At 37.3% G+C, this 144,179-nt stretch overlaps 9 protein-coding genes across 33 annotated transcripts in view; 3 read left to right on the plus strand and 6 right to left on the minus strand.

The window, feature by feature from the left end:
* peli1a (pellino E3 ubiquitin protein ligase 1a) overlaps window positions 1-17,723 on the minus strand; it is a 21,490-nt gene extending 3,767 nt beyond the window's left edge. For 2 of the 9 annotated variants that reach the window (XM_005160186.6, XM_073907214.1), the window contains exons 1-6: window positions 17,547-17,723; window positions 7,371-7,530; window positions 7,152-7,281; window positions 6,259-6,360; window positions 4,923-5,120; window positions 3,883-4,071 (exon numbers count right to left, since the gene is read on the minus strand). In XM_005160186.6, the coding sequence (XP_005160243.1) occupies window positions 3,883-4,071; window positions 4,923-5,120; window positions 6,259-6,360; window positions 7,152-7,281; window positions 7,371-7,432 (681 nt within the window). In that variant the 5' untranslated portion in view covers window positions 7,433-7,530; window positions 17,547-17,723. Of the gene's footprint in view, window positions 1-3,882; window positions 4,072-4,922; window positions 5,121-6,258; window positions 6,361-7,151; window positions 7,302-7,370; window positions 8,151-8,822; window positions 11,371-12,980; window positions 13,199-17,546 lie in introns of those variants that run through there. The other 7 variants (XM_073907204.1, XM_073907211.1, XM_073907193.1 and 4 more) reach the window with 7 other exon arrangements.
* A 12,617-nt stretch (window positions 17,724-30,340) lies between these two features.
* On the plus strand, window positions 30,341-40,266 carry lgalsla (lectin, galactoside-binding-like a). Of its 2 annotated transcripts, XR_012402926.1 has the most exons (6): window positions 30,341-30,482; window positions 33,959-34,024; window positions 34,178-34,266; window positions 35,318-35,480; window positions 37,236-38,013; window positions 38,186-40,266. XR_012402926.1 is itself a non-coding variant. In NM_001045300.1 (5 exon segments), coding segments are annotated over 5 exon segments (495 nt in total). In that variant the 5' UTR covers window positions 30,353-30,449; the 3' UTR covers window positions 37,380-40,266.
* Window positions 40,267-44,821: 4,555 nt separating this feature from the next.
* On the plus strand, window positions 44,822-61,114 carry aftpha (aftiphilin a). Of its 12 annotated transcripts, none has more exons than XM_005160171.6 (10): window positions 44,822-45,187; window positions 48,498-50,039; window positions 50,861-51,009; window positions 52,653-52,779; window positions 53,556-53,612; window positions 53,852-53,974; window positions 55,217-55,277; window positions 57,559-57,642; window positions 57,870-57,993; window positions 59,649-61,114. In XM_005160171.6, exons 2-10 carry the CDS (start codon window positions 48,534-48,536, stop codon window positions 59,797-59,799), a joined length of 2,382 nt encoding a protein of 793 aa, XP_005160228.1. In that variant the 5' UTR covers window positions 44,822-45,187; window positions 48,498-48,533; the 3' UTR covers window positions 59,800-61,114. The 12 variants fall into 12 exon arrangements, with proteins under 12 accessions (XP_005160228.1, XP_073800885.1, XP_073800865.1 ...); XM_073944784.1 differs by having other exon boundaries at window positions 59,652-61,114; XM_073944764.1 differs by having other exon boundaries at window positions 44,822-45,041.
* A 1,700-nt stretch (window positions 61,115-62,814) lies between these two features.
* Window positions 62,815-66,720, minus strand: sertad2a (SERTA domain containing 2a). The gene is made up of 2 exons (NM_001386639.1): window positions 66,461-66,720; window positions 62,815-63,819 (listed from the first exon to the last, which is right to left on the minus strand). The coding sequence occupies exon 2, from the start codon at window positions 63,806-63,808 to the stop codon at window positions 63,140-63,142; it is 669 nt and encodes a 222-aa protein (NP_001373568.1). The 5' UTR covers window positions 63,809-63,819; window positions 66,461-66,720; the 3' UTR covers window positions 62,815-63,139.
* Window positions 66,721-74,676: 7,956 nt separating this feature from the next.
* On the minus strand, window positions 74,677-82,003 carry rab1aa (RAB1A, member RAS oncogene family a). The gene is made up of 6 exons (NM_001326521.1): window positions 81,819-82,003; window positions 80,424-80,496; window positions 78,467-78,562; window positions 77,375-77,470; window positions 77,141-77,272; window positions 74,677-75,163 (listed from the first exon to the last, which is right to left on the minus strand). Exons 1-6 carry the CDS (start codon window positions 81,830-81,832, stop codon window positions 74,969-74,971), a joined length of 606 nt encoding a protein of 201 aa, NP_001313450.1. The 5' UTR covers window positions 81,833-82,003; the 3' UTR covers window positions 74,677-74,968.
* Window positions 82,004-88,522: 6,519 nt separating this feature from the next.
* Window positions 88,523-95,677, plus strand: mb (myoglobin). 3 transcript variants are annotated; one of them, NM_001362389.1, is made up of 4 exons: window positions 88,523-88,651; window positions 91,615-91,704; window positions 92,330-92,549; window positions 94,660-95,677. In NM_001362389.1, the coding sequence occupies exons 2-4, from the start codon at window positions 91,622-91,624 to the stop codon at window positions 94,798-94,800; spliced, it is 444 nt and encodes a 147-aa protein (NP_001349318.1). In that variant the 5' UTR covers window positions 88,523-88,651; window positions 91,615-91,621; the 3' UTR covers window positions 94,801-95,677. The 3 variants fall into 3 exon arrangements, with proteins under 3 accessions (NP_001349318.1, NP_001349319.1, NP_956880.1); NM_001362390.1 differs by having other exon boundaries at window positions 88,523-88,611; NM_200586.2 differs by having other exon boundaries at window positions 88,523-88,611; window positions 91,619-91,704.
* A 15,998-nt stretch (window positions 95,678-111,675) lies between these two features.
* Window positions 111,676-117,210, minus strand: pane1 (proliferation associated nuclear element). 2 transcript variants are annotated; one of them, NM_205590.2, is made up of 6 exons: window positions 117,012-117,210; window positions 116,840-116,919; window positions 116,010-116,108; window positions 115,770-115,849; window positions 113,033-113,124; window positions 111,676-112,068 (listed from the first exon to the last, which is right to left on the minus strand). In NM_205590.2, the coding sequence occupies exons 1-6, from the start codon at window positions 117,066-117,068 to the stop codon at window positions 111,916-111,918; spliced, it is 561 nt and encodes a 186-aa protein (NP_991153.2). In that variant the 5' UTR covers window positions 117,069-117,210; the 3' UTR covers window positions 111,676-111,915. The 2 variants fall into 2 exon arrangements, with proteins under 2 accessions (NP_991153.2, XP_068070998.1); XM_068214897.1 differs by having other exon boundaries at window positions 111,676-112,017; window positions 117,012-117,166.
* A 2,518-nt stretch (window positions 117,211-119,728) lies between these two features.
* zgc:158803 lies at window positions 119,729-133,712 on the minus strand. Of its 2 annotated transcripts, XR_012400875.1 has the most exons (11): window positions 133,116-133,712; window positions 130,790-130,884; window positions 129,994-130,092; window positions 129,320-129,430; window positions 127,923-128,066; window positions 127,144-127,320; window positions 125,263-125,441; window positions 123,771-123,800; window positions 123,535-123,672; window positions 121,229-121,882; window positions 119,729-121,164 (listed from the first exon to the last, which is right to left on the minus strand). XR_012400875.1 is itself a non-coding variant. In NM_001089547.2 (10 exon segments), coding segments are annotated over 10 exon segments (1,254 nt in total). In that variant the 5' UTR covers window positions 133,177-133,687; the 3' UTR covers window positions 119,729-121,662.
* Window positions 133,713-136,777: 3,065 nt separating this feature from the next.
* Window positions 136,778-144,179, minus strand: part of mri1 (methylthioribose-1-phosphate isomerase 1) — a 24,504-nt gene continuing 17,102 nt past the window's right edge. Inside the window, exon 6 of the mRNA NM_001111238.2 lies at window positions 136,778-142,362. Within this exon, the coding sequence (NP_001104708.1) occupies window positions 142,229-142,362 (134 nt within the window). The 3' untranslated portion in view covers window positions 136,778-142,228. The remainder of the gene's footprint in view (window positions 142,363-144,179) is intronic.

Here is a 144,179-nt window from a genome sequence, read left to right on the forward strand (position 1 = left end):
ACCTCAACACAGCTCTAACTCCACAGCAGCTCAGACTCAAACAGCAGTCAATGAATGATGTGCAGTGAGTCCATCTAGACTAGAGTCACAAAGCAGTCCAGACCACACACGCTATTTAAAGAGCCCGCTTCAGACACCACACACTAATACACACACACACACACACACACACACACACACACACACACACACACACGGAAACCACACAAACACACACCAGCTATCACAAACACTGCATTACCACCATTCACAGCAGACAGAGACTTAAAAGACATCTGTTTAGCTGAGCGTTTACAGTATCTATTCATGCATCTTTCCTTTTTATTCCTTTCATTTTGATCAATTTTCAATTGATGCACTAAATAGCTAAAAGTGCATTTAAGAAAATAAATCTGAAAATGTCTGTTGTTTACAGAACAAAAAAAAATAATAATAGTTTTACTCAAACACATGACTATAAATGATAAATTCAGAGAAACTGTGAATTTCCATGACATCTTTTATTTGTTTTCTCAGCATAAATGAGTGCACAAGCTTTTCATCATGACATTTTTCATCCATTTCTCAGTGAATACGAACTATATTTTTTGTTGCATTTAAACAAAACAGTTTTATTAAACAGATTTATCCAATAAAGTAAAAGTTTGGGCACCAAATATATTTAGGAATTGAAAAATATTACATTTAAATAAAAAAATACATATATAAAATACAAAATTTCAACAAAATGTAATATATATATATATATTTCTCTTTAATTTTCCTGTTTATTTAAATTTAATTAAAAATTTTCCACAAGATATTAATGTCATTTACTTATTAATTTTTCTTTGGCTTAGTCCATTTATTCATCTTTATTGGTTAGGTGGCCCGGTGTGCTCTGATTGGACAGGAGGCAGCTGTGTGCACTGATTGGTCAAGTGCCTCACACCGTGCTCTAACAAAACATGCGATGCAGCTTAATCCTGTGTTCTGCCGCGACGTTGCAGAAATAGAAACGGTGTCAAAAATCGAAATTTCTCACATCCCTGTCACTGATGGTCAGCACAAAAACTCCTTTTAACACAGCAGAATGAACCACCAACTACTTTAGCATATGATTTACGCTTGAAGAATGCCGGTCAAGCTGCAACCCAGTACTGGAAAACACTCATACACACTCATTCACACACTCACTCATACAATACGGGCAATTTAGTTAATCAATTCCCCTATAGCATAAGTGTTTGGGCTGTGGGGGAAACCGGAGCACCCGGAGGAAACCCACACCAACACGGGGAGAACATGCAAACTCCACATGGAAATGCCAACTGACTCAGACGAGGCTCGAACCAGCGACCTTCTTGGTGTGAAGCGACAGTTCTACCACTGAGCCACTGTGCTGCCTTTTTAAATGAAATTGTAAAGTGCACTAAAACCTTTTAATTAAACTGCTTTCTGCACCTCAGCCCTAATCTTCTATCGCCTTCATTTCTTCACACATTTAAAACTTGTAAAACTTTACAGGCTATAAGTATCTGAGCTGTGCCGATCTTGAGAAATGTTCTGGTGTTTAGCAGCGCGTGTCATTTCACAACGCCGTCTGCTCCTCACACACTGTTCATCCAGGGGAAAAGCTGCATGGCGAGGTTACGGACAGGACTTCTGTCGCCATGGAGACGGGACTTTAACAACACAACAAACTGCTGCTGCTGCTGGGCGGGAGTCAAATCACACACACATAAACACACACACTTACATGCGCGAACACACACACACACACACACACACACAGGCATGCAGACACAGAAACATGCAAATGCACACACATGCAGACAAACACACACACACACACACACACAGACGCCTGCACATACACACACACACACACACACACACACACACACAAGTAGATACATACATACATACACACAGATGCACACACACATGCACATACACATGCATACACACACATGCACATACACACACACACATAGAAACACACAGGCACATGCATACACACATGCACATATGCACACACAGAAACACACACACACACAAATAGATTCACTCAAACTCACACACACAGATACGCTGGCACACACACACACACACACACACACACACACGCACACACATACCCACACAGATGTACACACACATGCAAACACACATCCAGTCACAAAAAATGAACACGCACATGCACACACAGAAACATGCAAACACACTCTCTCACATACACACAAACAAACACACACACACACATGCACACAAACACTCACACATAAAAACAGACAAACACTCACACACAAAAACTAGCAGACAGATACACACACACACACACACAAACAAATACACGCAAACATTTACACAAACTCTCACACACACACACACACACACACACACAGACGCCTGAGTGTTGATTTAGTGTCAGTGGGCGATGCTGATTGAAGAGATAAATAAACACACACACATTCTTATTCACACTGCAAAAATGCGCTCCTGCTGTGTGTGTGTGTGTGTGTGTGTGTGTGTGTGTGTGTGTGTGTGTGTGATTCCTGATAAGGACGATGGGAATTTTGTTGTCATGGTGATGTTTGGGTAACAAAACAAGGAAATGTCACACTAATGTTTATCTGTGCGTCTCTGCAGTGTCGCCATGGCAAAGCTCTGACCTCGTTCCTCTGACTTTTACTGCAGCTCCTCATACTGTGTGTGCGCTGTATGCTGTTCAATGATGACGCTTTAAGAGATTCAGATGGACTGATTCAGTTTGATTCTGATTCACAAGCTCTTGATTTGATTCTATTTGATTCATGAGAATCATGAGAATCAATCTTGAATCAACTAGATGAGTGTGTATGGATGTTTCCCAGTACTGAGTTGCAGCTGGAAGGGCATCTGCTGTGTAAAACATATGCTGAATAAGTTGGTGGTTCAAACCGCTGTGGCAACCCCTGATTAATAAAGAGACTAAGCCGAAAATAAAATAAATGTATAATATAATATAATATAATATAATATAATATAATATAATATAATATAATATAATATAATATAATATAATATAATATAATACAATTAATATAATATAATATAATATAATATAATATAATTAATATAATATAATATAATATAATATAATATAATATAATATAATATAATATAATATAATATAATATAATATAATATAATACAATTAATATAATATAATATAATATAATATAATATAATATAATATAATATAATTAATATAATATAATATAATATAATACAATTAATATAATATAATATAATATAATATAATATAATATAATATAATATAATACAATACAATACAATATAATATAATATAATATAATGTAATGTAATGTAATGTAATGTAATGTAATGTAATGTAATATAATATAATAAAATATAATAAAATATAATATAATATAATATAATATAATATAATATAATATAATAAAATAAAATATAATATAATTTAATATAATATAATATAATATAATATAATATAATATAATATAATATAATAAAATATAATATAATATGATATAATATAATATAATATAATATAATATAATATTATATAATATAATATAATAAAATATAATAAAATATAATATAATATAATTAATAAAATATAATATAATATAATATAATTAATATAATATAATATAATATAATATAATATAATATAATATAATATAATATAATATAATATAATATAATATAATATAATATAATATAAATACATTTACATAAAGCAACATAATTTTTTTTTTTAATAAAATAAAATAAAATAATGAAAATAAAAAGTTACCTCAGATGTGCATTTTTTGTAATAATTCAATGGGTTTTTGTCAGTTATTTCTCACTTAATCTAATATGTGCTCTCACCAGTTTGCCACGTTTCTGGGCAGAGCGCGTCTCTCTGAGCGTGAAGACGTTTCCACAGACTGAAATCTCTCTCCAGGGTCCCGGTTTGGACTCGCAGGTGAATCCGTGTCGCGGTCGCATCACTAACACACCGTTCGTGGTCAGTCCGTCCATCTGACTATCAGAGCACCACCATTTCGCTGCTTTCTCCTGAGGACGGAGGGAAAATAATGTAACTGATTCGTTCATTTGTGCACTTTGTTTTCTGATTTGTTTGCTCATGGACTTCATTCAGTTGATTCAGTTGTGCATGAACTCTGTTCACTGATTTGTTCATTTGTGCATTTTATTTGGTGATTTGTTTGTTTGTTCAATTTGTTTACTAATTTATTAATTTGTGCACTTCACTCACAGATTCGTTCATTTGTGCACTTCTTTTGCTAGTGTCCGTTCAATTAATTTAATAATTGGTCAACTTAATTAATTAATTAATTCATTCATTCATTCATTTTCTTTTTGGCTTAGTCCCTTTATTAATCTAATTTCCTATATCGCATGTTTTTAGACTTGTGGGGGAAACCGGAACACCCGGAGGAAACTCACCCGAACACAGGGAGAACATGCAAACTCCACACAGAAATGCCAACTGATCCAACTGAGGCTTGAACCAGAGACCTTCTTGCTGTGAGGCGACAGCACTACCTACTGCGCCACCGCGTCACCCCAACTTAATTCAATAATACTTTAATATATTCATTTGTTTCATTCATTCAATAATTTCCTGATTCATTCAATTGTGCATTTCATTCATTGATTCGTTCATTTGGTCACATTATTCATTGATTCATTAACTCTGCCACATCATTAACAGATTAATTTGTTTTGCTAACTTCTTTTAGTAATCTCCATTGATGTCAATTAAAGATTCATTTGGTTGAACACTTGATTCATCGTCTGATTCACTCACTTCAATTACTGATTCAGTTGTTTATTACCATGAATCACTAATTCAGATTCACAGATTCTCCACTGATTCTTCATTGTGTTTGTGCTTCACTCACCCCAAGGAAGATGCTTTTAGACGAGTCGAAGCCTGCAGCGTAGATGTGCGCGGTGTACGGCGGTGCTCTCTGACACACAATCCGACAGGCAAACCGCGATATAGTGCTCTGAGACGTCAGCGTATCACTGTTAGCTTTACAGCCCGCCCCCGTGTCCATCACCACGAAATCTATAGGGCTTTCTGTGGAGCGGCCGATCTGCAAACAAACACACAAATAAATATGACTGAATGGAGTTTGACCAATGAGGAAAGCAAAACATTTGTCAGTCAAATGAGATATTAAAGGGATAGTTCACACAAAAATGAAATTTTGGCACGGTCGCCTCCTTTCTGTGTGGAGTTTGCATGTTCTAAACACATGCGCTATATGTGAATTGGGTGAACTAAATTGTCCATAGTGTATGAGTGTGTGTGTGAATGAGTGTGTATGGGTGTTTCCTAGTACTGGGTTGCGGCTGGAAGGGCATCCGCTGCAAAAAACATAAGCTGGAATAGTTGGTGGTTCATTCCACTGTAGCGACCCCTAATAAATCAGAGATTAAGCCGAAGAAATATGAATGAATGAACGAAAGAATAAATGAATGAATGAATAATAGAACAAATGAAAGAATGAATGAATAAATGAATGAATGGATGAATGAATAAGCAGGAATAAATGAATTAACGAATAAAAAATAAATGATTGAATTAATTAATGAATTAATAAATGAATGAACGAATGAATGAATGAATGATTGAATGAATTAATGATTAAATGAATGAATGGATAAATGAATTAACAAATAAATGAATAAAGGAATTAATGTATAAATGAACGAATTAATGAATGAAAGAATTAATAAATAAATAAACGAACGAACTAATGAATGAATGAATGAATAAATGAATAAACGAATGAATGAATAAATGAATAAATGAATAAATAAATGGAAGAATGAATGAACAAACAAATGAATAAATGAATGAACAAATGATTGAATTAATTAATTAATAAATTAATAAATTAAGAAATGAAGGAAGGAACGAATAAATATATATGAAGAAATAAATTTATTAACGAATGAATAAATCAATAAATGATTGAACGAATGAACAAATGAATGAATGAATGAATGAATGAATGAATGAATGAATGAACGAATGAATGAATGAATGAACGAACAAACTAATGAATGAACAAACTAATGAATGAAAGAATGAACGAATAAATGAATGATTAAATAAATGAATGAACAAATTAATAAATGAATGAATGAATGAAAGAAAGAAAAAATGAATGAATGAACAAATGAATGAATGAAAATTTGATGGAAGAAAAAAAATAAGAAGCAAACCTGAAACATGTCGGTGGTGCTGTCGTGTGTGTACTCCACAACCACCGTCTGTGTTCTGGACAGAGTATATGAGACACTGTGCTGGAGTTTATTGCTGATGGCCTGCAGAAACACAAAGTGTGTGTTATCAGCACACTTGTTCCTCATATTAACATCGCTTTTACAGCATGCAGGAATAAAAAACGTCACAAGCTGTGTTTCCTAACATATATCTAAATGCACGTTTTAGTGTATCGCATAAAGGATGCAGCAAAATGCTAGTAAATATGATTATACAGTACGGTCAACTGAGGCTGATGATTATGTTTTATGCCACAAGCAGCATGAAGATATATACGCCATGCTGGATGATCATTAATATACAGCGGGGGAAATTAGTTCTCAACATGTCACCATTTTTCTCAGAAAACATATTTTCTAAAGGTGCAGTTGACTTGAAATTTTCCACAAATGTTAGTAACAACCAAATAAATCCATAAATGTAAAGAAAACAAATCTAATTTGTTTATAAATGAAGTTATGAATAATAAAATGAAATGACGCAGGGAAAAGGGTATTGAACACATGAAGAAAGGAAGGTGTAGAAAGACATGGAAAGCCCAGACAGCAGCTAAAATCTCTCAGCAGTTCTTCAGCAACACTCTGCCCTCCCTCAGTGTAACTCAATATCAGCTGCTTCAGTCCAACATCTACATTAGCAGGAGGATAAAGAGAGGACCAGCGTGCTTCATTTATTTATGCTTTAGGCTGAAATGTACGTTGCATTCAGTGGCAGTGAATAATGATAAGCAAAACATTCAGCTTATGCAAAAGCCCTCAAAATACTATACGTCACATAAATGAGCGCTAATATCTTTCAAAGGCATATAAAAATGCAATAGGGTCAGCTTTACCCTGGCGGTCTGAGCGCTGCATGTGCTGTGGACGGTGCTGGGTTTGACTCCATTGGCTTTCGGCCTCTTAAAAAGAGCGAATCGGCTCTTCCTTCGTCCCCGGTCTCCGTTCGGCAGGGAGCCGTTGTAGCTGAATGGCAAACACAAACGCTTGAGAGAAGAAGTAAGTACAAAATTCGACATTAGTAAGATTTACCAAGCATGTGAGTGTGAACTTACCCGAGGACGATGAGCTCGCCGTATTTGACGGGTTTTAGCAGATCCTGCTCGGGAGACAACATCGTTCTGGTCTGCAGCTAAATAAATGTGTCTGATGGTTTCTTTATTTCATTAACTTTCCTCCTCAGTGCTCCTCCATCACGTTCTCTCCATAAGGCATCTGCAAACAGATGAGAACACAAAATGATTGCTCACACTTTATTTTGATGGTCCGTTTGTTGAATTGAAGTAACATTGCATCTACATGCCAACGTATTCTCATTAGATTATAAGTAGACTGTTAGGTTGGGGTTAGTTTAAACTACACCTTGTTCATGGCACTATGAAGAGTAGTAAAACTGAAAGCCTTGAAAGTGAAAGTGAAACCAAATCTAAAGCTGTTATGGAGATAAAGTGAGAGTTCTTTCATGTCACAATAAACAAAAACCGTATATGAGGAGTTTAAACTGAGAAAAGTAGATGCTTTATTTATTGTTGTCATCTGAAGCCCAAGATGTAAAGGCCCCGCCCACTTTAAAAAAAAAGAAGGCTCATTTGCATTTAAAGAGACACACATTTACAGCACGGTATAATGAACAGAGGTGGGAGTAAGTCACATGTGCAAGTCACAAGCAAGTGTCAAGTCATAACTTTCAAGTCTCAAGCAAGTCAAGTCATTTTTTGTCAGACTCAAGTCAAGTCAGGAGTTTGCATGTTCTCCCTGCCATCGCGTGGGTTTCCTCCGGGTGCTCCGGTTTCCCCCACAGTCCAAAGACATGCGATACAGGTGAATTGGGTAGGCTAAATTGTCCGTAGTGTATGAGTGTGTGTGTGGATGTTTCCCAGAGATGGGTTGCGGCACGAAGGGCATCCGCTGCGTAAAAACTTGCTGAATAAGTTGGCGGTTCATTCCGCTGTGGCAACCCCGGATTAATAAAGGGACTAAGCCGACAAGAAAATGAATGAATGAAGTCAAGTCAAGTCACAGCTTATTTCAAGTCACGTCAAGTCAAGTCGTAGCTTGGTCTAGCAAGTCACTTTCAAGTCAATCTAATTATATAAATATATATCAGAATCAGATGGCTTTTTGCTCAGGGGAATGTGTGTGCTTACTTTAAAGCCATTAAAATATTATACTATCAATAAACGAGAACCTAAATGACAAAACCATCTTAAAGTGCACAGTCACATTCTTGGGGGGAAAAAATTATTGAATCAAAATAATCTTTTTTTTTTATTACAAAAAAGCATCATTTTATTAAAAGTAAAGATCATGTTCCTCGAAGACATTTTGTATATTTCAATAACTCCAATAAAATTGTTTTGATTAGTGATGTGAATTGCTAAGAATGAACTCTAAAGGAGTTCACCGCTGACAGGTCAAATCTGCGTCTTTCTCTCTCTTTCAAGTTCAAAGCAAACTTGAATGCAAAAGCATTTTAGATATGTATATAAAATAGCCTGTGTATTAGCCTAATGACATCATCAAATTGATGTTTGGTTAAATTAGGCGGATACACTGGAACCGATGAGCTGTTAATACTGCACATGCGTAACTTTCTGTGTTGTTTTGTTTTTTAATGCTTAATATATAACAAATGGTTGTGTATTTAACAAACCCTGCTGAAAAATCCAGCTTAAACCAGCCTAGGTTGGTTGGCTGGTTTTAACTAGTCGACCAGGCTGGTTTTAGAGGGGTTTTGGCCACTTCCAGGCTGGTTTGCAGCCATTTCCAGCCTGGTCTTAGCTGGTCAGGCTGGGAGATGACCAGCTAAAACCAGCTTGACCAGCCTAGCCAAGCTGGGAGTCCAGTCAAAACCAGCTATATCCAGCTTAAACCAGGCTGGTCAAGCTGGATTTAGCTGGATTTGGCTGGTAATTTTCCAGCCTGACCAGCTAAGACCAGGCTGGAAATAGCTGGAAACCAGCCTGGGAATGGCCAAAACCCCTCTAAAACCAGGCTGGTCAACCAGCTAAAACCAGCCAACCAGCCTAGGCCCAAGTCAAGAAGGAGTCTTTGTTGGATATTTGTCAAGCAAGTCTCAAGTCCTAAATTTTGTGACTTAAGTCTGAGTCAAGTCATGTGGCTCGAGTCCCCCATCTCTGATAATAAATGACCTGAAGGGACTTTTGAGTCAAAACTTACAGATGACTAAATGATGAGTATGCAAAATCTATTTACACACAAGTCAACAATAGGGTCTTCAAAAGAAAATAATAACATGAGATCATGCACAGCGATCACAGGGATGGTTTCGCTTCCTCTCAGTGTGGGTTGGCATCAGTGTTGTTTTGCTCTGTCAGGGTCAAGCAGACACGGAAAGTCAGTCGACGCTGACACGCAATAAAACCACACGCATAAAAATAGCAGGAGACACACATCCCTGTTTCCGACACAAAAAAACCATCAACAGCCACAAATGACAGTGCTTTTTTATATACATGGACAAACACAAATGAGTTCACAATAATATCACACGTGAACACATGCAAAACAACACGCAAATAAAACCAGAGCTACTGCATGAAGCAAATGTGTGAACACAAGCAGGATTTGCATGTAAAGTAACACAGGCATGCAAAAACAAACACCAATGCAATGTGCAACGCAACAAATATATCAATACAATACAACAGCGCCTAAGTAACAAGCAAAACTCATTTAAATTAAAATGCAAGGAAACAAACTAATCAACAAAACACAGTTGCAAATAAAACAAAATTGTTAAATAAAATGAAATAAGTTTAATGAAACACACTTCAGCAAAAGACAAACACAAATCAAAAGCAAAATCAAGCAACACACACCAGCACACACTCTAAAAACAATCTGTGTTGTATTAGCCCAACATTGGGCCAAATATGGATAAACCTTACCCAACATTGACCTAATTTTTAAAAATCTAATTTAAATTACACTATTTTTATACAGCTGTTGTGTTCGCATATATTTGACCCAATGAGGAGTTTTTAGAGAGCAGCTTAAACCAAACAAACATATGCATGTACAAACTTTCCAACAAACATTTCAAATCACAAAACAAATACAGCTGCAGAGCAACAAACAAGACAAAAACAAACATAAAAAACGAAAGTAACGGACAAACACAACTATACAGCAAAAAAGCTGGGTTATTTCAACCCCAATTTGGGTAGAATATGGACAAACCCAACTATTGGCTTAAAATCAGGCTATAAATTTAATATAAAAAAATTCTTAGTCCACCAGTTTGGTTTATTTTCACCCAATTTGTGATGGCCAAACAAGTTATTTAATATTAAACAACCCAGCAATTTTTCTGTGTACAAATCACCAGACATAAACTGAGCCTTAATAACAGCAAACACAAAACAAATACAGTCGCAAAGCAACAAACAAAACAAAAACAAACATTAAAAATGAAAGTAACAAACACACACAACAGCATACACTAAAATAACTTGGGTTATTAATCCAACCCAGATTTGGGTAGAACATGGATAAGCCAAGTCATTGGCTTCAAATTAGCCCATATTTAATGACAAATTTCAACCCACCAGTTTGAGTCAAATATGGACATACTCAACCACTGCCTTAAAATTGGGATATAATTTTTAAAAAAGTTTTTAACTCCACCGGTTTGGTTTGTTATCATTTAATTTGTGATGGCAAATAAGTTATTTGATATTAAACAATCCAGAAATTTCTAGTGTGCAAATGCCCAAACATAAACTAAGCCCTAATAACAACAAACACAAAACAAACACAGTCGCAAAGCAACAAACAAAACAAAAGCAAACATAAAAAATGAATGTAATAAACAGACACACCTACATACACAAAACAAGTTGGGTCATTTCAACCCAACTTTGGGTCAAATATGGACAAACCCAACTATTGGCTTAAAATTGAGCTAGAATTAAAATATAAGGAATTTTTAAGCCACCAGTTTGATTTATAATCATCGAATTTGTGATGGGAAAATAAGTTATTTTATTTTAAATAACCCAGCATTCTATTAGTGTACAAATCACCAAACATAAACTAAGCCTTAATAACAACAAACACAAACAAATACAGTCGTAAAGCAACAAACAAAACAAAAACAAATATTAAAAATGAAAGTTACTAACACACACAATTACATACACTAAAAAAGTTGGGTTATTAATCCAACCTAAATTTGGGAAGAACATGGATAAACCAAGCCATTGGCTTCAAAATGGCCTGGTATTTAATATAATTTTTTAAGCCACTAGTTTGGTTTATTTTCACCCAATTTGTGATGAGCTAATAAGTTATTTGATTTTAAATAACCCAGCGATGTTTTGTGTACAAATGCCCAAACATAAACTAAGCCTTAATAACAACAAACAAAAAACAAATACAGTCAGAAAGAAACAAACATAAAAAAATGAATATAACAAACACACACAACTACATACACTACATAAGTTGGGTCATTTCAACTCAAATTTGGGTGAAATGGAAAAACAAAACTATTGACTTAAAATTAGGCTATACATATAATCTAAAAAAAAATTTAACCCACCAGTTTGGTTCATTTTCACAAAATGTGCGATGGAAAAATAAGTTATTTGATTCTAAATAACCCAGCAATTTTAGTGTACAAATCACCAACCATAAACTGAGCCTTAATAACAACAAACACAAACAAATACAGCTCCAAAGCAACAAACAAAACAAAAACAAACATTAAAAACGAAAGTAACAAACACACGACTACACCAAATACACCAAAAACATTAAATTATTTCAACCCAAAATTGGGTCAAATATGAACAAACCCGACTACTGGTTCAGAATTGGGCTATAAATTCAATATTCAGTCATTCATTTTGCTTCTGCTTAGTGCCTTTATGTATCGGCGGAATGAACCACAAACTATTGCAGCATATGTTTTACGCAGCGGATGCCCTTACAGCTGCAATCCAGTACTGGGAAACACCCATACACTCTAACATTCACACATATACACTACAGCCAATTTAGTTTATTCAATTCCCCTATAGAGCATGTGGGGGAAACCGAAGCACCCAGAGGAATCGAACCAGCGACCTTCTAACTGTGAGGCGACAGTGCTAACCACTGAGCCACCGTGCCGCCCGCTATAAATTCAATATAAAAAAATATTTAACCCACCAGTTTGGTTAGTTTTAATCCAATTTGTAATAGGCAAAAATATTCATATTTACCCAATTTGATTTTAAAAAACCCAGCAATTTTTTGTACAAAACATCAAACATAAACATGCAAATAAAACATAAACGCGAGAGCAAATAAACAAACTACACTGTTAAAAAATCTATTAGCTGGATTTACATAAAAAGAGTGAGTAAACCCAATGCCTTAACACTTTTGAGTAAATGAACTGTGCATACTTATACAAGTTAAGTTGAATCAACTTAATCAACAGCTGCAAGTTACAATAGGTTTACTCACTTTTTAAAGTAAAGACAACTGTTCGCTTTTAAGGCATAAACAATCACTTCTTACAGAGTAAATAAACAAATGCACACACGAAAACTAGAAAAAAAGCACACAACTGCAACTACTTTTTGCATGCTAGAATTTACATAAAAAAACCCAACTATGGCTGTTTTTTTGCAATCGCATAACTAACAACCCACCGACGACAGTAAGAGTGCAAATCTCCAGGCCTCATCCGTCTGCTCTCGCTCCTGCAGGTCTGCATGAATGACCCACAGAAAGACAGAAAGCGAACTTAAACACCACAGATATCTGATCCCAGCTTCAAGCACTTCATCATCCGCCTGACAGAAACACTCCGGCATGCTGTGAATAAACTGCTCAGCTCATTCTTGCCTGTCACACACACACACACACACTAACACAACCACACAAAGACAGATATACGTCTTAAGGACAGATACCATCAGCCCTGAGGTGTGTGTGTGTGTGTGTGTCTTCGTCCCTCTATCCATGCCAGACATTTGCTCAGAAAAACACAGAAGACATTTATTTGCACACTTGCCAGGCGGCTACAACACAGCACGCTGTTTCCATGGTTACCCAGTATACAGTGAGTGATGTATTATTGGATGTAGGGCGCACACCTCTCTGAGTTTTGAAGGAGGCTCGCTAATGATGAACTGTGATTTATGTTTTTTAAACACACACACACACACACACATATTCACTCACAGGCCACTTTATTAGGTACACCTTACTAGTACCGGGTTGGAGCCCCTTCAGAACTGCCGTAATCCTTCGTGGCGTAGATTCAACAAGGTGCTGGAAATATTCCTCAGAGATTTTGCTCCATATTGACATGATGGCATCACACAGTTGCTGAAGATTTGTCGGCTGCACATCCATGATGTGACTCCCGTTGCACCACATCCCAAAGGTGCTCTATTGGATTTATATCTGGTGACTGTGGAGGCCATTTGAGTACAGTGAACGCATTGTCATGTTCAAGAAACCAGTCTGAGATGATCCACACTTTATGTTATGGAGGTTTATCTTGTGGGAAGTAGATATAAAAAAATGGGTACACTGTGGTCATAAAGGGATGGACATGGTCGGCAACAATTGATTAGAAATTTACGCTAACAAGCAGTTGGACAGGTGTACCTAACAAAGTGGCCGGTGAGTGTACAGTTAAAGTCAGTATTATTCGCCCTCCTGTGAATTTTTCGTTTTCATTTTCAATTATTTCCCAAATGATGTTTAACAGATCCAGGAATTTTTCACAGTATTTCCAATAATATTTTTTCTTCTGCCGAAAGTCTTACTTGTTTTATTTCAGCTGGAACAAAAGCAGTTTTTAATGTTATTAAAACCATTTTAAGGTCAATAATATTGGCCCCCTTATTTATTTTTCCAATTGTCTCTACAGCAAGGGTTCCCAAAACTTTGCAGCCCATGACCATCTTCTGAGGTGGTTATAAACACACAAACGCTGCGCATACAACAATTAGCCTATATAAACACGAGCATATTCACAACACAAAAAAGTGCAACAGTCTAACATTCATTCATTGACTTGTCGGCTTAATCCCTTTATTAATCCGGGGTTGCCACAGCGGAATGAACCGCCAACTTATCCAGCAAGTTTTTACACAGCGGATGCCCTTCCAGCCGCAACCCATCTCTGGGAAACATCCACACACACGTTCATACACTATGAACAATTTAGCCTACCCAATTCACCTGTACCGCATGTCTTTGGACTGTGGGGGAAACCGGAGCACCCGGAGGAAACCCACGCGAAGGCAGGGAGAACATGCAAACTCCACACAGAAACGCCAACTGAGCCGAGGTTCGAACCAGCGACCTTCTTGCTGTGAGGCGACAGCACTACCTACTGCACCACTGCCTTGCCCACAGTCTAACAACCATATCATTTTTATAGTCATGTATTAATTAGTTTAATTTAATATTAACCTCACCTAAAGAGATTGGTGGGCAGAATGTTTACAGCACAAGTCTATTGGTGGTTTGATTTTGGAGATCCACCGCTCAGAGATCTTCCTCAATGTTCAGTTGTGACCTGTATTTATTTTGAATGTTTTTGATTGCCATAAAGGTGTCAGAAAGTTTCAGGTGGTGCTTTAAAATCAATCTGCTGCAGCTGACGCTATTGCAGTGCTGTTAATCTAAGATAAAACACCAATCCTATGACAAGAATTATTGAAAGGCTGATGACTTTTCATTTGCATGTTGTTGTTGTTTTCTATTAATTGCTATTTTTTATCTTCTGAAGGTTATGGATAAAATATGGTCATTCTAATAGTTTAATAAAATTTATTTGAGTTTGGAAATCACCAAGTGGCCCCCTGTCATTGTCCCGCCACACCCCAGGGGGATCCACTAGTCTACAGTACAAACCATCATTATATAATGACTTGCCTAATTACCCTAACTTTAACCTAATTAACCAAGTTAAGCCTTTAAATGTTACTTTAAGCTGAATACTAGTATCTTAAAGAATATCTAGTCTAATATTATGTGCTGTCATTATGGCAAAGATAAAAACAAATCAGTTATTAGACATTAATTACTAAAATTATTATGTTTAGAAATGTGTTGAAAAAAAATCTGCTCTTCCTTAAACAGAAATTAGGGACAAAATATACAGGAGGGTTAATAACTCTGACTGTATATTGCAGACAAACAAAATATCGCAATGTCAGATTTTTTACAATATCATGCAGCTCTTGTCCAACGTCAGTAAAGCAAGCGCTACAGGAGCTAAAGTGACAGATCTGGAAATGAGGAAGTGTTTTGGACACAGAGCTTGATTCAGGCCGCGTCTCAAAGCCCTGCGCTGGGCCTGAGCTCTGATCAACCCACCCGACCAGACCCTCCAGTCAAAGAGTGACTTCACTGACAAACAACAAAGACTCTTTTATTACACACACACACACACACACACACACACACACACACACACACACACACACACACACACACACACACACACACACACACACACACACACTCTGATCCAGAGCTCGCGACGCAGCCTGACTTCATCTACTGTGTGTGTAATAGAGACGATTTGTTTGTTTAACCGCAATATTTCAGCAGTGATATGAGCGATTCCATGCAAATGTCAACCTTGCCATGAAAATATTAGGTTTTCAGCAAAATAATGAAACCGTTTATAAGTTTTCTGTGCAAGCAGGTATTTCACAGTACTTTAACAAACTCAAAAATGTCTGTCAACGTTTTCAAACTATTATCTTTGATTAACCAAAGTCACAAAAGTACCAATTTCACATCCGTCTCATCCATATCAGAGAGATATCACATCCATAACCAAGCTTTTACCTCATAAATGCAAAAACGTCCAATAAAATAAAACTAATCATGTTTGTTCTATGGGGAGCAGCTCTTCTCCTTTTGATCAGCATTATTGCCTTTGGGTTGTCTAGTTTAATTGACAGAATTTCTACAGGGTATGTTGTACACTGTAAACTCACAGACGTTTTTGGTCAGATTCATAACACATGTTTTTTTTCCTCACTTAAATTATAAAGTATGTTTACAGATGTCTATTCAATTCTATATTAAAAGGACATCTCAGTTTTCTTTTAATAATTGCATATAAGTTAAAAACCATGAACACATTTGAAAACTACGCAATTTTACGTACTTAATTGTCATCAACTAATTAATTTTGGCTATCAAAATTGGTGCATCAGGTTTATTCCGTTAATCTCTAACATCATTTTTCGTATATTTCTTTGTTTATTTTAATTTCTTCCAAGAGGTTTATGGGTCAGGGTGGGCACCTAATGTTGCGTCATTCTATAGTTGGAACTTGGGCATAAAACAAAAAAGGTAAAAAGCCGACAGTGTTTGCTCTTTGTATTGTTATTTCACATCTGTCTGTCTAATTATGCATTTTCAATTGATCTCTCAGATAAGCATCCATTAAATAAATTAAATGAAAAGTATAAACAATTTAAATTTAATTTAATTTTAATATAACAATAACTTTCCTACTATATTACTACAGCCATTTGTCTTCTATTGCTCCATTATTGTATAGGCTACTTATATTTCGTGCTCTTTGTTTGTATCAAAGTTATATCACAGTTTTTGTAACTATTGGAACAAACTAAGGTGATCAAGCATCAATAAGGCTCTCTTATTCCTTTTTAAAATAATGTATAACCTCCAGTGAACGAAAAACGAAGCCCAATGCAGGTCAGAAACATGATCCAAGAACACTAACTCAATTGAAAACATGAGTAACAAGACAAGCACACAGTATTATGACAAATATGCTGACAGCTGTCAATCAATCAATCAATCAATCAATCAATCAAAGCTGACACTCTCAATCAGCCAGTTTAACGCCGACTAAAACAATCCATCACACAACAAATAAACTGAATAAAAGTGCACAAACAGCCCACAGATATCTATAATCAAATGTTTTTCATGTTTAATATCCATATGTGGGAATAAAAACCTAAATCACACGATTGATAGCACATGCGCTATGCTAATTTTTCCTTTACATAATTCAGAAAGGTATATTTAATGACATTCAACAAATATTTACAATATTTAAGATTTATTTCGTAGACATACAACTTAAATATATAATTTCTGCAGATGCATATCAGTGCCACAAACATTTGCATAATAGACATAATGCCAACATCTAAAAATGTGCCCGAACTGCATTACATTGCTTTAATAAACCAAGAGCTTACCTCTAATATGACTTTTGACAGAAAAAACTCGGTAAATTAACGTTCATTAAACTCCAGCTGGACTGATTTGGGAATTATCGGGGGGTAATGACAGCAGTCGAGCTGTTTGTCGGTTAAAATGTTCAAAAAAGTAATGTAAAGGAGTGAGCAGGAGATCCCAGCTGTCTGAGTGCACTGACAGATCTCCAGAACCGCTCAGCCTACAAAGCCTGTGGGGTGACGTCACAGAGATCGTAGTGTTGGGTTATGGGTAATGTAGTCCTGGTTGTTAATCGTGGACTTTTAACTTTTGTCCCCTTATTTTTAGAATAACTGTAGAATTTTTCTAATTAAATGTTGTTAGTTAACCACATGAATAATATGAAGTATAGCATGCTATGATACTTAGTGACTTAATTAGTTCTTTCTTTTTTTTAAAAAAAAGTGCAGAATAATATATATAATAGAATACAATAAAATATGTCAGACTATAGTAAAACAAACACAATGGGTTTGAATAGAAAATTCAGGAAATTAAAATAGTAGACTATGTAATAGAATAGGATGTAGCATATAACAGACTGTGGCATAATGATGACTGAACTGAACAAAACAGAATGCAAAAAGACAGAATAGAATAGAATAGAACTGACTATAGCACACTGACTATTAAACTGAATATAACATATTGCATAGAATAGGATGCAATAGATTAGAATATATAAACATTAGAACAAACAGGTGTATACATAGTACTGAACAAAATAGAATATAATAGTGAAGTACTGAATATAATAGAATAGAACAGAATAAAATAGAATAGAATAGAATTGAATAGAATAGAGAAGTACTGAATAGAATAGAATAGAATAGAATAGAATAGAATAGAATAGAATAGAATAGAATAGAGAAGTACTGAATAGAATAGAATAGAATAGAATAGAATAGAATAGAATAGAATAGAATAGAATAGAATAGAATAGAATAGAATAGAGAAGTCCTGAATAGAATAGAATAGAAAAGAAAAGAGAAGTACTGAATAGAATAGAGAAGTCCTAAATAGAATAGAATAGAATAGAAGAGAACAGAACAGAACAGAATAGAATACATCAAAATAGGGCGCAATACAGTGGCGCAGTAGGTAGTGCTGCCGCCTCACCGCAAGAAGATCGGTGGTTTAAGCCCCAGCTGGGTCAGTTGGCATTTCTGTGTGGAGTTTGCATGTTCTCCCTGCATTCACGTGGGTTTCCTCCAGGTGCTCCGGTTTCCCCCACAGTCCAAAGACATGCGGTACAGGTAAATTGGGTCGGCTAAATTGTCCGTAATGTATGAGTGTGTATGGATGTTTCCCAGAGATGGGTTGTGGCTGTAAGGGCATCCGCTGCGTAAAACATATGCTGGATAAGTTGGCGGTTCATTCTGCTGTGGCAACCTCTGATTAATAAAGGGACTAAGCATAATAGCATAACATAATAGTAAAACAGAAACAATAGAATGTAGAGTAGATTAGAAGTAAATTAGAAAAAATAGACTATTTTTAAAAGATATAGAAGAGTAGACAACTAGAACAGAATAAAAAAAGATGGAATAGAACATAATAGAATAGAACGTGCCATATAAAACTTAACAGATAAGCGTATAATAGGACACAATGTTACAGATTAGATTAGAACACAGCAGCACAGAACAGAACAGATCTTAAAACATGAGCCTCAAATCACTGGGTGACATCATCACTGTTGCTTAGTTGGCTGGCGGTATGTGTGTGTGTGTGTGTGTGTGTGTGTGTGTGTGTGTGTGTGTGTGTGTGTGTGTGTGTGTGTGTGTGTGTGTGTGTGTGTGATGCAGTGATAGGGTGTGATGGTGCTGAACACACACAGGTGTAGTCATGGGTGTGGGCGGCACAAACATAAACAGGGAAAAGCGAAGCGTTTACTCACATACTTGGACATTCAGTCTCTCCTCAAACCAAGCAATCCCCAAATTACCCTTTAAAGTGAGTCAGATTCCAACACACAGCAACGGCTTTCAAACACTCATCAGTCTAGCACAGGCACTGCCATGAGGAGTCTGGCAATAATGCATCTGTTCTGCTTCATGTGTGTGTGTGTGTGCGTGTGTGTGTGTGTGTGTGGGCGTGTGTGTGTGTGTGTCTGTGTGACTGCATCTTCCTCTTTCTCACTCTCTCTATTAAATTTCTATTTAATCTTCAAATTGAACTCAATTCAATTCAGTTTAACTCAACTCAACTAGATTCAATTCAAATCAACACAATTTAATTCAACTCAACTCAACTCAACTCAACTCGATTCGACTCAATTCAACTCAACTCAACTCAACTCAATTCAACTCAATTCAACACAACTCAACACAACACAACACAACTCAACTCAACTCAACTCAACTCAACTCAACTCAATTCAACACAACTCAACTCAACTCAACTCAACTCAACTCAACTCAACTCAACTCAACTCTACTACAACTCAATTTGATTCAATTCATATCAACTTTAGTCGACTCAATTTGACTTGACTCGACTTGATTCAATTCAACTCAACTCAACTCAACTCAGCTCAACTCAGCTCAACTCAACTAAACTCAATTCAACACAACTCAACTCAACTCAGCTCAACTCAACTAAACTCAACTCAACTCAGCTCAACTCAACTCAACACAACTCAGCTCAACTCAACTAAACTCAACTCAACTCAACTCAACTCAACTCAACTCAACTCAACTCAACTCAATTCAACACAACTCAACTCAACTCAACTCAACTCAATTCAACACAACTCAACTCAGCTTAACTCAACTCAACTCAACTCAACTCAACTCAACTCAACTCAATTCAACACAACTCAACTCAACTCAACTCAACTCAACTCAACTCAATTCAACACAACTCAACTCAGCTCAACTCAACTCAACTCAACTCAACTCAACTCAACTCAATTCAACACAACTCAACTCAACTCAGCTCAACTCAACTCAACTCAACTCAACTCAACTCAACTCAACTCAATTCAACACAACTCAACTCAACTCAACTCAACTCAACTCAACTCAATTCAACACAACTCAGCTCAACTCAACTCAACTCAACTCAACTCAACTCAACTCAATTCAACACAACTCAACTCAACTCAACTCAATTCAACACAACTCAACTCAGCTCAACTCAACTCAACTCAACTCAACTCAATTCAACACAACTCAACTCAACTCAACTCAACACAACTCAACTCAACTCAACTCAGCTCAACTCAACTCAACTCAACTCAACTCAACTCAACTCAATTCAACACAACTCAACTCAACTCAACTCAACTCAACTCAACACAACTCAACTCAACTCAGCTCAGCTCAACTCAACTCAACTCAACTCAACTCAATTCAACACAACTCAGCTCAACTCAACTAAACTCAACTCAACTCAACTCAACTCAATTCAACACAACTCAACTCAACTCAACTCAACTCAATTCAACACAACTCAACTCAGCTCAACTCAACTCAACTCAACTCAACTCAACTCAACTCAATTCAACACAACTCAGCTCAACTCAACTAAACTCAACTCAACTCAACTCAACTCAATTCAACACAACTCAACTCAACTCAACTCAACTCAATTCAACACAACTCAACTCAGCTCAACTCAACTCAACTCAACTCAACTCAACTCAATTCAACACAACTCAACTCAACTCAGCTCAACTCAATTCAACACAACTCAACTCAGCTCAACTCAACTCAACTCAACTCAACTCAACTCAATTCAACACAACTCAACTCAACTCAGCTCAACTCAACTCAACTCAACTCAACTCAATTCAACTCAACTCAATTCAACACAACTCAACTCAACTCAACTCAACTCAATTCAACACAACTCAACTCAGCTCAACTCAACTCAACTCAACTCAACTCAACTCAACTCAACTCAACTCAACTCAATTCAACACAACTCAACTCAACTCAACTCAACTCAACTCAACTCAACTCAACTCAACTCAACTCAACTCAACACAACTCAACTCAACTCAACTCAGCTCAGCTCAACTCAACTCAACTCAACTCAACTCAATTCAACACAACTCAGCTCAACTCAACTAAACTCAACTCAACTCAACTCAACTCAATTCAACACAACTCAACTCAACTCAACTCAACTCAATTCAACACAACTCAACTCAGCTCAACTCAACTCAACTCAACTCAACTCAACTCAACTCAACTCAATTCAACACAACTCAGCTCAACTCAACTAAACTCAACTCAACTCAACTCAACTCAATTCAACACAACTCAACTCAACTCAACTCAACTCAATTCAACACAACTCAACTCAGCTCAACTCAACTCAACTCAACTCAACTCAACTCAATTCAACACAACTCAACTCAACTCAGCTCAACTCAATTCAACACAACTCAACTCAGCTCAACTCAACTCAACTCAACTCAACTCAACTCAACTCAATTCAACACAACTCAACTCAACTCAGCTCAACTCAACTCAACTCAACTCAACTCAATTCAACTCAACTCAACTCAATTCAACTCAATTCAACACAACTCAACACAACACAACACAACTCAACTCAACTCAACTCAACTCAACTCAACTCAACTCAACTCAACTCTACTACAACTCAATTTGATTCAATTCATATCAACTTTAGTCGACTCAATTTGACTTGACTCGACTTGATTCAATTCAACTCAACTCAACTCAGCTCAACTCAGCTCAACTCAACTAAACTCAACTCAACTCAACTCAACTCAACTCAACTCAACTCAACTCAACTCAACTCAATTCAACACAACTCAACTCAACTCAACTCAGCTCAACTCAACTAAACTCAACTCAACTCAACACAACTCAGCTCAACTCAACTAAACTCAACTCAACTCAACTCAACTCAACTCAATTCAACTCAATTCAACACAACTCAACTCAACTCAACTCAACTCAACTCAACTCAACTCAACTCAGCTCAACTCAACTAAACTCAACTCAACTCAACTCAACTCAACTCAATTCAACTCAATTCAACACAACTCAACTCAACTCAACTCAACACAACTCAACTCAGCTCAACTCAACTCAACTCAACTCAACTCAACTCAACTCAATTCAACACAACTCAGCTCAACTCAACTAAACTCAACTCAACTCAACTCAATTCAACACAACTCAACTCAACTCAACTCAACTCAACTCAATTCAACACAACTCAACTCAGCTCAACTCAACTCAACTCAACTCAACTCAACTCAACTCAACTCAATTCAACACAACTCAACTCAGCTCAACTCAACTAAACTCAACTCAACTCAATTCAACACAACTCAACTCAACTCAACTCAACTCAATTCAACACAACTCAACTCAGCTCAACTCAACTCAACTCAACTCAACTCAACTCAACTCAATTCAACACAACTCAACTCAGCTCAACTCAACTCAACTCAACTCAACTCAACTCAACTCAACTCAATTCAACTCAACTCAACTCAATTCAACTCAATTCAACACAACTCAACACAACACAACACAACTCAACTCAACTCAACTCAACTCAACTCTACTACAACTCAATTTGATTCAATTCATATCAACTTTAGTCGACTCAATTTGACTTGACTCGACTTGATTTAATTCAACTCAACTCAACTCAGCTCAACTCAGCTCAACTCAACTAAACTCAACTCAACTCAACTCAACTCAACTCAACTCAACTCAACTCAATTCAACACAACTCAACTCAACTCAACTCAACTCAATTCAACACAACTCAACTCAGCTCAACTCAACTCAACTCAACTCAACTCAACTCAACTCAACTCAACTCAACTCAACTCAGCTCAACTCAACTCAACTCGACCGCAACTCAGTTCAATTAAATTCAATTCAATTTAATTTAACTCAACCTGACTCGACCCCAACTCAACTCAATTCGATTCCATTTAATCTGACTTGACTCGATTCAACTCAACTCAATTTAACTCAACTGCAACTCAATTCAATTCAATTACATTCTACTCAACTCCACTCACTTCTATTCATTTTGACTTTACTCATCTCGATTCAACTAAACTCAACTAAAGTAAAGTCGACTGGACTTGACTCTATTCAGTTCAATTCGACTTGACTCAACCTAACTCGACCTCAACTCAGTTTGTTTCAATTCAATTCTACTTAACTCAACTGGACTGGACTCGATTCAGTTCGATTGAGTTAAAATAAACTCGACTCCACTCCACTTGATTCAAATCAACTCAACTCTATTCCCTACTGAAAAATCTAGCTTAAACCAGCCTAGGCTGGTTGGCTGGTTTTAGCTGGTCCAGCTAAAACCAGCCAACCAGCCTAGGCTTTGATTTGATGAAAAAAACTTTATTGGCATGACGTGGCAGTACTTGACATATTTGGTATTGCCAGAGCATTGCAGATTATATTAAAAATAAATAAAATCATAAAGTTATTACCATACATACAGAAAAAAAACACAATTAGCATTTTACAAATCGATATTATTCATTTATTAGTATATATAGAATATAATTAAATATAGAATGAAATACAATACACAAGTACAAAACATGCAAAACACAATACTCAAGAGTGTGAGAGGTTAAAGCTTTTGTTTTTTCGAAAACGTATTTTAATATGTATTTTTTAAATATAATTTTTAATAAGAAAATATGTGTGGGTTTAAGTATGCAAAACACAGACAAAATGAAATTAATTTCTTATTAATTAATGTGTGTGTGTGTTTTGTATGTGTGTGTGTTTTTGTATATGTATATCTGTGTGAGTCTCCCTCTCTCTCTCTCTCCAGTTCTCAGAGCACATTGCGCCCCGGGGACATTACTTTTTTTTCACCAGATGTTCCTCTAAAGGAAGTACTTCAGCATGGGTTTGTTGCCACAGTTGCAGCTCAACACACAGCAACATAGCAACCGCCTGCTCTCGACTTCAATGCGCGCGCACCGCCTCACTGCCTAGCCTTACATAATGAAAATGTTATGCTAACGCAAGGCAAATATTAAGTTACCCCAGCTGCCAAGGGCTTGTTGTCATGGCGTCATGGCGACAGTTGCCATGCGCACGAGTGTGTTTACAGTGTGTTTTAAATACCCTGAACTTGGACTGCGGAGGGAAACAAAAGGACTGCTTGGCCGGAGTCCTGATGTGTGTGTGTGTGTGTGTGTGTGTGTGTGTGTGTGTGTGTGTGTGTGTGTGTGTTTGTGTGTGTGTGTTATAGTAGGGCGTAGGAGATAGAAAAGAGAGATATTGTGTTAAAAGTCTTTGTCTGTGTAACACATTAGTGAATTCTAAGTCTATAGATCTCAAACCGGTCGTGCCCCATATACAACAGTGAACCGTGACATTTGACATGCTTTACGGTTGACTTTACGGCTATTCACTAAAAACTGGCACGCTTATGAACGTGAATAAGGCGACAGGTCTGTGAGGGATGAAGGGAGATGTTTAGAGATCGGTTTTCACAAAGTTAAACTGCGGGTCGAGCTGGGAGGACATTTTGTACTCGGTGTGTTATTGTGTACAACACTCTTTAAGGGGACTTTTACTGCTTGTTCAGACTACTTGTTTAAATCGAGCTGAAACAACACAATTCTTGAGTATTTTTGGGCACAGCTTATTTGTTCAATCCACTTAAATTTGTTTAAAAAAGAAAAATTACAGTAATCGGGTTGTGTTGGGATAACATAAAGTCTATGCAACAGTGAACTGATAATAATAATAATAATTCCTTATATTAAATAGCACTTTTCTGGACACTGGGGTGATCTCCTCATCGAACACCAGTGTGCAGCATCCACCTGGATGACATTACAGCAGCCATATTGCGTCAGACTGTACATCACACACCAGCTGATTGGTGGAGAGGAGACACGGAGCAATGAAGCCAATATTGATATGGGGAGGCCATGATGGATAGAGGCCAGTGGACAAATTAGGCCAGGATGCCGGAGTTAAGCCCCTACTCTTTTTGAAGGACATCCTGGGATGTTAAATGCCCACAGAGTCTGGACCTGGGTCAAAAATGGGCTGGGCAATATGGCAAAAATGCAATATTGATAATTATTTTCCTTACTGAATGATAATTTATAATTATGTATAAATTACTGCTTATAATGAAAGTAATGAGTCAGGAAACGAAGTGGGAGAGAGAGAGGGATTGGGTTGGGAAATGTCCCCAAGCCGGGACTCGGACCCAGGACGCCCTGACATGCTACTGCATCACACATCAGCACACTAACCACCAGGCTATAGCACCAACAATGCTATTGGGATTTTAAAAAGTATCCCAATAATGACTGAAGCCACAAAAATTTGAGCATTCATTAAATAGCATAACATTTTCGGCTGTTAAATTGTTTTAGGATGCCGAGGTTAAACCCATACGCTTTCGTGGCGGACATACTGTGATTTTCACAACCACAGAGTTGGAACCTCAAATTAAAATCCCATCAGAATGACAGCAGTCAGTAAGCAGTATAGAGTCCCCTTCCCTATACTGGGGTGTTAGGACTTACACAGACCACAGGTTGAGCACCCCCTGCTGGCCTCACCAAGACCACTTGCGGCAGCAGACTAGCTTTTCCATGTGGTCTCCCATTCAGCTACTGACCAGGTACAACCCTGCTTAGCTTCAGCAGACATCCCAAGTCTCCCAGAAATTCCTACAAGATGCCGGCAAACAAACGATAATCTCCTGGAAGTCGCGTGTTCCCCGCCCGGTCCTCAAATACATTGCGCACCCTTCTACACTGCATCACTCCCTGCTCTTTAAATACGTCACGTACCCCCCCAGATATGTCGCGCCCCACCGATCTCCTGCAAACTCCCGCAAATCATCTCTGTCTCCCATGGAAATTACTTTTCCCAACCTGGGATGTCTGCTTCAGTAGGCGATAATGTGAGAGTTAGTTGCCTGCTAACAGTATTTTAGAGTGAATATTATGTTTTTTCTATTTTTACTTCACTACATACACAGAGGCAGACTTAGTGATTTGGGGGCCCTAAGCAATTCCAGCTATGGGGCCCAAGCATTGAAACTCAAAACGTTCTCATTCACTATCGATATTATTCTCTCTGTAGATTAGCTTTCTGTTGTTGTTTTGTTTTGTAAATGAACTGCATGTTTATTATATATTATATATATATATTATTAAGTGGAACCTTTATCTTTCTAATGTGAAATTAAATACAATAAAGTCACAAATAAAAAACAAGTTCACAAACTATGTTAATTAGCCATAATTGAGATTAGATTTTATTATTTGCATGTACAGTTTTGAAAAGAAGCAGACTGATAACGTTAAAATATTAATGGTTATGGACAAATTTTACAACATAGATTTATAAAAGAGCTATATGATTAATATAGGCTTCTTATGATTGGTCAGGGCCCCCTAATTCCCTGGGGCCCTGAGCAGCTGCTTACTGGTGGGAGGCGTCCCACCAGTGCTGATATACAGCCATAGCACACTGCTACGAGTGTGATATTGCGTTTATACAACAGTTCGACGGAACAATCTTGTACATAAAAAAGAAAATCAAACACAGAGAGTCTAAAACCCTTTTGTATTAGGAACTACTTTCTTCCGCCATTCATTCACATCTGCAGCTGAGGTCAGGACAGCAGAAGCCATTACTAATTCATCAACGTCACTTTGGAGCTAATATTTGAATGATTCTCTATAGCGTAATGTGAAGCGGCACTTCTGGTGTGCGACCCCCTTAAGGTGATGACAAAACAGCTAATATTGCTCACAAGATTATAGGGCTGAACGTGACATGAAATGCCATCCGTCTACAGAGATTTCTCACCAGACTGCTGTTGTGTTTGCGATAAGGAAGAACAAGGCTGAATCCAGCTTCTTATTGACTCTATCCGGTCCACCTTAAAAACCACGAGGCTTACGTTTTTCAGCTTCTTATATGCGCTCAAGAGAACACAATGGGCAAGGGCTTATTATGCGGTTATGATTCCATCTTGTGGATAGACAATGTCAAATTTGTATATATTTTAAAATAGGCACTATTCTTGCAAATAAACTGCATAGTTGCAATCTTAACAACTACATTCTTGACTAAAAAGTATATTTTGTTGTCTAACAGCAGTAATATTTGTCAAACTGCTAGTGTCTGGTTGTTGCTGGCTGTATGTGGGGGGAGTGATACACAAAGGGTAAAGAGGCTGTACGGATATATATATAGCACTACCTACTGCGCCACCACATCCCCCATATATATGGTGCAGTAGGTAGTGCTGTCGCTTCACAGCATGAAGGTTGCTGTTTCAAGCCTTGGCTGGGTCAGTTGGCGTTTCTATTCTTATATATATATATATATATATATATATATATATATATATATATATATATATATATATATATATATATATATATATATATATATATATATATATATATTTATATATATATATATATATAATTATTATTCATATATTTGAAGTGAACATATATGTATATATGTGTAATTACAATGGTAAAAAATATAAAAGGCCATATTTTGCAAAAACAAAATAATAAAAAAATAGATAGATAGATAGATAGATAGATAGATAGATAGATAGATAGATAGATAGATAGATAGATAGATAGATAGATAGATAGATAGATAGATAGATAGATAGATAGATAGATGATGGATGGATGGATGGATGGATGGATGGATGGATGGATGGATGGATGGATAGATAGATAGATAGATAGATAGATAGATAGATAGATAGATAGATAGATAGATAGATAGATAGATAGATAGATAGATAGATAGATAGATAGATAGATAGATAGATAGATAGATAGATAGATAGATAGATAGATAGATAGATAGATAGATAGATAGATAGATAGCTGTTTTACTGTGTGACAGAATCTGAGTTGCTCTATACCGCCACCTGCTGTATGAACATTCACAAAACATCGGGACCCTATTTACATTGATTTAAATAGACAGATTATCAGTCATGTGTAAAATCACTACAACTTTCCAAGAGCACGGTATATAATACTTCTTTCATGAGTTACAGACTGTTTAACAGCTCAGTTTGTCTGAAAGCCTTTCCCTCTTTCCCTCCAGTTTTCCTCTAATTTAGTTTATGTTAACAAATTTGACTCTTACGCAACTGCAGGCTGGAGTTACCAGAGTACATGTGGTTTAAATCGGTGTTATTTATTACTCAACATCATCATCCCACTTATATTTTATAGCCGTGTGAAGTCTGTCTGCTGTGTTCATGTGTTGCTGAGATGTTAAATGCTGCACATCTGCTCGGTCATCAGAGCTTGAGGGACTTGAGTTTGAGGCTCATTTATGTAATTTTGCATCAGATGTTTCTCCACTTTCAATGAGAAAGAAATGTAGCAGGATAGAAAAAATTAAAAGTTCATACTTAAAAAATATGTATTTGTGCATAATGTGTATATTTTTTGTATATGTAAATATATGTATGACTATGTTGTATAAAAATATACAAATTAATTCAAAGTATTGATAAAAGACACACACAATAACATCAATACTTAAACATTCGAAATTAACCCTAAAAATAAAATTAAAACTTCCATATTTGACAAGAGGAGGTGGAACTGGACATTATCAGAAGACGAGTGGCAATCTATTTAAGATTATATTCACTCATCTTTAAATTGTCTAAAACATAGAGTTATTAAATTTAAAGTAGCACACAGAATACATTGATCCAAAGTGAAACTAGCCAAATTTAAACCGAATATAGAGCCTAATTGTGACAGATGTAATATTGAGCCAGCTACACTATCCCATATGTTTTGGGCTTGTTGAAAATTAAAGGATTTCCAGCAGCTAATATTTAAATTTCTCTCTGATGCATTAAATGCTTATATGGAACCCGAGGTCATAATTTCAATATCACACCACAGTCCTTATGTTTTAATACAAGATACATGGGATTGCCCTTGCTACACTTAGAAGATTAATATTGCTCAAGTGGAAGGAAAAAAATCCTCCAACCTTTAAGCAATGGCTTATAGAAAAATACAATACACTGTAAGAGTTTTTTTTCTCACTTGGCAACCTGTTTTAGATCACATGAAGAAGATGGACCCTTCGGTTATTTTAGATATTTTAGAAGAGTTAAACCTTTCCTTGTTTTTTATTAATTCTCCTGCCCTCCTCCTCCTTATTTTTCCATTCTTTTCTTTCCTTTTGTGTGTGTATATATATATATATATACATACAGTTGAAGTCAGAATTATTAGCCCCCTAAATGATGTTTAACACACAGCAAAATCTTCTGAGTAAAATTTACTCAATTCAGAGTCTTTGGTCCTTGTTTAAAATAAGGCAAACAAGTTAGTAATAAGAAGCTGCTGTTAGTAATATATATATATATATATATATATATATATATATATATATATATATATATATATATATATATATAAAATAAATATATATATTTTTTATGTGGCCTGTTACATATGGATTTTATATATATATATATATATATATATATATATATATATATATATATATATATATATATATATATATATATATATATATATATATATATATATATATATAATGCACACATATATCTTATGTAAAACCCAAAATATTTTTGAGTCTCATGAGGATAAACAAAGACTAAAGTCATTAGAGCTGATTAATTAGTTTTAGAAAGCGCTCGGATTAACATAGTGCCTACGTCACAACGCAAAACCGGCAGGTCGCGCTATGATTGGTCGGACGCGTCTCTCTGCGTTCCTCCGCCTGAAACTCATGCGAACCGGGAGATCCGTGTGTGTCAAGGATTTCATACCGGGCAGAACCGAGCAAAACCGGGCTTCTCATGCTGGATCTGCGTGAAAGATGGCGGAGTTAAGCGCGGTCCGACAGGAACTTGTGAGTATTTAAATAATCAGGAGTGACGTCACGTGGGTTTTCTGAAAGCCTGCTTCACACACGGAAACAAGTTTGACCAGCTGACTCGAAAATCTGCGCGTAGTGTTGCTTTACAATGAATAACACACCCGAAATATACCATAACAAAGATTGTCGTCGTTTAACTCACAATTTATGTGTTGCTGTAAATATATAGGTGTAGTAGAAGATGTTTAGCAGAATGCTGACGCTCCTCCTACAGTGGAAGTCTGTGGGAAGCTGTCAAACTCAGGAGATGACGGGGAAACTTGAAATGCGCAACATTAATGCGTTATAATGATCTGTGAAGCCAAAGAGTAGTTTATAAAATAAATATTTGGGCACATATTGACATGTACAGTGTTTTAACAACAATCCTATATTAAAAATTGTGTTAATTTGAAGGAATTGTAACTAAGGATGGTCTTATTATTTTTGTACAGGAGAGCATGCTTATAATAATAATAAAAATAGCCTGATAATTACTATTATTATTCTTATACTACTACTAGTACTACATATTATCATTATCATCTTAAGGGGCAACACAGTTGAACAGTGGTTAGCATTGTTGCCTCACAGCTAGGCATGGGAATAGAGGTAAAGTTTGTTTTATATTCGCACATTTGTTCATTTAGCAGTCTATATATTGTTTATCACGTTACCTTGAATATTCAGTCGGAATTAGCATGCAAGTATGACTTCTAAACAACAATAACACTATCTAATTCACTGTGAACAATGCTGTACTTTAATAGTCATTGGCTGCTAATATTATTTCCTTATTTAGAATTTAATTCTGAAATTATAATATTAAGGAGAATGTCTGAATATCCGAATATTAAACCAACTTTACCACTATGGCATGGGACGATAACCAATCTCAAGGCCTACTGCGGTTTGGAAAAGTTAAGGTTTTGAAAAAAAAATTTAAATACCGTTCCTAAGGTATTTGTAAGGTTTTGTAAGGTGGTCAGTGAGTTATTTAAACTGTTAAGCCTGACATGTTCAAAATAAAAAGGTGAAATATTTTAAAGGTTTCTTAAAATAAAACATGGAGCAAACTGTGTTTTTATACCCAGACATTTTAAAATAATATATTTCTGAGCAGTGATCACAACACCGTTAAACCTTAAAACCGTGATATAGTTTTATCCAAGGTTATCATACTGCCAGAATTTATACAGGTCCATGCCTACTCACAGCAAGAAGGTCGCTAGTTCCCGGTTGGGCTAGTTGTCATTTCTGTGTGGAGTTTGCATATTGTCCTCGTGTTGGCGTGGGTTTCCTCTGGCTGCTCCGGTTTCCCCCAGTCCAAACACATGGGCTTTAGGGGAATTGAATAAACTAAATTGACCATAGTGTGTGTGTGTGTGTGTGTGTGTGTGTGTGTGTGTGTGTGTGTGTGTGAATTTCCCAGTACTGAGATGTAGCTGGAAGAGCATCCTCTGTGTAAAACATATGCTGGATAAATGGCGGTTCATTCCACTGTGGTGACCCTTGATGACAAAAGGGACTAAGCTGATGGAAAATGAACGAATTATTATTATTAATAATAATAATAACAATATCTACAATTAGTATTCCAATATCATAATATCACTCATTTTGTACTTGATTTAATTAAAATATGAATAAATCTGAATTTGATGAAGACAAACATGAATCGTATTTCATTCAAAATGCTCCTGTGTAGGTTTTAAAATTGTATATCGCAAAAATTGCCAAATGCAAGTCAACGTATGTTTAATGTTGACATTTAATTAGACAAGCTTTTTGATTAATACAATTTAATTTAAGGATATTAATTAAAAAGGAGGACGAAGCAGTGGCGCAGTAGGTAGTGCTGTCGCCTCACAGCAAGAAGGTCGCTGGTTCGAGCCTCGGCTCAGTTGGCGTTTCTGTGTGGAGTTTGCATGTTCTCCCTGCGTTCGCGTGGGTTTCCTCCACGTGCTCCGGTTTCCCCCACAGTCCAAACACATGCGGTACAGGTGAATTGGGTAGGCTAAATTGTCCGTAGTGTATGAGTGTGTGTGTGGATGTTTCCCAGAGATGGGTTGCGGCTGGAAGGGCATCCGGTCTGTGAAAACTTGCTGGATAAGTTGGCGGTTCATTCCATTGTGGTGACCCCGGATTAATAAAGGGACTAAGCCGACAAGAAAATGAATAAATGAATGAATGAATTAAAATGGAGTCACACACACACACACACACACACACACACACACACACACCAGCAAACCTTAACCCAAAAGACACCAATGAGGGTAATAATATTCCTTCATATTTACCCCTTCTTACAGGTTTAAAGTGAAAGTTCAGCGAAAACTGAAATTCTGTCAGCATTAACTCAAACTCAGGTGGTCCCAAACCAGTGTGTGTGTGTGTGTGTGTGTGTGTGTGTGTGTGTGTGTGTGTGTGTGTGTGTGTGTGTGTGTGTGTGTGTGGTTACTTCTGATGAACACAAAAGAAAACATTTTGAGAAAGTTAGAAACCTGTAACCATTGACTTCCATTGTATGTTTTTTTTTTTTGGAAATCAATGGCTGCTGCTATCAAACATTCTTCAAACTATTTCCTTTTGTGTGAGTCAGGTTTGAAACCACCTAAGAGTGCATAAACGGTGAGTATAACAGGACTGTGCTTATACTTTAACATCAAAATCAATATGAGACACTAGATAATCTTATATTTGTGTTATATAAAGCAGAAAGCTGCATCACAGTAAACCTTTCTACAAAATACTTCATCATAAAAACTGCAAGAACAGCAGGAATATCTTCTCAAGTTAACCGTAAATGAACTGAACAACACTCAGTTCAGACACAGAGTGGAGATTTTAAATTGATGAGGAGGAATAATTCAACACATACTGGGATCCAAGCGGATGGACTGTCGAGCCGGATACCACTGAGGGTCTGAAACACAACAACAACACACAAATTACAGCAAACACACACACACACACACACACACACACACACACACACACACACACACACACACACACACACACACACACACACACACACACACACACAAGATGAATCTAAAAAAATAAAATGCAGTTTGTAAAAAAGCAAATAAAACAAATATTTTAATTATCTAAAAAATACAAAATAGTTTTCTATTTTATAATAAAGAACAGAAATACAGCAGGCCATAAATATGTAAAAGCTTTCTAAGATTTGAGCATATGAACAGATATGATTTTTTTCAGAAAGATGGTGTTTATTAAAATAAATGATGACTATAGGAGTGATTAAATAATTTCTGTACTTTATGTCTAGTCTGAGAACTCATTCACTTTTAGTGGACAAAATAAAGTCCAGATATTGTTGTTTTTTGTATGATTTTTGCGATAGACTTGTGTGTGAATCAACTTTTCCAGCAGTCTGTAATAATTATCCTGTTTTTTGCCTCTTTTGATCATGACTGCGCCTCATTCATACATCACAGAGGAGCAGAAATCTGAGCAGTTCATTCGGGGAGCTTCAGTCACCACAAAGAGATGAGCAGAAACTGGTAAAGGCGAAAGCAAAGGCTGTTGTGCTTGGATTTGCATGTTGTTGTGTGTGTGATGTTTGTGATGTGACTGTGTATAGTACGTGATGTGATTGTGTGTGTGTCTGTGATGTGATTGTATGCGTGCGTGTGTGCGTGTTGTGTGTGTTTCAGGCCGTGCCGTTCTGTGGAGGGATCCGTGGAGGTCTGAGACCTGGCAAGAAGATCACCATCATGGGTGTTGTGAGCGCAGATCCGGACAGGTAAATACAGTGCATCTGGAAAGTTTTGATAGCGCTTCACTTTTTCCACATGTTTTTATGTTACAGCCTTATTTCAAGGTGGATTAAATTCATTCAGTCGATTGGACATGATTTGAAAAGGCATACACCTGTCTATATAAGGTCCCAGGGTTGACAGTGCATGTCAAAGCTCAAACCAAGCATGAAGACAAAGGAACTGTCTGTAGACCTCCGAGACAGGATTGTCTCGAGGCACAAGGCTGGGGAAGCTTACAGAAACATTTCTGCTGCTCTGAAAGTTCCAGTGAGCACAGCGGCCTCCATCATCCGTAAGTGGAAGATGTTTGAACCACCAGGACTCTTAATAGAGCTGGCCGGCCATCTGAGCTGAGCGATCAGGGGAGAAGGGCCTTAGTCAGGGAGTTGATCAATAGCCTGATAATCACTCTGTCTGAGCTCCAGCGTTCCTCTGTGGAGAGAGGAGAATCTTACAGAAGGACAACCATCTGTGCTGCAATCCACCAATCAGGCATCTGTATGGTAGAGTGACCAGACGGAAGCCACTCACCACCTGAAGTTTGCCAAAAGGCGTCTGAAGGACTCTCAGACCATAAGAAACTAAACACTCTGCTCTGATAAGACTAAAATTGAGCTCTTCGGAGTGAATGCCAGGCGTTACGTTTGGAGAAAACCAGGCAGCGCTCATCACCAGGCTAACACCATCCCTACAGTGAAGCATGGTGGTGGCAGCATCATGCTGTGGGGATGTTTTTCAGCAGCAGGAACTGGAAGACTAGTCAGGATAGAGGAAAAGATGAATGCAGCAAAATTGAACATCTCTGGAGAGATCTGAAAATGGCTGTACACCTCGCTTCCCATCCAACCTGATACAGCTTGAGAGCTACTGCAAAGTGGAATCGGCAAAAATTTCCAAAGACAGGTGTGCCAAGCTTGTGGCATCATATTCAAAAAGACTTGAGGCTGTAATCGCTGACAAAGGTGCATCAACAAAGTATTGAGCAAGTAATAAGTAACACTTGTAACTGATCTCTGTCTGTTTTCTCTGGGTCAGTTTTGACATCAGTCTGACATGCGGCTGTGCTGATGTGGCTCTTGATATGTGTGTGCGGTTCGAGGAACGGGAGATCCTGCGAAACGCCTGTGTGTCTGACCAGTGGGGTGACGAGGAGAGATCGATACCGTATTTCCCCTTCATCGCAGAGCAGCCCTTCAGGGTCAGTATCAGAGTTATTATTTCAATAATATTAATGCTATAATTTTTATCAACTAAGATGTCTGTTTGGGCGAAGCAGTGGCGCTGTAGGTAGTGCTGGCGCTTTACAGCAAGAAGGTTGCTGGGTCGAGCCTCGGTTGTGAGGAGTTTGCACGTTCTCCCTGCGTTCGCGTGGGTTTCCTCCGCGTGCTCCGGTTTCCCCCACAGTCCAAAGACATGCGGTACAGGTGAATTGGGTCGGCTAAATTGTCCGTAGTATATGATGTGTGTGTGGATGTTACCCAGAGATGCGTTGCGGCTGGAAGGGCATCCGCTGCATAAAAACTTGCTGGATAAGTTGGCGGTTCATTCCGCTGTGGCGACCCCGGATTAATAAAGGGACTAAGCCGACAAGAAAATGAATGAATGAATGAATAAGTCTCTTATTTATCATGAGTCACCACAGCAGAATGAACCATAGATAGACAGTCAGACAGGCAGGCAGGCAGGCAGACGGAGAGATAGATAGATAGATAGGTAGATAGATAGATAGATGGATGGATGGATGGATGGATGGATGGATAGATAGATAGATAGATAGATAGATAGATAGATAGATAGATAGATAGATAGATAGATAGATAGATAGATAGATAGATAGATAGATAGATGGATGGATGGATGGATGGATGGATGGATGGATGGATGGATAGATGGATGGATGATAGATAGGTCTAATATTATTAGTGTTGTTTTACCATATCGTCACTTTAGAATTATAATATTCTATCTGACGTTTTTGTCAAAATTGAGTAATTGATTCTTTTCAAATGACAGTTTATAGTTTACATTTTAAGACTTTTATTTAAAAAAAACTAATGTTACACACATACTGTTTGCTATATGGATTGCAAAAACTTTGAAGCTCAATATCTCAAAATCATTCAGAACGCAGAGAGAACCTTATAATTCCAAAGTGACGATGTGTTTGAGAATTAACGATAATAACAGCCTACTCATATTAATCTTTATTTTACATCTCAAGAATCGTGAGAAACGATCGTGATCTTGATTTTTAAGCAACAAAAGTCGTGATTCACATTTTAGCCAGAATTGTGCAGCCCTAATACCTACATCTTCTCATAATGCTGTTTCTGATTTGTTTAAGGTTTCAGATTGCTGCAAATGTAATATATTTTGTTCTAGCCATTAAAGCAGGGGTGGCCAACCCTGTTCCTGGAGAGCCACCATCCTGCTGATTTCAGTTGCTATCCATATCAAACACACCTGCCTGTAATTACCACGTGGTGTTCAGGTCCTAATTAATTGGTTCAGGTGTGTTTGATATGGGTAGCAACTGAAATCTGCAGGAAGGTGGCTCTCCAGGAGCACGGTTAGCCACCCCTGCATTAAAGGAATGCTACAGAACCTGGCAATAAATTTTATATATATATAATTTTTTTAATATATTTGTTTATTTATATATTTATATATATATATTTTTTTTTTATTGCCATATTGATATTCAATCACATATTTTTCCTCCATATTGTGCAGCTCTACAAAAAAACAACACATTTAACATTAAAATTTAAATGATTATTTTTTGCAGAAGTAAAATGCAGTCATTTTTATTATTTGCATTTATCCCCCATACAGATAAACGGGAATATGAAGTCTGATAATGAATATGTAACACGATTACGATTTAAAGATATATATCACACCTACTATCTCCAGTCGTATTATTGTTTGTTTTTCTGATGTGTTTGCGCAGGTTGAGATCCACTGTGAGCATCCGCGTTTCCTCGTGCTTGTAGACGGTCATCAGCTTTTCGACTTTTACCACCGCGTGATGCCGCTGAACGCCATCGACACCATCCAGATCAGCGGCAGCTTGACCATCACCAAACTGAACTGATCTCCAGCAATACAGACTGTAAACCAGCAGAACATTCGGCCAGATCAACCCCAGAACCATCAACATGGAGGCTCTTCTTCAGCCGTGAGGAGGCTTCCATTATTATGAGCATCTCAATTATTAGGATATTAGCTGGAGTCAGTTCATAATGCACTGAAGAATTCAACATTTAAAATAACTTGACTATAAGGTTGAGTTTTGTTACTCTTAAAGGGACAGCTCACTCAAAAATGAAACATGTTGGGAGAAAAACAGCCATTTTCTTCTATAGTGTTTTTGTTCCTACATTTATTCATTTTCCTTTGGTTTAGTCACCTATTTATCAGGGGTCGCCACAGCAGAATGAACTGCCAACTGTTCCAGCATATGTTTTATGCAGTGAATGCCATTCCAGCTGCAACCCAGTACTGGGAAACACCTATACACTCTCACATTCACACACATACACACTACGGCCAATTTAGTTCATCAATTCCCCTATAGCGCATGTGTTTGGACTGTTGAGGAAACCGGAGCACCCAGTGGTAACCCAACTTGAGGAGAACATGCAAACTCCACACAGAAACACCAACTGACCCAGCTGGGACTCAAATCAGTGACCTTCTTGCTGTAAGGCAATAGTGCTAACCACTGAGCCTCCATGCTGCCTTTGTTTATGCACTGTTAATTAAAAAACTCAACTTAAAATTGTAAGGCAACTTGATGAAGAGCTTTTTTTTTTGATTGATGTATCTTAAATCAAGTAAGGTGCAGTACTTAGGTTAAAAATTGAGTCAACAAAAAAAAAACTGCAAGTCGCCTCATAGTTTTAAGTTTAATCAACTTTTTTTTTTTTTTTTGCAGTTTATATGGATGCTTTTTCCCCAAGAAAATCCTGTTTTGTGTTCAACAGAAGAATTGAAGTTTAAAACCACATCAATATGAGGAAATTATGAGGAATGTTTTTTTTTGGTGAACTGTCTCTTTAAGAACAAAAAGCAATGCATTTGTTACAGTGTGTGACACATTCATTCATTCATTCATTCATTCATTTTCTTTTCAGTCGCCCTTTATTAATTAGGGGTTGCCACAGCGGGATGGGGTATATGCCGAAGCATGCTAACAGGACTTTTAATTTGCCAGTAACCTGGGTTAAGGGCTTCCGGTGAACTGTATGCTAGTGCAAAAACCGGCGAGTTTAAGGGCTGTTTTCTTTAAAAATCACTGATGTCCACTAGCTGTGTGATATCCGATATCCGGGTCTCAGATTATACAAGATGCACTGCATTAAATTACATTTCCCCCGCCATGTCTTTATAATATGAGGATTTATTTTACCCCACTATATTCAATGGAGCTTCTGCGCTAGCCTGCCGTTTCTGACGGGCACGTGCGAGTAAACGGCTTTTTGTCTCGTTTTACGCTTGAGCAACTAAATGAATGCCAAAGTTTATTTAACTGAATGTATTTTAATGACATTACAATATCGATACTGTAAAAGGAACCGTATAAAATGGAGAAAAGTTCACAATGACAGGTCACCGGAAGTTTATCAGCATGCTAGCTCGGCATATTCCCTATCAACTCTTTTTCCACCAGCATTTATTTTAAAGAATTAAATAAATTCTTGAGCATTTTTGATGATTTTGACCTAAATTTGACGGCCCTCTGAATATTTTCCGCTATAAATATATGACAGTATTACAGTTGAAGTCAGAATTAATCACCCTCCTGCGAATGTTTTGTTTCCTCTGTCAAATATTTCCCAAATGATGTTTAACAGATTCAGGAATTTTTGACAGTATTTCCTATAATATTTTTTCTTCTGGATAAAGTCTTATTTGATTTATTTCAACTAAAATAAAGGCAGTTCTTAATTTTTTAAACACCATTTTAAGCTTAATATTATTAGCCCCCTTAAGCAATATTAGTTTCAATTACAGAACAAACCACTGTTATACAATGACTTGACTAATTACACTAACTTTACTCTAATTAACCTTAAAATGTCATTTTAAGATGAATACTAGTGTCTTGAATACTAATATGTTGTAAAATATTATGTGCCGTCATCATAGCAAAGATAAAAGAAATCACTTACTAGAAATGAGTTATTAAATCTATTGTGCTGAGAAAATCTTCTGTCCATTAAACAGAAATTGGGGAAAATATATAAAAGAATTCAAACTTATTAGGAGGGCTAGTAATTCTGACTGTAACTGTATATATCAAAATAAAGAACAGAAGCATTTTATTATATCTTCATGTGATGATTTCGCACCACCTGAATGGAGATAGGTTTCATAAAAAAATGCTTCCTTAACTACTTAACAAATGCAAGCTTATTGTGACATGTTAAAATAACTTACCTGCTTACTAACCGTCTATTGTGTTCATTTTTAGAGAAGTTATATTTGAATTAAAGCATGTTAAAAACACAAGTCAACAAATCAAGCACAACATTGCACTGAGAGGCCAGTTTTGAAATCGTGTCAACTTTATGGTGCAGAAATGAAGATATAAGATACACGTTGCAGTAAATAGTGATAGAAATGAAGTCTTAATATAAAAGCACAAGCAGCTTAGCAGTTAAACGCATTAAAGACATTTATTTATTTTCTAGACATGTGTTGATAAACAGGGTGATTTTGAGATTTCGCGAGTGTTTAATGAGAATAGTGATGTTATAATTCCATTGACGTTCACTTATAGCTAATCAAGTGCATTTACAAGGAAATCCATTAGGTGCTTCTGTTTCCTCCAGACCAGCAGGAAATCAGGGAGAAATCATTGCATTCCAGCGCTTTTTTGGTGTGTGTGTGTGTGTGTGTATTTATGAGTCACAGTGTGTCATGTTAACATAATTCATGTCCTCGTTAATTATTAAAAAGGCTTCTAATTAAAGAAATATTGTGTCATCAGTGATGATTGCAGCATGAACACACACACACTCATGCACACACAGCTGACTGATACTGTACAAATAGTATTGTTTGTTGAAATATATACGAGTGCATATTTACATTTATCTAAGTTTAAGTTTTCTTATGTACGAGCGGAACACATTTTACTGGACTGTCCTGCTTTTACTGATTCCAGAAGACGTTCTTATGAAATGAACTCTTTTAAGGACATTTTTAACAAAGTGAAACCAGAATTTAGAATTTGTATCATGTATTTACACAAAAAATCTTATTTAATTTAGGTTTTATTTTGTTTGTGGATTTTTAAATTGTATATTTATTGTTGAAAGATTCCTGCCATGAAAATAGCCTTGGTTGCTGACATGGCATTAAGTAAAAAATACATTACATTACATTACATGTACGAGCGGAAGCAGTTGTTAAAATCTTTTTGGCTTGACGCCTCTGGTCTCATTTACTTCTATTGATTTCTAGACATTATGCTAATTATGCTTCTTCATGTTGCAAACTGATTTTTTCTTATTACACCTAGAGTTTGATTTACAGGGGAAATTGGGGGGTCTAACCCCCTTACTTAAGGCTTGATCCCCCCTGAAGGACATGAAAACAAGATGTATGGAGTTCACTTTGATTTGTATTTTAAGTAATAATGTTAATAAATAAAATAATAGATATCAATTTGACCACCCCTATAATGGTTCATACCATTGTGAATGCATAATCGCACCAAGCAGTCCATGCAAGAAAAAGGTCATTCGAGAGTCTGAGACTGGCAGATTTTGAGCACCGATAGACACCGTAAGAGTTCACAAGACTGATTTCTCATAAAGCAGGTGTTTGTTTCTACATGAAGCCTCCAAGTAAAGTCAAATTAGATGCATAGTGTGTATAGTTTGGCCTAAAGTAAGCAGAAATAGCTAATTGGGTTAGAATACACTACTGTATACACTATACACGGCAAACCTAAATTCATTCATTCATTTTCTTGTCAGCTTAGTCCCTTTATTAATCTGAGGTCGCCACAGCAGAATGAACCGCCATTTTATCCAGCAAGTTTTTACACAGCGGATGCCCTTCCAGCCGCAACCCACTCCTGGGAAACATCCACACACACATTCACACACACACTCATACACTATGGACAATTTAGCCTACCCAATTCACCTGTACCGCATGTCCATAGATATATACAGTAGATGTCGCCTGGCCTATTGTTGTCTATTGGACGGAATGCGTCAATAGCGCCGCCATTTTGCTACAGGGTAGTGCTCCTTTGAAATGAATGCAGGACCAAGGTACAGTGGAGGACTGTGGCCATCCAAAGCCAGAAATATACACATATACACATATATCTGTGATCGGGAGTTTTCCTGGATGTTAGTATGTAATTTTTTTTTCTAATTACGAAAATTATAATTTTACATCACTTTTCTACATTGATGGATCAGTGACTGCACGGGCATTCCTGACAAAAGGCTTGTGTACAGAAATGTACTATTCACCCACCCTGTTAAATTTGATCTGATCATGTCCTGAAACACAGCTTCTCTCCTGCTTTCACTTCTCATACTGACGGAGGGAGCGATTCGTTTGTGAATGAATCCCCTGAACGACTGTTTCACTAACGTTAGCCGACAATAATACAAGTTTCTGGCAGCGCAGCATCTCGTTGTCATATTTCTTTTGCATTGTTTGCTGATTTTATTCAACAAAACAAGCATAAGCCGAGTGTTTAGTGCGAGTTGGAGCTGCTTTGCCTTATGGTGAATGCAGTAAGTGACTGTTATCATCAATAACGTTACCTGATTAGCACAAAAGTTCAGAACATACAAAAACATAAAAAAAAACAACTTAATATTACCTATGAAATGTTCTGCCTTTGTGCTTTGTTTTCTTTGTTAGCTCGTTACTACACCCGTAGACAGCGCTAAAGTCCGGCATCTTCACGTAATAACACTGTCTTGACTAGTGCGGTTGAATGACATTTGTCCTGGGAGCACTGTACCAATGTGGCGGCGCTATTGACGCATGCTCAGGGTCCGTATGCGATTTCTAGTGTATATATCTATGCAGCATGTCTATGAACAGCAGCTCACTAATTATTCTCTTTATTCCCTATTCACCTTATTCTCCGCCGACGAGCGGGTGCTGCCATTTAAATCTTTTTGTCGCTCGACTTCCGGTCTCATTCACTTCCATTCATTCATTTTTTGACGTTAAATACTGTTCATTACGCTGCTTGATGTTGCAATTTGATATTTTCTTATTATATTATTCTACTTGGTCTGTGTAGTCATGCAAACATTTGTTTGTAGAGCGAGTAGTTTGACCGGTTTCTGCCGTTTATTATTTCTAGTCATTTCTCCCATAGGCGACTGAATCGGAAGTTCTAAGACAATCGTGAAAACAGGCGCACTTCCGCATTTTAGAATAAGGTCAATTTCCATCTGGAGATACTCATCCTGAGGCGCTCAGACTGTGCAGCTTCACTGATTCTATCCAAGACCAGCATCAAGATGATCCCAAGGTGTCCATATCCTGGACCAGGCCGTATCCTGAGCAGCTGCTGTGGTGGTCATGGGGGAGAGGAGAGCATGAGACTGATTCCTGTGACGCTCCAGGGACAGAGTCTTTGCTGAGGTTCAGCCTCCAGCCTCTGCTGCTGAGACTGCAGCTCTGCACAAGACGTTTGGCCAGCGGAGAAATTAAAATGGTCATGCCCAACTGAGTCTGGCTTCTCTTGAGTTTTTTTTTCTTCACTTTCGTCAATTGGTGAAGTTTTTTTATCCTCGCCGCTGTCGCCACAGACTTGCATGGTTCTGGATCTGTAGAGCTGCACATAGATGAATTTGCTCTTCAGTGTTTGGACTCTCAGTAGTGATTATTAAACACACTGAACTAAACTGAACTGAACTTAAACTCTGAAAACTGGACTGACACTGTTTCAGTTCACTATGATCTTTTATGTGTAGCTGCTTTGACACAGTCTACATTGTAAAAGCACTATGAAAAGTAAAGGTGAATTGAATTGAATATTGATATGAGTTTGGGAAATCTTTAATAATTGTCCAATTCAAACTTGCTGGATGGTTGAGTTGTGCAGTTTCATCCTGTCTTCTTCCGGCATGTCGTGTGTTTAACTGCTTCCTGCTGATTTGCTTATCTCCCGCTTTGCTTCCTCAGGATTGAGTCCATATAGTTGAGCTGCTTCTCTATTGTTTCTCTTTCAGGGGATGGAAATGTGCTCTTCCATATGGATTTCATTCAGAGAATGAGCCTGGCTTTATTTAATGTCTGCTGTCTGTGCAATAATACATTGGTGTAGTCCTTGTGTTGACATGATGACGTTAAATGTTTACGCAGTGTTGCTTGTTGACCATCTGTTGATTTATCAGGTAAAGCAAAAACTTTAAACACCCTTAACAATTTACCCATAGTTTAGTTTTAAATAGGCGAGACAGTGGCTCAGTGGTTAGCACTGTCACCTCACAGAAAGAAGGTTGCTGGTTTGAGTCCCGGCTGGGCCAGTTAATGTTTCTGTGTGGAGTTTGCATGTTCTCCCTGTGCTGGCGTGGGTTTCCTCCTGGTGCTCCGGTTTCCCCCACAGTCCAACACATGCGATATAAGTGAATTGAAAAAACTAAATTGACTGTAGTATATGAGTGTGTGTGTATAGGTGTTTCCAGCATTGCAGCTGGAAGGGCATCCGCATAAAACATTTGGTAAAATAGTTGGCAGTTCATTCCACTGTGGCGACCCCTGATTAATAAAGGGACTAAGCTGAAGGAAAATGAATGAATTAAATAGTTTCAAAAGTTGAAAAAAGTTTTTTTTAAGTAGATTATTAATTAAAAAGTATAATATTAATTGCCTTTTTTGACTAAAATAACAAATATTAGAATAAAATTGTATTATATTTTTTTTATTAGTGATGTATGATATCAACAACACATTTTACCACTAAGAAACAAAACTCTGTTTAATAAACAAATTAAAACAACATTTTTAAAGTATAATAATAATAATAATAATAATAATAATAATTTACTTATAAAGAATAAATTAATAAAATTTATTAGAATAAATTCCTTTAGACTGAATTTTTAAATAGATAAAAATAAAAAATATTTAAACTACAGGAAAAGCCCCTTTCATTTATTTTAGTAGTTATTTCATATTTTATTTATCTTTATAAATTGTAATTATTTATGTATGTACAATATAAAGAAATGCAGGATTTCATACAACTCCTTCATGTTGTCCAAACACAACTTAATCTGTTTTTACAAATTTAAGTGGACTGAACATAAAACAATTAAGTTGCCCACCAAAAAACCCTTAAGAATTGCGTTGGTTCAACTCATATTAAATAAGTAGCTTGAACAAGTCATATTTTATGAGTCTATTTTGTTCCTTTTCGCACCTGTTATTGTACTGTGAAGATGTATGATGATAAGTTGTTCGGCATTACTATATGTTCAATATTAAATAAATAAATCCCCCAAATGATCTTCATCCAATCCACACACGTCAGAATCCAGAAGTGCCACACCACAGCCCATGATGCATGCTGGGTAATACTCGGAAAAGAGCAGGATACACACACACACATTCACACACACATACACACAGGAAAAGAGGCGGTGTGTGTTTTTGTTGTGTCTGTATGTGGAGCTCCAGATGCTCGCCGGGATGACGGGATTCGCCACTCCGGACTCCTGAGGTGAAAATACGACTGACAGCTGCGCGAAAACTAGCGGTTAGCACACAGGATTAGCCTGCTAGCATCGTCCGTGTTATTCAATGGATTCTAATGCTACTTTGAGTTTGCATGCTAGTAGCTCGAGTCTGGGTCATTTGGAGAGTAATAACACGAGATCTACGGCATCTTCGTTTCAGTGTCAGGTAAAAGCGAGGTTATTTTGACGGGTAAACACCCTGTTGAATGGTGACAGGTGAATTGAGCTGCTGTGAGGAGCAGGCTAATAGCTAACAGCTAGCCGTAATGTAAACATCCCCAAATAACCGATTCGATTCCATCTGAAATATGGCATGTCAGTGATTGTGTTTAATTCAGATTTAATCTCGTATTAATGTAGGTTATCGTTAACTAATGTTCTCATCAGCTGTGTGGAGTATTACTAGATATGTAGATTATAATTTAGTAACTTAGGCCTGTTCTTTCTTGACAGCTGTGATGTTAAAATCCGGTTTGTTGATAATAAACCATCGTGTTTTACACATTTAATAACCTCTGTATTAAAGTGTGCTTTGTGTACTAGAATGCTGTTATTTAATATCCAACAACATTTAATAACATGTTACTTTAGTACCACTGAATTTTAGGATACAGTTATGATAGTGAAAGTAAGAAATATATAAATATTCATATAGTTATTAAAATATGTAACGTTACAGCACCTAAAATTGCTGTATACTTGGAGAAATGTATGAATACATATTACATATATACCCTATTTATTTTACTTACCCTACTAAATTGTTATTTATTGGAAAAAAAAATAAAGGTTATAGATTAAAGGTTATAATTGCACAGATATAATTCAATTTATTTAGAAGTATTTTTTTATTAATTACATTTGTACAATAGTTGTCTTATAAATGTGACTTGTTAGCCCATCACAATATGTGTAGGTTTAATTATTTACATTATCAATGTTTGTATTTGATATGTTTATACATAATATAACTATTATTTTAAAAAATAATATAATATATATGCAGTATATTTTAATGTGGTGACATTTATTCTGTTATATATATTTAATTTGTACAGCTTGGAACAAGCATGTGTTTTAATTTTTATGTTCATATATATATATATATATATATATATATATATATATATATATATATATATATATATATATATATATATATATAAATACATGCATATACTCCTTATTACTCACAGTTCTTAAAATTGTTAAGTTGTGAAGTTCTTCATTGGAAAAAAAAACTAAAGGTTTTAGATTAAAGGTTACACTAGCACAGATGTAATCCAATTTATTTATTTAGAAATCTTATAAATTATATTAAATAATTTATTTATGAGTGTAGAAAATTGTGGTCAAGCTCCAAAAGTGTCGTGAATGTAAACTGTGGTTTGGCAACGATCCTCTGCTTTTAAAAGTGATTGTTTGTCCCACCTTTAAACAAACACAGTGCTGACATTTAACACAATAGTGCTGTTATATTTGCTTTGCTCTTTTGCAAATAATTGCGTTGTGCGTCTGAATTCTTTCAGTTTACTCCCGTCTTTGGTCTTTCAGAATGGATCTGGTTTTCTGCTCCTCCACAGTCGCCACTTCTCCCGTTAGCACTTAATTAACGTCTGATTTGAAGGCAATCTGTCTGCTTTTACTCCGCTTGATTTGATTCGAGTTAAACAACAAGAACCTGTTTCTGTAAATAGACCCTCGAGCGCTGTGATAGTGAGCGCTGCCAACAGAGAGCGACTATTTAGAGCTGTTCCAGTGTTCGTCTGTGCTTTAGATAAACACATTTAAATATCAGAACTGTTTATTATTTATTGTTACTTAATTCTATACTGGAAAAATATGCAATATTGTTGAGTATTGAGGTAACAATATTTCTTAAGGTATTACATTTCTCTTAAAATGCTATGTTTATTAGCAATGTTTTTGTTTATATTTTATTTTGATGTACAATCCATGCTATTAACAAACCATTAACTAGGACATTTAACTCTGTAAATTACTAAGTAGCTGATTATTAGTAGTTAGTAAGGTATTGTTTTGTTTTTTGGCATTGGGTAGGATTAGGGATGTAAAATAAGTGCTAATATATCTGGATTACTCTATTCAGGGCTCAACAATAAGGACTGCCCGATGGCCCGGGGCCAGTGTGTGAGATGCTCAGGACACTAGACAGGATTGTTACTGACCCGATCGGGCCACTGATCCCCTGTCACTAAAGTTTAATTTGCCTGTGACTATTTGTCAATTTCGTGCGAATATAGTCAGAATCGAGAAACAGTTTGTGTTTTTAAGCCTTCAAATGCTTCCTTCTTGGTTCCTCTTAGCTGATTGGATGTTGTGAGCACGTTATTGTTTTTTGTTACAATCAGTACAGCGAAGAGACAGCAACATGGCGGCAACGTCAAGTGATGATGCTAAAACATTTGTTTATAACGTCTTGGAAGCAGACATTAATGAGGGTACACCTCGACTAAAATAATGAAGTCATGTTTTGTACCGTTTGCCGTCAGTTTGGCAGTTCAGCCATATTTTGTTTTGCAATAAAAATACCTGCACATTTTGCTACTTTTGTTTGCAAAACACTTTGAATTTTGCTCAAAATAAATTTATTAACATTTTTTAAATATTTAAATTCTAGATTTACAAAAATTGTAAAAAAAATTTTTTTAATTTGTGGCAAAAAACAAACTATGAACTTTTTTTGGTTGGGCCGGTGAAAATATAGGCAGGGCAAGTAAAAATCTGAACCACTGCTCCGATCGGGCCAGTAGAAAAAATCCTTTGCGTTGAACCCTAGAAGATTATTTGCTTTTTTAAGGTAAAACTCAGGGGCGAGGCAGTGGCGCAGTAGGTAGTGCTGTCGCCTCACAGCAAGAAGGTCGCTGGGTCGAACCTCGGCTCAGTTGGCGTTTCTGTGTGGAGTTTGCATGTTCTCCCTGCCTTCGCGTGGGTTTCATCCGGGTGCTCCGGTTTCCCCCACAGTCCAATGACATGCGGTACAGGTGAATTGGGTAGGCTAAATTGTCTGTAGTGTATGAGTTTGTGTGTGAATGTGTGTGGATGTTTCCCAGAGATGGGTTGCGGCTGGAAGAGCATCCGCTGCTTAAAAACTTGCTGGATAAGTTGGCGGTTCATTACGCTGTAGCGACCCCGAATTAATAAAGGGACTAAGCTGACAAGAAAATCAATGAATGAATAAATGTAAAACTCACGTTATTTTGCCATGTTAAACACGACAATACTTTTTGCTTTGTCTAGAAAATGCTTCTTGATTTAAGAATATGTAGATATTTGGATTAGAAACGCAACAAAACCTAAGTAAGAAAAGCATTTTTGCAGTCCAATTATCGAGATAGTTCTTGTTATCGTCTTCCCGGTGGGGAAGATATTATCATTGGATAATATTGATTTGTAATAGTCTTTATTTGGACTCAAGCATTCTTTTACAGTCATGCTGCTGGTCTCCATTGCAGGTGTGAGCTGTGCCGTGTGTTTCTGCTCAAGGCCTGATGGAGCCTGATGTGATTCGCATCTACTCCTCCTCTCCGCCGCCGATGGAGGACGCTGGCGAGGACGAGGAGGACGAATTCAGCGACTTCACCGGCGTCCCGAACAGCACCAGCTTCTCAGAGTTCGACACGCCGACCACCTTCAACCAATCTCAGGCCCTGAACGCCACCTCGCCACCAGAGCTGCTGAGCAATGGACGGATCGTGGGTCTGTCTTCGCAATCCGCAGGGTCTACCAAGGCTAACGGCGTTGCACCTGGCGGGGGCCAGACTGGCATGCCAAATGGCAGAACGGTTAGTGTTGAGGAACTCAAAAAGCTGACCGAGCATCAAGCTCACATCACATCCCTGGAGTTTCCCACCAGCTCTCGAACTGACAATGACTGCAATGGCACTGTTGAAGTGCTTACGAACGGGTTTGCAAGCTTGGAGCAAGCATCAACGCCACACAAAAACAACGAATCTGACGACGATTTTGCAGATTTTTCTGCTTTTTCAAATGCTGATCACGACCAGCCTTCAAATACAGACTGGGAGCTTTCCAATCAAGGGTGTAGAGTGGCTCAGAACGACGTTAGCGACAGTGTTGAACTTTCCAATCAAGGGAGTAGATTAGCTCAGAATGACGTTAGCGGAGAGTGTGAAGATAGTATAGAAGCGGTTTCAAAAATCACAGGGTTTGAACTCCCTTCAGAAAGCTCTGAAGGTCTCAGCAATGGGGACTTGGGTTTTCATGAGGGATCAGATTTAGATCAAAGAGATCTAGAAACTAATACTACTGAATACGTTAGCACATCGCTAACTCTTAACGGCGTTGCTCGAAGCGAGAGCGATGACAATAGCGTGTCACCTAATGGTGAGAGATGTAGCGGAGGACAATCAGACGAGAAAGGCTCTGAGACTGAAGAAACCGAAACTGAGACCTCCTTCGGTCGGCCGCTGTCCACAGAGGCGCTCGAAGAGTTCGGCGACTTTAGCACGACGGGATCCGTACCATCACCTCCTCTTCAGGAGGAGACCGCCACACCTGCTGACCACAGCCAGCTAGTCGAGGACGACGACGAGGATTTCGGAGACTTCGGAGACTTTGGAGATGCCAACGCATTTAGTGCAGGTGGTTTTGCAGATTTTGACCAGCAGGGGGCGGAGACGCAAGTCACTCAGCCTGAAGCGGCCGCAGAGAAAACTGAAGATGACGAATTTGGTGATTTTGACACATCAAAAGAATTTAGTAAAACGGATTTGCCAGCTGAGGAGGCCACAACGTCTGCGGACTTTCCTGGAAGTGACAGTTTTGCGGATTTTAGCTCCGCACAGGGGAACGATGGCGCCGATGACGGAGGTTGGCAAGCGTTTTCTGAGCCGGATCAGAGCCAAAATGGAGAGGAATCGTGGGCAACATTTGAGCAGGCGCAGGATGGAGCATGTGCTCAAATGAGTGGAGATAAATGGCAGCCTGACACAGCACCTCCTACTGGTGTGGAGGAGCGCAAAAGTTGCACAACGGTAAGCCTCAATGCGGATAACATTGAAAATTGGCGGTTTGTCATTGCAGTTTTTCTCCCAACCCCATGCTGTTATCTTTTCCTGAATGTTCAAAGGTATTGAGAATCTGGCAGGAATGTCTACAGGAAATTAAATCAGATTGAGGAATGTGTCCGGATTGGATGGTTTACTCTGTCTACATGGTTGATTGAGCAAAAACACAGCCTTTTCAGACATCTCCATTTCACTCATTTCACTGATTATTCATTAAGTTGGAAGGAAACATGTTAACAAAAGCATGTCAAATGGGTCATCTTAAAATAAATCAGACTTTCTTACAAATGTGGGGTAAAATAATTAGCTTTTAATAACATTGGGCTAATATTAATATTATAGAGAGATGTTTTTTTCCAACACATTTTTAAAGAATACTTTTAATAACTATTTTCTAATTACAATTTTTTTTTTGTTGCTTTGATGACAGTACATTATATTTGACTATTTATTTTGCAAGATACTAGTATTCGGTTTAAAGTGCAATTTAAAGGCTTAACTAGGTTGGTTAGGTTGAACCATTGGACAACAGTTGTTTGTTCTGTTGACAATCAAAAAATACTAATTTCTTGGGGTAATAAGTGGGCTAATAATATTGACCTTTTTAAAAATATATTTTTCATTCCAGCCAAAACCAAAATAATTAAAAAACTTTTTCCAGAAGAAAAAAAAACTTGAGAAATATTTGAAAAAAAGTAATAAAAATTTTTAAAGGAGGCATATTAACACTGTTATACTAAGCAAACACAATGATTTTTCTTCCCTCTTTCTGTGTTTTTGTTGCTAAGGCGGCACTGGTCAGCCGTCTGGAGAAGATCTTCCAGGTCAGTTTCGAGCTGGTTGTGTCTCCCCAGGTGGAGGATGAGGTGAACACACTCCACAGCTTCCTCAAACCTCCATCAGAAGAGCAGGACAGAGACCGAGGACAGACCAGCGGGTGAGCGCTGACACATCACTGCACTGTGCAAAATTACTATACATATATTATACGGACGAAATAAAAACTCTTATTATTTCAGATTATGCTCTATCGTTTATTTCATCATGTCAGAACACATGGAAATTCTTTTTCATCTTTTCAATGAGCACAATTTACAGCAGAGCTATCTGTCCTTTAGGGTGCGACTATCAATAATTAGGGCGGGGTTATAAGTAATTAGCGCTGGGCTATTATATGTCTTTTTTATATAATTATTTTTTGGGGTTTTCACCTTTATTGCATTGGAAAGTAGAGAGAATTGACAGGAAAGAATGGGGAGCAGGGGCTAATCAAAGGCAAAATCTCTGGTCTCCGTGAGCACCGGAGGGCATGTGTCGATGCCCTAACCACTACACCACTGGCACCGACAGGCTATTAGTCTTTAGGGCAGGACTATCAGTAAATAGAGCAGGACTATCAGTCCTTTAGGGCGGGGCTAATAGTTATTTAGGCCAGGGCTATCAGTCATTTAGGGTGGGGCTATCAGTAATTTAGAAAGGGACTATCATTAAATTAGGTTACAGCTATCAGTCTTAGGGCGGGCCTATCAGTCCTTTAGGGTGGAGCTATCAGTCATTTAATGCAGGATTATTATTCCTAAAAGGCGGGGTTATCAGTCCTTTAGGGCGGGACTATCTTTAAACTAGGTCAGAGCTATCAGTCTTAGGGCAGGCCTATCAGTCTTTTAGGGCGGGGCTATCAGTCCTTTAGGGTGGAGCTATCAGTAATTAGGGTGGGGCTATCAGTCATTTAATGCTGGATTATCGTTCCTATAAGACGGGGCTATCAGTCCTTTAGGGCGGGGCTATCTGTCCTTTAGGGTGGAGTGTCAGTTATTTAATGCAGGATTCCTTTAGGGTGGGGCTATCAGTAATTAGGGCGGGGATATTAGTTATTTAATGCAGGATTATCAGTCATTTAGGGTGGGTCTATCAGTCTTTTAGGGCAGGGCTATTAGTAATTTAGGGCCGGGCTATCAGTCATTTAGGCAAGGGCTGTCAGTAATTAGGGCAGGGCTATCCGACAGTTAATGCGGGATAATCAGTCGTTTAAGGCGGGGCTATCAGTAATTTATGGCGGGGCTATTAGTAATTTGGGCCGGGCTATCAGGCATTTAGTGTTAGATTATCAGTCAATTAGGGTGGGTCTATTAGTCTTAGGGCAGGACTATCAGTAAGTTAGGGCGGGGCTATCAGTCATTCACGGCAGGGCTATTAGTAATTCAGTGGTGGGCTATCAGTAATTTTAGGAGGGGCCTTCAGTCATTTAGGGAGAGGTTAATATGAGTAATTTACAACGCAGCTATTAATATTTTAGGGCAGAGCTATCAGTAATGTGGGGTGGGCTATTACTCCTTTAGGGTGGGGCAATCAGTCATTTAGATCGGGTTGTCAGTGGGTGTCTCTTTGCTTCTCTGAATTCATCCATTCGTCAATCATCTTATAATAATCCAGTTGCTTCCTAAAGATTATCGTTCTCATTTCAGGTGGATGTATGTCAAGAGTGCTGAAAAAAGCATAATCTGAACTTTAATTCATGACGACTTTAATGTCAGTGTGGTGATCATTAATGCTCTCTGTCTCCTCCTGGGGGTTCTGCAGGGCGGTGCGGGACGTGTGGCAGCAGCTGCAGGATGTGAATAATGCCTTCGGTCTACGATATCAGTGGGGCGGCTCTCACACCAATAAAGCTCTGCTCTGCTCTCTGGGTATCGACACTAGAAATATAGTGAGTCCAGTTGCGGGACATGTGGGGTTGGGTCATTTTGAATGCAAATAGGAAACTAGCTGTGCACTTAAAGTTGATGTTGTTTATCGTGTTAGTGCAGTTGTGCTTAATATATTATCAGCTGGATGCAAATAAATGAACAGAAAGCAGTGAGGCGGTTTTATAGTTGTTTGCCTGCTGTCTAAATAGAAGCTTTGTTTACTGTTTGCTAAAAATATTAGGTAATTAGTTATTTTTTTATATGACATAAGCATTAATAGTATGTTTCTTTTCTTAATATTGTTTGTTTATTTAAGAAAATAATTGTATAGTCTTTCAATGAATTGATCATCATTTTTAAGGCCTAAAAATGATGCAGGAATTGATGCACAAATAAAAATACATTTGTTTTACAGTGACATTATGAAATATTCTTGTAAAATATACTTTAATAGCCTAATTTAGCTTCATTTACAAACATTCTATACATTATTTTTATTGTTTATTTAATAGTAAAATAATATTTAGTATTTTATTTATTGTATTATATTTGTTGTTTATGTTTATTTAAGAGAAGTTCTTATAAATTATTGCACCTTGAAGAAATTTGCCACTTACATTTTTCAGCTTTTTAAATTAATTGTAATTATTTTCTGCACAGATTAACTTGCCGTCTACCCAAAATCCCGATAAAATGTTTTATATTGCTAAAAATATACGCATTACAATGGTTAATTTCTTCCTGAATTTGTGAGCCTTTTATCGTTAACTTTCTCCTCTTCTGTGTTTCTCCTCAGCTGTTTACAGGCCATAAAAAGCAGCCTGTGATTGTGCCAATGTACGCTGCCAGTCTGGTGAGTCCAGTCCAGCTGCAAGCAAACTGTGTTTGTGTGTGTTTGTGTGTGTGTGTGTGTGTGTGTGTGTGTGTGTGTGTGTGTGTGTGTGTGTGTGTGTGTGTGTGTGTGTGTGTGTGTGTGTGTGTGTGTGTGTGTGTGTGTGTGTGTGTGTGTGTGTGTGTGAGTGATGCAGGCTGGTTTATTCTAGTCGTTCATGTGTGTTTCATCAATCATCTTTGACATGTGTGGATCTGCAGGGGATGCTGGAGCCCACAAAAGAGCCTGTGAAGCCGGTGTCTGCTGCCGAAATGATCGCCTCAATAGCACAATCTCCTTCAGTCGCCACAGAGTTGAGCTCCTGTCCACCGGACAGCACACAGGTCAACCTTCAGCCTTCATTCTGCACATGTATATACAGTTGGGGTCAGAATTATTTGCCCTCATGTAAATTTTTTTCTGTTTAAAAATTTCCTAAATGATGTTGAACAGATTTAGGAATTTTTCACAGTATTTTCAAAAATATTTTTTTCTTATGGAGAAAGTCTTATTTGTTTTATTTCAGTAAAAATAAAAGAGTTTTTAATGTATTTAAACCCATTTTAAGGTCAATATTATTAGACCCTTTAGGCAATATTTGGATTGTCTACAAAACAAACCACTGTTATACAATGACTTGCCTAATTACTCTAACTTTACTCTAATTACCCTTGTTAAGCCTTTAAATGTCACTTTAAGCTGAATACTAGTATCTTAAATACTAATATCATTTAAAATATGTAATGTAATGTGTATTTATATAGCGCATTTATTGTGTATGGCCATACACCCAAAGCGTTTCACAATCATGAGGGGGGGTCTCTCCACACCACCACCAGTGTGCAGCATCCACTTGGATGATGCGACGGCTGCCACAGGACAACGGCGCCAGTGCGCTCAACACACACCAGCTATTGGTGGAGTGGAGAGACAGTGATTGAGCCAATTTGGTGGAAGGGGGATGATTGGGAGGCCATGATCGTATGGGCCGATAGAGGGACTTTGGCCAGGACACCGGGGTTACACCCCTGCTCTTTCACAAGAAGTGCCATGGGATTTTTAATGACCACAGAGAGTCAGGACCTCGGTTTAACGTCTCATCCGAAAGACGGTGCCCACTGACAGTGTAGGGTCCCCTTCACTTTTATCGGGGCATTAGGACTCACACAGACCACAGGTTGAGCGCCCCCTGCTGGCCTCACTAACACCACTTCCAACAGCTACCTAGTGTTCCCATGTGGTCTCCCATCCAGGTACTGACCAGGCTCAGCCCTGCTTAGCTTTAGTGAGTAACCGGTCTTGGGCTGCAGGGTGACATGGCTGTGGCTTTCCTAATATTATGTGCTGTCATCATGGCAAAGATAAAAGAAATCACTCATTACAAATGAGTTATTAAAACTATTATGATTAGAAATGTGTTAAAACAAATTTTTTATCAGGTGGGCTGATAAGACTTTCTGAGATATGATTATGAATATGTTCTTTAGGTTTACCTGCAAATTCACCCACATCCCCCTTAATTAAATGAAAAATATTAGTGTTTTGTATTATTATAATTGTTTTGATTGGTTTTGTTTTATTTGTAGGAGTCTCTTCCTCCTGTTCAGTTTGACTGGAGCAGCAGTGGCCTTACCAACCCTCTGGACGGTAAGATCAGTCTGTGGTTTCTCTCACTGCAGAAAAGAGCGGGAAAAACAAAGCCGTTTCTCTCCTTGTGTCTTAAAACTAACCATAAGCCCAATTTATGTGAGCTGAGCTTCTTGCTAACAGTAATCCACTCATGTAGATCTCATCTCTAATGAATATCTGCAATTAGGGCTGCACAATATATGGCATAATTGTCACGATAGTAGTATATGCATTAAGTCTTTTAGGTCGCTAATCTTTTCAGTTTTCTGCTGCTGATGCTTGGAATCATCTGCAGCAGACCTTAAAGCTCAACACTTTCATTCCACTATCATCCTTTAAAAAGTCAATCCAGTTAATAGTACAAGATCGCTGTGCTCGATTTTAGTTTTCCTTAGTTTTATATGTTATTATCTGCATTTGTGAAGTTGTTATTGAACTATGTCCCTTCTGCATAGTATCTGCTTTTTATGTTGCCTCTTGGCCAGGTCGTCATTGTAAATTTGCATACCTGGTTAAATAAAGGTTATTATTATTTAGTTATTACATTTATGTTGTGCATTGGTTGTTTAGCTAAATTTGACCAATCAGATGTGAACGTGCTATCTTTAGCCCCGCCTCTCCAGTAGTTGCGGTTCTGCTATTGGGTGGAAAGCTGTACCCAGAGCTGAAATAAACACTAGTGGGCGGAGTCGAGACGAGAAGGGAAAATGACAACAGAAAATGAGTCAGAATAACAGCGTTTTAAAGTTTGCACCTACTTTTTCAACTGGTATCTTTTACCTGTTTGTTTTAATATCATTACATAAATATATGATTTAAACGCAGCTAAAAAAATTGCATTTTTCTAGGGAAATGTTGTATCGTAAGCAGAGGTTGCAATAGACTTTGTTATCGTCCGTCATTTTGACGGAGAGGGTTGTAAAAATTTCGTCATAACCTATTATTGACCGTCAATTAATTTGCATATTTTTTAATCGCTTTTTTCATTCATATTTTAATCATTAACTTGCACGACGAGCATATAGGCTAAATTATTCATTTATTTATTTGACAACTGAACAAAAATCAACTCTAATTTATTGTTCAACAATTGTATATATTTTTTCGCACTGACAGCAGAGGGAATTTAAACACGACCCTTTGTGCCTGAACACATGCAGATATAAACAACAAAATATATTACAAAATATAAATAATAGACTAAACAACTTAAATAGACTTAATTAACAACTTAATAATAGACTAAAGAACACAACTTAAAAATATAACTATTCAGACGATGTTCTGTAGGCCTATCTGCCTTAACTCTTATCCTCCTCCTGGTCTGCGTCGACCTGAACTGGATGCTTGCCTGTGCATGATCAAGCGCATCAACTAGCTCCACTTCAGCGGAAGGGATAAGAAGTTTGCAGGATTCTTTGAATTTGGGATTTACCGATCCTGCAAGCCCTTGTTTCTGCGCCAGGGGCGCGGCTGCACCCCTCTGCGTTTCGTAGCGCTCCAAAACACCCGACCTCCTTGATGCCGACAAAACAAGACAACTGCTAATTAATATGGGCAATCGCCATTAGCTGGACAAGAGTGGGAATTACAGTTCACTACAAATTCCAATAGATCGCCTTCAGAATAATCCGTCAGAATGAGGGATCACCTGCCGATTTTCCCCTCACTGCTGAAAAAAATTTGTCAATGACGGAAAATTTGATCGTAAGATATATAGGCTGTTGCTCAATATGTGTTCTTCAGCGATCTTGTGTCCTCGTGTAACGTCATCATCAGCATCCAAAGTTTGATTCTAAACCTCAAGACCGTAAGAACAGGGGATGCGTGAAGGATGCGTTCTTGATATATCGATGATACAACTGATGCAGACTTGAGTGCAAAACTCGCTCGAGACGTCCAGAAGTCATTGCGACTGAATAAAGGAGATGGAAAGCGCAGCATTTTATATAGATTTATTAGTACATTTCAGAGCTATAACTTACGTATTTTAAGAGTTTTCCTAAATAAAATGGTGAAAGTAAACTTTACCATGAAAATCTTAATAAAGGCATGAACACATTAAGGGTTTGAGCTACCTTACTGAGGTAACCTAGTAAGACTGGTCCTCTCGAGAACATAAGTCCATTCTCTGCGATTTTGCATTTGAGAAACAGCCATGGTCATCGCAATACTCAACAGTATTATCTCATATTGTTCCAGTATGGTGCAGCCCTAATCTGATCATGCATCTACTCCTGCTGTCTCGTTTCCCTCTTTCTCTCCATAACCACCTTCTCCTGCTTCTGTGGTTCTGAAGCGAGTGGAGGCTCGTCTCTGCTCAACCTCGATTTTTTCGGCCCAGTGGATGAATCGCCCTCCGGCACGGCCACCTCTATTCCAGGTTTGACCAAACCTTTCTGTTTTAACACCAAATCTCTTTCTCTCTGTGTGTGTGTGTGTCTGTGTGTGTGTGTGTGTGTGTGTGTCCGTTCTTCTGCTCTGTTTGCATCTGTATCTTTAACTCTCTGTTTAAACTAGTGTTTTTGCATGTGTGTCTATGTGGGTGGTTGACAAATGTGCAGTAAATGTGTTTATTTGTTTTGTGTGTGTGTGTGTGTGTGTGTGCAGGTGTTGACCCAGAGCTGTATGAGTTGACCCAGGTAAAGCTGGAGGTCAGCGGGGGCAGCAGTCGAGTGGTGGATGCATTTGCTCGCCTCATGTCGACTGTAGAGAAGACCAGCACCTCCACCAGGTCAGTGAAACTCATTCACTCTCCACCAGAGGGAGCCGCACTGCAGTTCAGAATGAGTTCAGAACAGCACTGCTCTCAACTGTTCTGATGCATTGATATTAGTGTACACATATCAAAATGTTGAAACATTTACTCATATATGATCTGATCTGATCTTTCTTTCTCTGTTTAGTCTGATCTCACTCTCTCTATCTGATTGGTATTGCTATGATTTCTCTGATCTCTCTTAGATTGGTCTAATCACTCTTTGTGATTTGTCTGATCTTTCTCTGATTTTTATTCTTCTTTCCCAGACTAGTCTGATTTCTCTTTAATTGGTCTGATCTCTCTTTGATTGGTCTGATCTCTCTTTAATTGATCTTATCTCCCATTAATTGGTCTGATCTCTTATTGATGGGTCTGATCTCTCTTTAATTGGTCTGATCTCTTATTGATGGGTCTGATTTCTCTTTAATTGGTCTGATCTCTTATTGATTGGTCTGATCTCTCTTTGATTGGTTTCATCTTTCTTTCTGTTTACTCTGATCTCTTTTTATATGGTCTGATCTCTCTTTGATTGGTCTGGTCTTTATTTCCCAGAATGGTCTGATCTTTCTTTCTGGTTGGTCTGTTTTTTTTTAGTTGTCTGATCTCTTGGTCTGGTTAGTCTGATTTCTCTTTGATTTGTCTGATCTTTCTTTCTGATTGGTCTGATCTCTTTCTTTGATTGGTCTGATCTTTCTTTCTAATTTGGTCTGATCTCTCTATCTAATTGGTCTGATCTCTTTTTTTCTCTCTGATTGGTCTAATCTTTCTTTCTGATTGTTCTGATCTTTTTTTGATTGGTCTGATCTCTCTTTGGTTGGCCTGATCTTTATTTCCCAGATTTGTCTGATCTCTTTGATTGGTCTGATCTCTCTGTCTAGTTAGTCTGATTTCTCTTTGATTTGTCTGATATTTCTTTATAATTTGGTCTGATCTTTTTATCTGATTGGTATGATCTTTTTCTCTCTGATTGGTCTAATCTCTCTTTTTTTATTACTGGTCTGATCTCTGATGTCCCTTTCTCTGTAGTTGGTATAATCTCTCTTTCTGATTGGTCTGATTTCTGATGCCTATTTCTCTTTGATTGGTCTCGCCTCTATCTCTCTTTAACTGGTCTGATCTCTCAGTCTGGTTAGTCTGATTTTTTTTAATTGGTTTGATCTCTCTGTCTGATTGGTCTGATCTCTCTTTAATTGGTCTGATCTCTCGGTCTGGTTAGTCTGATCTCTGTTTAGTTGGTCTGATCTTTCTTTCTGATTGGTCTGATCTCTATTTCTTTAATTGATCTGATCTTTCTCACTGATTGGTCTGATCTCTGTCTGATTGGTCTGATCTCTGTCTGATCTCCCTCTCTCTTTCTCTCTCTGATTGGTCTGATCGCTCTTTCTTTGATTGGTCTGATCTCTATCTGATTGGACTGCTCTCCCTATTGATCTGACTTCTCTCTCTCTCTCTCTCTCTGATTGGTCTGATCTCTGATTGATCGGATCTCCCTGATCGATCTGATCTCTCTCTCCTCTCCCTCTCTCTCTTTTTGTCTGATTGCTCTGATCTCTCTTTCTCTGATAGGTCTGTTCTCTCTGATCATTCTGATCTCTCTGTCTGATTATTCTGATCTCTCTCTCTCTCAGCAGAAAGCCAGTGCCGAAGGAGGAGAATCTGAGCCCGGAGGCTCAGCGGGTGATCTCAGGCCTGCCGGATCTGTCCTTCATGCAGGCTAAAGTGCTGATGTTTCCCTCCACACTGACTCCTCTCCTGCCCTCGTCCTCTACGCCCGACTGACGCGCTCTTTTCCTCTCTTTCATTGTGTATCGCTCTCCAGCTCCACAATATTCGACCCCGTCTATGATTTTAATGCCATCCTTTCAGTTCTCTAGCTCTCGTTCCTCATTCTGCCCGTTTTTAAGTTCAAATACATCGTCCGGTACGTCAGAGAGAGAGTGCTAATCGGCTCAATTTGGCAGGATTAGATCATTTTATTCGTAGATTGATTGTAGGAAGAGTTTGTGTTAATATTAGAGCCAATCTGTATATAATCAGGGATGAGACTTTGTTTTCCTTTCGAGTGTTCTTCACCGTTACGTTAGTGTGTATGAGAGAGAAACCGAGGCACTTTGTTATTTTCCATGGTTTGTTTTTATGAAACACTGGCTTAAAAGTCCTTCAGCGGCACAAATGAGGATGTGAATGATCAGATTTGTACTTAGATTATATATAAATGCGTAGTTATATCGACTTGAAACCAAACCGCCTGCAAATTTCTCGATTTCTTTGGGGTTTTTTTGCATAACAAAGGCCTTAGTTTTTCATCATTACGGCTGACGTTAGGATTTATATCGTTAAAACTTTCGTAGGTTTCAGTTTTGTTGATTTCCCACATGCATTAGCGAACACTTCACGTTTCTGTTGTGCACATTATTGATTAATTATTGATTATCTTGATTTCACTCTGACAGATTTAGCTTTAATATCTAGCTGCTCATCTTTTGTTATTTTAACAATTTTTTTAATGCTAGTTGAAACCACTGGCTTCCGACTGTAATGTAGTGAAGGAATCGTTGAGTGAATGATTAACTTGGATATATATAAATATATAGATGTATCGAGAATAAGGGACCAATATCTGCTGTAACAGTTTGCTGATTTCCCTGTGTTTTCGGTCATGCTGTTTTATTTAATCTCTCGTGACTCCTCTGGAGGACGTCTGCCATCATTGTGGATTGCGTGATGGGAAACGTCCGCCTGAAGTGTCTTCTCATCCTTTTGGCTTTTGTTTATTTTTCGTCTGTTGGTCGTTTTATTTAGTCGTGTCACTGTTTAGTCTGTCTCCTGGAGGATTTTGCACATTGTAAAGATATACGGAAGAACTTGCTTACATAGTTAACTGTGGCTTCAGACTGTGTACAGTCAAACTATGGAACATGTAAAAATTGTTATGGGAAAATTCCTATGGAAAACTCATACCGATGAATGATATCTCTAAAGAGCCTGTACCGAGGTCAATCGCGCATGCCCGGGTTCTTTGAAGAACAAAAAAAAAAAAGTGTGTAAATTTTCTTTAAGTGTACACAAGAAATTAAAATAATTTAAGAGAAAACGCTGCGCTGGTGTGAAATCCTGTTCAAGTCTCAATCATTTCTCTATTGGCTAAACTGAAAGCAATAAAGCACTTTTTCATGAATTTTCAAAGCTCTGATTATCAGATGAATCAGTTTTTAGTTAAAATAAGTGATACACTTTGGAATTTGTTAGTTATTTGTACTTTTGTTGAACACTTGTTCGCATTTATAACAATTCATGGTGATAAACTACATTACCCATAATCCTTTGCTGGAATTCCACCAATCAGATTCGATGCAAGCAATGCAGCCCAAAATAGATATTTAGCTCCACCTACTCCTATATAGACTGAAGACTCTTAAGTACTTTCATATTTGCATGTTATTCATATTTTGATATTTTTATTCCCAAATTTATTGTGATGTAATGTACGCAACAAATTATCAGTCACCTAAAAAAATAGAAAAAAAAATTTTATGCTAAAAAACTGTAAATTATAAAAAATTTCCACAAAAAATTGAAATATCACTTTATAACATTACATAAATATTATAAATTAGACACAATATATTACGCCATTACATTGCGCACCGTTTGATAGTGTTATCCAAATAAATAAACCAACAAAGCGTGTATATTTAATGCCATAGTAACCCTAATTTCATGATAAAGTACAAAAAAAATACTATTTTAAAAATAAATTGACGTTAAAATTAAATCACAATATAATTGTCCAAAAAAAAAAACTATGACACGACCAAAACCTCCATGATGTGGTCCAGTTCGTTCAGATCTAATTTGAACGTCTGATTGGGAAAAAAAATCAAAAAAAAAAATCGGTAAAGCGCCGATTGGCCAATCCCAGACTTGCTGTCCAATAAAAAGTCATCTATTTGTGTAAACAGGAAATCGTCTAATGAGAAATCAGTGATGAGAGAGGAGGCATGGCCAAAAGCAGAATGGGAGGAGTTAGAGAGCGATTTGTTTCACATTTTAGAAAGATGAATCAACACTTTTTGACTCATCAGAACGAACCGATTCACTGCTACGAGAAACATCCTGTGTGGAAAATAATCACTTTAGTTTGGTATTTTTTATTTTATTAATTAAAATATTTAAATGCTAAAATACTGTAAATCATAAGAAACTTAAACAAACACAAACATTAAAATACCACTTTATAACATTATATTAATATTATAAAATAGCTGCAATATATTACATTGCGCAGCCTCTGATAATGTTATCAAAATAAATAAACCAATGAAAGCGTATACTTTTTTTTACCATAGTAACCCTTTTAGCAGGAAAAATTGGGCATATTTCGTGATAAAGTACAAATAAAAAAAAAAAAACGATTTTAAAAAAGTCACATTTAAATTGACAATTTAAATCACCAAAAAAAAAATTATAATTATAATTACGACTCGACCAAAACCTCCATGATGTGGTCCAGATTGTTCAGATCTGATTTGAACATCTGATTGGACGGAAGTGCTGATAAGCCAAACCCTATTTTGCTCTCCAACAAAAAGGTGTCTATTTCTGTAAACAGGAAATCGTCCAATGGGAAATTAGCTATGATTGAGGAGGCGTGGCCAAAAGCAGAGTGGGCAGAGTCAGAGAGCAGTTTGCTTCTCATTTGCGAAAGATCCGAATCAACACTCCTCGACTCATCAGAACGAACCGATTCACTGCTTTTAGAAACATCCGCTGTGGAAAATAAAGTCACTTCAGTTTTCATTTTAAATTTTATTTAAATATTTAAATGCTAAAATACTGTAAATCATAAGAAATTTTCACAAGGAACACAAAGAACCATTAAAATACCACGTTATAACATTATATTAATATTATAAAATAGCCGCAATGTATTACATGACATTACATTGCGCACCCTCTGATAATGTTATCAAAATAAATAAACCAAAATAAGCGTATATTTTCATTGCCAAAGTAACCCTTTATGAAGAAAATTGAACACATTTCATGATAAAGCACAAAAAACTTTAAAAACTAAATTCACGTTAAAATGAAACCGACAATGTAAATGTCAAAATAATTACGACCCAACCAAAACCTCCATGATGTGGTCCAGTTCGCTCAGATCTAATTTAAACGTCTGATTCGTCTGAAGCGCTGATTGGCCAATCCCTGCGCCACCAAAACCAGTCTTGCTGTCCAATAAAAAATTGTCTATTTCTGTAAACAGGAAATCGTCCAATGAGAAATCGGCGATGAGCGAGGAGGTGTGTCCTAACACAGGGTGGGTGGAGTCAGAAAGCGACTTGCTTCTCATTTCAGAAAGATCCGAATCAACACTCCTCGACTCATCAGAATGAACCGATTCACTGCTACTAGAAACATCCGCTGTGGAAAATAGAGCCGTGATTCCCACAGTCGGACACAGATCTTCAATGTCAGCCAGTGCTGAGCTGAAAGCGTCCTTAGTGATAGAGGGTTGCAGACGGACACTAGCGCCGCCCTCCACCCGCAGCTCATCCCTGATGTGTCGGAGGGTGTTGGAGATGAGCACCCGGCGGGACAGACGTGGCTCTGAGTGTCCCGGGACGCTGTGGAGCTTCAGCAGGGAAAGATTGAGCACCGTCTGCCGCTGGAGTCTGTAGCCGCTGGAGGACTCGGACTCAGACTCGTCCAGACTGGAGCCATTATTACTCACTTCTGGCTCGTCCTCGTCCTCCAGTTTCCGCTTCAGGCCTTTACTCAACATGTAGCATTTGTCTAAGAGAAACACACACACACACACACATTGTAAAAAATAATTCCTGCTGCCCTAATATTTTTAGTTGAATCAAATGAACTTTTCTTGTCACCTCAACTTACATCAGTTAAACTGACTAAAATATTAGGTTGAACTTTGCGTAGCTTAAAAAAATGTAGTTAACAGAAGTTAAAGAAAAACATTTGTCAGATTTTTTTTTTCTTGCAGTGCAGTAAGAACGCAAAAAAGTGTTCTAGTAGAACAACACATGGTATAATATTTTTATTTGTAAATTAGTTATAATAATATAAAATATTACATCACGATTGTAAATAATATATATATTTATATAAAATATATATACATTTATTTTTGTTAAATGTAATCAAAACTAATAGTAAAAATGCTACATGAATATTACCAATGTTATGGTAAAATGTGATTAAAATTAATTATAATATAAAATATTGCATAAATAATACTTTTGTTATTGGTAAAATGTGATTAAATTTAATTGTAATATAAAATATTACATAAATATTATTAATGTTATTGGTAAAATGTGCATACCTTTAATTGTAAAATAAAATATTTTATGAATAATACTAATGTTATTGGTAAAGTGTGATAAAAATAATTATAGTATAAAATATTACATGGATTTTACTAATGTTATTGGTAAAATGTGATTAAATTTAATTATAATATAAAAAAATTACATAAATAATACTAATGTTATTGGTAAAATGGGATTAACTATAATTATAATAATATAAAAGGATGAATTAACATTAAAAATTATATTATTATGTAACATTATCAAAATTAATTATAATATCAAATAGCACATTAATATTGCAAAAATATATTATTTGGTTGAAAATAATTTAAGTTAATTATAAATCTATCAAATATTAGATAAATTTTTCTAAATACTATATATTATCTGTGTAATGTTAAATGTAATCAAAATGTAATATATATCACAGAAATCAAATATTATATTTATATTACAAATATTTTTGTATAAATTATAAAAATGTATTATATATGCAATAATATAAAATGTTACATATTTGTTAATATTACAATATATATTACACATAAATATTAATAAAATGGAATCAACATATTGATTATAAATATCAAATATTACACAACAAATATTACATTAGTACAAACAGTACATTAGTAGTGTCAGTTTTAATCTACATTTTAAATGTTTCATATAAAGTTTTGTTTTAAATGTTTTCTAGTTTGTATTTTGTGCAAAATTGATTATACAAGTAAAACTGAATGTAATAAAAACTAAATAACAAAATAAAATAAATGTAAATATGAACAAATATATATGAATTAAAATACTTAAATAATGTAAACAAATAACAACAAACAAAATATATAAATGTAACTAACAATATATTAACTCTTTATAGAGTACTTAATGAAACACTCACACAAAAAATGTGTAAATGGTGATATTACAAGACTTTACAACTTTGACTACTTATAATAATAACCAAATATTATTATATGTTTTTTCATCTGATAAAGGGTTAATAATCTTGCTCAAAGGACCTCATGTTAGACATAAAGTTCCTCTTTTTTTAAATAAACACTGAAAGGGTCATCTTTGAACATACAAAAAAAAAGCTCAGTACTTTCCACTTAGACAACATTCATCAAAGACAATTATTCAGCACTCATGACTCTACTCTTGACATTACTGTAAATCACAGCTCTGCTTTAACCCTCACGTACTTCAAGAGATGACTGCTGAGTGATCATGACTAATAATGTGACTTATGTGAAAACATGTAAACCCCTGATAACGAGACACTGATAAATGTCTTGAATTATGAATTCTACAACTCTAATATTCTCTCCAGAACTCTACACTGTCAATAAAATATCCAGAAATTAGCAGTTTTCCATATTGTGTCATTTGTTTTTATATTTTCCCTGTTTAATTAAGCTTTGCAACAACTTTTAACCTTGAAAACTTGGAAAAAGTTACTTGTATTAACATTTTAATAGTTTAAAGTGATGAATTGTCTGAGTTGGTGTTGTATATCAAGCAAAAACACCTTTAATAATGTGATTGTGAACTATCTCTTCAACATTAACTGTTAGCACTTCAGTAGTAAAGTGAACCCGTGACATTTAGCGTCGCACGCCCACATAACATTTTTAAAGTGAAACCTATGTAGGCTTACAGTAAAATGAAAGCTTCAGGGCTCTTGTAAAACTGAAATGAAGCAGCAAGTCATGAGAAACTAAGTGAACAGTGATTAACAGCATTAGCCGACCCTTGACCATCAGCGCAAACTCCTGCAGTAAACACGACACAATGGATCGGGTTTCACTCCGTTACTCACACTGGCGTCATTTAACTGATTTAAATACGACGTGTTTTACATCACTACACATTCGAGACACATTCACAACCACACAATTACAAAACTAAGCAAATACGATTATTTACAATACAGTAGTATGGCTAGTTGTAAAGTTTTACCTCTTAACACTTCATCTAAATGTAACGGAAAAGGAACCGTTACATTTAAATCTTCAGTTAGCGATATTTCCGAGCTCTTCATAGTGAATCACGAGTCTCCTGAAGTGTTTTAATGAATTAAAGAAATCAGCTGGTAAACTCACCGCTTGCAGGTCAATCGAGGACTTCGAGCTGCTCATCGGACTCGGGAATCGCTCGCCGTTTTTCCTCTCCGTTCGATTTCTACGGTATTTACGAGTCTGCAGCTCGTGAGGCCATGCAGCGGCTCCGGTCATCGGACCGACGGATCTACTATTCCGCCTTCAACAAACCCGCAAGCGGAGTCTTCAACAGTGACGTAAGGGCAAGGCTCGCAGATGTCGACCTATGAATGAGTCATTTGAACCGATTCATTTGAACAAATCGGTTCAGTCAATTCCCAAAACGTTTTAGCCTCCCAACAAAGCACTGAACAGAAGCTATAATGTGAAAGAAACAGGAATAAACGATATAATACTTTAGCCTAATGTTAGCAATTGTTGTCAGGAAACTTAATATATTAATTTTATATATTTTCAATGCAAATAACAAACACCACTAACGCAAACTTTATTTTCTCCATAAATACTTTTAGAAAAATCAACATTTTATGCTAGTTGTATCAAATACATATTTTGTGCAAAATAAATGTGCTAGGAACACTTGTTTGCTCAAACAAATCGTTGTTTACATGTTAAATTACATGTAATTCATACTAATAATGACTTCTGGCCCTAATAGCATATTTTATTATTATTAATACTACTTTTATTAGCCTTACAAATTACTTAGTGAACGTTTATGCAGTTGCATTTAAAAAATATTTTGTATTTACGTTCATAATACTTTTTTTAAACGTGCAAAAACCCTGAAAATGCAAAACCTTTAACCGCCAAGTAATTTGTTATTAAATTACTCGAAGGAAACACAACATAAACATTAATATATAAGCTTTCCGAGTGTAAATTTAGAGGGAATAGACAATGAATTGAATTTTTTTTAAAGAGTAATCATGAAAGTGTTCATTCAAATGAATCGCCTGAGGGAATCGAGTCACACAAATGAATCAGGCTTCGTAATGCCACAGATGTCACCCCTCCCTCTCTCTCTCTCTCTCTCTCTCTCATTCCAGTCCTCGTATGTCAATGAACGTGATCTTTCTCTACTCTGGAAAAGCCGCAAGTATGTGAAGTATTCACAACACGAGCTCAACAGCTCCTCAAGCTTCGTCCAGGACTGCAGAAAAACAATCATGAATATATATATTTCACATTTCTCGTGTTCCACTGGCAACAACTTTAGTTCATGTGTGTATTTGAGGAAAACAGCAAATAAAGGAGTTGTGTAAGAAATCTCAACAGATCTGCCAATGCATCAAGGTCTGCGATCAATACTCGGATATTTCAACATAAAAATTCTGTCAATGTGCAATATAATCAACTCTAAAATAAACTTGGCAAATGTTCTCATGCAGAAAAGCACATTTATTATGCAATACAGTAGGCTAATATGTTCACTTTATGCTACCCTTTAATGTACAATCACCGGCCACTTTATTAGGTACACCTGTCCTACTGCTTGTTAACGCAATTTTATAATTAGCCAATCATATGGCAGCAACTCAATGCATGTAGGCATGGTCAAGACGATCTGCTGCAGTTCAAACCGAGCCTCAGAATGGGAAAGAAAGGGGATTTAGTTCACCTTGAACGTGGCATGTTGAGGCCAGACGGGCTGGTCTGAGTATTTCTGAAACTGCTGATCTACTGGGATTTTCACGCACAACCCTCTCTAGGGTTTACAGAGAATGGCCAAAAAAAAGAGAAAATATCCAGTGAGCGGCAGTTCTGTGGGCGCAAATGCCTTGTTGATGCCAGAGGTCAGAGGAGAATGGCCAGACTGGTTCCAGCTGATAGAAAGGCAACAGTAACTCAAATAAGCACTCGATACAACCGAGGTCTGCAGAAGAGCATCTCTGAACACACAACACGTCCAACCTTGAGGCAGATAGGCTACAGCAGCAGAAGAGCACACCGGGTGCCGCTCCTGTCAGCTAAGAACAGGAAACTGAGGCTACAATTCACACAGACTCACCAAAACTGGACAATAGTAGATTGGAGAAACGTTGCCTGCTCTGATGAGTCTATTTCTGCTGTCACATTCGGATGCTCGGGTCAGAATTTGGCATCAACAACATGCACTGAGCATCATGTCAACACCACAGTCTACCCGAGTATTGTTGCTGACCATGTCCATCCCTTTATGACCACAGTGTACCCATCTTCAGATGGCTACTTCCAGCAGGATACCAATCCAGCCGGCACTCAAACTAGAATCCTTCTTGCTGTGAGGCGACAGTGCTAACCACTGAGCCACCGTGTCACCCTATGTACACACAGTAAACAGTGTATAATGCATCATGTTATTAGTTCTGGAGTACACATATAAGAGACATATAAATAAATATTCACCTCAGTGCAGACGGCTTCATCAGTGTGTATCAGCAGTAGATCTCCAGACAGACTTTGGGTTCATGTGCATGCAAATAAGCGCAAAAATCTGTGTGTGTGAAAATGCGGAGCCATATTTCCACACGCTGCACATGGTGACATCTGTGCTGCAGGTCAACCACAGCATCCAGATGGCCAGAACAAGAGGACGGAGATAAAGCAGCAGTCAGTCAGAGCAGCTGATTCATGCAACACACATGCACACACACACAATGCAGGACAAGCAGTCCCACACACACGCACTCAAAATCAAGGAGATCAACACGTGTAATTAATTAGTTCCTCATTTGCATATTTAAACATTATTTAAAAAAACTGCATTTCTTGATATAATCAATCAGTAAACTGAAAAACATTGATGATATATATATGAGATCATTTTTATGCAAGTCCCCCAGCAGTAGCTGCACACTACACAACACACACTGCACACATTTCCATTCATCACAGACACACACACACGCTCCTGCATTGTCCTTGACCCTGACCTCCGACTGCAGGACAGCTGCTTCTGTGTGTGTGTGTGTGTGCAGATGTCAGAGCAGCTCTCTCCTCTTCAGGCATGTGTGTGTGTGTGTGAGTTCTATTGTCTGAATGTGCTGTGCATAATGAGGGTTTCTGACCTGCATCACACACTTTTAAACGCATTTCTCTGTTGTTGTTGTAGAGAACACTCGGTGAACAGAGGCATTTTACAGAGTTTTGTTCAGAGTTTGACCTGTGAATGTTAAGACCTGCAGAAATCTTGACTTGCATACTTTAAAGGTATCTGTTATGCTCAATTCATGTGATTAAAATAATAATTGTAATTAAAGAGTGCTGTAACTTACTTTAGCAGATTCTACACTGTAAAACATCACTAGTTACTTTACTTTTGGGGTAACCTGCTGCCTTTAAAGTTGACAACTTAAAAACTGATGAAACTCACTTAGTAACTTGTTACAAAATCATGCAGATAATTGATTTAATTATTTTAAGGCAACGAGTTTACTCACTTTTTAACTATGAATCACTCAAACCTATGAACTGCAGTCAGCTAAAGTTAATTCCTGGAGGGCCACAGCTCTGGACGGTTTTGCTCCAACCCTAATCAAGGCGCTCAATACTACTAGAGACTATTAAGCAGGAGCAGTTTGTAAGTTTGACACCCAGTGGCTGAACTAGGTATTGCACTCCTGGATCAAAACAACCGCAAGTGCAGGTTGCCAGATTGACTACCAAAAGAAGCGAGTCTGACGATCGCGCCTAAAGGCTGATTTTGCCTAAAGTTTGTTCTAACCAACACACCTGGAATTGATATATTAGAAACAGCTTCAATTTGTGAACAGCAGAATGAACAATGATAACCTCAGCTACACCCCATGGGCTTTATTCAGTGTTAAATGCGAACAGTCTGAATGCCATTTTACATGACATTTATTGCCATACTATACTACTGAAAGCATCAGCAGATAGCTTATATATATATATATATATATATATATATATATATATATATATATATATATATATATATATATATATATATATATATATATATGCCCACTTTTTAATTTAAATATAATAATTAATAATAACTTACTTAATAATTTAATAATAATTAATAAATAATAATACTTAATAATTTAATATTTCCCAAGTTTAACAGAGCAAGGAAATGTTCACAGTATGTCTGATAATATTTTTTCTTCTAGAGAAAGTATTTTGGCTAGAATAAAAGTAGTTTACATTTTTTTAAACACCATTTTAAGGTCAAAATTATAAACCCCTGTAGGCTAATCCCCCCCCCCCCATATATTATAAAACAAAATATTTATGTATAGAATTTTATATATAATTACAAATAAATAACAGCATTATTGTTATTATACAATTATTATTCTAAATAAATAACAGAAATTAATCCTAAATGTAAATGAGAAACTAAAGACTACAATTAGAGCGATGCTAAGATAATTTCAGAAATCTTTTGCATAAATATGAATTTTTTTAGAATGAAATTCTATAGACAACTCTATATAATGCAAAAAAAGAGATGTTTTATAGAATTATCTGTTGTGTGTTGTCTTAGACCCGACTCATAGCCGAGAATTAGGTTTATTAAGTTTTACCTCCCTGACTTCTTCCCCACTTTCTGCTTCATACCAAAAAAAGAAATCTATCAGGAGCCATGCTTAGTCGAAAAAGGATCCCCATCATATTTAAACGACATCTCCATATAAAAGACCGTTATGGTGGTTTTAAAATGCATAAACGGCATGGCTATTTTTGCGGCCTGCATGTTCACAACCGGACCAGGAGGAGAGCAGCGCGTCAAACAGGAGCGGTGCGTGAAGCGCACAGGTGTTTTTTTTTCTGCACACATGCTCAGTCTTCTCTTGATTAAACTACATTTCTTTCATCTTGTTCGGTTGCGAGAATGACGTCTTTATTCTGGGATTACCACTCTTAATAAATACACTTGCATATAAAGTAAATCACATCTCAAAGCAATAACTGGGGCACTGGTGATTTTTCCTGGGGCACGTGGGGTCTAGCGACACCCCTGTTATTTGCTTATTAATACCCTTATGTGGAACTCTGAATCTGCCCCTCATTTCGGTGTCTGCTACTGTCCACCCAGAGGTCGCATTTCGGTCGCGAACGCATGCTTTCAGTGCCTTTTTGGCAGAATAAATGAAATATGCAGTTTTCTACTAAGATAAACAAGAACGTTCACAGCATATTTCTTAAATATATGCAAACATATAATGGCATCATTATGCTTTAGAAAATTCAAAAACTTACATACAGCAGCTTTAAGCAGGTGTGAGTTGGAGCTGGTTGGAGCTAAACTGTCCAGAGCTGCGGCCCTCCAGGAATTGAGTTTGGCACCATTGCTGTAATTCTGATCTGAACACAACAGCACTGATGATCCAGCCTGAAACACAGCAGTGAACAGCGCCACCATCTGGACACCATCAACACCGATCTGAGAGTAGTTTTCATCACAAACACACACCACACACACATTCGGTTAAGGACCACAGGGTGCCAAGCTGGAGCACTCACTCCAAGTAGTACTGACTGCAGAGCCACTTGGGCGGAGCTGAGCTCCAGTAAGGGGGAGCTTGAGCCCCGGCTGAGCCCCAACCTTGAGTAATGTAATTAGGAGTTGGAGTTAGGGGTGGGTGTACGCATTAGGAGGAGGAGTTGAAGCTCAAGCTCCCCCTCATTGGAGCCCAAGTGGCTCTGCAGCGAGCAGTGTCTCACTCACTCTGGTCCCCCAGGCTCTGTGCTTGTTGGGGAAATTCCAAATTGAACCAAATAAAAAAATAATCGATTACAATTGGCAAGCAAAATTCAGGACATTGCAACCTGCAGACCCTGGAAACTTAAACAAACAAACAAACAAACAAACAAAAAAAAAAAACAATCCAGTTAAAATCACTTTATTAACCCTTTCCTTCATAATTCAATTCAACATGGAGTGACGTAAAACAAAACGACAGGAGAAAAGAGCCTTCTCTCCATCAAGACTCAGTTACACAAGTAACGTCTTAAAGGGACAGCACACGCAAAAAATGTTATTTACTCAATCCAAACTGATCTGCTGAACACAAAAGAAGATATTTTGAAGAATGTTGACTTCCATAGTAGAAAAGAAAAACACCATGGTCACACGTCAGTGGCTGTTATTAACAACATTCTTCAAAATATCTCTTCTTTTAATACAGAAACTACTTAACAATGTTAGGATCAGGTTGAAAGTGCATTTCTGCGTGAGCTGCTCCTTTAATTATTATGATGTCAGTTCTCTTTTGTCCGTCACTCGGCCGGGATCAGGTTTATATTTATACATAAATCTGCTATAGTTGTGCTGTCAGTATACAAATATACAGGATATACATGAGCATCGGAACTAATTAAGACGAAATAATAACCCATTCATAATAGAGGATTACGAGATTTGGTTCTGAATTAGTAGAACATAAAATTGCACCGGAGGATGAAGAGGCAGCTCACACAAACATTCATTCATGCACTATTTACTCACTGTCAAGCGGTTATAAACTTCTATCAGTTTCCTCTGTTGAACACACAAGAAGATATTTTGAAGAATGCTGAAAACTGGTAACCATTGACTTTAGTAGTCGGAAAAACAAATACCGAAGTCAACGGCTACAACATTCTTCTGAATATCTTCTCTTGTGTTCAACAGATATTCATAAACGTTTGAAACGACTGAAGAGTGAGTAAATGATGACAGAACTGAGATTTTTGGGTGAACGGCCACCTATAATGCTGTTAGCGACTAGCGTGTGTGTAGTTGTGCAGCCGTTTAGAGGACCGCCGTGTTGAAATGCAGAGAACAGAAGAACAGGAGAGGAAGATGATGATGAACAGACTGAAGGCAGAGGTGAAGAGGAGCTCCGGCCAATCAGAGTCCAGCGCTTCCTTCAAAGTCCGCGAGAGGAAGTGCAGAGGAGGAGCGAGCTCGTCCAAAAGTGCGTTTGGGAGGCTGTGTGTAAAATCAGTGTGTGTGTGTGTGTGTGTGTATATGTGTGCATGATCCAGTCAGGAGATGCAGATCCTGTCATTAATATTCTCACTCTATATTGCGCACACACTCACTCACTCACTAATACACACACACACTAACACTCTTATGAACAAAACACACTCACTAGCATACGCAAACATACACACACTCAAATACTTGCATGCAGCCACACACACTCACTACTCACTAGTATATGCACACTCATGCGCACGCACACACATACATACTCACACGCACTCACTAACTAACTAACATGCATACACACTCACACACACTGTCATTCACTCACAGCCACACACGCACACGCACACGCACACACACACACTAACATACTTGCATGCACTCTAACAAACACACACACACTAACATACTTGCATGCATGCAAACAAACACACACACTTTCATTCACTCACGCAGCCACATACACACACACACACAAACATACTTGCATGCATGCAAATACACACTGACTCACACATACTTTAGCACACATGTGCGCCCACATATACACACACACACACACACACACACACACACACACACTAAAAAACTCACATGCAAAGTTGCAAACACACACTCACTTTCTAACATACACACGCGCACACGCTTGTACACATGCGCACACACACTTACAGACGCATGCACACTTGCGTATACACACACTCATGTGCATGCACACACATACATACATACTCAGAAGCACTCACTCACTAACAAACACACAACACACACACACACACACACACATACACACATTCGCTCACATGCACACAGCTACACACACACACTAACATACTTGCATACACACAAACACACACCCGCACTCACAAACATATACACTCACACACTAACATAGTCTTGTGCACCTAAAACACACACTCACTCATTCATTCACTTACACACACACACACACACACACACACACACACACACACACACACACACACACACACACACACACACACACACACACACACACACACACAACATACATGCATGCATACATGCAAACTCACTCACTATCATACACACTCTCATTCACTCACACAGCCCCACACACACACTAACATACTCGCATGCATGCAAACAAAAACTCACTAACATACACACTCACGCATACACACTTTAGCACACACACTTATGGACGCACACACATGCAAACACACACTCACTCATTAACACAAACGCGCTCACACACTTATGGACACACGCATACATGCTTATGGACGCACACACTTGCATACACACATTAACATATACACTCACACACACTCAACCACTAACATATACACTCACACGCACACACTTTAGCACACACCTATGGAGGCACACATTAAAATACTCACAAGCACAATCACATGCACACTCAATCACACGCGCGCGCGCACACACACACACACACACAGTCACTAACATTCACACTTATACATGCACTCATGCGCTAGCACACATACACACACACAGGTACTCACATAGGTAGACACATTTACTCACTCACTCTCTCACACACACACACTGTCTCTCTCTGGTTACTCAGCTGTGGTGTGTGTGCTGGTGTCTGTGGTTTGTAAGGTCAGTGTTCAGCAGCAGCCTCCGCTGGACGTCTTCACTGGTGTGCTGTGGATCTTCAGGTTGGATTTCTCAGCGCCCGCTGTGGCCCCGGGGCCCATCCTCTTCTTGATCTCCGCAGCCATGGTCATGAAGGCCTGCTCGACGTTCGTGGAGCTCTTAGCGCTTGTCTCCAGGAACGGGATGCTCAGAGAGTCTGCAAACTCCTGACACACACACACACACACACACACACACACACACACACACACACACACACACACACACACACACACAGAGATCAACAGATGAGAAAAGGGGTTGTTAGATATTAGAAAATAATGTAATTTATAGTAGGGTTGTCACATTACTGGAGTTCAAAACCAATCAATACTGCGACTTTAAAAATGTCCATCTCCTTCTAACATCTGAGCGCTGTCGAGCACGTTTTTAAACAGCGCTGATTTGACAAGCTGCAACCAACACTGGGAAACAGTGACAAAATGCTCCAGTGTGCCTGTATCTGTGGTTACACTCAGTAAACAGCGGTGAGTTCAGTGAACTGATTACCTTCACAGCCAATCACAGTCATTTCTGTTGAGCACGTAAACACAATGGCTGTTTCTCAACTCCAACAAAGCAGAGAGAACGGACTTGCACTTTTGTGGAGACCGTTCTTGCCAGGTCACCTTGGAAGAACTAACTCAGGAGAACACGAGAACAAAGAACGCGTCCTGTGAAAAACGAGATGCTGCGTTCTTCCTGATGGTCACATGACCTTCACGCTTTCTGAATCAAAACATATTTAGACATTACCATTCATACAGCTAGCTATTGTTTTCCCCCTTTTTACAATAAATACTCCGCATAAAAAACGTTCCTCCGTTCTTGCTGTCTTAAGTTTTGGAACTGAACTTTGGGAGTTGATGATGACATTATACGAGGACGCAAGATCACTGAAGAACGCATATTAAGAAACAGCAAATGACAAATCAGCGATGTTTTAGAACGTGCTTAACAGCGTTCAAATGGAAATTGGCGTTTTTAAAACATCAGTAGTAGTCGGTACTGAACTCCAGTATCGTGACAACACTAAATCCATAAAATCCTTAATACTGTAAAAACAATTTATCGCCAACAATCTCATACAAGGGGAGTCACGGTGGCGCAGTGGGTAGGACAACCGCCTCACAGGAAGAAATTCACTGGTTCGAGCCTCGCAAGTCCAAAGATATGCTCTATAGGTTAATTGGGTAAGCTAAATCGACCGTAGTGTGTGTGTGTGTGTGTGTGGATATTTCCCCAGTGTTGGGTTGCGGCTGGAAAGGCATCCGCTGCGTAAAACATATGCTGGATAAGTTAGCGGTTCATTCCACTGTGGCGACCCCAGATTAATAAAGGAACTAAGCCGAAAAGAAAATGAACGAATGAATTATTATTATTAATAGTAATAAAAGCAATAATGACTGGAAGAATAATTTCACTTGAAACTACACACAAGAAAACTTGTTTTTGTTTTTCACAAATATTTAATAATTTTACACTTTTTTAATATTTAATAAATGCCGCCTTGATGAACAGAATAATTTTTTTTGAAAAAAATAAAAAATAAACAAAACATGAAAAAAAATAATAAAACTGACCAAAAACTTCAAAAGCTTTTGACTGGTAGTGTATTTTGGAAATGTTTCAGTTTAATCGATTAAGAATTACAGCTCTTAATGCATTATTTCATAATTAACACCAATTCAGTCATTTTGGTTTATTTGGAAAGTATTAAAGTTATTTATTTACATATTTTTACAACTTACATTTATTTATTTTGCTTATTTTAAGGAAAAACTCATTTAATTTTTGCTTATTATTTCTGAAAATCTAACAATATTTTGCTTGTCTAGAAAATGCTTCATGATTTAAGAGTTTTAAGATATTTGGACTAAAAACAAAACAAAAAAAAATCATTGTGAGCTTTTTTTTGCAGTGCGTGCTGAAAGATGACTGCTAGAAACCTGAAAAACAACATTTATTTTAGTGACGTCTTTGCTGTATTGTGCTTTAGCATGTAGAATAATTGTTTTTCTGAATTTTTATTTGACTGTATTTGACTGGAAAACATCATTTTGGAAATATTTAAATATTTGGGCGAATAATTCTGACTTCAACAGTATATTTATGATTTAGTTTATTTATTTTTATTTTTTTACCTTCGCCGCTGTGTAATCCACAACTTTCTTGGTGGTCAGATCACACTTGTTCCCCACCAAAAGTTTGTTGACGTTCTCGCTAGCGTAGCGGTCGATCTCCTGAAGCCACTGCTTGACGTTATTGAAGGACTCCTGAGAAACACAGTCATGTTAAAGACAAACACACAGAGAGACAGAAGCAGGGTGTGTGAAAGGTCACTGGAGCGTCGCTGTGCTGAAGGAATGTGTGGTCACCTGATCTGTGACATCATAAACCACGATGATGCCGTGAGCTCCTCTGTAGTAGCTGGAGGTGATGGTGCGAAAGCGCTCCTGACCAGCCGTGTCCCACTGAAATTACATACATAAACACAGACACACAATTTTACCACTGAGACAGACACATACTCCATACTACAACACAGACACAAGGATGTGCATTCAAAAGATTAAAGTGTTAGTAAATAATGTAATACTTTCTATACTCAAAGACAAATTAAACTAATATTCCTTAAAAAGTAGCTGGCTCAGTGGTTAGCACTGTTGCCTCACAGCAAGAAGGTCGCTGGTTTGAGTCCCAGCTTTGTCAGTTGACATTTCTGTGTGGAGTTTGCATGTTCGCATCATGTTGGCATGGGTTTCCTCCGGGAGCTCCGGTTGCCCCCACAGTCCAAACACATGCACTACAGGTGAACTGAAGAAACTCACAGTATATGAGTGTGGGACTGAATGAGTTTGTATGGGTGTTTCCCAGTACTGGGTTGCAACTGGAAGGGCATCTGCTGTGTAAAATATATGCTAGAATAGATGCCGGTTCAATCCGCTGTGGCAACCCCTGAAAAAGAGACTAAGCTGAAGAAGAGCGAATGAATGAATGATAGTATTCAATAAGCCTCAAGATGATTGGTAGTGTGTGTCGCAGAATTGCGCAGATTTTCCGCAGAATTCCGCATATTTCTGCAGATTTTTAGCCCATTATTAATTCTGTTTTTTAACTTTAGTAAATGTGTAAATCTGAATTTATTTAGTTTTTATTCAGTAATTTATTACTTTTTATTTAATATATTAAGGGTTTAGTTATGATACTCCGCTGGATACTCCCAAAATAATTTAGCAGAAATCCGCAGATTTTTACCAAAATTCTCCGCAGAAATAGCAAAAAACGTGCGCAGATTCCGTCTGGCCCTGGTCATTAATCAGTTATCTGACAATAATATACTTTGGAATGTTGTGGTGATTGACCAATCAGAATACAGCATTCCAGAGATCAGTGTAATAATGTTTTATATACAGTACACGTTACTAAACGAAAACCTCAAATTGAAAAAACACGTTCTGCAAACTTACGATCTGTAGTTTAATGGTCTTCCCGTCGAGCTCTATGGTCCTGATCTTAAAGTCTACTCCTATCGTGCTGATGTAGCTCTCTGTATACGTGTCGTCCTGAAGAAAGAAGTGCACACACTCACAAATCAGACATTCAGCAACATTTTAAAGAGTTTTAAAAAACAGTATTTTAGACTTGTGTCATAGTATGATGATGTACTTCCAACTGAAACTGAATATTGAGCAGGGGCGGGGCTTTCTTTTGCGCATCATTCCCTCATACATTTACATTTAGCAGACTCTTTTATACAAAGTGACTTACACTACTAAACACACACCCAGGGAGCAGTTGGGGTTCAGTGCCTTGGTGTTCAGGTGGACATTTCAACAATTCCTGCTGGTACCAATACTCGAACCCGTGAAATTTGGACTGCAAGTCTAACTCTTTAACTATTAGCCTAGCCACTCATAGCAAACTAACAGTAAGTGAGAGGGTTTCAACCGCTAATATACTGCTGTTATCTTTTTCTATTTCTCCCTCTTCACTCTGAATTTCTTTATGCATAATATCTACCTTTAGATCAGATAACCTGCTGATATTTCTTACTGAGCTATGCCGGCAGCTAGCTCTCTGCAACTCTCATATGGTTACGCACTGAAGCTAATCAAGGATGCGCCCGGTCAGTACCTGCATAGGAGACCACATGGGAAAGCTTGGTTGCTGCCGGAAGTGGTGTTAGTGAGGCCAGCAGGGAGTGCTCAACCTGCGGTGGGTCCTAATGCCCCAGTATAGTGAAGGGAGCTCTATACTGCCCAATGTGTAAAGCACTTTGAGTGTGCAGAAAAGCTCTATAGAAACGTAATGATTATTATTGTAAATCATCTACTGATTATTATTGTAAATTATGCGTGCCAAATGTATCTATCTGTTTTACAATAATTGTAAAAAGAAGAGAGAGAATGAGCTTTAATTTATTGCTTCTCAAGCTATTTCATGGGGAAACCAGATCAAATTGACCACATTTTTTAAATATCACTTTTCTATAATAATAATAAAAACATTTACAACAATAAAAAGAACAGCTATAAATAACACACAAGATAAAAATGTAAAACAGTTTCACTTTTGATAAAAATTCTGGCATTTCTGAAGGATTCACATTTAAAAACATTTCCTTTTAGGTCTCTCTCAGACTTTCATCAAAGATTACCAAAACAAACTTTTTTTTTTTTTCAGTGAATTAACTTCACGGGTTAATTGTTCACTTATAGAATAACAATGTGCTCTAGCAAAATAAACATTGCAACTGTAAGTGTTTAAAGACCCAGGACGTAAGAGTGGAATATTATGTCTTATATATGTAATATTGGGCAACACAGTGGCTCAGTGGTTAGCTCAGTTGCCTTGTAGCAAGAAGGTTGCTGGTTCGAATCCTGACTGGGTCAGTTGACATTTCTGTGTGGAGTTTGCATGTTCTCCCCATATTGGCGTGGGTTTCCTCTGGGTGCTCCGGTTTCCCAATCAGTCCAAACACATGCGCTATAGGGTATTAAATAAGCTAAATTGGCCGTAGTGTATGAGTGTGAATAAGTGTGTATGGGTGTTTCCAAGTACTGGTTTGCAGCTGGAAGGGCTATGTAAAGCATATGCTGGATAAGTTGGCGGTTCATTCCGCTGTGGTGACCCCTGATGAAAAAAGGGACTAAGCCAAAGGAAAAAGAAATGAATGATGTCATATTTTAAATTATGTTATAAACCTAAAATTGAAATATTCCCCTGTCGTTTAATTAATTCATATTTCGTAGCTTCTTTTAATGTCATAAAATGATTCTTGTTGCCTGTTTGGTGAAACAGAAATGACACTTTCACCTTTAGCATGAAGCTCTTTGACAGGCAAATCATCAGCACAATAATAAAAGCCATTATCTGATCCGTGAGTGTGTGTGAGTTTGTGTAAACAGTGGACTAATAACTTACAGCAAAGCGCAGCAGAAGGCAAGACTTCCCGACGCCAGAGTCTCCGATCAGCAGGAGTTTGAACAGGTAATCACTGAAAGAGGAACCAGAAAACAATTAATAACAGCAATCAGCAAAACCAGTGTTCTCTGACACTCCTCATCTGTGACGTGGAAGCAGCAATCATGTTACGTAAGAGAAGTGTGTGTGTCATCACATCTCAACGGCCGGTGTTACACATGATCACGTGACCCTCGTGAATCACCAAATCTGCAGTTTCAGTCAAACCAAGAGTGAAATTAAAGCAGAAAAATTTTCATATTTCATATCTCAGGTCATAATTTAGCCAAAATCATAACTAAACATATTGTTTTGTGAGTAAAAATGTTTTTTTGTTTACTATTAAAGAAATAAAACTTAATTTAATAAAATATTAATGAATAACACACAATAAAAGTCACAGATCTGTTAAAAAAGTGAAAATATATTAAAATCAAAATGTTTGCATTAATAAAAAAGAAAAGATGCGCACTGAAATGTAATTTCTATCTTCAAGTATGAACGTGGACGTGTTTTGACAGGTCTCCTAATTCCAAAGGTGCATTAAAGGGTTAGTTCACATAAAAATGAACATTTTCTCATCATTTACTCACACTTTTGAAGAATAATGGAGGAAAAAAAGAAGCTATTGACATCAATATTAGCAACACAAAACACTATTGAAGTCAATGACTGATTTTATAGCATTCTTGGGCATATCTGCCTTGAGTTTAACAGCAGAAAGAAACTCAAACCTTCATTTTTGGGCGAACTATCCCTTTAATGCAGCAAATATTCACTACCATTGTATTACCAGGGTGAAACTCTATGCTCTGAAAGGGTGGTGTGGTAACAGGTGATTCAATTTCCCATCATCCTCTAAAGCAAAACTCAACATGTCAGTACATTCAGGCCCAAGTTCACATTTCTGACAGGAGATCAGCAGTTTAATAAGCCTGAATATGATTAAATCTCATAATAAACACAATCAGATGAGCATCATGTCTGCACTTTCGTTCTTAACTTATCCTTTTAACAGCGACGTGGCAGTTGAGTGTGTCAGAGCTGAAGAAACAGCCTGACAGTTAAGATATACATCAGATACACAGACATTACTACAGTGAGGCACATATTAAACAGTAATAAACGCTTTTAAATACATTAAAGCGATTTCGTGGTCGGTTGCTATGGTTAAACAAGCAACAACGTTGTGGTCAATAATAGGAAAACAATCCTAATCCAAATAGCGAGTGTTTTGCTTACTTAAAATCTATGTAGATGTTGATCAGTGTGCATTTAAATAACAATAATAGTGTATGAGACGAGTGCGCGCTCATGTGTTTGATGTGTCATCAGCGCTTTTCTTCACAAACTTACTATTCAGGATTCATGACGGACAGCACGCGAAAATCCCCGGTTTATCTGTGGTTTTCTTCTCTGGTATGAAGGCTGTTGATGTCCGGGACTCGTTCGCCGGTGATATCCGTTATTATTCGGTGTTAAAAAGCGGGTTAGGGGGAGAAATGAGCGGAACCGGGATCCGGACACATAAAAAAATGGCCTCTCGACAGTGAAGTTTGAATCATCAGAGAGACGTTGGTCACTTTCGCTGCAGCTCCCACCAAAATAAAAGTCACGACAAATAAATAACTAAAAATACTTGATTAATATACATTTTTAGACATTTAATAATTTACTGTTAACATTTAATATTTTCCTCAATGCGTTTAACGAATGTCATTTTATTAGTTATAGCACATCATGGACGTTATCTGGATACATGTTACCGGAACGTTTTCACTCGACTTTTATTTTGCAAGATCACGAAAAAGTTCTTGTTTTGCTTTTAAAGGCATTTGCTGGATCTGTGCATTGTCTGCATGTTTCCTAAAGTTCATGTTTGTGTTTTTTCTGAACGAATTTAAACACTATCTTTCACTGATCTAATTGTTTTATAACAAAAAGAGAGAGAGCACCTTAACATCCCAAATTAATGCAGAATATTAAATAAAGCACATGTTTCAAAAACTTTAATTGCTTTCTTGTCATAAGACTCAAGTATAGATGAATTTCTCGTTTAAAAAATTATAATTTGCTTAACATTTAGTATATTTACACTTATATAAATAAAAACTTTTCAATAAGTAATATTATGTTTAAATGTTACAAAAATGTTGTATGTATTTTTATACCCCCTGTGTTTAGCTGTTTCTCTATTTTTTTATGTATATTTTTTATTGTTAAAGATAATTATTTTGCTCATTTGTTATTGTATTTTTTGTTTTTAGAATAAATAAAAAAATTTAGAAACCATTTTAAGGTTAATATTATCAGCCCATTTAAGTTATATTTGTTTTCGATATTCTACAGAACAAACCATCATTACACAACATCGCCTAATTACTCTGACTTGACTAGTAAACCTAATTAACCTAGTTAAGCCTTTAAATGTCCCTTTAAGCTGTATAGAAGTGTCTTGAAAAAAATATCCAGTCAAATATTATTTACTGTCATCATGGCAAAGTAAAAAATAAATCAGTTATTAGAGATGAGTTATTAAAACTATTATGTAGAAATGTGTTTAAACAAAACACACAGAAAAACATCACCTTTACAAAACCGATACAATTTCGAAATATTATATCATCATTCAGTGTAACAGATATAGGCTATTAATGTAAAATGACACAGCATTCTGACCTACAAAACATGTAAAAAAACATAAGGCAAAGCTCTCAATTTACCAGTCAATCTACGTTCCTACTCTCACCTATGATTATGAGTTTTGGATCATGACTAGGCCCACACAGAATCTGCACACGCAGATTTTTAACCCATCATTGAGTCGGTTTACTTGTGTAAATGTGTGTAAATTCACATTTATTCAGTTTTTTAATTAAATACAGTAATATTATTGACTAATATGAAAATGTTTATGATTTATTTACAATACAGAGTGTAAAGTAATATTTTCTGTCTTTTACTAGAGATATTATGAGATACTTGCTTTGTTTAACAAATAAAGTGGATCTATTTGGATTTGCATTGTAAACATTTAAAAGAGTTAAAAAGGCATTACTTTTTATTTTATACATTAAGGTTTTAGTTATAATACTCCCAATTTTTTTTTTTTACAAAATTCTGCTCAGAAATAGTGAAAATGTCTGCAGATTCCATCTGGCACTAGTCATGACCAAAAGGACAAGATTTCATATACAAGCAGCCAAAATGAGTTTCCTTCACAGGGTGGCAGGGTGCACCCTTATAGATAGGGTGAGGAGCTCAGAGTATGGCTGCTGCTCCTTCACATTGAGAGAGGTCAGCTGAGGTGGCTCTGGCACTGTTTCGCATGCCTTCTGGACGCCTACCTAGAGATGTGTTCCAGAAATGTCCCACCAGGAGGCCTCAGGACACACTGGAGGGACTATGTCTCTTTGCTGGCCTGGGAACGCCTTGGGATCCCGCTGGAGAAAGTGTCTGAAGAGAGGAAAGTCTGGGGTTCTCTCCTAGAACTGCTGCCTCTGTTACCCAGCTCCGGAAAAGCGGATAAAAATGAAAGAATAAATGAAATTTTTTTGTTGAATGTCAAATGATTAAAAACCTAAAATGACATTTAAATAGTACTTTAATTAACGTTACACTCTTGTTGTAAATACGTGTTTATTGTTTGCAATTTATAAACTCCAACATTTGTTTTTTCTGCAAATAAAGGGTGAAAATGATAGTAATTATTTATTAAAATTAAGAATTTATTGTGAAAAGGGTCACATTACAATGTTAAACGGAAATGTAGCTGTATTTAATCATTTTTATGCTTAAAAAAGCTTATTTTTGTCGTTGTGCAACAAAAACGTCCCGTAAAGCACATGAACAGTATTTCCCCCAGGTGGCGCTATAGTCGCATTAAAATACACAGCTCTTCCCAGGATCATTGAGTCCATTGGTCAACTACACATCACATCCTATTCTTTATTAAATATCTCAGAAATTAATTATTAAACGCTGTGTGAGTTGCATTGTGTGTAGCATAATCCGCCGTTTTGCTTTATCTCCATAGCTGATTTCCCCATATATATCTATGTGATTTCCCTAGCGGTTGAAGAGTATTACCAAACTTTACCTCACAGAAGTGGCTGAAGTTCAATGTCATGGTGTTTGACTCTTCATTTCTTCCAGGTTTGGGAAGTTTTGGCAGCAGACGCTGATCCTGACCGGCGGTCTGAATGAAGGGGAAATGCTTCACCCTTATCCGAAAGCACAAATGCTATTAATACACCTGCCTGATGACTGCCATAGACAGATAACGAGACATCGACAGACACGGACAAACACAATGCAGTGATGCTTTTATTGCGGTGTTGCTCTCAGAATTTTTGAGGATTGAGGTTAAGAGCCGTTTTCCTGTGTTTGTTTGCGACACGCGACGCTCATTGTTTTGTTTTTCTCCAAACAAACACACCTATAAAGCTCACTGCCTAAATCAGTCTCGCAGATGTGCTTTATCTAAACACTGTTGTCGTTATTAGTAAATAACGTAGTGCAAATTAATTATGTTGTTGCTATAGTAACACAATACTATAGTATTATAAACAAATCAAGCACATACTGATACATCTACACTCACCGGCCACTTTATTAGGTACACCGGGTTGGACCCCTTTTTCCTTCAGAACTGCCGTAATCCTTCACAGCATAGATTCAACAAGGTACTGGAAATATTCCTCAGAGATTTTGCTCCATATTGACAAGATGGCACCACGCGGTTGCATCAGATTTGTCGGGTGCACTTCTATGATGCCAATCTCTCGTTCCACCACATTCCAAAGGTGCTCTATTGGATTGAGTTCTGGTGACTGTGAAGGCCATTTGAGTTCAGTGAACTCATTGTCATGTTCAAGAAACCAGTCTGAGATGATTCATGCTTAATGATATGGCGAATTATCCTGCTGGAAGTAGCCATCAGAAGACGGGTACACTGTGGTCATGAAGGGATAGACGTGGGCAGCAACAATACTCAGGTAGCCTGTGGCAATGACACGATGCTCAGTTGGTACTAATGTCTTTTGCCAAGACAATATCCCCCACACCATTACACCACCACCAGCCTGAACAGTTGATACAAGGCAGGATGGATGCATGATTTCATGTTGTTGGTGCCAAATTCTGACCCGACCATTCGATTGTGTGAGAAATGGAGACTCATTAGAGCAGGCAACGTTTCTCCAATCTTCTATTGACCAGTTTTGGTGAGCCTGTGTGAATTGTAGCCTCAGTTTCCTGTTCTTAACTGACAGGAGTGGCACCCGGTGTGGTCTTCTGCTGCTGTAGCCCATCCGCCTCAAGGTTGGACATGTTTTGTGTTCAGAGATGCTCTTCTGCAGACCTCAGTTGTAACGAGTGCTTAATAGCGTTACTGTTGCCTTTCTATCAGCTGGAACCAGTCTGGCCATTCTCCTCTGACCTCTGGCATCAACAAGGCATTTGCGCCCACAGAACTGCCGCTCACTGGATATTTCCTCTTTTTTAGACCATTCTCTGTAAATCCCAGAGATGGTTGTGTGTGAAAATCCCAGTAGATCAGCAGTTTCTGAAATACTCAGACCAGCCATTCTGGCAACAACAACCATGCCACGTTCAAAGTCACTTAAATCCCCTTTCTTTCCCTTTCTGATGCTCGGTTTGAATTGCAGCAGATCGTCTCGACCATGTCTACATGCCTAAATGCATTGAGTTGCTGCCATGTGATTGGCTGATTAGAAATTTGCGTTAACAAGCAGTTGGACAGGTGTACCTAATAAAGTGGCCCTTGAGTGAAGTAAAAACTGAAGTTTACTACAGTATGAATTAATTAGTTTATCAGTTCACTACAGCATGATGTAGCTTCCATGGTGTTGTGAATGATATAATATCATTCATTTTCCTTCATATCTTTATTGATCAGGGGTCGCCACAGCGGAATGAACCGCCAACTATTCCAGCATATGTTTTACACAGCGGATGCCATTCCTGCTGCAACCCATTACTGGGAAACACCCATACACTCTCACATTCACATGACTGTGGAAGAAACCAGAGCACCCGGAGGAAACCCACGCCAACACGAGGAGAACATGCAAACTCCACACAGAAAGGCCAACTGACCCGAAACAGTGACCTTCTTTCTTTGAGTTGTCAGTGCTAATAACTGAGCCACCGTGCCGCCAACGATACACAACAGTATTTGCTATAAAGTACTATAGTATTGTTTTCATGTGGGTGAGGCCCAAATAAACTATGAAGGATTGTAAGTGATGACGAGAAATAAATGAAAGGACAAATGTTTCGCATGATGTTGAAATGACTTCATGAAAAGTGCACTGACTTTGCTGTACCGCTGTCTTTGTGTGTTCTTGTGCTTGGGGATTGTGGAATAAAACAGAGATGATATCTGAACAATCTCAGAAAGATTGTGTTGCAGAGCCTGTGTGTGTGTGTGTGTGTGTGTGTGTGTGTGTGTTAGAGAGTGAATGTGCTTCTGTGTGAGAGAATGTGTGTATGTGAGACTGAATGTAAGAGAGTATGTTCGAGTGTGTGTGTATGATTAAGACTGTGTTTGAGTATGTGTTAGTGTGTATGGCAATGTGTGTATGCGTTAGATGGTGTGTTTGTGTTTGTGAGAGAGTATATGTCAATGCGCATATAAGTGAGAGTGTGTGTTTGAGTATTTGAGTGTATGTGGCGATTTGTGTTTGAATGAGTGTGTGTGTGTGTGTCAATCAGTGGAGAAGTGTGTGTATGGGTTAGAGAGTGTTTGTGAATGAGCATGTGTATGCGTCAATGCGTGTGAATGTGTGTGTGAATTTGAGTTTGAGAGAGTGTATGTGGCAATTTGTGTATGAATGAGTGTGTATGTGTGTATATGAGTTAGTGTGTGTTTTGAGTATTTGAGAGAGAGAGTGTTTCCACTTGTGTGTATGTGTCAATGTGTGTATGAGTGTGTGACAGTGTGTGTGAGTTAGAGTGTGTGTTTTTGAGTATGTGTGTGTGCCAATTTGTGTATAAGTGAGTGTGTGACTGTGAGAGAGTATGTATGAGTAAGAGTGTGTGTGAGAATGTGTGTTTGAGTATATGAGAGTGTATGTGACAACTTGTGTGAATGAGTGTGTGTCAGTGTGAGTGTGTTTTGAGTATGAGAGTGAATGTGGCAATTTGTGTGAGAGAGTGTGTGTGTTAATGTGTGTATAAGTGAGTGTGTGTGTCAGTGTAAGAGAGTGTGTATGAGTATGAGTGTGTATGTGTGAGTTTTTGAGTATGTGAGAGCGTGTATGTGACAATTTGTGTGCGCATGATGAGTGTGTGTGCCAATGTGTGTATAGGTGAGTGTGTGTGAGTTAGAGTGTGTGTGTTTTTGAATATGTGAGAGTGTATGAGGCAATTTGTATGCGAATGAGTGTGTGTGTGTGCTAATGTGTGTATAAGTGAGTGTGTGTCAGTGTGAGAGTGTGTATGAGTTAGTGTGTGTGTTTTTGAGTATGTGAGAGAGTGTGTGACAATTTGTGTGTGCATGTGTGCGAATGAGTGCGTGTCTGTGCTTTTGAGTATGTGAGAGAGTGTATGTGGTAAATTTTGTATGAACGAGTGTATGTGTGTGCTTATGTGTGTATAAGTGTGTGTCAGTGAGTGTAAGTTAGATTGTGTGTGTTTTGAGTATGTGAGAGTGTATGTGGCAATTTGTGTATGAATGAGTGTGTGTGTGTCAGTGTGGGAGAGTGAGCATGAGTATCAGTGTGTATACGAGTGAGTGAGTGTGTGTGTGTCAGTGTAAACTTGCAAAATATAACCAGTACGCTATGGAATGTCCCCACAGTTCACAAAAACCAACCAGTGTGTATGAGTGTGTGTGTTTGTTTGACTCAGAAAAAGAGAGCGAGGGAGTGTGTGTGTGTGTGTGTGTGTGTGTGTTTGACTGTAAGTGAGGGGCTGTGTGTTCTGATGGGGTAAATGGAAGGGGGTGTGGTTAACATTTCAAGACACGCAGAGGGACAGCGTGATTGACAGGCTGGAGGTGGTGATGTCACAGAGATGTTGTATATAAAGTCAATGTGGGGAGAAACTGATGATCTGACTTTATCTGGAGACTTTTCCAAAGCCACAGGCAGTCACACGCTCTTCACAGAGGACAAACACCGCGGTAAGACCTTCACTGGACTCTAGCATACTTCGTTCAGAAGGTTATAAAGACTTTCCACCTGTCTTTCATAGAGATCATTATTAGTTTGTTTAATGTGTCAAGGGATTTGTGTATGAAGAAAATGAAATCTATGAGTGTAGGAAAATTAAAAATACTTTTAAATAGTTTTCTGTTGTACTAGAAATAGTTTGACAAGAGTAAATGTGCAGTTTTATGCAGAATTAAAGTGAATAATTGTTAAATTAAACCTAAATTATGTGTTAAGTGTACATTGAAGTTAATTGGGAGGGAAATAGAAAATAGAAATAGGAGGGAGGGAAATAGGAAAATAGAATAATAATGCCTATATTAAACTATATTTATATTAAAAATGTTCAAAAATAATGAGTAGACAGTGCTAATAAATAGTCAATTAGTTTGCGGCAGAATTTAAGTTAAAATTTGTAAATAAAATGTAATTAATTATTTTTCACAGCAGTTTTTAAGCTCAAACTAAAGAAAAAAACATGCAATGATAGATTTTTTTTATATTTGTTGAGAAAATCTCAACTGTGATCAAAAGTAATTAAAAAGCCTTATAGTACGATAAAAAAATTTGAATGATCATTTTAATAGATAAATTAAACAGATAAACAATGAGAAAGTGAAGTAAAAACTTTTATAAAGTTAGAAAAAGCATGTACAATATATCAAAAAAGTGCTAAATTAATCTGGGAAAGTGAAATAGAAGTGGAAAGCATCTGGTTTATCAGCCTGTTCTCTGTCTGCACTTGTGGCGCAGTGTTTGATGGGATCTGAAACTGAAGTCCTCAAGGTGACCTGAGCTTTCCAGATCACTGGAGCCCGAAACTGCAGAAATACTTCAGTGAATTTGTGCCAAACGAGGCTGATTAGTGAACATTTACTGCAGAGATTAACAGTTACTTTGTATCGGTGATGAGCAGTGTTGGGAGGAACCGCATTACAAGTAACAAACAAGTTACAAATAATGGTACTTTTAGTAATGAGTAAAGTATCGTAATACTTTTAGAAATTACGTAAGAATATTTGAGTTACTTTACTACTTTTAAGATGTAATCCGGGTTACTTTTTAACTGTATTAATCAGTTTTTAAAAAATAAATTGTTGAATTAAAATAATTTTGAATCATGCTAGAAGTAACTCAAAAGTAACGCAGCTATAGGCATGGGATGATAACCGTTTTCAAGGTGTACTGCGGTTCGAAAAAGTCAAGGTTTAAAACCATCAAAATTTTCTGCAATATCGTTCCCAATGTATGTGCACGATTTTTTTATTTTACGTTTTTATTTTTTTATTTTATTATTTTTTTGTTTTTTAGGACAGCTGTATCTCAAGCAGAAAATATATTCAAAGATGCCGTTTTAAATTGTAAAAAATTTAAATAAATAATAATAATCTGTTTTCAAAACAAATGACAGCAGAAGTCAATAATTTATTTAGCCTGACATGTTTACTGCTCCAAAATATTATAAATGTTTTTCACAATAAAATATACTGTGTTCAAAAGGGAATAAAAGTAGTTTTTTACCCCGACATTTAAAAAGAACTTAATTTAGAGCAGTAATCACAACACAGCAGAGCCGTGATGCCTATGCCTAAACGCAACACATTACCTTTCATAAAAAGTAACTAAGTAACCCAATTAGTTACTTTTTAGGGTGTAACTCAGCATTGTAATGCATTACTTTAAAAAGTAACTGGCGATGGTAGCCAAAAAAACCCACAGACCTGCAACTATCAAACAGAAAAGAGGTCGTTTAAGGTCAGAAGTGTTATGATATTCATCAAACCTCATGCAAAACACTCATTATAAACAGCTTTTCATGCTTACAACGAACAGTTTGCATAAAAAATAATTTTTTTTTTTCGCTCTACAAGTTTCTTCCGTCAAACTCAATAAATATCAATATTTTGAAAACAGGTAGCCATTGTCTTCCATACAAAACACTATGCAAGTCAGTGGCTACCAGTTTCCAGCATTCTTCAAAATATCTTCTTTTGAGTTTGACTGAATCATGTTTGAGAAGACAGAATCGTCAGTATTTTCTATTAAGGCATTTAAACAGTTGTTCTTGACAGGAAGTTTGTTATGGGCATCAGCATATTGCTGCAGACATTCCATACAAACAAACAACACAAAATACAGTAATTACAATAATCATAATGCTAAATAAGATAAACTCATTCATTTTGTTTTCAGGTTAGTCACTTTTTTTATCTGGGGTCACCACAAAAGAATGAACCACCAACTTCTCCAGTATATGTTTTATGCAGCGGATGCTCTTCCAGCTGCAACCCAGTAGTGGGAAAAAATAAACTCTTGTTAAGTAAACCCACTAAAACTGGTACAAAGCATTGATTATATCAGTTCAACCAACTTACGGACTCTATATCTCCTACCAGAGAGAAGCAATTAATTAATAATGTTGAAAAAAATGAGTTAAATCAATCAGAATCCAGGACATTTAAACTTTTATGCCCTAAAAAATGTATTTACTGTATTGAGTGTAAAGGATGTTACCATATATGGTTCCTCTTCTGTTTTTTTAAAGCAACACCTCATCCAAAAGTGAAAAATCTATCATTTACTCACCCTTTACTTGATAAAAACCAATCAGAGTTTTTGTTCTTCTGTTAAACACAAAATGAGATATTTTGAAGAATGTTTGACACCTCCAACCATTGATCTCTATAGTCATTTTCGTAACCAATAGATGCCAGCAACGAGCATTTTTCAAAGTATCTTCTTCTGTGTTTAACAGAAGAATGAATCTAAAGCCACATGAGCAAGAGTAAACGTTGAGGTAGTTTCATTTTTGGAGGAACTATTTCTTTAAAACCCGCCATGGGTGAACCGCAGCTCATGTGATGCCATTTTATGGGCACATCCATACATCGCTTGTTTAACGACTGCAGATGCCTGACGTGTTCACACAAGCCCCGATATTGAAGACAGGTGTGTGTGTTTTTATGTTTCCTCAGACAGACGATGGCTGATCATGATCTGGTTCTGAAGTGCTGGGGAGCCGTGGAGGCCGATTATGCGGCTAACGGAGGAGAAGTTCTCAACCGGTTAGTTCCACAAACTCTACTACTAGATCTAAGGCTGCTCGATTATTGTCGAGTATTGCAATGACTGTATTTATTATGATGTAACAATTTTGTAATAAAATGCCTATTTTTATTAGCTATGTTTTTAAATATTTATTTTCCTTCGGCTTAGTCCCTTTATTCATCGATGGTCACCACAGTGGAATGAACCGCCAACTTATCCAGCATATGTTTTACTGGGAAACTTGGATTTTTTGAATGACATTAAAATAAAAAGGTCAAATAGATCTAATTAATTCTAATTCAGATGTAAAAACATTTGATCTTTAAAACATGAGTGAAAACCACAGATATTCTGACTCTGATTGGCTGTTGTCATTTTCCCTTTCATCTCGACTCCGCCCACTAGTGTTTAATTTCAGCTCTGCGTTCACCTTGCCAGCCAATAGCTAAACAGCAACTGGGGGAGGCGGGGCTAACAATAGTTAGCCTCAAATTTAGATAAACAACCCATGCATAATTTGTCTGCGATACATGTTTTGCATATACTATTATCGCGATAATTTATTTATGAAATATCGTGCAGCCCTACTTAGAACTAAAATGGTTTGCTATTGAGTGTGATGTTTTTTTCTCCCCTCTTCAGTCTGTTCAAGGAGTATCCAGACACTCTGAAGCTCTTCCCCAAGTTTTCTGGGATTTCTCAGGGTGATCTGGCGGGAAGCCCGGCGGTGGCGGCTCATGGAGCGACCGTGCTCAAGAAGCTGGGCGAACTGCTGAAGGCCAAAGGAGACCACGCTGCCCTGCTCAAACCACTGGCCAATACACACGCCAACATTCACAAAGTGGCCCTCAACAACTTCAGGGTAAAGCAGGACTCTCTGATCTAAACACTGCTCGACTAAGCATCCACATTGAACTATAACCTAGCACAAGACTATATATACATTATACAGATAAAGTCAGAATTATTAACCCCCCCAAATTTTCACAGTATGTCTGTTAATATTTTTTCTTCTGGAGAAAGTCTTATTTGTTTTATTTTGGCTAGAATAAAAGCAGTTTTTATTTTTTTTAAACAGCGGGGCTATTAATTCAGGGGGGTTAATAATTCAGACTTTTACTGTATATTTAAATTACACTCAAAAAAATAAATAGAAATGTGCTGCTTGTTCAAGCTACTTATTTAAAATGAGCTAAAACAAAATTTATGAGATTTTTTTGGGAAACTTAGTTGCTCTATGTTTAATCCACTTAAACGTTTTAAGTTAACTTAATCGATTTGCGTTGGGACAAGAATGAATTGTGTGGAACGCTGCAATTATTTCATATATATATATATATATATATATATATATATATATATATATATATATATATATATATATATATTTATACAACAGTTCTGTCTGGTTCTCGAATCTGATTGGCTGATAGCCGTGATATATTTAAGTAATATCAGCACCAGTACAGCCTCTTTACCCTTTGTGTATTACTCCGCCCACATAAAGCCAGCAGAAAGCAGACACTACAGATCTAAAGTTTAAAAGATGCTTATATATATATGCTTATATATATATATATATATATATATATATATATATATATATATATATATATATATATATATATATATATATATATATATATATATATATATATTTAAACTAAATATACTCAATATATACAGTGCTGAGCATAATTGAGTACATCCCATTTTGAAAGTGAAATTGAAAGTATTTTTATAAATTTCTTAGTGAATACAGGCAAAACATTTTGGAGCATTTAAACAAAAGATATATTTAACAGATTTGTTTATTAAAATAATATATTAGTCACTGAACATATTTAATAATTCAAAGATAATACAATTGAATTCATGCAAAATATTGCAAAAAAAATAAAATAAATTACAACCAACAAATAAACTAATTTCTTGCTTCTCTTGATTTTTTTCTCTTATTTAGATTAGTGTTTAATATTTTCTATAACATATAAATTTTGGGTGAATTAGTTTTTAGATCGTAATTTATTTTGTTAGATAAGCTCCAGATTTGGCTTCAGTACTGACTAATCTTATATATATGCACAAATAAAACATAATATTGTATACCACCTTCCTATTTAAAAAATTAGTTCAAGATAAATTTGTAAGTATATATGTACTTATAAAAGCTGAGCACTGAAAACTAAAATTATATTCTTGAATTTTAGTACATAAAAAAATGGCACTTATATGAAATATCACAGAATATGCTGAAAATTTAACACCCATATTATATTTTGTCTCAATTTTTTGCAGCTTAATGTCTTTAAGACAGAACAAGAATGTGGCTGACTTTGAATCTGACTATATATTATACAAATAGAATAATAATACTTTCACATAATATTACTAGAAATTATAATATATTTGTTATATTGTTCTCATTTGGTATGAAAGCCTGTAAAAGTATAATATAAAGTAATGTCAAAGTATATAGATATTGAATCTAACTGATATAAAAAATAATGTTTCTAAAAATGTAAACATTCAAAAGCATATATAAGTTCTAAAAGGACATTTAAAACACACCAATTTAAACAATATAATAAAAAATATTTAAGAAATGTGAATACATCTAATCTAAATCATCCAAAATGAGAATATAACAGCAGATTTTGTCTGAGAAATAGCACATTAAAATAAGCATTTCTCAATACTGAAACCGATGACAATTGATATTAAAACGTTACTAGGCTAATAACACAAGGCACAATCACAATGTTGAATGCACGATGATGATGGATAAACAATGGTGTCAATGAGGACGGAAACCCAATAGCATTTGACACACGGTGTGGAAATCTCTTCTCACTTTCATTTGCTGCTCTCTCACTGACCTCAAGTATAATTGGCACAACACCTTCATTCCCTCGTAAAAAGAAAGGGGATAAAAATAGCATCGGACTGTCATGTTTTTCTGTTGTCCACAGCTGATCACCGAGGTGCTGGTGAAAGTGATGGCCGAAAAGGCGGGTCTGGACGCGGCCGGTCAAGGCGCCCTGAGGCGGGTCATGGACGCGGTCATCGGGGACATCGACGGATACTACAAGGAGATCGGATTTGCCGGTTAAAACGCTCTGAACTTCACCCACTCAACCAGATCTCAAATGGGAGTCATAAATAAAGCGCTTATCTTGTTATTGCCATTAGTGAATAGAGGTTACAGTGCAGCTAGTACACTTACACATTCTCCACAGAAAAAATAAAACGTTAAAGCGCAAAAACTTGAATGAGCAGAGCCAATCACGTCGCGTTCAGAAAGTCAGCTGATCTGATGACGTCATAATGGTTCGTTAGGGTCTCAGGAGGAGCAAAGAGCATAGAATCACCAAGAGGCGACACTCTAGCGCAATTAGGTAAACAGCCACTAGATGGCGCGGCGGCCCTTCTGAAATGAAAACTCCAATAGAACAGCAGCATAATATAAGTCTGTAAAATAAAAACTATTAAAAGTGCTGATGATTGTGATAGTAAGTGTTGTATTATCGTCTTTCAGGTTGCATCTCAGCCTTAATGCATTTTTAAAATAAATAAATAAATAAATAACAAAGCTGCGGCTTGCCATCGCGACATCAATAAGATCCAATGAACAGCCGATTGCTTTCACTCCAAAATGGCGGAACCGGCTGTTGCTGAGCGCTGCTGTTGCAATGGAATAGTGTCGCCTCTTGGTCATTCTAAGCTCTTTGGGAGGAGTCGCAGGTGTAAAATCGATGTATTTGAAATGCACTTCAGTGATTGCACAATAAAATCCCTTTTAATTTGAAAAGATGACTACTGAATTTAAAGTTTTGTGATTTTTAATTTTAATGATGCTTTGGAGGGCCACAGAAATAACGTATCTGTTTCTCTATTTGCTTGTATTAACTTTTCTTTATGAATGGTATGCTAAGCTTTGCTTTTGAAAGCAGTACTTATCAATAAACATCGCTTATAGCTGCTGAAAAACTGGACTGTCTGTCTTCTTTTGTCACTCATTCAATAAACAATGTAAAATAAATTCTAAAAATTCTAATATTTCAGCACTTCAGTCAAGGGTAAGTTTATTTAATGGATTTTTGGTTATTTATTTACACAAGGGTTTAATACAAATGCAAGCCTCTGAAACAGAGTGCAAGTTCAAATGAGATGGGTGTGTAAGTGTTCATAGATGGGTGTGTATCTAACAAAAAAAAAAAGGGTATTTCTTTACAAAGTGACATGATGCATCTGGTATAAATGAAAAGGTTTCATGGATATTTGTGGACAAGAGCTGTTTTTACAATGTTGTTGCCTGCATTTGATGAAAATTTTTGCATCATTAGCTATGTTTCCATCCAAAAATGCAAATGAACTTCATACGCAAAACTGGATAATTGCATAAAAGATGTGCGAATAAAGCTGCGTTTCCATCAAAGCCAACAAAATTGTCACTTCCTGATTAACTGGCTCCAAGTATCAACAGTAAAAACTGAAGTAGGAGAAGCTGCATCAATTTTTTCTTCATCTAATAAATGACTTGCGCCTCAGAAGGTAATCCTGACACGCAGTGAACACGCGGTGCCGTTTGAAGGTGTCAGACGCGGAGTACAGACTCTCTCAATTCTGGAGGTCATTAATAATATAACACTAATACTTAAACAGTAAGGCATTCTAGAATGACCAAATCAACATTTCGGATGTTTTATAATGTGCTCAGCCTGACGGTTTGTCCATTCACACACATTCTTTATCATCACATGATCTCTTATAATAGAATCACATGACCTTTTTAATGCGCATACTGAAATTTGTGAGGTAAAATTGTTTCCATTGTAGTTTTTGCGCACCTTTTCTTATCGAATAAAAAGTTTATCCTACTCAGTTATGCGCATGAGTTTTTATGCACTTTTTCTAAATTTATACGCATCTTGGTGTTTCCATCAACCTGTTTTTTACGCGCATATGCAAAATGCACATAAAAATAGGTGGATGGAAACATAGCTAATGAAAAAAAGTGTTAAAATGTCCAATGATTTTTTCAAAACGCACATTAACACCAAGCATGATAACTACAGTCAAGTCAAAAAGTCAAGGTCAGCTTTATTGTCAATACTGCCACATGTACAGAATTGACATCGTTACTCTCAGACCCTGGATGCATATGACAAAAACGCTACAAGAGGCCTGTCAATCTACAATAATCACAAATAATTCTAGAAATGATTAAGAGAGTAGAATAGTTCAACCAAATTAAACCAATCTCAGAGTTCAGACTGACCAACACAGCTATTGTTCGTGATGTATCAAGAGCCACGGTCTCCAGCCTAATGTCAGCATTCCACCAAGAAGGATGAACCACATCCAACTGGAGTAAATGTAGATGCAAGACGAAGCTGTCTGAAAGGGATGTCCAACATTTTATCCAAAAAGCATAAAACCACAGCTGACCAACTAACTGCAGAATTAAAAGTACAACTCAACTCCTGTTTCCACTAAAACTCTAATCCAGACCTTTACATTTTCATAGCTTCCTGTCACCTGAAGACTGAGTGATTGACAGCTGATATTTACCAATCCATTTGCATTCTGTTTAAGCAAGGTGGGCCAATAAGAAGAGCTGGAAGGCGGGCCAAGCATTGCGAGATTTGTTTACCGTTGCAAGTTGAAATGACATGTCTGTTAAAACCATTCCTGAGCGTTGTGGTTGCGTTGTTTGGTGCAAAGATTCATTATCCTAAATATGAGCATGCGGTGAACATTTTGCAGTAAAAACTGGTCGCACGGCAACAATTTTATGCACTCGCACAAATGCTCGCAAATATATTTTGAGGGCGCATATATAATATAGTGAGCATATGCGGCCAAAACGGTCGCAATTTTGAGCCCTGTAATGAATTATTGTGATCTAAAACCAGGTGTTTCAGTTAAACCGTTCATCGTATATATGTGTATATATAAATCATGAAATTTTCTTTTTTGGCTTAGTCCCTTTAATTATCAGGGGTCACCACAGCAGAATGATCCACCGATTTATCCAGCATATGTTTTATGCAGCGGATGCCCTTTACACTGGGACATCTACCAATGTAGCTTATTTAATTTACCTGTACCACATGTGTTTGGACTGTGGGGGAAGCCGGAGGAAACTTGAACCAGTGACCTTGCAGTGAGACAATTGTGCTTCCCACTGTGTCACCCCCTGTATGTATGTATATATATAAATAAGTGACGCGGTGGTGCAGCACAATCGTCTCACTGCAAGAAGGTCGCTGGGTTAAGTTTCCTCAACTTAGTTTAATAAGTTACAATGACCTAAAACAGTGGTTCTCAAACTTTTTTCCTCAAGTACCACCTCAGAAAAAAATTGTCTCTCCAAGTACCACCAAAATGAGCAGTATTGAAATACAGTAGCGTAGTAGGCCCAGTAAAGCAGCTACAACTCTGCAGAGTTAAAAAACGTGGCAGATTACCTCAGAAATATAGGCTATATGTCATTTATAGCATATTATATACATCATTTTTGATAAATTTTGAAATGTGTGTAGCATGTACATGACATATTTCATTCCTCCGCGTACCACTAGAAGGAAGCCTGCGTACCACAAGTGGTACACGTACCACAGTTTGAGAACCACTAACCTATAACATATGCTGATCATATATTTTTTACAGTATGGCTTCCACACAAATCCTTCATGTTCTGCCAACACAACTCAATTAAGTTAGCTGAATTGTTTGTACAAGCTTAGGAGGATTGAACATAAAACAATTAAGTTGTCCCAAAAAAGTTAAGAATTGTGTTGCTTCAGCTCATTTTAAATTAATAAGTCATTTTTTGAGCAGCATGTTTTAGTCAGTTGGATTGAAATGACTAGCAAAATTTATTTGATTGAACTAAACATTGTTTTGTTTTCATTGATGAATCTTTGAACCAGTTTGGAAAGCCTTGCTACACAATACTCCACATTGCTCTGAATAAGTAGCTGTAATATCAGAGCTCAAGCTGATCCACTTCATATGTCAGTCATGGCACAATCGTGCGATAAAACAGAGCTCTTTGACATGAGGTCAGATCTGGAAACGCTCTGTCCTGGGCTACGTGTCGCCACAAATGACTAAAGAAAGGCAGAGAGAGATAGAGTTTGAATAGGACAAAGAGAGAGAGGCTGGCGTCACACTGAAGAGCCTCAGAGTGACTGTTGTCAAATTTAGTGTGACAATAAAAGACAAACCCGAAAGGAGAAGTTCACACATGCTCATTACACGTCTCCTAGCTCTACTGTTAATGCTAATCGCAGAGCAGGAAACCTCTGTGGCTCCAGTCACGTCCACAAATGTCCTGGAAGGAGATTTGTGATCTCTGGAGGTGAGTGACCGCGAGCGTGTGAGTATGTGCACGGCTGCAGGCCGACTGACCCACTGGCCTGCCGTTTTCTGAGGATAAAGACTTCTTAGAAACCCAGAGGAAAGGAAAACAAGAGGTTGAGATTTAGCAAATGCCCTTAGCCGGAGTGTGGAGGTCACGAATAAGTCCCATTCCACAGCCAGATCAGTGCGAATGACTTTAGCATGTGATTACACACCTGATTAGAATAAAGCAGCAGTCAATTAGAGCGTAAATACACACACATGATGCCCGGAGAAAGGAAAACAGCCCACCCAGCGTCACAATGCAGCTGTAATGCATTCATAAAATATCTACGCAGAGGTAAAAACCGTAATCTCTCTATGGTTTGTACTATAATTTTGTCTCCTTTATATACATTGTAATCACTTTATTATTCCAATAAGAAATATATATATATATATATATATATATATATATATATATATATATATATATATATATATATATATATATATATATATATATAAATTAATTCATTTTCTTTTCGGCTTACCCTGCTGAAAAACCAGCTTAAACCAGCCCAGGATGGTTGTCTGGTTTTAGCTGGTCGACCAGCCTGGTTTTAGAGGGGTTTTGACCACTTCCTGGCTAGGCTGGTCAAGCTGGTATTAGCTGGTCATTCCCCAGCCTGACCAGCTAAAACCAGCTTGACCAGCCAGGTTTAAGTTGGACATAGCTGGTTTTGGCTGAGCTCCCAGCCTGGCTAGGCTGGTCAAGCTGGTTTTAGCTGGTCATCTCCCAGCCTGACCAGCTAAAACCAGCTTGACCAGCCAGGTTTAAGTTGGACATAACTGGTTTTGGCTGAGCTCCCAGCCTGGCTAGGCTGGTCAAGCTGGTTTTAGCTGGTCATCTCCCAGCCTGACCAGCCAGGTTTAAGTTGGACATAGCTGGTTTTGGCTGAGCTCCCAGCCTGGCTAGGCTGGTCAAGCTGGTTTTAGCTGGTCATCTCCCATCCTGACCAACTAAGATCAGGCTGGAAATGGCTGAAAACCAGCTTGGAAGTGGCCAAAACCCCTTTAAAACCAGCCTGGTTGACCAGCTAAAACCAGCTAACCGGCCTAGGCTGGTTTAAGCTGTTTTTTTTCAGTAGGGTGGTCCCTTTAATAATCTGGGGTCGCCACAGCGGAATGAACTGCCAACTTATCCAGCATATATTTTACTCATTGGATGCCCTTCCAGCCGCAACCCATCCCTGGGAAACATCCACACACACTCACCCACACAGACAATTTAGCCTACCAAATTCACCTGTACGTCATGGCTTTGGACTGTAAGGGAAACCGGAGCACCCGGAGGAAACCCATGTGAACGTGGGGAGAGAACATGCAAACTCCACACAGAAACGCCAACTGAGCCAGTTGAGGCTCAAACCAGCGACCTTCTTGCTGTGAGGCGACAGCACTACCTACTGCGCCACTGCGTCGCATTCTCTTAAAATTATCAAGCCACAACTGATTCGATAAAAATGTTCCCAGTTTGAGTCAGCGCTCCAGAACTGGGGCATCTAGAAGTGTCTAATGGCAGGTTTTGAAGCGTCTCTGCTCCACAAAGCCTGCATTGTTCTGCTGAAAGGAGCATCTGGTTTCTGAGGGCTTGTTTTGCCCGTCGTCTCCTGAGTGAATGTGTGTGTGAGAGATCTGTAAGGAAGCGCACTGTCATCCTGTATTATCTGCTGTGAGAGGAAGAGGCAGGGCAGGAAAGCCGAGATATCTTAAACTCTCCAGAGGCTGCTTTTTTTATGAGGGCCGCGGATGATGTCACGGGCAAATCTGGGGATAATCACGTCTTGTGTGTCTCGAAAAACACACACGCTCAAAGAATACGCACGTTTCACTTTATCGTAAAAAAACGCCCTGTCACAATAACAGCCCTGATTAAGGCATTTAATGCAGTTGCTTAAGATTTTTGGATGGTTGCCAGGGTGTTGCCATGCACTTTCTATGCTTTTAACGCTGTTTTGTGATTATTAAACATTCTGGCTGGTTGCTAGGGTGTTGCTATGCACTTTCTCTGTATTTTTAATATTGTTCAGTGATTATTAAAGTTTTATGCTGGTTGCTAAGGGGGTTGCTATGTTGTTTCTTATGAGTGGTTTTAACTGTTTTTATTTTTAAAAGATAGTGTCTGGTTGCTAGGGTGTTGCTATGTAGTTTTAAGTGTTTTTTAGCAACTTTTGTGATTATTAAATATTCTGGATGGTTGCTAGGGTGTTGCTAGGCAGTTTTTTATACATGTTTTAATAGTCGTTTTTGATAACAAAAGATTGCATCTGGTTGCTAGGGTGTTGCTACGCAGTTTCAATGTGTTGTAAGAGGTTTTTTAAGCAAGTTCTGTGATTATTAAATATCAATGCTGGTTGCTAGGGTGTTGCTATGCTGTTTATTATACATGGTTTTAATTGCTGTTTTTGATTTTAAAAGATTGTGGCTGGTTGCTAGGGTGTTGCTATGCTGCTTTTTTCATGTTCTACGTGGTTTTAATTGTTGTTTTTGATATTAAAAAAATTGTGTCTGGTTGCTAGGGTGTTGCTATGCAGTTTCAATCCGTCTTAAGTGGGTTTTTAGCAACTTTTGCGATTAAAATACTCTGGCTGGTCGCTACGGTGTTGCTATGCTGTTTCTTATATGTGGTTTTAATTGTGTTTATTTTATTTCAAAAGATAATGGCTGGTTGCTAGGGTGTTGCTATGTGATTTTAATGCATTTTAAGTGGTTTTCAGAAAGTTCTGTGATTATTAAATATTATGGCTGGTTGCTAGGCTATTGCTATGCTGTTTTTATGCATGGTTTTAATGTTTTTAATTTTAAAAGATCATAGTTGGTAGGGTGTTGGTATGCAGTTTTAATGCATCTTTAGTGTTTTTAGCAACCTCTGTGATTAATAAATATTTTGGCTGGTTGCTAAGATATTGCTATGCTGTTTCAATGTATTTTTAATACTGTTCTGTGGTTATAAAATTTTTGTCTGGTTGCCAGGGTGTTGATATGCAGGTTCAATGTGTCTTAAGTGTTTTTTTAGCAAGTTCTATGATTATTAAAAATTCTGACTGGTTGCTAGGGAGTTGCTATGCTGTTTCTTATACATGGTTTTATTTGTATTTGACTTTAAAAGATCATGGCTGGTTGCTAGGGTGTTGCTATGCAGTTTGCATATGTTCTAAGTGATTTTTTTAATGTTTTGTGGTTACTAAACTTCATAGAAGATCGCCTGAGCACTGGTCTCTCATTGCAAGGTGATTTAGATAGAGCAAGTTGCTATATAGTTCCCAGAGATGGGTTGCGGCTGGAAGGGCATCTGCTGCATAAAAACCTGCTGGATAAGTTGGCGGTTCATTCCGCTGTGGCGACCCCGGATTAATAAAGTGACTAAGCAGACAAGAAATTGAATGAATGAAGTTGCTATATAGTTGCTCGTGAGTTTGGTGTAACTATCTTTGGATTGTTTTAAACGTGGTCTGTTTCATGGAAACATTCCCATGAAGCTGTTATTAGTTCCAATAGTCTTTATAATGTTTTGGTCCTGTTGTTGTTGTTGTTGTTCTGACTGGGCTGCTGCTCTTTCACTGCTCAAATATGATGTTACGAGATAATCTGAGAGGCTTTTACATATTTCTGTGGGATTTGATAGATCCTTCTGGCTGCTGATAAAGTGGTGCTATTCAGTTGTTATTGTTGCTATTATATAATTGCTAAAATAGATTTTTGGTTGTTTTTTTAATGGTTGCTAAAGAATTGTTCCTAACTGTATTTAATGTCACTGCAAGAGTACTGCGGAGGTTAAGCAGCTGCTGTACATTCTATATGACTGTCATTACATTGCTATGTGGTTTCAATCATTTTTCTTTAGCTTAGTCCCTTTATTCATCAGGGGTCGCCACAGCGGAATGAACCGCCAACTATTCCAGCCTGTTTTACCAAAGACTATAAAATATGCAAGACATGTCACTTGTATACTTTTAAATGGGGAAAAGTATAAACATCAATATGGCGAATAAAGCCCCGCCTTCCATGACAGGAGCCAATCATCGATCGGTATATGGTATAAAAAGCCCGCCTTCTAGTACAGGAGCCAATCATCATTCGCTATAGGGCAAATAAAGCTCGCCGTCTAGTGCAGAAGCCAATCATCGGACTATAGAATGACAATTCTTGTGGGAAGGGGCTGGGACCAGACGTGAGTTTCTGCAGATTTTATGTGATATAAACATTTAGAAATTAAACTAAACAGACAGTTGTTTAATGTGATTGGTTATTCCTAATATGAAATGTGATCATAAGCCTGGCAAGCAGATTTGGAGAATTCGCCGAGTAAAATGACTTGCCTCAAAAGGACTTTGGTTTTACACAGCGGATGCCTTTTTAGCTGCAAACCAGAACAGGGAAACACCCATACACACTCATTCACATACACACAGACACAACAGCCAATTTAGTTAATCGATTCCCCTATAGCACATGCGTTTGAACTGGGGGGGAAACCAAAGCACCCGGAGAAAACCCACGCCAACACAGGGAGAACGTGCAAACTCCATACAGAAACGCCAAATGGCCCAGCTGGGACTTAAACAAGTGACCTTGCTGTGAGGTGACAGTGCTAACCACTAAGTCACTGTGTCGCCTTGCAATGTGGTTTCCAGATTTCCAAATTGGTGTCAAGGCATTGCTATTGACCTTATTTTAAAATGCGGAAGTGCGCCTGTTTTTGCGATTGTCTTAGAACTTCCGTTTCAGTCGCCTATGGGAGAAATGACAAGGAATAATAAACGGCAAAAAACGGTCAAACTACTTGCTCTGCAAACAAATGTTTGCATGACTTTACAGACCAAGTAGAATAATATAAGAAGGAAATATCAGTTTGCAACATCAAACAGCGAAACGAGCAGTTTTTAATGTCTAAAAATGAATGGAAGTGAATAAGACCGGAAGTCTCGTGCCAAAAAGGTTCAAATGGCAGCGCCCGCTCGTCTGCGGAGAATAAGGTCAATACTGCCATTAAGCATTTGAAAGTAACTTTACTCAAAATAACATATATGTTTTTATCCCTAAGACCAGGGGTTCCCAAACTTTTTAGCCTGCGACCCCCAAAATGACAATGCCAGTCACTCGCGACCCACAATATCCTGAGATGTTTATAAATACAGAAACCTTGCATGCAATGGCGCACACACTCCAATAGACCCAAGTCTATTCTTCGTTGAATTTTTTATTTATGTCAGTGCTGAAAATGTGCCAGAAAGTTTAACCTGGTGTTATAAAATCAATCTGCTGCATCTGAAGCTATTGCTGTGTCATTAATGAAATTACCCCAGGGGTCGCAATCCAATAGACCTACTAACTATAAGCTACTATAATAACTATAAACAACTATTTTTCTCTTCAGTAGGTTATGGATAAAATATGGTAATTCTTATGGTTTATTAAAAATAAATAGATTTTTGGAAATCACCAGGTGACCCCCCTTCATTGTCCTGTGACCTCTCTGGGGGTCCCGACCCCCATTTAGAACCACTGCCTAAGATTCTTAATTTAAAGGGTAAAGTCATCCAAAATTAAAATTTACTCACCCCCAATTGGTTCCAAACCCGTTTGACTGTCTTTAATCTGTTTTAAAGAAGCTAAAAAACAGTAACCATTGACTTTTATAGGAAAGACAAATACTATGAAAGTCAATGGTTACCGGTTTCCTCAAAATATCTTCTTCAGTGTTCAACAGAAGAAACTCAAAGTTTGGACCAAGCAGAGGATGAGTGCATTATAAATGTTTCAGTTCAGTGAACGATCCATTTAAAAGGCCCAAGCTGTTCTTTTACATGCATTTATTATTTCTCTTTGCTATTTGGGCTTGTTGAAACCTAATTATAATAAAACCCAAGTATCATCTTTTGATTTGATGTACTTTTACAGAAAAATGATGTACATATATGTGAACTTGTGGTCTGAATTTACATAAAAACCTTTTTTCTGACTGTTTTCATTCATTCATTCATTTTCTTGTCAGCTTAGTCCCTTTAGTAATCCGGGGTCGCCACAGCGGAAGAACCACCAAGTTATCCAGCAAGTTTTACGCAGCGGATGCCCTTCCAGCCGCAACCCATCTCTGGGAAACATCCACACACACACTATGGACAATTTAGCCTACCCTACTTTTTTTGGATATGTTTTGACTATCAGAGAGCAAGAACATTTTTTTTGCCCATTTTGGAGAGTTAAAAATAGTGTTTGGGACATTTTATATGCATACATACAGTGATGCTCGATTTAGCAAACACATACTGTACCTAGCCATAAATAAAGTCAGGAATGTGCATAAAGTGTCTGAAGGGAAAGTGGTACGTGCGGATAGAAACGCATCTACTGCCGTCCTGCTCTGCCAATCTCTCAGCATGTGAACACACACACACACACACAATCTGCATTATTCAGTAACAGAATGTTGAGTGGGACAAAAGCAGGTCTCTGGAGAGGCGGCTGCACTGTAGATGTGTTTGTGAAGGACTATAATAGACCCCAGCGCAGCAGATCATGAAACAACATCACTGAGAAAGTCTCGCTTCAACGTATTCACTCCGTGACCTCATTATTTAGTACTTTTAAATTGAGCACAATGACTTTCCAACATGGGATGGTTCACTTAAAAATGAAGATTTACTCATGCACAGATCCTGAGTTTCTTGAACAGTTGATCACTGTAGGTGTTTTTTGAAGAAATATCGGTAATCATTGACTTGCATAGTTGGATATACAATGCAAGTCAATGGTTACCGGTTTTCAGCATTCTTCAAAACGTCTTCTTTTGTGTTTAACAGAAGAAAGAACTTGTATATGCGAGTAAACGATGACCGAATTTGATATTTTAGGTAACCCTTCCCTTTAAAGACATGTATGTTTCTGTTTTTTGTGTTTTCTGTTTATTTAGGCTTGTGACTTGTATTATGGGATGTTGATCTCTGCTCCGTCGACTTTTGCCAGATACATTTATTAACATTTTGTGCAGATACAATATCATGTACACACAAAAATAAGTAATGCACTGTTCTGCTTTTCACAACTAAGAACCAATAACCATAAAAAAACAGGTTATTAAATATCAAAAATGCTCATGTAAAAAACAAATTAAAATAAAAAAATAAACAACAACAAAAGACTAACTATAAAAGTAATAAAATATATTAAAAAAGGCTTTATTCCTCTTCTGCTTCAAGATCAAATGTCATTATAATTAAACAAATTTGAGTATATTTTGGCTAATCTGGCATTAATACAGTGCGCTCTTGCGGTGTATTAAACCTTGTCGTGCACATTTAGAAGTACTGTGTACAAAACTGTGTATATAATGCCATGCTACATCCCTGATGGTGATCCCCAACTCTTATTCCCAGGTATTCTCAGGTAATTCAGAGTCAGAATTTAAAGAATTTATTGACGGATAGATGACAGAGACCATCCCTTTTCTGTCTGGGTTAAAAGAACGAACGACATCAGTGCCAATAGCCTAGTGGTTAAGTGCGCCGACATATGGCACCATGGTGCTCATGGCGACCCGAGTTCGATTCCCGGTTTGAGGTCCTATGCCGACCCTTCCCCTCTCTCTGGTAATAATAATTTCCTGTCTGTCCTCCACTATCCTATCCCAATAAAAGGTGAAAAACCCCTAAAACATAATTATAAAAAAAAATTAAAACAAGAACGAACGAGGACAAAATTTGTACAAAATGTCCTATCTGAAAGAAGAAAAAAAAGATGAGTTTTGGGAAGATGAATCCTTTCAGACAAATCTGAAAATTACACCTTAATCATACAAGCCCTAATGGTACTGAAGCCTTCAGAAGACCAGTCACGAAAAACAGAATCACAACACGATGGTTAAAAAGCATGCATTATTTACTACAGGTGCTAGAGTGGATGGACTTATTAGCCTGAAGTTTTTCCTAAAAGTAACCCATATTTTAATAGAAAGATTGAGATCCCTTAATGCAATTCACAACTAAACTGTCCGAGACAATTCTACTATTTTTATTTGGAAGTTGAGAGCAAATCACTGAATAAAGGGAAAACTTTGAGGATAACAGTTCTAAATGGACCCAGATAGGATGCTTGGAACCTTTTGAAATGTTAATCCAATGCAAACGCTTGTGGATATTACAGGCCCAGTAATACTGCTGAAAATTTGGCAATGCAAGGCCCCCTTCTGACTTGGGAAGTTCTTAAAACGTTCTTATTCGTTGATATTTGTCGCCCCACAAAAAAAAATAAAATAAAAATAATAATAATAAAAAAAGAGTTGCCTTATTCAAAGTCATTCAACTCGACAGGTGTAACGAAGTGACTTTTATTGACATTTTAGTTGTTTGCGATAATGATATAATGTATAATAAATAATAAAGAGAGAAATAGGTGTGTAAAATTACAGAAAATGTACTGGCAGTTTATTACAAGGCTTTTGTTGCGTAATATACAACACCAACCCAGACAATACAGGGTTCAACGCTAAGAACATTTTCTACTGGCCCGACTGGACCAGCGGTTCAGATTTTTACTTGCCCCACCAAAATAACTAAATAAATAAAAGCATATTTTAAATAATGTGTCAAAAATAATGTCTGTGAATCTAGAATTTAAATATGTTTAAACTGTTCAAATATTCAGCAGTAAAATATGGCAGTATGGAAAATGTGCAGGTATTTTATTGCAAAACAAAAAGTGGCGGACTTAAAAAACTATGCAAAACATCACTTCATTTTATTCGTCGTGTTGTACCCATGTAAATATCTCTTTCCATAACGTTAGAAACCGACGTTTCCTTTTAGCCTCATAATTTTTATGTTTCTGTCAAGTTGCCGTCTCTTCACTGTACTGGTTTTTACCAGGTTGTGGAAAAAATTAACCTGCTCACAACATCCAATCAGATAAAAGGAACCAAAAAGCAATATGGTGTTTACAACTTCACAGAAAAGGTAGCATTCAAAGACTTAAAAGCACAACTTGTTTCTTGATTCTAAGACTGTATTTGCACGCAATTGACAAAAAGTCGCAGGCAAATTAAAATTTTGTGACAAGGCAGCACTGGCCTGATCGGGCCAGTAACAATTCTCTTTACTGTCCCAAACATCTTTCATGCTGGCCCCGGGCCATTGGGCAGTCCTTATTGTTGAGCCCTGCAATATATCCCTGCACACTATTAAAAATGTTCATGAAAGTCACTTATTCCAACTTTTTATGGTTAAAAGTTGTTGGTGGAAAGATTGAGATCCCATAATGCAATTTAAAAGCAGAAATAAACACAAATGAATCACAAAATATGCAGAAAACTGCTAATGTAAAGATTTTTTACAGTGAGGAGTGACCAGAGCGGAAACGGTTAAAGCTTAATTCATGAGTAGCCATCAAACATGTATAGTCAATGAACAATGAATAATAAAAAGATGCTATAATTAAGACGTGACGGGCTCTTCCTCAGTCAGAGAGCCGTATCTGTAGGGTAAGAGGATATCTGGATGCTGACCTGAACCTGAAGTGCTCATTTAATGAGGTCAGTCACAAGGGACCGACAGAAAGGTTAAGAGAGCGAGCGAGCGAGACTATTATTGTTTTATTGCGCTTTCATCCTAAAATGTTGATTGTTAAATGTAGTTTTATCTGATCTATTACTATTTTATTGATTTGTATGAATAATATGATAGATCCAATAATGATATACTGAATAACAATATTATATATTGAAAAATATTGTGATGTATTGAATTGTAATGATACATTACATAAAATAGGATATACTGAATAATAATAATATATATTGAATAATATATATAATTTATATTTATATTCAATTATATATACATATATATATATATATACACATATATTTATATTCAATTATTATATATCTAATTATATATATATATATATATATATATATATATATATATATATATATATATATATATATATATATAATTAAATATAAATTATATATCATATTATTCATATATATATATATATATATATATATATATATATATATTTTTTTTTTTTTTTTTTTTTTTTTTTTTACACTACTACTACTACTATTTAGTGTGTTTTAAAAGGACATGGATGTTCTTTTGTCTTTATTGTAAACTTTATTGTATAAATGCTTTGGCAATACATTTGTCAAGCCAATAAATCAACTATTGAATTGAGTGAGAGATTTATTTATTTTTTTTACTATTACTACTGCTAAAAACTGTGTTTGCTATGTTTTTAAATGCTTTATAAATTCTTTTTTTTGTTGTTGTTTATTTAAAGATTTATTTTTGGCCTTTTTTTTTAGACAAGACATTAGTTAGACAAGAAGCAAAGTTGGAGAGAGAAAGAGAGGAGATTAGGGTAGGGAAATGTCCTCGAGCCGGGATTTGAACTCGGGACGCCCTGACATACTATTGCACCATATGTCGGTGTGCTAACTACTAGGCTATTGCGCCGACATACTTTATAAATTCATTCATTCAATTTCCTCCAGCTTAGTCCCTTTATTCATCAGGGGTCGCCACAGTGGAATGAACCGCCAACTTATACAGCACATGTTTTACACAGCGGATGCCCTTCCAGCTGCAACCCAGTACTTGGAAGCATCCATGCACACTCATTCGAACACACTCATATGACTACAATTTAGCTTATTCAATTTCTCTATAGCGCATGGGTTTGGACTGCGGGGGAAACCGAAGCACCTGGAGGAAACCCACGAAAACATGGGGAGAACATGCAAACTCCACACAGAAATGCCAACTGATTCAGCTGAGACTCGAACCAGTGACCTTCTTGCTGTGAGGCGGTAGTGCTAACCACTGATTCACTGTGTCAGCCTAACTTTATAAATGCTTTGGCAATACATTTGTAGCATTTGTCATGCCAATAAAGCAATTATTGAACTGAATTGAATGGAATTGACTGAGTGAGAGTGAGAGTAAGAGAGAGAGAGAGAGAGAGAGAGAGAGAGACAGGAGCTCAGGTAAGATGCCAGAAAGCCTTTTTGTCATTTTCTTCCCAAAGAGCGTCCATTATTCAGGACTCGGGTTACCGATAGGATTGGTTTGCAACAGGTGAGGTTGTCATGGAAACCCGAAAAAGGAAAGTAGTCGGTGGGGAATAGAGAGCATTGAGGGATGAGGTTACTGGAGTGCAGATCAAGGCCTTCATTCAGACCAGAGCTGCAGCTCAAACTGAAGTAAAACCAGTGCAGGAAAGGAAAACAGAACAAAAGATAAAACAATATATATACAGTTGAAGTCAGAATTATTAGCCCCCTTTGAATTTTTTTTCCTTGTTAAATATTTCCAAAATGATGTTTAACAGAGCAAGGAAACTTTCAAAGTATGTCTGACAATATTTTTTCTTCTGGAGAAAGTCTTATTTTTTTTATTTCAGCTAGAATGAAAGCAGTTTTTTATTTTTTTAAAACTATTTTAGGGCCAATATTATTAGCCCCATTAGGCTATTTATTTCTCAATAATCTACAGAACAAACCATCATTATATAATGACTTGCCTAATTACCCTAACCTGCCTAATTAACTTAGATAAGCCTGTAAATGTCACTTTAAGCTGTATAGAAGTGTCTTGAAAAATATCTAGTCAAATATTATTTACTGTCATCATGGCAAAGATAAAATAAATCAGTGAATAGAGATGAGTTATTAAAACTATTATGTTTAGAAATGTGATGGAAAAAACAGCAGGGCTAATAATTCTGACTTCAGCTTTGTGTTTCTTAAAAAACATTAGACCAAAAAAAATGTATTTAGTTTATATTGAACTACTAAAATATCTAAAAACTGAAAAAAAAAAAAAAAAAAAACTCAGAATTAGGGTTGTTACAATAATAGACTTGTCCACACATTATATATATATATATATATATATATATATATATTTTTTTTTTTTTTGTTTTGTTTTGTTTTGCTCAAATGTAAGCCTTAAATGAATAAAGCCTTTAAATAATTCTGACTTCAACTTAATTTGTGTTTCTCAGAAAAACATTTTTTGTTCATTTAGTTCATATTGAACGACTAAAATATCTTAAAACTGAAAAAAAAAAAATCTCGAAATTGGGGTTGTTGCAATATTAGACTTGTTCACATATAAATATAGAAATAAATACATACATTCCTGACAATTCTGACTTTTGTTTTTTGTTTTTGCTCAAACGTAGATAAAAGCTGAGAGGCATTTGTTTTTCACAATGATGCATTTTCTTGTTATCAGTGGAAGAAGCCGTTGTCATTTCTGTTCAAAACAAACTTGCTGGTTGAGTATTTAGCAGTCAGAATTTGCCAGGGGTGTGCATAATTTCGATGGAATAAAGTATTGTTATACAATGATTTGCCTAATTAGCCTAGTTAAGCCTTTAAATGTCACTTTCAGCTGAACAGAAGTGTTTTAAAAATATCCAGTCAAATATTATTTGCTATCATCATGACAAAGATAAAATAAATCAGTTATTAGAGATGAGTTATTAAAACTATAATGTACATGCATGTTTGTGAGAAAATTATTTAATTGATTAATTTAAGCAGCAATAACATAAAAAAACGTAGAGCCTCATATTTAAAACTGTTTTATTTATAAATACTGTAAGGGGGAGATTATTTGGGCAACACGACAAAAGTAATCATTAGCTACATAACGGCTCCATCTGCTGGCTGGAGCGTTATTAATTTCGTAAAAGAGTGAGGGCCAGATGAACACAGGTCAAATTCATGGTAAAGAATGTATAGTTCAGATCCACCTGATCCACCTGCAACGCTGTGGGATTCTGGCCTCTGAAGCTGAATGATGGAGTTACTGCAGGTAGTCCTCCTGGAGGTCAGAGGTCAGCGAGCAGCGGGTCAGTGTGGACAGGTAGAGGGCCGTGGTGGAGATAGGGGTCATTCCTGCTGAAACCTGCAGAATATTGAGAAGACGCAGAGCTGCAGCGCTCACACCCTCTGCAGTCTGACACACATACACACAACGCACCCACACATGTACGCATGCATGCATACACACACACACACATGCATGAACACACAAAAAATGCACACAAGCACACCCACCGATACAAACAAACACATGCACACAAAAACACGCAGACACACACAAGCGCACCCACACATGCATGTCAACACACAAAAGGCATGCACACACACGTACACACATGCATGTACACAATGTACACATACAAAAAACACATGCATATAGAAAAAACCCACAACACACAAGTGCGCCCACACATGTGCAAAGATGCATGCACACACATATTAAAAAACGCACACACACAAATAAAACGCACATACACAAAAAACAAGCACACACACACGAAATCACACGCACACACAGTAATGCGCGTGCACACACACGCACACACAGAAACACGCACACACACAGAAAGACATTTACTGACAGTATTCATTAATACTAACAGCCGTTTATCCTTCATAGTGTTTTAAAGACTAAATGTTTGCACCTGGACCCAGTTTTTTAATCTGAAATTGATCTGAAATTATATATTTTACACATTTATTTTAATCCAATTGCATAAATAAATTACTTCAAATATATATCTAATGTCGGCGCCAATAGCCTAGTGCGCAGACATTGACACACTGGTGCTCGTGGCAAATTAAAAAAATTTAAATATAGCTAATAAAAAATGTCATTTTTCTAGGTAAATCTTATATCGTACAAAATACTTAACATCATCGTGCATCTCTAATATCAAACTCAGACTAAATCAAAACAACATGATTTAAAAACAAACATGCTGTTGTTTTTGGACTCGATGTGCAGCTCTTAAAAGTACGAGATGTTTTGATTTTTGTTTCTGATTGTTTTGTGCGATAACCTCTTATATGCCAAAAGATCATTTTATTTCTGAGTTCAGGAGTTGTATAATAACAAAAGGGATGAGGGAAATTACCCTGTGTTCAGCGCAGATGACGGGACAGTGATGTGAAGCAGCCAGTTTCCTCACACTGACCAAACGCTCCTGAGTGTGAGAACCACAGCGAGCTGAAAACACACATGGATACATCAGACTAACTCTGACATTCACAGACAGACGCTTCACAACCCTTCAAGAAAATTTAAAGAGCCCATATTATGGGTTTTTGAAAATTCCCCTCCATGTAGTGTGTAACACAGCTCTAAGTGAAGTGAAGTATCCAGCTAAGGCTTAAATCTGTAAGAATACAGTGTTTAAAACTGTTGATTCATCTATAAAAGAGTCGATTCATAGTGCTTCAAACGAGTCGCCTTGATATCGACTCATTAGGTGTTTCGCCATGACGTACGAACGAAACAAAGTTTTTCACGTGCACGCGCAAACCCGGGAGATTTCAAACCTGAGGCCCCGCCCTCTGACGCAGTAACCCAGACACACACACACACACACACACACACCCACAAACACACGCACACAAACATGCCGGTCGATTGAAGTCACATTGCAGATGGATATATTGAGTCTCTACCCAAAGATGAAACCTCAGCATTATAGCCAAGCAGTTGGAAACTACTGGAAACTTCTGGAAGCTACATGCTACAAAGAATACTTCATCTGCGTTTGTTAAAGGAAGGATCAGTAACTTACTGATGGACATCAGGATGGGTTTCTTCCATTTCTCAAGTGTAAGTACGTGCGGTTAAAGTTGTTGCCTCGTTGACTCTAGCTTGCAAATGTATTTAGTTGTGATTTGTTACTTGTAACCGAGTGTACTGTATCAGGTTAACTGGCTATATTCTCTTATCGCGTGCAAAGTCACGTTAAAAACGCGACGCGTGCTGCTTTGTTTATGGAGCTCCGTGGTAACGTTAGAGGTGTGCATACCCGCGGCTGTCCCCGCGCCAGATTTCTGCGGCGCGGGAATAAATTTCCGAATAAATCGCCGGAGCGGTCGGTAACGGGTTTGATTTGGGACGGGAGCGGGCTGCCTGAGAAAGAGAAAGATGTGTCTGCTTGGTGCTTGTGTGTTAGTGCGCACGCGCGCGTATGAGAGAGAGAGAGAGAGAGAGAGAGAGAGAGAGAGAGAGAGAGAGAGAGAGAGAGAGAGAGAGAGAGAGAGAGAGAGAGAGAGAGAGAGAGAGAGAGAGAGAGAGAGCGAGCGAGAGCTTTATGCTTGGTGCTGTGTGTGTGTTTATACAGATTTTCGGTTTTGTTCTCCCCCGCTCTTTAGCGGGATCGGGCGCGGCGGGCAGAATACGGGGCGGGTTCTAAGGCTAAAACCTGGCGGGTGCGGGAGGAAGCGGGAGCGTTCTCGTCCGGAGGTGTGTGTGTGTGTTTGTGTGTGTGTGGCAGCTAAAGTCCACGCCTACACTATCGAGCGTGTATGAACTGTGATTACTTTTTAAATTGCTGATTAGCTATTGGCCATTTCACTCTCTGACTGAAGGCAGTCGACCAATCGCAACAGACTGTCATTGGTCCAATCAGCGCAGATTAGCTTCGCGCTAAGGAGGGGTTTGGGAACAAATGAATCACTGGACGATTCATACAGGAGTCGCTGGGATAATTAGGTAAAAATAAATGCAGATTATAAGACCATGAAAGTGTTTTTTGACCTTGCATGCATATTAGACTGTTGTTGGAGACCCTTACAACCAAGATATGACCCTATTTCATGTATAATATGGGCTCTTTAAAGGCACAATGTCTTTTTTTTCATGAAAATGCCCCAAAACCACTAGAATAGTGTTATATATTATGCGTATAGCTAACAGCCTTATAACATCGCTTCTTTTAGTCTTACTAACATGATAATACGTGTTGAATACTTTACTCGTCATCAGCATGATCATGTCGGCAGGGCCAGAACGGGCCTTATGATAACATTTTGATGATGCCACCAATGATAGTAAAGGGGGGAGGGGTTTGTGGGGTCCGATTGGGGGGCCCCTAATAGTAACTCTGGGGGCCCCAAAACAGCATTGGCCCTTAGAATAGTAATAACTTTACCCCCTAGCTGCACCCCTGCGTGTAGGATGATGAAGACTACAACTCCGGTCTTATCGCCACCAAAATATGCCTTTGTTTGTTGTGAGTACACGCCCTCTAGAGGCCAAATTTACAAAATGCACCTTTAAAGTTAGTGTGCTTTTCTTGAAAAATGAAATGCGTTCATCCGGCAGGCATGCATCAAAATAAAATGACATTTCTAATTTCACTATTAATGCCAGAAAGAAATCAATTTGTCCAAGCAGCACACTTCACATAAAAAGACAAAAATAATTAAATAGGAATGAATAAATAAATAGTAAAAAAAGAAATAGTAATTATTACTAAAGAAAATCGTATTAATTATTTTAAACGCTTATTATTTTTATTAAATCTTACAAATTATTATGATTATTATTATTATGAGTAAAACATAAATAAACCTAATTTAGAACAGCATCCAATCAATCCTTGTCAGTGTATGTGACGCTGAATGCATTTTTTTTTAGCAATATGAATTAATTTGGGAAAATAATAAGCTTGTGCTTCATCCCGCTCACTTTTCGACCATGTTAAAATTATTTTTATTGTCTTGAATATATTTTATGTATGATATTTATGTTCGAAAATAAACAAATCAAATTAAATCAAATTTGTATAAGAATGTTGAGATGCAAGATTGTGTGCTGTGTGATTGACTGTATGATGGTTCTGTAAAACTCACCGTCAGTCACCAGGAAACACACTTTCCCCAGAAAACAGTCTGAATGAAGATGACTGAGGGAACTCTCTGCAGACTGAAGACTGAAAACAGAGAGAGAGAGAGAGAGAGAGAGAGAGAGAGAGAGAGAGAGAGAGAGAGAGAGAGAGAGAGAGAGAGAGAGAGAGAGAGAGTCTGAGCACTCACGGTCAAACACACCAGACAGACGGAGAGACAGACAGACAGACAGACAGACAGATGTACCTGCGCTCGGACAGCAGACTCACTATAAACACTATCAAATCAATACGTGGACGAGCTTCCTTGTTCTCAACAGGCAGAGGGAGTTTCTTGGCCAAACGTCTGAAACACATCAGAAGCATTTACACTGAATTAAAGTGGGAGTTCAGCCAAAAACAAACATTTACTCACTATTTACAAAAGTTTCTAAACCTTTATGAGTTTCTGTATTCTGTTGATCATATAAGAAGATATTCTGAAGAATGCTGAAAACCGGTCACCATTGACTAATGTAGTAGGAAAGACAAATACTAAGGAAGTCAATGGTTACCGGTTTCCAGCTTTCTCCAAAATGTCTTCTCGTGTTCAACAGAAGAAAGAAACTTTTAAATGATGACAATTTTCAGTTTTGGGTGAACTATCCCTTTAAAAACAGTATTAATTACATAATAAGAAGAAAAATGCTATAAAATCTATACATCATCAATAAAACAAATGCTTATTATACAATATTATTACTTTTAATAAACAGCAAAATACAAATCAGGATAAGAAGAATTATTATTAGCGATTCAACTTAAAATTTTTAAACAATAATATGTAAATATCATAATAGATAATCATAATGATATAAATAATATAGTACATTTTTGCTAGAATAATACTGTTAAAACAATATAGGAATACTGTTATTTAGTTCATTTATGACAACAAACTACGATGTTACACAGTAAGATGGAGTCTGTGAATAACTGTAAACAATAACAATATGACAAATAGCATTAAATATCCATATACGAGTTATAAACACAAATGATAAGCATGAATGTTTTAAATGTGTATTTGGCACTCACACATTGACGTTGAAATCCTTCTCATGTTGTACTATGGCGTTGGCTAGTTTGTTCTGCAGCTCCTCCTCATTTTCAACCAACTATTTGGATTACATTAAACCGTAAAAACTTTAATATTAGAGTTGTAAACAAACATCATCCCTCATATCAGCTACTGACGGTCGATACTCACGAGAACAGTAGCGGTGTTCAGCTCGGGGACTTTACTGTACGGCGACAGGAGCGCCATGACGAGCGCTTTCAACCACGACTCGAGTTTTTTTTTATTTGTTTACTTGTTTGTTTGTTCGTTCGTTTACCGAAAAAACAGCGAATACTGCCGTTTCCGTCGCTTATTTTTCTCGCGCGTATTTTTCAAAGCTCACTCACGTGACGTCACAAAGCGCGACGCCGCGGCTGGAGATAATGCGCGCGCTGCTGCCCTCGTATGGTGGATGAAACCTGCAGAAACAGAGACTGAATAAACTATTGGAGTAAACACGCAAATATATAAATTCATGAGAAAATAAATCCATAATATTTGCATAAATAAAACGTAAATAAAGAAATATTTAAATGAATAGGGTATATAAAAATCCACAAATTCCTGCATAAATAAATATGTGCGGGAAGGGAAATAATTAAATAAAATACACAAATCTTGGGGGAATAAGACATTTCTAAACTAAAAGTACATTTTTTTTCACCACTTTCAAACGTTTATTCATTCTTGAACGTAGTTTCGTGTTTACCTTTCCTCAGGTCAACATGCTAATGAGCGGCTGTCCGTCAATCAGCAGTAGGCGGTCTTTATGCCTTCATTGGTTGATCGTTAGAAAAAAATTTGCATTTGATTTTTTAACTGGCATCTGATGATTGACCCTAATATTGTTTATTTATATTTTTATGCAGGAATTTGTTAATTTTATTTAGAAATTTTATTTATTTATTTGCATATTTATTTGTTTTAGTTATGCAGAAATGTATTTATTTATTGCCATATTTATTTATTGTTTTAGTAATGCAAGAATTTATTAATTTATTTAATCATTTATTTATTTATTTGCCCATTTATTTTATTTATTGTTTTATTTAAGCAGAAATTTATGGATTTATTTACTACTTTATTGATTTGCATGTTTATTTATTTATTGTTTTAGTTATGCAGGGATTTATTTAATTATTTATTTATTGTTTTAGTTATGCAGGGATTTATTTAATTATTTATTTATTGTTTTAGTTATGCAGGGATTTATTTAATGTTTTAGTTATGCAGGGATTTATGGATTTATTTAATCATTTATTTATTGTTTTAGTTATGCAGGGATTTATTTAATTATTTATTTATTGTTTTAGTTATGCAGGAATTTGTGGATTTATTTAATCATTTATTTATTTATCGTTTTGGTTTTGCAGGGATTTATGGATTTATTTAATAATTTATTTATTTATTGTTTTAGTTATGCAGGGATTTATTTAATTATTTATTTATTGTTTTAGTTATGCAGGGATTTATTTAATTATTTATTTATTGTTTTAGTTATGCAGGGATTTATTTAATTATTTATTTATTGTTTTAGTTATGCAGGGATTTATTTAATCATTTATTTATTGTTTTAGTTATGCAGGGATTTATTTAATTATTTATTTATTGTTTTAGTTATGCAGGGATTTATGGATTTATTTAATCATTTATTTATTGTTTTAGTTATGCAGGGATTTATGGATTTATTTAATCATTTATTTATTGTTTTAGTTATGCAGGGATTTATTTAATTATTTATTTATTGTTTTAGTTATGCAGGAATTTATGGATTTATTTAATCATTTATTTATTTATCGTTTTGGTTTTGCAGGGATATATGGATTTTTTTACTCATTTTTATATTTGCGTATTTATTTATTGATTGTTTTATTTATTTTGTTTTTGCAGGTTTTGTCCTGCACACCCTCATGTTTTCATTTATTTGTTTATATATATTTTTATGGCAATTTGTACAACTAACAATCAAGGGAACAGAAAATAGTAACAAAATATTTCTTTTTGTTGTACTTTGTGTTTCTATTAACGTAAAAGGGAAGCGACACAATGCTCCGGTTTACCCCACAGTCAAAACACGTGCTGTAGGGGAATTAACTAAATTGGCTGTAGTGTATGAGTGTGTGTATGAATGAGAGTGTATAGGTGATTCCCAGTACTGGGTTTGCAGCTGGAAGAGCATCTGCTGTGTAAAACATATGCTGAAATAATTGAGGGTTCATTCCACTGTGGTGACCCCTGATAAATAAAGGCACTTGGACAGGGGTGTCCAAATTCAGAGATCACCAAACTTGTTCCTGGAGGGCCGGTGTCCTGCAGATTTCAGCTCCAACCCTAATCAAACACACCTGAACAAGCTAATTACTAGACATACTTGAAACACCCAGCCAGGTGTGTTGAGGCAAGTTGGAGCTAAAATCTGCAGGGCACTGGACCTCCAGGAACGAGATTGATGACCCCTGGTTTACCTCCAACTTGCTTCAACACACCTGTCAGGAAGTTTCTAGTACAGGAGTGGCCAACCCTGTTCCTGGAGAGCCACCTTCCTGCAGATTTCAGTTGCAACCCATATCAAACACACCTGCCTGTAATTACCATGTGGTGTTCAGGTCCTAATTAATTGGTTCAGGTGTGTTTAATATGGGTAGCAACTAAAATTTGCAGGAAGGTGGCTCTCCTGGAACAGGGTTGGCCACTCCTGTACTAGTATATATAGTAAGAGCTTAATTAGCTGGTTCAGGTGTGTTTAATTAGGGTTGGAGCTAAACTCTCCAGGACACCAGCCCTCCAGGATTGAGTTTGGACACCCCTGCACTCAGCCAAAGAAAAATGCATGACTTGCTTTAAAGAAGCAGCCCCGAAACACTTCAAACAATGAAAGCAACAGATTTATTGTTTCATAGCATGAATGACAAGGCAAGATGAAGTTTTCAAGACAACCGCTCAACACCGCAAAACCAAAGAGTGATCCAAAGAGGAGCTCCGCACACATCACGTACCGTCAGAAACCATGTAACAACCCAGTCAGAGACGCGTGCGGAGGCTCGTGTGTGCAGACACTGGTGCGGTTTTTGTAGGAGGAAGGAAAAGAAATCACATTTTAATCCAGGTTTACAGGTGAAATGAAATCAGCAGAACAGAGAAGAGCAAAATAACAATCTCCACGTCAAATCAGTCATTCAAAGAGCTTTAATAAAAAAGGAAAATAATAATAAGCAGTTGTAAAATGATGAACAAGACTTCTTCAGTGGTGGTTTTATATCCCGCAGGGCTTTTCTTCCTCCGCCTGCTCTTATTTTATTTTCTTTGCAACATAAAAAATTGAACTACGTCTAAACGCGCTCGCTCCCTTCCCTCCCTCAGCTGTTCTTTTGGTTTGCAGAGAAGATCAGAGCAACTCCGACTGTCTGAGGGTCAAATAATGATGCAGCTCTCACTCTCTCACACACACACACACTCTCACACACTTGCATACAAAGGGCGACCACACATACACACTTGCACACTGCATTCACTGGCCATCAGGATCAGAGTGTGATCAGATGTTGTTCTAGACTTCTTCAGACTCTCTCTCTCTGAGACACACACACACACACACACGCGCACGCACACGCACGCACGCACACACAAGCAATTGTTTGCACACTTATACACACACTCACTCTTACAACCACTTACAAACAAGGGCAAAAACACATGCATGCGTACATACACTCTTACACACATTCTTTCCCGCATGCACACTCAAGGACGCTCACACACACTCTCTCTGCATTCACTGGACATCAGGATGATCGGATTGTGATCAGTTGTTGTTCTAGACTTCTTCACACGAGCAAAAAATTGTTTGCACATTCATGCACACACACTCCTACAAACACTCACACACAAGGGCGACCACCCAAACTTACATGCACACACAAGCACAGCCACATACACTTTTACACACATTCTCTCATGCGTGCACACACACACACACGCTTACACACACACACACACACTCTCTCTGCGCTCACTGGCCATCAGGATCTGATTCTGATCATGTTGTTCTAGACTTCTCCAGACTCTCTCTTTCTGAAACAAACACACACACACACACACACTTTCACATACACTCACATACAGGGGCGACCACACATGCACTTATAAATGCACACACTAGCATGCTACATACACTCCTAAACACATTCCCTCACACATGCACACACACATACCTCTCACACACACACTCTCTGCATTCACTGGCCATCAGGATCTGATTGTAATCAGATGTTTTTCTAGACTTCTCCAGACTCTCTCTCTCTCTCTGATAGATAGAACACACACACACACACACACACACACACACACACACACACACACACACACACACACACACACACACACACACACACACACACACACTCTCTCTGAATCATGTGATTTCAGTCGGTTGTGTTGTAGATCAGTGTTTCTCGACCTCTGTCCTGGAACACCACCAGCACTGCATGTTTTGGATGTCTCCTTTGTCCGTCACGGCCATTACTGCTCTTTCAGTCTCTGTTAATGAGCTGATGATCTGAATCAGCTGTGTTTGGTTAAGGAGACATGGAAATGTGCAGAGCTGGTGCTCCTTCAGGAACGTGGTTGAGAAACACTGATCTAGATCTCTCCAGACTCTCTCTCTGCATCATGCATCATATGTTTTCAGACGGGTGTGTTCTAGATTTCTCAAGACTCTCACTCACACACACACACACACACTCTCTCTCTCTCTCTCTCTCTCTCTCTCTCTCTGCATCATGTGTTTTCAGACGGCGGTGTTTTAGATCTCTCCAGACTCTCTCTCCTCAGAGCTGGATCTCTGTTCTCTCTCCAGAGACACAGACCGCTCGCGCTCCCTCATGCGGCTCAGCTCGGTGCTGGGCGATCTCTCTCTCTCTGTGTCCCGCCGGCCGTCGTCCCGCCACCGCTCCTCCACAGCGCAGCTCTCCCTCCACAGCTCCTCGGACGGCGGACGCTCCTGATCTCTGGTGTGGGAAGACCTGGAGGAGCGGGAGAAACAGTGAGCATTACATTGCACAGTCACCGGCCACTTTATTAGGTACACCTGTCCAACTGCTTGTTAACGCAAATTTCTAATCAGCCAGTCACATGGGATCAATGCATTTAGGTCAAGACGTGGTCGAGACGATCTGCTGCAGGTCAAACGGAGCATCAGGATGGGGCAGAAAGGTGATTCAAGTGACTTTGAATGTGGCACTTGGTTGCTGCTCTGAGTATTTCAGAAACTGCTGATCTACTGGGATTTTCATGCACAACCATCTCTAGGTATACGGAGAACAGTCCTATATAGAGAAAATATCCAGAGAGCGGCAGCTCTGTGGGCGCAAATGCCTTGTTGATGCCAGAGGTCAGAGGAGAATGGCCAGACTGGTTCCAGCTGACAGAAAGGCAACAGTAACTCAAATAAGCACTCGATACAACCGAGGTCTGCAGAAGAGCATCTCTGAACACACAACACATCCAACCTTGAGACGGATGGGCTACAGCAGCAGAAGACCACACCGGGTGCCGCTCCTGTCAGGTAAGAACAGGAAACTGAGGCTACAATTCACACAGACTCACCAAAACTGGACAATAGAAGATTGGAGAAACGTCGCCTGCTCTGATGAGTCTATTTCTGCTGCCACATTCAGATGGGTGGGTCAGATTTTGGCATCAACATCATAAAAGCATGGATCCATCCTGCCTTGTATCAACAGTTCAGGCTGGTGTTGGTGTAACGATGTGGGGGATGTTTTCTTGGCACACTTTGGGTCCATTAGTACCAACTGAGCATCGTGTCAACGCCACAGCCTACCTGAGTATTGCTGCTGACCATGTCCATCCCTTAATGACCACAGTGTACCCGTCTTCTGATGGCTGCTTCCAGCAGGACAACGCACCATATCATTAAGCATGAATCATCTCAGACTGGTTTCTTGAACATGACAATGAGTTCACTGAACTCAAATGGCCTCCACAGTCACCAGACCTCAATCCAACAGAGCACCTTTGGGATGTGGTGCAACGGGAGAATCGCATCATTGATGTGCAGCCGACAAATCTGCAGCAACTGCGTGATGCTATCATGTCAATATGGAGCAAAATCTCTGAGGAATATTTCCAGTTCCTTGTTGACTCTATATATTATAATATTATGAGGATTATATTATAAGCAATATGTTACATTATATAAATGAATATTATATAATTATTATATATAATATTAAATATTTTATTTTGAGCATTATATTATATTCTTTTATATTAAAAGAATTATATTATGGGCATTATATGTATGTATATATATATATATATATATATATATATATATATATATATATATATATATATATATATATTAAACTATGAGAGTTATATTACATGATACTATATTTAACTGTATTGGTGATGCTACTAACAGTTAATAGTTATTTTTTTAAAATAGTTAAGTTGATGCATTAATTAACAAAGAGCAATGCATTTATTAAAGTATTTGTTGTTGCTGTTACCTGGTTTTTAAACAGAACTGACAGTGTTTCACTGTATAGCATTATATTACATAATATTATAAGCATTATGTTGTATTATGAGCATTAAACATGTTGTTGTTAACACTGGTTATTAAACAGAAGTGAAAGTGTTCCCGCACCTCTTCCTCTTGCTCCTGTGTGAATGAGAGCGAGAGCGATGGCGATCTTTGTGTCTGTGTTTTCTCTCTCGCTCCCGTTCTCTCTCTCCATCCTCACGATGACGGCGAGAGCGATGAGAAGACGAGCTTCCTCCTTCCCTGAGAAACACAAACACACATCAATATAAACACTGCTTAGCTAAGAGAGAGAGAGAGAGAGAGAGAGAGACGTTAGGCTAAATAAAGCGGACGCTCACCGATAGCGTTCTCCACTCCTGGATCTGGACCTGCGGACACAGCAAAGAAGACAAACACTAAATATCATGATGCTTCTGTCATTTGAATGTCTTTGAAATCATGTTTGGGGGCGACACAGTGGCTCAGTGGTTAGCACTGTCGCCTCACAGCAAGAAGGTCGCTGGTTTGAGTGCTGGCTATGCCAGTTGGCATTTCTGTGTGGAGTTTGAATGTTCTCCCCATGTTGGCGTGGGTTTCCTCTGGGTGCTCCGGTTTTCCCACACAGTCCAAACACATAAGCTATAGTGGAATTGATGAACTAAATTGGCTGTAGTGTGTGAGTGTTTGAATGTGAGAGTGTATGGGTGTTTCCCAAAAACCTATGCAAAACATATGCTGGATAAGTTGGCGGATCATTCCACTGTGGCGACCTCTAATAAATAAAGGGACTAAGCTGAAGGAAAATGAATAAATGAAATCATGTTTGATCACACCGAACGTGAGAGAGGGGGAGGGGAATAGAATAGCTCCTCCCCTTTTTAAAACAGCCAATAGCATTTCATTTCATCACAGCTCTGCCAGGGAAAGTGGTTGAGTTGAAGTATATTTAGCAATAGTGCCTTGAAGGGGGTGCGACATGAGATACACAAGAGCATTAAATTCGTCAGGAGATTTGATGAGAAACAAAAGTATGAGGTGACGTCAACTACAATTTCTAAATGTAATTTTTAAAAACACCAGTTGCATTTGTTAATGTTAAGAAGTAGATTTAAAAAAAAAAAAAAAAAAAAAAAAAAAAAAAATATATATATATATATATATATATATATATATAATGAATGGATAAAATAATTTAAAATAAATCCAATAATTAAAAAAAAAAAATTATTTTATATTATATTTTATACATATAATTATTTATATTAGCATAGCAAAATACATATTTAATTATAATTAAAATTATTATAACATTATATCATCACAAAAAAAGTTCTTATTAATTTAAATAGTAACACTAAACACAATCAACTCCACATTTAATTAAATTACACAACTGGAGAATCAATTTATATTTACAAATATTTATAAATTATATAAATTTTAATTTCAGAAAAATTTACACTACAGTAATACAAATTTGAAGTAAATCAAAAAAGTAATTAAAAATTGTTCTGAGACAGTCTGGGCCAACAGTTTAGTGGTTAGTGCGTCAACACAGAACCGAGCTGCTCACGGCGACCCGAGTTAGACTCGAGTTAGGTCCTTTGACAATCCTTCCCCTTACTCTGCTCCCCACACTTTCCTGTCTGTCAAATGTTTACTGTCCTATACAAATGACGGTAAAACCCCTAAGAGATAATTGTAAAAAAGTTCCAAGACAAAAATGGGTGTTAATCAATAGTTTCAGCACAACTATGATGGTTTTGCTGCACTACAGAAATGCTGCTGACTGTACTGCTGTCCACCACATTACCAGCATTCAGAAACGTCATGAGAATAAACCAAACGCACCTCCTGCGGTCTCTCTCTCTGTCCCTCTCTCTCTCCCTTTCTCGTTCTCTCTCTCTCTCCCGCTCTCTCTCTCGTTCCCTCTCTCTCTCCATCTCCCACTCTCGGGCTCGCTCCTCCTCTCGGTCGCGCTCCTCTCTCCTCTTCGTGCGCATACGCTCCTGCTTCTCCGTCACAGCTTTCTGGAAACAACAACAGATCATCCATCACAAGCTGAATTACAGCTGTGCAACGTGACTATATATATATATATATATATATATATATATATATATATATATATATATATATATATATACTATTTCTGGCACACTATACACTAATGCACTGTGTACTTATGCATTTACACACTCAACAGACCGCATAGTATAAGAATTTTAAGAAATGAATGAATGACACTTTTTTTTTTTTTTTTTTTTTACTAACCAGAAAATTTAAATAGTTACCCAGATGCAATTTGAAGGTGGCCAAATTACTCAAATAAATTACCAAACTATTATATAGTAGCTGCCATGAGTATAATCACATCCACCATCAGAAGGCAGCATAATCAACTCACTCACATTGCACAACTGACATTATTTATACTACAATAGTGCATTCATATGCGATTTGGGATGCACCTTATCATTCCAGATAATGCTCTGTTGTTTGTTTTGGTGTCATAAAACACAAGGTTATACTTGTTCATAATTAATTTAAGTGCAATATTACATGCCATTATGAAGATGCAAACAGAAACATGAGTAACAGCATACCTGGCAACATTTGTCTTCCAAAGTGTGGGGTTATGGTAGATGAGCTGGTTTTGACATAATTTAAGTGTGCGCACTTTGTATATTTATTTTGTATAAATACATACACACATGCATGCATATATTTGAGAAATTGTTAATGTATATTTAGACATAAAATGCATGTGTATATGATATAAATTATACATAAATTTAAATATATATGTAACAAAATTGTTTTGTATAGTTTTTTTAATAATAATACAAATATGTTACGTCAAAACAAATTTTTAATTTGGATGTGACTAACTGCACTTAACTTTTGCCCAGCACTAACAACTGATTGAATTTACACAAATGATACGGTTTTGTTATATATATATATATATTGCTAAAAGATAGATTTTTGTCACGATCAACTTCATGTCAAAGTGAACTTTAATGTCAACCAGACCATGTAACAGCAGCTACAAAGAGGATTGATGTTGCATTACTCCTAATAATCATGACATAACAAAATAGTGCACACAGATCAACAATAGACAAGTAAAACACAACATACAGACATACATTACATTAGGCCCACACAGAATCTGCACATTTTAGCCCATCGCTGAGACTATTTATTTACTTGTGTAAATTATATTTATTCAGTTTTAAATTATTTTCTGTAGTACTATTGACTAATATGAAAATGTTCATATTATTTATTTACAATACAGTTTATGTAGCAATATTATCTGTCTTTTATTAGATATATTACATGAGAGACTTGCTTTGTTAACCAAATAAGTGGCTTTAATTGGATTTGCATCGCAAACATTAAATAAAATTTAGAAGGGTCTTTCTTTATTTAATATATTACGTTCGTAGTTAGATTCTCCCAAAAAAATCATTCAACATAAATCTGCAGATTTTTTACAAAATTAAAAAAAAAAAAAAAAAAGTTTCTTGCTCAGAAATGGCAAGAAACGTCCACAGTTTCTGTCTGGGCCTACATATCATGTAAACTCAAATACATTTATCTATGTAGACTCGTATAAATGTATACAGAAATAATATATGTATTTTTAAAAATGTGTCAGAGGTTGTTACTGAAGTGCAATAAGAGAAAAAAAAGCATGATATGATGCATGTGCTGCAGTCTTACCCTCAGTTTTTCAAGTTTTTCTCGGATTTCGATGAAGCCTATATGCAGTTTTCCTCCGAAATGATCTGCGAGTCTGCGGTCATTATCGTGGAGGCCGAGGTAAGCAGAGCACACCTCACACACACGCAACTTCTGCTGCTGGAAACTGGACGCAGGCATGGAGTTGCGGTAGATGTCCTGAAATATAAAGTAATATATAAAGTAAATATAAATATATATTTAAAACTGTAATACTGCAATTATAAGTGCTTTATATCCACCTTTGACTACTGCATTGTATATTATGGGTGTCAACTTCCTGTTTGAGAAGTTTCCATTCAAAATAACCAAAACAAATCACTTCAGATAATAAAGGGTGAACTACAAGTGATTCAGTTCTCTAATTTTATTAACCACATACACAGTCATACACAGTACAACATGCAGTGAAAGGTTTATAGGACTGCCTGTATATGGAAAAAATGGAGATTAAATTATAACTAAATTAATTATGGAATAACAAAGAGATAATAACGTAATAGAAAAACCTTAGACATGAATAAATAAAATAAAGCATATACAGTTGAAGTAGCGCTTTGAATTATTTAAATAAAGGCCTAATTATTTTGACTTTAACTGTATCTATAATATACTGGTTATATGTTTCTAAAAAGTATATTTAAAAACAGCCATAGAAAATAAGAATATAAAATAGTTTTATATGTAATAAAGAAAACCATACACAGTAAAAAAAAGCACAACATTTGCAGCTGCTCTGTGACCTCTGACCCCTCACTGACCTCTGCCTCTTTCTTCAGAGTGCGTGTCTTCTCCACCTTCTCCAGCACCTGTTGGGCCTCGTCCACGTTCCCCTCGCCGCCTAGCTGCTCTGCACGCGCCAGCAGCTTCCCGATCTCCTCGTTCAGCTCGTGCACGCGCTCCGCCTGAACAACAGAGGAACACAGCAGTGAACACACACACATGAAAAAACAACCTAACAAAACAAGCAAAACATCCAAAACAATAATAAAAACAGATCAACACACTGGCAAACAGTCAGATGATGACAACAGTAAACACACAGCATTGATGATAAAGGCCAAATACATTTTTAATATGTATAAACTCATTGAAGTGGATACTGGCTTTTTTTAATATGTATAAAGTCACTCCTGGCTTGCTTAGAGGAGATTAAACTTCGGCTTTCAAGCAAATTTTTACATTTAAATTAAAAAAAAAAAAAAACTGACGTAATTTTATTTGGGCACAAAGAAAATCCTCTGTTAGATGTCAATGTGGGATCCTTGGCCCCGCATATTACCCAGTGTGTAAGAAATCTAGGTGTTATGTTTGACGAAAACTTAAAATTTGACAAACAGATCAGAACTGTCAATAAATCCTGCTTTTACCACCTCCGACAACTGGCTAAAGTCAAGCCATTTTTATCCCAGAAAAATTTTTAAGAGGTGATTCATGCCTTCATAACAACACGTCTAGATTACTGTAACGCTCTTTAATTTGGTATTTCTCAGTCTTCTCTCTCGCGTCTGCAGCTGGTTCAAAATGCAGCAGCTATAGACTACTCCAATATTAGCTGCACTTCACTGGTTACCCATTAAATACAGAATTGATTTTAAAATTGTATTATTCGTCTACAAAGCCGTCAATAATCTTGCTCCTCAGTATCTTACTGACTTGCTTTGTCCATATACCCTCTCTCGATCATTAAGATCTTACGATCTCAACTTACTCACCGTGCCCAGAACATGCCTTAAAAAACGAGGTGATCGAGCATTTGCTGTTGCTGGTCCTGCACTCTGGAGCAGTCTACCGATTCACATTAGACTTTCCCCCTCCATCTCTGTGTTTAAGTCTGTTTTAAAGACCTATCTATTTTCTCTCGCTTTTAATACTCCTTGATCGCTGTATTATTGCTCTTATCTGTTAAATGTTTCTTTTATATTCTGCTTCTCTGTTTTTAGCACTCTTATGTACAGCACTTTGGTCAACCTTGGTTGTTTTTAAATGTGCTCTATTAATAAATATTGTTTTGAATTGAACCATGAGATATCATAGCTGTAAACCGTAACTCTGCTTGCTATTCTCTGAAAATCAGCAGGTGTGTGAAACTGCAACATGAAAGTGAAAAAACACATGAATGAGAAGCATTTGAAACTTCAGATGAGCCGTTTTCTACCTTTGCGGCGACTTCAGCGCTGATCTCTTCCTGCGTTTCTGCCAGTCGTTTTTTGGCCAGTTCGGTTCTTCGGTCACAGTCTGCGATAAAGGACTGAAGATGCTCAGCAGCCTTAAGAAAAAAAACATCACCATCAGACGTTTACACACATTTAATACTATAAGAACAGTGGTGGACAATCCCTTTTCCCACATTAAGGGCAACATTAGACAATAAGGTGGATTTTTAGAGGGCAGGACTAATACAGTTAATACAGTTCTACTCAAAATATGACATGTTTTCCAAAATAATAATAATAATAGTATGTGAAATATTATAATGAGACAATACAGAGCACACAATTACAGTTGAGGCCAGAATTATTAGCTCTCCTGTTGAATTTTTTATTATTTTATATATTTTTTAATAGTTTAGGTTTACTTTTGATAAAGAAAAAATCTAGAATTCACATTTACAAATATTTCTTTTAAAGTCTCTTTAGATAAAAATTATTGTCTAATAAAATAAAAAGATAGGGCAATCCACAACTATATGTTTTTTGTTGCAATATTGACATTTAAAGTCAGGCTGAATATCTGAGGTGGACATGCAACGTAATACAAAAATACAAACAAAACATTTATCAAAATGCCCATCCAAAGATGTAAACAAAAAACAAAAAAGTTCAAACTCACATCCAGCTCAAAGAAAAACTCCTGCTGTTTAGATGCGATCTCATAATCCGCTCTCAGAGCCAGATCGTGAATCTTCACACACTCTCCCAGATCCATGCGCTGCGCAAACACACAAACATAGTGGATTACAGACTGCTTTTAAAACTCTGGAGATCGTAATGTGAATGTAAATGAAGAGCAATGATCATCAAACAGGTTTTGGATGAGCAAAGTTATAGCAGCAAAGAAATGAAGACAAGGTCTGCAAGAGTAATCAAAACTATTTAATGCGCATTGTCAGTAAAGCCGGCTCTTTAGTAAATCTCTAGCAGGTGCTTTCAGATGGAGCAGCATTTATTGCGAAATCACAATATCCCGTTCATAATCACAGACGACTTAAAATGAAATCAAGATAATCATTCAGCATTCAAATAATCATTCTGTGTGAACTACGGCTCAGTTTAGTAAATGCTGCATGTAAAGTACCACAAGCGATAACATATTCCTGCTCCAATCTCACTTCATAACTTCAGTCGAGTGTTTGAAATAAATCCTCCCATGAGATGATGTGATTATCAGTCATGCTGCATCAATAAAAGCAGTTTAATCTTCTGTTTATAACGCAATCCTATGTGGATTTCCTGGGTTCCCTCTTTGTGGGTGTTTGGAGTTAGCCTTCAAGTGAGATTTACTAATGATAACAGAGCCTGCTTCCCTGGCAAGATGTGCATGACAAATCCAGGTTTTGATTACTCATTTTGATTTATCAGGCAGCTTTAATAAGGACTAGCCCTGACCTTAAAGAGGAGATACTCACAGTTCCTGACAGTATATCGTGCGGACAGGACTCCAGCAAGTGACTCTTACACACACGCTCATCTGTGAACTTGATCCTCTGACGCATGGTGTCGCCTGACAAAAAACAGACACAAAATATGAGTATTAAAAAAATGAATCGTATCAAATCTAGAAAAACCAACAAAACAAATCAATTAAACAAATCATGTGAAAAATGGACAGTAAATCCTAACAAAATTTGACTGAAATAGAATAATTTAACAACAATAATAATAATCAAATTTTAATCATTCAATCATTTCCCTTTGGCTTGGTCTCACAGCGCCACAGCGGCATGAACCGTCAACTAATCATCAAAATATTGAGAGTAATGAAAAGACTACAGTTAAATTATATGAATCAAATCATATTAGTAAAAAAAGAAATAAATAAATTTTAAGGTTATGTCAATATGATTTTATTGTTTTTTTCATATATTTTCTGTTGTCAATCTAGTCAGATCAGGGCAGCACGGTGGCATAGTGGATAGCACAATCGCCTCACAGCAAGAAGGTCGCTTGTTTGACCCTTGGCTGGGTGCTTCGTTTCCCCCACAAGTCCAAAAACATGTGGTATATATATAATTGTGTAATTGAGTGTGTATGGATGTTTCCCAGTAATGGGTTGCAGCTGGAAGGGCATCCCCTGCGATTTAATCGAGATTAAATTCAATTGAAATTAATACTATTCTATAAATCTCAATTTAATATAATATATCAGTGGTATAAAATCATTCTAGCCAAACTGTAAAACTCATGACTCTTAAAGTCATGTCAAGTCGTCAACCAAGTCATATTTATCATCCTGGCATATGAATCATAATCTATTCGTCGAAACCAAATTAACCATGAATCTCATCAAAACGTATGTTATTCATTTCAGATCAGTCAAAAAGTTAAAATAAACAAATAAAAAGAACAACAACCCTAAAGTCATGGCAACAACAACAAAAAACTATAATCATGATATTCATGTCAATTCAAAAATGATTTCAGGAATATATGTTATAAAAAAAAAATTCATGAAATTATGACATCATCCTTTCCAATCACAGTAAGCGGCTTAATCATGATTCTCATGAACTCACATTAGTAAAATTAACCACAAACAACAACATCCCAACATAACATATCAATGAACATAGTTCAATAAGTGAAAAGAAATACAGATTTAAGCCAGACTGATATATTATAAAATCATACCAGACAAATCGTACAAATTATGATTGTATTTTTATAAAATCAATTCAATCATAAGAACCAACAAGAATGAATGGAATTTAAAGTTTAAATCATGAAGAAACCATTCATTAACTCATTCATTCATTTTCTTTTCAGTTTAATCCCTTTTTTAATCTGGGGTCACCACAGCGGAATGAACCACCAACTTATTCAGAATAATAGGGGTAATGTCGGTTTTATATTCGCACATTCGTTCATTTAGCAGTCTTTATATTGTTCACCATGTTACTTTGATACTATCTAATTCACTGTGAACAATGTTGTAAGTTACTTTGATAGTCATTTGTTGCTAATATGATTTCCCTATTTCGAATTTGCAAAGAATACTTTTCTGAAATTATATTAAGGAGAATTTCTGAATATTACCTCTATTCCAGCATGTTTTACGCAGCGGATGCCCTTTCAGCTGCAACCCATTACTGGGAAAATGAACAAAAATATTGAAAATAGCTAAATACAGAAATTCATGATACGAAAAAAAAATCATACATGATTTCTGTCAATCAATTCAATGATTACAGTGACATGAAATGATTCAAAATATTAGACATTAACAGATCTATCAAACGAATTACCCAAATATCAACATGTACACAATTAATTGAAGTTCATTTTTAAGCATTGACAACTTGTGTCTCAGTCCCTATATTGTGTTTACCAAGCTACTTTGAATATTCAGTTTGAAATAGCATGTGTATGACTACCCTTAACAGTGACTTAAAAACAAAACTAGCACATTTATTTGACTTTGAACAATAATGCTGTACTTTAATAACGTTAGTCATTAGCTGCTAATGTGATTTTACTATTTAGAAGTAATTATATTCGAATGCAGAAAGCATAAGAACCAACTTTACCTCGATAGTCTCTGGTTAAGATGATTTCCCTATTTAGAATTGGCAAATAATACTTCTCAGAAATGACAATATTAAGGAGAAAGTCATAATATGCGATCATAATAACAACAACTTTACCTCATTATAATTCAACAAGTCCAAAAATAACACACTAAAAATCTAAATAATAGTTTAGTTTCGATTTGAAGAGAATGAAAGAGTCACTTACCATCTCTGCCAGTCCCCATCAGCTGGTCCAGCATGGCTCTCATCTGGGCCTGGGCCGACATCTTAACCACTTTACTGCCCTAACACGAGTAAAAGAGCTGGTTTCACAGGAAAGCAGAGTTGTTTACCTGACTGCTACCTAAAACTCCTCATACAGCAGGCCTCGACTTTAGCGGCCGCCGAAAAAACTGCTAAAACCGCCTTTTTAAACTCACTAACACACGTCCCACTAACAGCACGTCCACTCCTGTGTTTACTATCCCTCAGATTGTGCGGTTTATATCTCAGAAATCCCACTGAAATCAGTCAAATCATAAATCAGTGAGTTAGTCTCGTGCGTTAGCATTTAGCGGCTAACGGATAACTCTTCCCCGGCGCCCCTCAGTCCGCCTTATGAGCGCTTATATATCAGTCCTAACGCTGCTTTATCAGTCCGTGTATCGCTATGTTGTGTGATGGTCCATATTCGCAAAGTTTTGACAGTGTTTATTTGTTGTTGCTTTATTGTTTTATTTCTGTTTTTCTCTTTTCTCTCGGAATGAGACTTCCGACCCGCGCGCACTGCTCCCGCTCGGTCGCGCGGCCTCGAGGAAGTGCCGCAGAACTCGAGCGCTGATTGGCTGATGGGCGGTGACGTCACGACGATGGCGCTGCTGCAGTCGGGCCATTGTGAGGTCATCAGAACATGTGGACCAGCGTGATGGTGTCGAATAGAAAAGTCACGTTAAACATGTCGGAATTTCATGTCAAACTTGAGAAAATAATCACTAACGTTACCTTCACAATATCAAAGAACTTTTCAGGTTTTAGTTTGGTCATTGACCATATATAGGCGAGAGAAGTGATATAATGACACTAGTGTGTATAATAATGTGTTTTTATTTTATATATATATTTCCTGATCAAAAATGACGGCTTTCATACATTTCTACCATAATAGTACACATTTGTTACCATTGCTTGTTAAATAACTGTAATATTGTCTGTCAATTTTTTATAACATTTTTATAAGTTGTTTTAAAGTGTCAAAACAATAACGTGTGATATAATACTCTTGTGCAGATAACAATGTGCAGTTTTTCTTTCAATTATTTTTTTTCTGATTAAAAATTATGGTTTTCATACATTTATACCATTAAAATTCATATTTGTTAGCATTGCTTATTATTTAATTCCAATATTATCTCTCATATTTTTATAACAGAAATCCTTTAGTGACATATTTCTAAGGACTTCTCAGGTTTTAGTTTTGTCATTGACCATAAATGGGCAAGAGAAGATGTTTTAAGTGTCAAAACAATAAACGAGATATACTGACACTTGATAAAAAAAAATATTGTCTTTCATCTGTTTATTCATGTTCTATAAATCTAAGACACCATCTTATTCAGTACAAAGTATTGCACAGACTTCACTATTCTAAAACAAAGCTTAATAAATTCGATCCCTCGGTTTCCCCCACATGTGACAAGTGTAAAGCTGCTGAGGGTACCTTAGCACATCTTTTCTGGTCTTGTTTTATATATATATATATATATATATATATATATATATATATATATATATATATATATATATATATATATATATATATATATATATATATAAATGTGTTGTATGTCGCCATTTTCTCTTGTTTCATGCTTTATTTTACATTTTGCACAGATTATTGTTTCATGATGGGTTTGTCTGTCTGCAAAAAAAAAGAAAAAAAAATTATATATATATATATATATATATATATATATATATATATATATATATATATATATATATATATATATATATATAAATATAAATATAAATATATATATATATATATAAAGATTTAAAAAAAAAAAAAAACGCAATACAACATAAGTAGCTTCCCTGACAGTATGTATTTATATAGCACAATTATTGTGTATGGCCATCCACCCAAAGCGCTTTACAATCAGTTTGAGCGCCCCCTGCTGGCCTCACTAACACCACTACCTACAGCAACCTAATTTTCCCATGTGGTCTCCATCTCCCATCCAGGCACTGACAAGGCTCAGCCCTGCTTAACTTCAGTGAGTAACCGCTCTTAGGCTGCAGGATTCCATCGCTGCGGTGATCTAAAAAAAAAAGTATCTACCAAACATTGGAAAGCAGATTTTTTTTTGATATAATCTTTTAGGACTGAACATTTGACATGTAAAAAAAACATTTTAAAACATCCCTAATATTAGATCCATTACTGAACGATAATGATAACAATCACACAGACACAGCAGTATTGGTTCTCTCTGTTTATTGTACTGATGTGAAACAGACATCTCTTAATTTATGTATGCTGTATATTATATTCATATGTATAAAAAACATCCAGTCTAATAGTTTTTGTTTTTCTCCAACTACTTCCACAGAATACAAAAATCAAACCCAGCTGTGATTTATCAAATAAGCACGAGAACGAACAGAAACACGTAGAGGTCCTCTGAGACGGACTTTGACCACCAAACTGACACACACACACACAGAGAGAGTCGCGTTGTGTTTTTTTTTTTTGGCACCAGAGTTCAGGAGAAAACCCTCTCAGCTCACGTGGAAAACTCATGAGCTCTTTTATTAGCTTGAAGCTACGCATGCAACTAGCCGTCCTGTGTTCAGATTGTTAGGTGGAGATGACGAAAACGTTACTATCTACTGGCTCTCTCTGATGCGCATTATGCTTTTGAGTTAGAATAAATGTCTGAGCTTGATTTAAAGCAAGAGACTTCAAATTTGTGCTGCATCCCAATTCGCATTCTTATAGGCTACTACGTCCTAAAACAAAGTACTTTTTTGTGAAGAGCTTAGTTACGTCCCCTGTCAATCATCTCCACACATCATCCACATTTCTTCCACATCTAATTACCTACAGTAAAGGAGATTCAGCAGAAGCAGGTTAATCTGCCATTTACGAGTCTTACATAAAGAAATGTTACGTTGGCAATCTCTAAAGTGAAGAATGGGGGGTTTGATAGTGACATTAGTGAAGAACGGGGAGTTATGATAGTTACGTTAGCGATCTCTAAAATAAAGAACGGGGGGTATGACAGTGACGTTAGCAATCTCCAAAGTAAAGAACAAGAGGTATGATAGTTACGTTAGCGATCTCCAAAGTAAAGAATGGGAGGTATGATAGTTACGTTAGCGATCTCCAAAGTAAAGAATGGGAGGTATAATAGTTACGTTAGCGATCTCCAAAGTAAAGAACAGGAGGTATGATAGTAACGTTAGTGATCTCCAAAGTAAAGAATGGGAGTCATGATAGTTACGTTAGCGATCTCCAAAGTAAAGAATGGGAGGTATAATAGTTACGTTAGCGATCTCTTAAATGAAGAACGGGGGGTATGACAGTGACGTTAGTGATCTCCAAAGTAAAGAACGGGAGGTATGATAGTTACGTTAGCGATCTCCAAAGTAAAGAACGGGAGGTATGATAGTTACGTTAGCGATCTCCAAAGTAAAGAACGGGAGGTATAACAGTTACGTTAGCGATCTCCAAAGTAAAGAACGGGAGGTATAACAGTTACGTTAGCGATCTCCAAAGTAAAGAACGGGAGGTATAACAGTTACGTTAGCGATCTCCAAAGTAAAGAACGGGAGGTATGATAGTTATGTTAGCGATCTCCAAAGTGAAGAACGGGGAGGTATGATAGTTAGGTTAGCGATCTCCTAAATGAAGAACGGGTGGTATGATAGTTAGGTTAGCGATCTTCAAAGTGAAGAACGGGGAGGTATGATAGTTACTTTAGCGATCTCCAAAGTGAAGAACGGGGAGGTATGATAGTTAGGTTAGCGATCTCCTAAATGAAGAACGGGTGGTATGATAGTTAGGTTAGCGATCTTCAAAGTGAAGAACGGGGAGGTATGATAGTTAGGTTAGCGATCTCCTAAATGAAGAACAGGTGGTATGATAGTTAGGTTAGCGATCTCCTAAATGAAAAACGGGGTATGACAGTGACATTAGCAATCTCTAAAGTGAAGAACTGGGGATATGACAGTGACGTTAGTGAAAAGGGAGGGGGGGTAGTGTGTTGGAGGGCTGTGTGGGGGTATGATAGTGACGTTAAATGTATCTCATGGCCTCCCCGTTACCTGTCGTGGGGCCCCTATATTGACAGGGCCCTATGCACTCTGTCACCCTTTTCCCCCACTTATTACGGCCCATTGGTCAGCATTCACTGTTTATAGATATAGCTAACGCTGTTTTCCCTACCCTGCCTTTTCTTAAAAAATAACATTTTTACAACAGTAAAATATACATTTGATTCACCATGAACATGTTGTTTAGTTAAAAAAATGTAGAAGATTAGCGAACAGGCTTCCGATTGATTAAATGACAAATAGTTTACTAACAAAAGCTGTTTATTCTGTGTAGTGACGCCTCTCCTACATTGACTTCCATTAAAACAAAATGGCCTCTGGTCTCCTTTCTCACATACTGGCGTTAGCATTAGCCATTATACCTTTTCAGTTAAAGATTTCCAGCTTGGCTTTGTTGGTTCTACATTTCGAATTTCTATTGGAAATAGTAGACCACTTGGAATACCTTTGGCATATTTTCGACATACTCTAGTTTGGGACATACGTATTCTATTTTCGAATACTATTTAGGATGGACAGTATGCTAATTGGGACGCAGCATTGGTCTCTAAATACTTTGGCTAATTTGCAGATCTGATCTAGCATTGGTTTTGGCTGTCGAGTGGCGTGTCGCGTCTATAGAGGGCCTCTCAATGAAAGCTTTTAAACAACAGTTTCATCACCAAGAATCACAATTCATGGATATACAGTGTATAGATATACATAAAACAAATAATCAACATGAAGAAGTGAAAAAACTAACGTTGTATCTTCAGAATATTACAAACCCACACGCATGAATGACCTCGAATGATGCTACATTTGCCTTAATAATGACTCTTTCCATATTCCCTATTCATAGTTCTGGTCCTTAAAATAATACAAATAATAAGAAATTTGGCAAAACAAATCTGAGCTGTATATGATGCTGTGTTTTAACATAAGAAACAATCGTATACATTTACAGCTGCTCTAGGTGTTTGATGCTACATTATTTTATTTAATCAAAACAGATGAAATTGTAAAAATAAATGTGCATTCATTTCCATGTGTGTTTTTTTATTCATTAATTAAAGGCAGAGTTCTGTCAGAGATTAAAATATATGCATTATTTACTCTCTTTCAATTGGTTATAAACATGTACGAGTTTCTTTGTCCTGTTGAACACCCAAGAAGATATTCTGAATAAAGCTGAAACATCCATTGACTTCCGTAGTAGGAAAAACAGTCAATGGTTTACATCTTTCTTCAAAATATCTTCTTTTGTGTTCAACAAAAGATCATAAAGATTTGAAACATGGGTGAGTAAATAATTGATTTAATACTTCTGAGTGAACTACCCCTTTAATAGTGATGATCATTGAGTGAAAATGATTGTGATTGATTTGTTATTAATATGTTCGGGATGCTGAGAGCCGTTGGTGGCGCGCTGCTTTCTGACAAGTGGGCGTGGCTCCGTTTCATTCAGCCAATCGGACATCAGTGGGCGGGGTGTTTTTGCTGGTCTCGTAAGGCAGTGAGGATTTCAGGCCTCCTCATTACATTCGGTAACACGGAGCACAAGCCCAGACATACACTGGCTGAACGCACACCCAGGCTCAAATTGCGATCGTGTGTGAATTAATACGACACAGAAACTACGATGGAAAACAGCGTGGAAGTGGAAGTACTAGAGGAGTTTGGGATCTCTTCTGAGGTATTGTCTAACATCTAGCTCCATAGCACCATTTCCATTCACCTTGATCAAAAAACATCTACCGAAAGACAGATTTAAAAGAAAACTCGAGCATCTGCGACATTACGTTGACTACTTACGGAAAAACAGGCCGCTGAGATGGCCGTTACATTTGGGTCTCCGTTATTTTCAATTAAACAGCGGAGGAAATTATTCGGCTTATACTACGATTACCACAACTAGAAATGCTGTTCAGGTGTTACATTTCAAGACTATTGTCAGGTTTTTCCTCATCAAATTGCACTTATATTTAGAAAACCTCATGTTAGTTTCTTATTCAGTTGAAATAACGTTTAAAAAAATGATGCACATCCGAGGTGGTGATGCGGTCGTGACTTTACATCATGGGTGCGCATTATTTTCTAATAATTCAACTGACCGGAGTCAATTATTTTTCTTATACTATGACTAGAAACGCTGTAAGATGTTAAATTTAAAGTAATTTGTCAGGTTTTTTTCATCAAATTGCTTTTTGAGTAAGGACTAGTTTCTTACTCCATTGAAATATCAAAAAATAATGCACTCGTAAGATGGTGATGCGGTCATGGCGTGAATTATTTTCTAATAATTCAACGGACTGGACTCAATTATTTTGCTTATACTCTAGTTCACGCACCTATATAAACTGTTCAGATGTTGCATTTCAGACATTTGTCAGGTTTTTAATCCTTAAACCACTCCTGTGTGTAGGACTAGTTTCTTCCAACAGCTCTTTGTTGTGTTTTGATATGATTTTTGAGTGTTGTAGCTGTGAAACAACTGAAATCATTTAGCGTAGTGATATGGAACCGCTCAAAACCTGCTGGAACTACTTTAGCTGTGTGCTTATCTGAAAATAACGGCACACCTTCGATTGCACAGCAGCAAATTAGAATTAAGCATTTATCAGTCTCAGAATGCTTCATGCTGCGTTCACACCAGATGCGGAAGAAGCATCAAGCGCGAGTGATTTACATGTTAAGTCAATGCAAAGGCGCAAATAGACATCATGCGGCGTGATACGTGTGAATGAGGTGGTGCAAATGACGAAATTTGCGCAAAAGACTCGGTGCAAGTTGAGAATTTTGTGCGATTGATGCGCATGGCGCTTCTGAACTACAGCGGACATTCGCACCAATTTGCAACCAATCAGAAGCTTCCTTATGTGGTGGCGTGTTTATGTTGTAGCGCCTGCTGTTGGTGTCCCAGGGGAAAATACTCCTAACGACACTGACAACAGTTGATCAAACTGGGCTCGGCTCAGTCGGAAGCACCGCTAAAAGCTTCCATCATCCAGGTATAGTTTCTGGAGGAGTTTAGGAGCTCACAGAGCTGAGTGCATCTCTGAAAGAATCTAGTGGACTCCAAATCCAATCGTCTAGCGGACTCCGAACGAATCAACACTGTTTTTCAGCCTTCATAAAGCACATAAACACAACTATTCTCTCAATAAAATCCATGTTAGCCATTTAGCAACAAAGCTAGTTACCGGTCAGACAGAAGCCCTGCCCATCACGCGAATCTGCATCTGTTGTGAAGTGAATTTGATGAGCAAATGAAGCGGATTTGACGAGCAAATGAAGCAAGAGAACTCAAAATGTTCACGCGTATATTTACGAACGAATAGCGCGATTTATCTGCACGTACCGCTTCTGGTGTGAACACAACATTAGAATGCACCTTCGAATGCTCGGCAGCCAATCAGAATTAAGCATTTAACAGTTTTGGAATGCTTTAGAACACACCTTCTAATGCTCAGCAGCCAATCAGAATTAAGCATTTAACAGTCTTGGAATGCTTAAGAATGCACCTTTGAATGCTCAGCAGCCAATCAGAATGAAGCATTCAACATTTTGTCTCCAGCAAAATAATTTCGAATTAATTTTTCAGTTTCTGTCAGCAGAGCTCGAGATAAACCTTGAAGTTTAAAACACTTTAACATTTAAAATTGATCGACCTGGTCGAAATGATTGACCAACACTGTATTTACTTGAGAAACTTAAAAACATAAACTGTCTGCTAATACTCTGTCATTTTTTTTGCTCGGTTGCAGGTTTCAATTCTCTCTAAATGTTAATATAACATTTTAATTCTGTAACATTTGATAGTTTATTCAGTTGGCACTGCCTGTAAAAGGACTGGCGCTCAGATTCATAAATCGTACAATATATACATTAAAACGCAGCCCTCATTTCAAATGGGCTTAGATTTCACATATCTATTATCATTGTAACTAAGAAACTATCATACCTGTCAGGGAAAGTCTCATTTAAATGTCACCTCAAAATCAAATAAAAACACATAAGCCACTATATATGATGTTTGAAAACTCTCACTACTGCAATGCAAAATATCATTAAAGTAACACAGTAGAATAATGTAGAACAATTACGTACGGTTTAAGGCTGCATTTATTTGATTAAAAACAGTATTTTTTTACAATAATTTAAAATGTCTCATTTCTAATTTATTGTTTTTATATTATCCAAATTTATTGTTGTAATAGCAAAGCCTAAATGTTAGCAATTAGATACGAACTTTAAAATGGCGGCCGTGTGAAATAAGCGTATACTAGAAACTTCCAGGGAGGTGTGTTAAAGGAAGTTGGAGCTTAACTATGCAGGACACTGAGTTTGCACATCCCTAGTACAAGTGCTTAGCTTAAATGCTTTTGTATCACAGTAATGAGAATATCAAGTCACGTTTTGCCAAAAAAAGTCCTAAAATGAGCTTAGTTTTTATTTTTATTTGATTTTGGGGTGAGATTTGACCCGATATCTTCTCAACGGGTTTGTCTTAGTGAGATTTCCCCTTAAAGCACATCAGTTCACCCGTAATAATCAACTTTTATTTTGAAATCCTCTGAATGTTCTCGACGGCTCCGCGCTTCATCATCTCCGTGATACACTTCCTGTCAATAAAAGCTGGAGCTGAGCCAGAAAGAGGGGAAGAAACGAGTGGAAAACAAAAGCAACAGATGGCGTGAAGTTTTCACAACGATGAAGACGAAAGACATGAGATGATGTGACATGAGCTGTACACACAGAGAGAAGGAGAAAGAGTGTGTGTTTGTGTGTGTGTGTGTGTTTACAAGCATCCCTGGGTTGTGTGTCACTTGGTGTTTTTACACTCGACTTTGTAAGTGTTGAACCGAATGGAACGTGCGTATACCTTGTTAAACACCTCGTGCGACGCTTGTGTGTGTAATTAAAGGTGCAACTTCCACCGCGGTGAGGTGAAATCGAGACGGAGGCGAGTGGTGGAGCGGCTGCAGTGGCTCCTCCGGGCCTGCGGGGGCGCTGTGGGCCTCACAGAGCCGTGAGTCTCCCGGTCAGAGCAGCCTGCAGTTCAGACGGCAGAAACACCCCGAGCTCCGTGATGATGCCGCCTGTGATCAGCTGATGAGGAGTGACGTCGAACGCCGGGTTCCACACGTCAATCCCTGACGCACAAACATGGAGAACCAGAAAAGAGAGTTTATCATCAGAGAACAAGGAGAGTGTGTCAATGGCAAGTGTGTAATATTCTGCTTAATACACAGATATTTGCCACTAGGGCTGGCCGATATATATATATATATAAATATATATATATATATATATATATATATATATATATATATATATATATATATATATATATATATATATATATATATATATATATAAATTACTGTGAGGGTTGCGTAGATGTTAATGCAGTAAATTAATGGGTAATTTAATAAACAAAGTAAATAATTTTCGTTAACGGAACAGGGGGGGGCCCAAGTCGAAGCACTCACTCTGGTCGCCCCAGGCTCTGTGCTGGTTGGGGAAATTCCAAATTAAACCAAAAACAATCTATTACAATTGGCTTAGGCTTGAATTCAGGACATTGCAACCTGCAGAACATGGGTAGTTAAAAATAAATAAATAAATAGATAAATAAATAAATAGATAAATAAATAAATAAATAAATAAATAAAAATATATAAAATAAAAATAAATAAATATTAACAATTCTTGTTAACTTCCGGCCGCAGCTGTGTCCCTTCTAGCAACAACAGTCTGCTAGAACAGTCAACTACATTATGAATCGACACCCCCGAGACACAGCTGCCACCTTGTGGACACACTATTTACTGCAATAAAAATAATAATTTAATGGGGAAAGCTGTGGACACGCTTTACTACTTCAGCTGAGCGTTTATCTGGAAATAACTGCACACCTTAAGGCTCCTACACACCGGGACGCTTTTCGTTTGCGTTTGTCATCAGCGTTTTACGAGAAGTTTTTCAGTATTTAAACCCAAGCAATTTTCACTGGCGTCAAGCAGAAGAGTATGCAAAGCCACTCTTTTGGCGTTAGATGGCGCTGCACAACTTTAAGCTTCTGACACCCGCTTATAACACAGAAGAAGAAGAGGAGAGGAAGCTCCACGGCTGCGTCCGAAACCGCCTACTACTCAGTAGGTACTGCATTTGAATTTAATACTCGGCCGTTAGAAAAGTACATTCTATACAGTATGAATGTGAAAAGTATGAATGGAATTCGGACGTACTACATCCGCCATTTTGTCATGGTCACGTGACATACCTGCGTCAGTTGCGTCGCCTCACTTCCATTCAAGAATTCTCTCACGGAGCATTATGGGATAGCGTAGCGTGCATGGGATGCACACTTCAGAATCTTGCCGGAAGTAGTAAGTAATCCGGGTACTTCTCGCATACTGATTTTCGAATTCTATGAATTCGGACATACTACTCGGCTCGCATACTGATTTTAGCGTACTATATAGTAAGAAAGTATGCGGTTTCGGACGCAGCCCACATTCATATCGCCTCTGGGCATCTTCTTCAATGTGCGCTTGCATTGAAAGTTTTGGACTTGAGCGCCTCCAAGTGCTGTTTACTGTAACTTTTGACGCGTCGCATCAAAACAAAAAAACAAGCATGAGGTGTTTTTTTTAAATTGACGCTTTTGCGCCTGCCGTTTTGCGTGTTGGTTTGCACAATCACATTGACGCCTTTATTTAGTAACAAGGCGTTAAACGTCGACGGAAAACGCGAGCAAAAAATGACTCTGTGTGCACGGGCCTATAGAATGCTCATCACCCAATCCGAATCAAGCATGGGAGGAGCCTATAACCTATAGCCTATATAGGAGCCTATAAGGCTATGGGAGGAGCCTAAAACTCCCTATAAATGATCCCTATATAGGTTCGTGTTTTTATAAAGGCATAATTTATATTGTTTTATTTTTACTTTCAAATTTTGTTTT

Source organism: Danio rerio, chromosome 1, assembly GCF_049306965.1.
Source record: "Danio rerio strain Tuebingen ecotype United States chromosome 1, GRCz12tu, whole genome shotgun sequence".
NCBI lineage: Eukaryota > Metazoa > Chordata > Actinopteri > Cypriniformes > Danionidae > Danio > Danio rerio.

Excerpts from the sequence above, each read along its gene's own strand:
- aftpha (XM_005160171.6), top strand. The coding sequence starts at position 48,534 with ATGGAGCCTGATGTGATTCGCATCTACTCCTCCTCTCCGCCGCCGATG. Across the intron at positions 55,278-57,558 it reads CCTTACCAACCCTCTGGACG|CGAGTGGAGGCTCGTCTCTG; the intron begins GTAAGATCAGTC and ends GTGGTTCTGAAG. Across the intron at positions 57,994-59,648 it reads AAGACCAGCACCTCCACCAG|CAGAAAGCCAGTGCCGAAGG; the intron begins GTCAGTGAAACT and ends TCTCTCTCTCAG.
- sertad2a (NM_001386639.1), bottom strand. The coding sequence starts at position 63,808 with ATGTTGAGTAAAGGCCTGAAGCGGAAACTGGAGGACGAGGACGAGCCA.
- rab1aa (NM_001326521.1), bottom strand. Across the intron at positions 77,273-77,374 it reads TTTATGATGTCACAGATCAG|GAGTCCTTCAATAACGTCAA; the intron begins GTGACCACACAT and ends TGTGTTTCTCAG. Across the intron at positions 75,164-77,140 it reads TGGATTACACAGCGGCGAAG|GAGTTTGCAGACTCTCTGAG; the intron begins GTAAAAAAATAA and ends TGTGTGTGTCAG.
- mb (NM_001362389.1), top strand. The coding sequence starts at position 91,622 with ATGGCTGATCATGATCTGGTTCTGAAGTGCTGGGGAGCCGTGGAGGCC. Across the intron at positions 91,705-92,329 it reads GGAGGAGAAGTTCTCAACCG|TCTGTTCAAGGAGTATCCAG; the intron begins GTTAGTTCCACA and ends TCCCCTCTTCAG. Across the intron at positions 92,550-94,659 it reads TGGCCCTCAACAACTTCAGG|CTGATCACCGAGGTGCTGGT; the intron begins GTAAAGCAGGAC and ends TGTTGTCCACAG.
- pane1 (NM_205590.2), bottom strand. The coding sequence starts at position 117,068 with ATGGCGCTCCTGTCGCCGTACAGTAAAGTCCCCGAGCTGAACACCGCT. Across the intron at positions 116,920-117,011 it reads TGAACACCGCTACTGTTCTC|TTGGTTGAAAATGAGGAGGA; the intron begins GTGAGTATCGAC and ends TAATCCAAATAG. Across the intron at positions 113,125-115,769 it reads GTGTTTCCTGGTGACTGACG|CTCGCTGTGGTTCTCACACT; the intron begins GTGAGTTTTACA and ends GTGTGTTTTCAG.